The sequence below is a fragment of the Amyelois transitella genome, chromosome 22, assembly GCF_032362555.1.
Source record: "Amyelois transitella isolate CPQ chromosome 22, ilAmyTran1.1, whole genome shotgun sequence".
In the NCBI taxonomy this organism is placed as follows: Eukaryota; Metazoa; Arthropoda; class Insecta; order Lepidoptera; family Pyralidae; genus Amyelois; species Amyelois transitella.
Genome location: NC_083525.1, coordinates 7,074,221 through 7,175,831, shown reverse-complemented (window position 1 = coordinate 7,175,831; position 101,611 = coordinate 7,074,221). Strand labels below are relative to the sequence as shown.

At 36.7% G+C, this 101,611-nt stretch overlaps 2 protein-coding genes across 2 annotated transcripts; one reads left to right on the top strand and one right to left on the bottom strand.

Moving 5' to 3' along the window:
* Positions 1–6,021: 6,021 nt before the first annotated feature.
* LOC106129873 (fatty acid synthase) lies at positions 6,022–65,957 on the bottom strand. Its single transcript, XM_060950713.1, has 41 exons — positions 65,906–65,957; positions 60,850–61,002; positions 59,930–60,122; positions 54,777–54,897; positions 51,221–51,424; positions 50,157–50,273; positions 44,956–45,119; positions 39,871–40,013; positions 39,241–39,444; positions 38,649–38,838; positions 38,101–38,260; positions 37,370–37,539; positions 36,938–37,089; positions 36,425–36,608; positions 35,833–35,981; positions 35,207–35,391; positions 34,479–34,598; positions 30,237–30,346; positions 28,124–28,314; positions 27,413–27,582; positions 26,584–26,847; positions 24,590–24,710; positions 23,654–23,944; positions 21,684–22,127; positions 21,152–21,322; positions 20,780–20,910; positions 20,280–20,430; positions 19,736–19,907; positions 19,158–19,270; positions 18,755–18,916; positions 17,587–17,715; positions 14,368–14,447; positions 13,690–13,845; positions 13,033–13,284; positions 12,313–12,466; positions 11,791–11,995; positions 10,163–10,313; positions 9,100–9,271; positions 7,870–8,046; positions 7,309–7,411; positions 6,022–6,943 (listed from the first exon to the last, which is right to left on the bottom strand). Exons 2-41 carry the CDS (start codon positions 61,000–61,002, stop codon positions 6,354–6,356), a joined length of 7,269 nt encoding a protein of 2,422 aa, XP_060806696.1. The 5' UTR covers positions 65,906–65,957; the 3' UTR covers positions 6,022–6,353.
* Positions 65,958–69,404: 3,447 nt separating this feature from the next.
* Positions 69,405–71,643, top strand: LOC106129851 (piggyBac transposable element-derived protein 4-like). The gene is made up of 2 exons (XM_013328541.2): positions 69,405–69,619; positions 69,714–71,643. Exon 2 carries the CDS (start codon positions 70,331–70,333, stop codon positions 71,462–71,464), a length of 1,134 nt encoding a protein of 377 aa, XP_013183995.2. The 5' UTR covers positions 69,405–69,619; positions 69,714–70,330; the 3' UTR covers positions 71,465–71,643.
* The last annotated feature ends 29,968 nt before the right edge of the window (positions 71,644–101,611 follow it).

Genomic DNA, 101,611 nt, shown 5'->3' with positions numbered 1-101,611 from the left:
TTAGGCGATGGGCTAGCAACCTGTCACTATTTGAATCTCAATTCTATCATTAAGCCAAATAGCTGAACGTGGCCTGATAGTCTTTTAAAGACTGTTGGCTCTGTCTACCCCGCAAGGGATATAGACGTGATTATATGTATGTATTTTAAAAATATATAATTATGAAATAGTTACTTCTTTCGTACATTTGCGAGTTGGTGGTATTCCATTCCATTCCAAAGGACACGAGTGAATACAAAACGCCTACAGTGAATGACTGCCTTGTTATACTTTATCATAGCTCGGTAAACAGGTACATTATTATCTCATTATAGTAAACAAACATATTATTACAACACAAATCATCGATAAACATGTTTAGCTTAGAAAATATATTTTTAACGAGCGCCAACAACCATAAATTGTTGGACCTCAATACGAATAAAAGTGAGAACTGATTACGAGTACAAATGAGTACAAATTTTGTTATATTTATTTTGACGTTATGTTTTGTTGCATCTTATATTCATGCTACCAAAGCGAAGGAAAAATTAAAGGTAGGAATGAAATACATACATATGCTCACGTCTATATCCCTTGCGGGGTAGACAGAGCCAACAGGCTTGAAAAGACTGAATGGCCACGTTCAGTTATTTGGCTTAATGATGGAATTGAAATTCAAATAGTGACAGGTTGCTAGCCCATCGCCTAACTAAGAATCCCAAGTTTGTAAGCCTATCCCTTAGTCGTCTTTTACGACATCCATGAGCAAGAGACTGAGTGGCCTATTCTTTTTGTATTGGTGCCGGGAACCACACAGCATAGGAATGAAATGAAGTGGGAATATGTTAATCATAAAAACAAACCCGATAACCCTCCGCAGATAAAATTAAAAGAATTTAACAGTCATCGTATTATAAAGGTATCGCTGTAGCAACCTTCATTCATACATATAATCACGTCTATATCCCTTGCGGGGTAGACAGAGCCAGCAGTCTTGAAATATTGAAAGGCCACGTTCAGCTGTTAGGCTTAATGATAGAATTGAGATTCAAGTAGTGACAGGTTGCTACCCCATCGCCTAAATGAAGAATCCCAAGTTTGTACCCTTATCCCTTAGTCGCCTTTCATGACATCCAAGGGAGAGAGATGGAGTGGTCCTATTCTTTTTAATATTAGATTGGGAATCACATGGCACTGCTGCACGGCTGAAGCAACAAGTTTTAGAATTCTTCCATATAAGTATACACGTTGTTATAAGTTTTTTATCCCTAATGAGGTTGACAAAGCCAATAGTCTTAAAAGTACTCAAGCCCACGTTCCACTGAAAGGCCACAAGATGGAATTTAATTTCCGATATAGTGACAAGTTACTATCCCACGCCTGAATTAATAATTCCAAGTTTAAAAACCCTTCCATTGACTGACTTTTACATTGCTTACAATAATCCTGAGCGACTATTGCCTATCTCTCGTCTTTGGTGTTCACATTTTCACCCTTAACCCCTATGCTTTAGGGCCCAAAGTGTGGACTATCCCACCACCACCCATCGCTCTGCCAACCATAAGAGGAGTGCGCTTCTTCTACATACTGTTTCAACAATCCCTCCACGATAACTCTGCCAACAGCTTCAACTGTAATTGTCTTTCTTGACTCCCTACAAAATCTCTTTAATATCCCTTTAGTTCTGGATAACTCACCCCCTATTCTAGGGGAGACGCTGACGATACACGTTACCCTTCGCGTACCTATATCATCGTCGAATGGTTGCCTTAACCTGTTACTCCGGATTTTTCTTGTTAGCTAATTAGAGTTTAGTCCGAGGTCTGCTAATTAGACACCGAAGGTCCCGGGTTCGAATCCCGCCAGGGCATGATGAGAAAATAACTTTTTCTGATTGGCCCGGGTCTTGGATGTTTATCTAATATAAGTATTTATTATAAAATATGGTATCGTTGAGTTAGTATCTCGTAACACAAGTCTCGAACTTACTTCGAGGCTCACTCAATATGTGTAATTTGTCCCGTATATATTTATTTATTATTTATTTATTCCAGGGTCCGTTTAATACACAGTTGTTGTCCGCACGCAGATGTTCGAAACCTAAGCCACCATACGTGACAGAGTACCTGCCTATCATCAACATTGAGCTGTATAACACCAGTACTAAGATAAATCTGGTCCGGGCTAATATGACTATTGAGAAGACCTACAGAAATTTGATGGTAAACTACCTTATAGTTTCTGCTCCCTTATTCTCGGCCGTTGAAAGGCAATGTATTATTTTCGCTCTCTTTCTACCATTACAATCAACCTCAAAGCTAGAGAGAGAGAAGAGATAAGACACATTGCCTTTAAAAGTTTTGAATGAGTCCTCTGGTATCTTTGGTGGACTCTTTTCCAGGGAGCAGGTAATAGGAAAAGATACCAGAAGAATTATGATTACTTGACAAAATTAGTCTTGTCTCCAATCCAAGTTAGCGACTTCGCCACTGTTTCTGCTGCAACAGCCGAACTAACTCATGTTGGCAAAAAAATTAAATAGATGATTTAAAAAAATAAAAAGCTTGCACGGTTGTGTCGAAGTAGAAGACCATCTTTGTCTTGGTTTCAATAACTGTTTCTCAAGGGTTCGTCAACTTATATTTGAAAATGAAATCGGTTCGCTGTGAAAGATGATAGATAAAGAAGGCTTTCGCATTTATACGAATGGATATATGACTGTCAACTAAGTAAAGTCATACAAATTATCCTTACAGATCAAAATCAAGCTTTACAAGTGGGAGAATGGCAAATGGAAGTATAACTTTATGGTTCAAAGCACTGACTGCCGAGGGCCACTAGGAGTCTTCCTGAAGATTTTGGCTGTCAAATACGATTTGAATGAATGTTCAGTACCGATTGTAAGTGTTCATACTATAATATGTCTTGTGGTTTCCGGAGGAGAAAGGAGACTAATGAATTAGGCAACTCGGGAAATAGGTAAATCTATTGCAGGCCTTACATTGATTCAATATGGATTAGGTTCCCCTGCGAAGGTGGTTCGACTACCAGATAGGACTCGCTTCGTGTAAACCTGACTTACCCATAGATTATGCAAAGGTTCATGGTCAAAAACGAACCCGGAGTTCCTCTCCAGAGAGGTCAGGAGGAAAAAGTTCATTTTTGTAACAAATAAACTAAAATTAGTGCCGTGTGGTTCCCGGCACCAATAAAAAAAAGAATAGGACCACTCCATATCGTTCCCATAGATGTCGTAAAAGGCGACTAAGGGATAGGCTTATAAACTTGGGATTTTTCTTTTGGGTGATCCCAACCAGTAATTTTTTGAATCTCAATTCTATCATTAAGCCAAACAGCTGAACGTGGCCTGATAAGTCTTTTCAAGACTGTTGGTTCTGTCTACCCCGTAAGGGATAAAGACGTGATCATATGTATGTATGTGTGTAAACTAAAATTACTGAACCCAACCAATGGGTCTACCACTCTTTCGATTATACAAGCCTTATCTCGGGAGAAGTGCGCTGCTCTCTCTTTTGCTTTCTCTAAATGCTCACCCTTACTTGACTTCCTAGAAGTTGCCTTTAGTGTCCCTTTACTTCTCTAAAACTCACCAACACAAACCCCATTTGGTCAAGTTATTGAAATAAAGAGCTATCACATTGAAGACATTTTTGTCAGGTATCTCATCGCTACAAGATTGATAGCTTTCCAAGGATCCTGGATTGGCTCAGTTTAAATACATACATACCTACATATAGTGACGTCTATATCCCTTGCGGGGTAGACAAAGCCAACAGTCTTGAGAAGACTGATAGGCCACGTTCAGCTTTTTGGCTTTAAGATAGAATTGAGATTCAAATAGTGACAGGTTGCTAGCCCATCGCCTAAAAGAAGAATCAAGTTAATATTATCTCTTAGTCACCTTTTACGACATCCATGGGAAAGAGATGGAGTAGTCCTATTCTTTTTGTGGTACCCGGCACCAATAGAAAAATAATTTTCAATCAGTTTAAATCATTGCTACAAAAGTTGTTTATATGTGCAGTGCAGGTCCTCATAATACTCGTATATTACCTTCCCATAAAACCAATGGTTAGTAATGAAGTTAGTAATGTACACGGTGATATTAATGGAGATCTTTTCTTCCAGGGCGAGTATTTCGTAAAGAACATAGATGCAAACGTTTTGGATCATGCTCTGAGCGCTAAAAAGACTTACGGGAAGAGCTTGAACAGGATTGAGGTGTTTATCAAAACTGGAACGTTGTATTGTTATGAGTATGAAACTTTAGTAGTACCTGCATAATTTACTGACTTTTATTTGTGTCCATCCTCAAAATCATCATCGCGTTAGTTCGGTAGTTGAGTCCTAACCTCTCTGAAGAGATGTCTGAGTGTGTGAACTCGTTCCTAGAGTGGGTCATTCGATTTTTATACCAAGAAACTTTTATCTATCCTTTGCAATCTTGTAGGGGAACATAATCCATCTTTTTTTTATTGTGTTTGGACAGATTCTTAGGTGGACGGATTAGTTGCCGGATTCACCGTCAGAGCATTGGTTAGTAATAACACTAGTGTAACTATATAACTCAGAACTGAGTCGTTGATAAATTGACAATGGTGTTTTTGAACTTGTACCTCCATGCGCATCACTCATTTCAATCGGGCACCTAAACTACTCAACCACCGGCCCTTTTACAATTTTTACAGTACCATATTAAAATTTCTAATCTAAGTTTGGTTAGTTGTAGAGTTGATGTTGTTGAAGAAAATGCTGCAGTGCAGTTTGTTACCGCTTCTTCTTTGGAAGCGGCAGTAAACATAGTTTTAAGTAATTTATTTGACGTCAACCAATGTTGTTTAACCAAAAGATATGACAATTATTAAGTGATATGAAGTATCCCATAGCAATGTATAAAATTTATGAATTATGAATTTAGAAGTACCTATGTTTATGATTCAGCAATAGTTAGGAATGATTTTTCTCTTGAGGATATTAATCATAACGTCGAGAACAGCGACACCTGTGCGGCTCCGATTGATTAAAATGATAAATGGATGCGCCAACTGAGTGATGAATTCAGAATTCAGATGAAACAGATTCCTATCCTATGGGTATTGACTGAATTTGTACATAGATGAGCTTGGATCAAAGGGCATAGTTTTATTTTTACATCATGGTAAAATGTTTTTGCTGATGTACCTAAGTATGATGGTATTTCTACTTTTACGTTTTTACTGTACGTCATTTTTTCTTTTAAAATCAATGAGTTTGTATGAAGACAGTTATGAATGTGAATGAAGCGAGGGAAGTATGTAGGAATCGTGGTAAGAAGTAGTAGTCTCTGCATACTCTCTGGGAAAGAAGTACGATTTTGTGTATGTATTTATTTATTTTTTAACTATTTTACGCATGTGTTTTAGGAAAAAAAGGTTATTTAGATACTTACCATAGAAATCAGAACAAGAGAGAATAATATGAACAAAAGAGAACAATATGATCCTGATATTCATGTCAGAAATCTACCTATTAAAATATTCCTATTCCTTACTGAGAAAGTTCATTTATTTCTAAGACTTTCTGTATTCGCCTTATATACAAAACATAAGAATTTTTTTACCTAACCTGGACTAAATCCACGATTTGTTTGAGTAAAAAAATTGCCACATAGCTTGAAAGGATTAATGTTTTTTTTTGTGCCGTGTGGTTACGGGAACCAATAAAAAAAGTTTAGGACCAGTCCATTTCCATCCCATCCCATGGACGTCGTAACAGGCGACTAAGGGATAGCCTATAATCTTGGAATTCTTCTTTTTGGAGATAGGCTACCAACCTGTCACTATTTGAAACTCAATTCTATTATTAAGCCAAACAGCTAAACGTGGCCTATCAGTCTTTTCAACATAGTGGGCTCTGTCTAACACGCAAGGAATGAAGACGTGATAAAATGTATGTATGTATGCAGAAATTAAAAAAATTAAACAGATTATCTGTAAACGCAAACAAATAAATATATTTATCATTTCCATCACTGTTAACACCCTGTAATTCATTGTAAAACTACAAGTAAACTCTTACAACCTTTGGCAAACCGACACAACAATAAATTAACTTAAATCTATGTAACCCTAATATAACCACTACAAAAACTAACCCTAACAATTTAAATTACCTTAATGAATATTTATTTGGTACTGGTGTCTTTAAGACCAACTTAAATTACAATTCAACTGTTAAAAGTCACTAAGTTATAAATACGGCCACTTAAGAACTATCAGTTAATGCGTTATATAAAAAAAATCACAACCTAAACCAATGAAATCTATATCGGAATCCGTTATCGTAGCAAAATTCGTTATTTCATTAACCGTTTACGCTGTAACTTCTCTTTGGTTTTCAACCATACTGGTAACTACATTCCCTGTTTCTTTGCCCTTTTGCCCTTCTTCATTAGCCAAAATCCTGTTAATAATATTAGCACAATCCTTATTTTCAATGATACTGACATGGTTACCTTCCAAGTAATGCACTGTGACAGGACTGTCACTAAATTTGTCAAGACCATAATTTTCTTCGCACACTACGAAAGCTGGATTATCTTTGGGACGCAAAAGAACGATAGGTGACTTTAACTTCTTGATGTTCTTGACATTATAGTTCAAAATGACTTTGATACGGTCATAGCAGATGTGGGCCATGGCCCCGATGAAGTTGTTGGTGTATTTGCTCTGAACGGGGGACATCTTGATCGCGTGTTGGATCCTTTCGTCGTAGGACTCGATCTCGTTGAGTTTCTCCATCATGTCCTTGGTGATGTCGTTGTTGGGGGAGACGATGTCGATGACGTGACAGATCATGCTGTTCTGGAGTTGGAAGTCGTTCTTGAAGGCAACAGTCATGGTGGTGATCGCGTATAGGAATTCAGGGGCGCCGTCCAAGCAGAACACGGTTCCTTTGAGACCTGTATCAAAATCAAAAATTGTTTATTGTCTAACACTTTGTACACGTCTAATAGAAAGAGGTAAGTAAAATTAATGGAGTAAGTTAAAGTCTAAGGAGTAACACAGTGAAAAATAAAATGAGAAATAATTTATAATGTGACCAACAGATTACAAACATACGTCTATATCCCTTGCGGAGTAGACAGACCCCACAGTCTTGTTAAGACTAATAGGCCACATTCAGCTGTATGGTTTAATGATAGAATTGAGATTACTTTACCTTTTATACTTGTCGTATTAGAAATTTAAGTAATAAAAGAGTACCAGAAAGATAAAACAGAAGCCTGTTTAGATAAGGTTCGCTTGACTATGGAATAAAAATTACCTTGTGCTTCTAGTCTCGCTGCTAATTCCAAAGTAAGTACTGATCCAAAACTGTACCCGAGCAACCAGAATGGCGATCCAGGAGCCAGACGAGATATTACGGACTGAAACAAAAAGCAAGTTGTTGAGTTACTATAAAAAAAAATTCATAAGTAATAAACAGAAGCACAGATAATGCTAAGTCAGAAGTTCAGAAAATTATGGACTGGATTAATAGCTCGGTAGTGTACCCAACTAAATTTGTTTGTTTGTTTGTTTGTAATGTCTTTATTGCATAGAAATGTACACAGTAACAAGAAAATAGTAAGTACATAGTTATAAAAGAAACAAATCACTTGCAATGGCGGACTTATCCTTATTTTTTATTTATTTCTTTTGATACATCTTGAAAATTTTTGGACAAAATATCATTATTTCAAGCTATACATACCTAAATACTACAGTTATTAAACGCGCACGTAACGTACCTTCATTTTATAAAAAGCGCGTTTAATACCTCTAGTATTTGTAAATAGTAAAAATGGCATGCAACTTCAAAATGAATAAAAATTTTGATCCTTACCTGATAAAGTCTCTCCACCATCATATCGCAGGTTTCACCCTTATGTTCGTATCCTAATTGTAGCGCGCACACCTTTATCTTCAGTCTGCGGCAGAGAGGTTCCAAAGCCGCTGCAGAACCTTCTAGACCTGGCATCACGAACATCACGTTCTCCATCACGTGGATAGCTTCTTCACCCTGAATCGAAAATATAGAGGATCCTTACCCGTTAAAGAAAAGTTGAACCACTTAATAAGATTAAGAGAAAGAAAGTTACACCCCAAGGAAGGTCTTAGGAGTTATAACAAAGACCGAAGACTTTTTGATGGCCTCTGTGGCGCAGCGGTAGTACGCTTGTCTGTGACACCGGAGGTCCCGGGTTCGAATCCCGGTCAGGGCATGATGAGAAAAGAACTTTTTCTGATTGGCCTGGGTCTTGGATGTTTATCTATATAAGTAGATATTTATTATAAAGTATAGTATCGTTGAGTTAGTATCTCGTAACACAAGTCTCGAACTTACTTCGAGGCTAACTCAATCTGTGTTATTTGTCCCGTATGTATGTATGTATGTAAGTACTTCACATATAAATCTACCTGGATTAAAGAAACCTCTTTGGTCTGAATAAATCATCGATTCGATACTAGCTACTATTAGATTGGAGAACTATTAGACACTGGCTTACCACAGTGAGAAGCTAGAAGAAGTTCCATGTTTGGTACGTATCAAACACTTACTGCTTTATCAATTATGATTATAACCTGCCATTTTGTAATAATTAAGTAGGTACTTGCGTTATTTTGATCTCAGACCTTAGCGCTTTCACTTATATTAATTGTCTAACCGTAACTTCATTGCTGATGTAGATTCGTGTTTCCGACACCAGCTATTCGTCTCCAAATTTCCTTATGATCGAAGTACTTGTGTTATTAAAATTCACTAAATAATAAATAATAATAAATTCAATAAATATTATTGGCTCTGTCTACCCCGCAGGGGATATTGACGTGACCATATGTATGTATGTATAGTAATAGTTCTAAAGAGTCAAAATAATTATGTCTCTCATAAAAGTTTTGCTATTCAAAAATTGTCTGAAACTTTTGCTTTTGTTAAATTAAGATTATTGTGATGATGATTGGATTAAAAAAAGGTCCATCAGAGGATACCTACCCCGCAGAGGATATGGACAAGACCATATGTATGTATTTGATTCGAGTCCCTTAGTCTTTTATCAATTAAAATTCTCACCTCAACCCCATCGCTGACCATGGTCGGCATGTAGATCAGCGGTTCTGAGACCAGCTTCTCGTCTCCGAAGTTCCTCATGAGCACCCTGAGGCCGGCGGCCGCTTCCGTCACATTGGGCCGCGCGGCGGAAGTAGACGCTGCCGCTTCACGTTGCGCTGTCAGTTCTACTAGTCTGCGGACAAAATACTTTTTAATTTCAAGTGCAAGTTTTGAATGAAACGTTGGAATATCAGAAACTATAATATGGAAGCCTGTTATTTAGCGCTCTAATGGAACAAGAATGATGTTATCAGTTCACTAAGAATGATGAGCTTTAGGTAAGCTTTACTGTAGAAATCCGGTCTCAAAAGAGATAAGTCCTTGATTTGTTCAACTTATCCCATAAGGTCATATAAAAAAAGTTTAAAGACACAAAATTATTGAGATTAATCAATGGCTTTTTGGTTAATTTTTCACGTAATTAATAATAATTATGTCTATATGTATTATCACTTACATTTATATATTAATTTTCTTGTCTTTTCGATAAGTACTATGTATTAGTAAACAGAGGAAACAAGGTTATATTAATAGACAACATGAAACTGTTTGTTTTCCTAATAAAGATAAATAAAACAATAAAGTCTTATAAATTGAGAAAGACCTAAAGCCACTCCAGGCATTAATAAAATGGAACAAAATATCAATACAAACGATGAATGAAATAAAAAGGAAAACGACTTAACCACAGCTTGAAGGGATAAAAAAAAATTTAGTTCCAAAGTCATATTTTTAATGTCATGAATTTAAGCCGCGCCGTGTGGTTCCCGGCACTTATAAAAAAAAGGACGGGACCACTCCGTCTCTTTGCCATGGATGTCGTAAAAGGCAACTAAGGGCTTATAAACTTCGGATTCTTTTAGCCGATGAGCTAGCAACCTGTCACTATTTGAATCTCAATTCTATCATCAAACCAAAAAGTTGAACGTGGCCTATCAGTCTTTTTAAGACGGCTCTATCTACCCCGCAAGGGATATAGACGTCACTATATGTGTGTACGTATGAATCTAATCATGTAAATTACCTGGCAAATGTGAGGGTCCTGATGTCCTGAGCCGTGAGGAAGATCTCGAACTCCCTCTCCAGGGTCTGCTTGATTTCCACAGCCATCATACTGTCCATGCCGAGCTCGGCCAGAGACACTTGCTGCGACACAGTCTTCAAGTCCTTGATACCTGAAATTGTGGTTGTATATAGTAATAGTGCCGTGTGGTTCCCGGCACCAATACAAAAAAGAACAGGGCCACTCCATCTCTTTCCCATGGATGTCGTAAAAGGCGACTAAGGGATAGGCTTACAAACTTGGGATTCTTTTTTAAGCGAAGAGCTAGCAACCTGTCACTATTTGAATCTCAATTCTATCATTAAGCCAAATAGCTGAACGTGGCCGTACAGTTTTGGCTTAATTTGGCTCTGTCCACCCCGCAAGGGATAAAGACGTGACCATATGTATGTATGTATAGTAATAGTTCTAAAGAGTCAAAATAACATGTCTCTCATAAAACTTTTGCTATTCAAGAATTGTTAGAAACTTTTGCTTTTGTTAAATTAAGATTATTGTGATGCAAAAATGATGATTGGATTAAAAAAAGCTCCATCCATTCCAGCATAAATGTCAGCCATTTCAAATTCAAATTCAAAAAGTTTATTCATTATTATAGGATACTATCACATCGCTTGATAATTATCAAATCTTTTGGTTTCACAACATTGGTTGACGTCAAATAAATTAGATACTTAAAACTAAGTTTACTGCCGCTTCCAAGGCGTCAGTGCAGAAGAAGTTTCGAGCAAGTAAAATCCTCGACAAATATTTTAGGCCGTCGGTACCACCTCGTCTGCCATCAGCAATAGATTCAATTCCGACGCAGGTGGAATGCGGTGTGGTGGCTGGAGGAAACGAGCGGCTGCCACTCATCTACAATGGGCAAAGCTACTCGCGCGGCGATTGGCCGTGGTTAGTCGCGTTGTACAAGAGGAAGGACGGGAGCCTGACTTTTATCTGCTCGGGGACTTTGATTTCTGATAGACATGTTGTTTCAGGTAATGAGATCAGGAGCATTCAACATTGTGATAAGATTTACTTACCCGCGGTATATACTGAACTTACTAGTCTATACGACGAACCAGTAGAGTAACCCCTTAATACGAGTAGGTATCTTCTTCTTCTTGGCTTATGTCCCAGTAACATCCTCACTTCTATCGACAGGACCCTGCCATGGTGCGAACTTTTGACAATGATCCTGGTTGGGAACTGTTCTTACCCATAATTTCAGTGCAGAAGTGCAGAAGAAGTTTCGAGCAAGTAAATCCTCGACAAATATTTAAGGCCTAATGGCTTTCAGTTTTAACTGTACTTACCCATAATTTCAGTGCAGAAGTGCAGAAGAAGTTTCGAGCAAGTAAATCCTCGACAAATATTTAAGGCCTAATGGCTTTCATTTTAAACTCTTCTTACCCATAATTTCAGTGCAGAAGTGCAGAAGAAGTTTCGAGCAAGTAAATCCTCGACAAATATTTAAGGCCTAATGGCTTTCATTTTAAACTCTTCTTACCCATAATTTCAGTGCAGAAGTGCAGAAGAAGTTTCGAGCAAGTAAATCCTCGATAAATATTTAAGGCCTAATGGCTTTCATTTTAAACTCTTCTTACCCATAATTTGGGCAACAGCATCCACTATATTCCCGCAGCCGGAGCCACCTGCTTTCTTCTCAGCGACCACAATGGAAGACACAATAGGAGAGTCCTGCTTCAAGAACTTGTCTAACGCCAGGAGACATGATGATATCCTCTGCTGTAGGGTACCACCGATTTCAAGTTGGACGTCTTCGTCTTGCATATCAGCGACAAGACCGACCTGTGTATTGAATTGATATATGTATATAATTATATGTTTATAAAAGCTCCATCTCTTTCCCGTAGATGACGCAAAAGGCGACTAAGATATAGGCTTATAAACTTGGGATTATTCATTTTATATTAGTTATTCTCTATGAATTACCCACAAAATCTGATAAAGTCAAGATTGTATGAAAGTTAGTACTTCTTAAAAACGATAAAATAGCTGAACATCCTGTTCTTTCAGATGAATTAATTAATTAAGATAAAGTCACAGATGAGAAAAATTTATATGTAAAACTTTAACCAATCAAAGTTAAATCAAATCAAACTCACGTCACCAACAGCTCCCCACTGCACGGCCAGGGCCGGGAGACCCAACTTCTTCCTCCACTCGCAGATCCTCTCCATCACAGAGTTGGACAGGCCGTAGTTGGTCTGACCGGCGTTACCGCGACCGCAAGATACGGACGAGAACACCACGAAGTTCCTAAATTAATTTGAGTTTAATGTTGATTGAGATTTGACTGTGAGAACACACCCAGGTTGACTGGATTGCTTTAGCGATAAGTCCGACTTTGTACCTCATCACCTGGTATTTTTTTTGTGTTTTGCTTTTTCTTATGGTGCAATAAAGAGTCTATTTATCTGTCATTAGAAACTTGAAATTGAAAAAAATTGAAGATTGTTTGTCAGAGAAAATAAAAAAAACAAAGGTTCAACATAAAAACCTGACAGGAATATTTGTGAAATGATTGAAGATAGAAGCAATATAGACCATAATTATAGTACTAGTAAGGTGAAATCTGTAAAAACAACAAAACAAAATTATATATAAGGCACGAAAAGAATAGTTGGCTGCAGTGTAGTTTGTTCTGCCGCGTATTCTACACATGCGCTTTGGAAGCGGTAGCAGTTATAATTAGATTTAAGTGATGTGACGTCAATAAGTGGTACCTTGTATCCAATTTTGAAAATAAATCTATTCTATTGTAATAAAAAATAATTAATCCGTGAGGATAAAAAATAAAAGAAAATGCAAAATTAAAAACTTACTTCAACCCAGGGCAGTGTTTCTTGGACAGTTTATCCAAATGCATGGTGGCCAAGGCTTTAGGAGCAAATGATGTTTGGAACGTTTCTGGTGTTTGGTTTTGGAAAATGGAATCTTTGAGCACCACAGCAAGGTTGAAAATGGCGTCCACATGGCCCATTTCATTGGCCATTAGTAACATTTGTTCACATCCTTCTTCTGTGGTGATGTCGTGGGTGGAAATCTGGACATCGGCGCCGTAGCCTGCCCAAGCCCTGTTTTAATAATGAGAAATGAATGATCATCATCAAAGTCTGCAAAGTTCTTGATTTCGACTGAAATAACATCATTGGATTAAAGAATAGAAACCTTGGGAATGTCGCGAAAAATTGGAGGGTCTATTTCCAAAGCTATGGTACCATAACAGGCTAAATATTAATTATACCACATTAATATTAATTATCAAGGAAAACATAATCAGTTGGGACAGAGTCTGAAATGTACAATGTATCATCAGTATGTGTATGACTTTTTTTATTTAAAAGAAATGTGTACAGGCATTTTGAAAATCACTCAAGGTTTGATTTTAGTCAACAGTCTGATAGAAAGAAAAATAATTAAAAAAAAACAAATATCTTCAAAAGTGATTTCTGAATAGGCTCAAATTTTTCGAATCACACCTGAGTCTCGACGACTGGTATCCATTGGTGACTCCTCGTCTGGAAGTGAGGAGGATCTTCCTGGCGCCTCTCAAGATGAGCCAGTCAGCCAGTTCTAGGCCGAATCCTCCCAGGCCACCCACTACTATGTACACGTTGTCTTCATTGCACATGTATCTGAGAATGGGAATTGGTGATGAAAATTGTGAAGTGATGAATGGGGACAGTTTTAAAGTCGATGATGAATGCAAATTGATTGATTACTCAGCGCAATTAAGGCAACACTGGCATTAGAACCTATGGTAACAATAACGCCTTTGCATTCTGTGGCTACATGATTTACACGATTCAGGATCGTAAAATTGACTTATGAATCAGATGTTTGAATGATGGTTGCGGTTATTTTCTTATTTACCTCACAATTTTTTTTTTGTATTTGTATTAATATAGTAAAATTATTACCGTCTAAGGCTACTAAGGGATAGGCTAATAAACTTGCGATTCTTGTAGGCGATGGGCAAGCAATCTATCACTATTAAAATATCAATTCCATTATAAAGCCATACAGCACGCGGCCTTTATGTATGTACATTATCACATGTTCAGTCAGTGAAATGAATTATACTTTATGTAATTAATTTCACTCGGAACATGAAGTGACTAGAGAGAGAGAGAGAGTTAATAAAATAGAGTTCGTACCTTGGAACCGCATCAACAGGCATCGGTGAGGGCTTCACAGGGCGATAGGTGCGCTCATCTTCACGGATTTTGATGATAACCTTAAAATGATACACATGAGTATCACGTCTTTTTTTAAACAAGTTGGGTGTCGTAAAAGAAATACAATCTATACATATAATAAATCTGTAGAAAGGTCAATTCTGTACATTGAAAATATTGAAAAAATAAATAGCAGGGGGTGTTACTGGATCGATACCAAACACAAAAATGTGATTAAAAAATTTTTTGTCTGTCTGTCTGTATGTTCAGGCATCACGTGAAAACTAACGGTTCGATTTTGATGAAACTTGGTATAATTATACCTTATTATCCTGGGCGTAAAATAGGATACTTTTTATCCCGAAAAAATACGAAAAAAAAAAATCTTAATTTTTCAGTTTATACATAGACGTTGTTCTGTAGAACCGCGAACACACGTTGCGTTACCCGCAGTGGATTTAGCGCCGTAACCTGTAGCGCCTAAAGTCGGCTTTGGCTTGAACCGTATGCTGCACAAGCGGGCCGCTACTAATTACTATGAAAAAAATACTACATAGCTACATTAATTCCCATCAAGCTGAAAATGAGTAATCAAAAGCATTATTTCAAAATTCCCCATGATTCCGGTTTAAGGAAAAAAATTTACTCACGGTCAAAGGTAAAAAATGGGTGTATCGCAATTTTCTTTAAAACGGTAAGTTTTTCAAATCGGAATATTACCTCAGACATAAATTGTAGATCATAAAGTTATCTATAAAAAAGGTATCAATAATTTTTTTCAACAAAGCTACCGTTTCTGTGATATAACGATGCAAAAAGTTGCAAGCGTCATAATATGCATCCGTTTCCTTGCCACCTCTGAGGTAGTGTACTATAAGCGCGTTTTTTTTTTACATTTTTATTATTAAACTTGAAGAAGTCTGAAATAGGTTAGAATAAACACGTGTTTTCACTACGCAGTGGCACTCAAGACTAACTTTCGTATTTATTATTTAAAAAAAATAGAATAACCCTAAAAGAAGAAAATCATCTTAGGACAATAATAGAGGTTACAATTATCAAATTCAATGCAATAATCAAATTAAAACTAAAGCTACTTATAAAAAGAAAGAAAAAAGATGACTACAAACTAAAATTTAATTTATAAATTGTACAGTCCTTGCATAGCATCAACATGCGGGAATGTGCCCAGAAGGCTGGCAGCATTCGACAATTGTCGGAAAAGCTGATGGGCAGATAGGCCCCCCGGTCCCAGAGTTTCTACCCCAAAAGGTTCAAAAGTATAGATATTACCGATAACTACATACATACATACATACATAAAATCACGCCTCTTTCCCGGAGGGGTAGGCAGAGACTACCTCTTTCCACTTGCCACGATCCCTGCATACTTCCTTTGCTTCATCTACATTCATAACTCTCTTCATGCAAGCTCGGCGGTTTCGGGTACTTTTGACCTGACCCTTTACCAGGACGTCCTTAATTTGATCAAGATATGTTCGTCTAGGTCTTCCCACCCCGACCTTTCCCTCCACACTCTCCATGTATATCTGCTTAGTCAACCTGTTTTCATTCATCCTCTCCACATGACCGAACCATCTCAACATACCCTTTTCTATTCCTGTAACTACATCTTCTTTCACATCACAACATTCCCTTATCACACTGTTCCTTATCCGGTCACTCAATTTCACACCCAACATACTCCTTAACGCTCTCATTTCCACTGCATTTATTCTGCTTTCGTGCTTCTTTTGCCATACCCAACTTTCACTCCCATACATTAATGTCGGGACCAACACGCCCCTGTGCACAGCCAGTCGAGCCTTTTTGGATAGTTTCTGACTGCTCATAAAGCCATGCAAAGCTCCATTCACCATGTTCCCCGCGTTCACTCTCCTTTCAATATCACTATCACACTTGCCATCTGATGTAAACTTTGATCCCGATAACTACATATTTGCGCCTTTTGAGGTTTTTTGCCTCATTTGAAGCAAAACGGCCTTAGATTTAGTAACCTGAAGATGAGACGGCGCAAGTGTGTCGACACAAGTAGCATCCCACACCAAAGGCCGCCCCAATCTCCAGGGTACCAAAGTCATACCATCCGGTCTCTTGGCATCATCCCGAGCCAGACCGTTTGGTTCTAGGAGGATTATATCATTTAGGGCGGCATGGCGTCCTAAACGGCCGGCACTCCTAGGGCATGAGAGGCCGTGGTGTCCATAGCCGACAACGGTATCCCCGCAAGGACAACTATTATTAAAGACTAACGGTATTTCATGGGTTGAGCATTCTGAGATAAAGCAGCTATACGACCCTAGCCACGTACACAATTAAACAGAGAGACAGATGTTGTCTCAAGGTTTCACTACAGTATAAATGAAGGGACTGGGTTTCATTATACTTATGTATATTTTATATTTTGAATTCAAGTTAAAATTACCGACAGAACAATATTTTTACTTATATTACTGCTACATAGAGTATATACGAGACGTGCTTATGCATATTATGACGCTTGCAACTTTTTGCATCGTAATATCTCAGAAACGGTAGCTTTATTGAAAAAAAATATTGATTCCTTTTTATAGATATCTTTATGATCTACAATCTATGTCTGAGGTAATTTTCCTATAAAACTTACCGTTTTGAAGAAAATCGTGAAAATCCCATTTTCTTACCTTTGACCTTGGGTAATTTTTTTCCTTAAACCGGAATCATGGGGAATTTTGAAATTATGCTTTTGATTGTGTTTTAAACAATTATACTCATTTTCAGCTTGCTGGGAATTAATGTAGCTTCATTCCTATTTTTTGGTCTAAATTGACCGGACTGAAAATAAAATGGAGAAATAAAACAATCTATGCGAAGACCGACATCCGCGCGGACGGAGTCGCGGGGGAAAGCTAGTGTAACATAAATTTAACTACTAGGTGGTATCGGTGAACTCCTTAATTCCATAAACTTTTTCTATGAGATAATGTATGTGTATGTGGGCTCCTGGCATTTCAATAGAATAGGACCACTCCATCTTTTTCCCATGGATGTCGTAAAAAGCGACTTAGCGATTTGCTAAAATGTGATAAATTTCTTGAGATTTCTTTGGTATTCTCCTTGTAGACCATGGGCTAGCAACCTATTTGAGTCTCAATTCCATCACTGGTTCAACATCATATCACCTAAAAGGAAACTTACCTTTCCAATGTGTTTCCCAGCGGCCATATAGCGGAAGGCTGTCTCCACTTCATGTTTCTCAAACGTGGTGTACGTGAGGGGACGGACTGCGCCGCTCTCGATGCCGGTCAGTAGGAGATCTTGCAGTCTCTGTTATGGAAAATATAGATAAATGTGTTAAACATTATGATTTGAGATATTTTTACACGAAGATGAGCTTGCGTAAAAAAAAAGAAAGTGGGTGAAATAAAAGAAGCGAGCTTGGATCAGGGCAAGTAAAAGATTACAATATGGTTTTTCTACCTTTGCGTGATGTATTCATGATATTTTATATACCTTCTAAAATTTTATATAATGCATTAAGTTAGTTTTTCTTAACACCAATAACCGGTAACTACCTAAATTTTCTAGAGAAATTAAAATTTCTACTACTAGTAAAAAAAAATTAAAGTGATGAGAAGAACTATTAAAACTAAAAAGCAACTTGCCTTAGAAACTTTTAAATTGACGAATTACGATATCATCTATATAGGTACTTAAAATGTGGTAGGTAAAAAAATATATTCATTAATTTATCTGATAGGCTGAATGAATGAATGAATTTTTATCTAAAGTTTAATTACAATTTTAAATATCTACAGCAATATTTTATGTTATAAGGATGAAACCAAGATTTACTCAAGGTAAAATTACGGAATTAGGAGACCGGAACACGATGGTAACCGGGGCGGGAGACAATTGTGGTGAAAATAATTTCAGCGTGAAATTTGTCTCTTCAAGGTATATTGTTGTGTGCATTAACGATGAATCCGCTTGGTTTGATAAATTAGCAGTCTATCTTAAAGATTCGAGGTTTAATTTAGGTTATAATTAATACTTACTCTAAATAATTTATGGACTTTGTCAAAGAGAAATGGGGTTTTTACCCGAAGAGACGTAGGACATGTAAGAATATTATAAACTTTACAAATCAGGCCGATAAAAGTCTAATAGAAATAATAAAAAATCTACGAACTTGTGGTCTCTTTTTAAAAAGTCATTTTATTCAGATACCTAAAATATCAAAGCCTACCAACAAATTTAGTGCTGATTGTTTTCTACAATAAAACTTTCCAAATTTTAAATGTTACATTATAGAATAAATGAATAAGATTCTAATGAATTAGTTGCCGAATCTCGAAATACTGACCTTTCTGAACTCCCAGCTCTGGTCAAAGATAAAGTCCAACATGATGCCGTGGAAGGAGGTCTCCTTCAGCAAGAAATACATGCCGATGGGCGTGTTATTGCTGATATCAAACTTGCCGATCTCAAGGAAGCGGCCTCGATAGCAGAGGCATCTTACTGAGGCCTGGTGGGAATGAAAATAAGTTGAGTTTCAAAACTAGTATATATAATAATTTAAACTTCGAAGGCAAAAATAATATTATATTCTTACTTTTTTATTAGAAATATGTTTTTTTTTAAGTAACAGAATAGAAACCTAAATTTATGTGTATCTTTTCTTTCATTCAAGTTTTCTCATTGGACGTCTCTCTTGGTTCATGCTCATGTTCATCATAAAAAAATTCAAAATAAAACGATAGATTTACCTGTAGTTTGTCATCAGAGAGTGAATTCAGGACCATATCCACACCCTTGCCTTTGGTCTCTCGTCGAATCATGTCTTCAAATGAAGTGTCACGAGAGTTCCCAATGTGGCTATCTGTTGGGCATAAGATCGTGTTATACATTTTTAGTCCCGGTTGCATCCTCACCGCCCTGGAAAGGAGCCCGGGGTATGACTTTAACCATGGACTCTGGATTGGGTGAGTAAGGTTTTTACACGAAGCGACTCCCATCTGACCTCCACAACCTTTGCAGGTAAACCGAACCCGGATTGGATCGATCATGGTTACGCACCAGTTTCCTGAATGTGCGGGTGGGATTCAAAACTGTGCTTTTCTGCGCATCACGCATTTTAACTGGGCATCTTACAAATTCGACCACCCATGCTTTTTTAATGAACAACTTATGTTTCTGCATAATTTAAATGTAATCATATATATATTAGTCGACAGTATTGTAGTCTTGCAAAAACTAATTAAATTGAAATTGATAAACTTGGTAATGACGTTAAAAAACTAGTAAGTGCTCATAAAAGACATGCAATCCATATAATAAAACCAACCTTTAAGCTGAGGGAACAATTTCTTGATGAAAGCTCTCTTCTCAGCAGTGCCCACTGTGGTGAACACTTCGCAGCCGAAGTGAAGGGCGACGTTGATGGCGGCCTGGCCGACACCGCCGGAGCCGGCGTGGATGAGGACTGATTCGCCGCGGTGGATTTGACCGACCATCACCTGATAATAGATAATTATTACTAGCACCGAGTTAATAGTCAGTCATCTGAATCATCCGCGGTATTTGGTTAAAATATTAAGCTCTCAAATTAAATGCTTTTCAACTAGGGAGTTAAAATTAAATTGAATTGATTTTCATTGAACTACTTTTCTTTTATGAGAATAAATTTCTTTAACCGTAACCGTGAACTAGCAACATTTGAAGATGAATTATTTGGCCAAAGCAAGGTACATACCAGTCTCTTTTTTTTTAGTCATATTCAACATGTTGGACATAAAATATCTCTTATATTAAAAGTAAGAATGAAACAACGGTGCTATAGAAAATGAGGGTTTTTATTTTTTTTCTGATTAATTTATAGACACACTTACCATAGCGTAATAAACAGTTCCATAAGCCACTGGCACGGTAGCAGCTTCTTCGAAGGTCCATTCATCAGGGATGCACCAGGTCAGGGCCTTGTCTACTTCAGCCAAGTTAGACATGCCGCGGTTCCTCAACATGCACATGACGCGGGAGCCACTGTTGGGGGGAATTTTTTTTTGATAATAAGATAAAAAGAACGATTTTCTGTGAAAATTAAACCATTTATTTTAATTCCAAAAATTAAGAATCTTTGAATCGGTATCGCCCGTGGTATCAATGTATATAAGCACTAATTCCGGTATCACAACTGTCCGAACTACAAGTGGCATAAACTTGATTAGATGATTTTCTATAAAACTGATTAAAAATAAGTGAATTTTCACTGAAGCAACATAACGTGAACCACATTTACCTTACTACGACTGAACTAAACTAAAATAAAACAAAAATTAGTTAACTCAGCCAGCGTCCTTAGTACGCTTAACTTATTTAAGTAGTGACTTACTTGGCAGTACGCCCCACAATTTCGAACCCTTGCACGCACTCTTGGGCGAGTCGACCTCGAGCTACCGCGTCCACAGTGACGCGACCCGTTGCCGTCATCACGTCACGGAAGTTCAGGGCTGAGCAGTATACCTGGAGCAAGGTAGTGATGTGATTTCAAGTTCAAGATTGAACTCGTCAATTCTTACTTTCACAACGAGGAGCATAAACGTCTTGAAGGAAGAAAAGATGAGAAACTTAAACAAGAGTAAGAAAAGAGTTTAGTTTGCAAAGGGGCAAAGTAAATGTCTCTATAGGAAGGAAAGATGCTTTAACGGAAGTGTAAAAACACAAACACTACATGGGAAACAATATGACAATAAAAACAACTTACATGTACAAGCAAACTGGTGGACACCTTGAAGGTCTGGTCTAGCCTGATTGGTCCTTCGATCCACTTCAGCGAGGATAAGTCTCCAATGGTAAGAGTATTAACGTATGCGTGATCTGCACGGACGGTATCCAAGTCTCCAAGGAGCAGATGACGATAGGTGCCCCATTGACCCTGAGTATGAGAATATAGATGTGTGTTTAATTCTTATTGCAGAAACCACAACTGTGCAAAGAGAAAGATATTTACATCATGCTAAAATTTGATGTTCAAAAGTTTAAATTTTTAATGATTACAATTAAGAAGTCCTTTATTACATAGTAGTTGTGCATAACAGTTTTATTTTCCATGTAGAAAACTGGATAGACAGGCAGTAAGTTTTTGGTAAACTGATTGAAAATTTTCGTTTCTCAATAATTTTAAGACAAAGGTGAAATATTTCTGCTTTGACTTAAACGAGTTCACTCGCATATATCTAGTTGAAATAAAATATGTGAAGAAAATAAAAATAAGAGTCAGTTATTTTAATACTTACATCCTGATAAATATTGATAGCCAGATCCTTATCCAACTGGTCTTCATAAAACTCCAAATCGGGATTGAACGCTGGAGCAGATGGATCAGAAATGAGTATACCATACACCACTTCACCTCCTGGTTCCCTTCTTAAACAATTAACCAAACCTAGCAGACCATTAATATGTTCATCTTGGGTGTACAGAACGACTTTTTGTCCTTCTTTCAATTCTTCTTTCACTCGATCAATCCAAGAGAAGGTTTGATCTGCTGCGACGATTTTGACGAATTTCGCTGGCCTAGCACCAATGCGTTTTCTTAACATCACTAGGTATTCAACTCCGGTATCTTGGATGGTGACTATGTCATATTTGTCGGCATGGTCTTTGGGATCAGGACGTTCCTTTTCTCGGCTTATGATGAAGCATTTGTCACGGAGGGTGGCTGCAGCTTGTTCTAGTATCTGTGAAGTATTATTTTAATTTGTAGATACTGTTACTGTTTAAGAAATGTTTTCTTTAAAAACTTAATTGTGCGTGTCTGTCTGGCATGAACACAATTACAACTATATCAACATTAGGTACATTTTGTGAATGATTTTTTTTAAATGTAAATGTGCGAATATTAGATTTTACACACGATTTGAATCCTTTTTTCGCCCTTATTTAAAAAAATATCTTGTGTTGTTCTGATGTTATCTAGAATTTGGCTTTACCACTATTACCTACTATTTTAATTAGTAGAAATAATTGTAAAACACTAACTATTATATATATTTCATTCACAAGTTTCAGACTGAAATTCGTTATGTCAAGGAGTGAGTTCAAATTAACCATGGATCTGACAGTGGGTCGATCCACCGGAACGAAATTAAATTGTTTGCATTTTACTAAAGAAATTATTAACATAAAACTGCTAAAAACAAGTATCGAAGACTTGCTTTAAAATTTAAAAACCATTAAATTAATACAAAACAAGGTGGAACATTTCTCCAAGTGTTGCTAAATTGAAATGCGTTTTCTCAGAATCTGAAATACATTTCGCTTGCTTTGTGCGATTCACAAAGTATTGTGGAAGAAGAATCATTATTTCGTAATAGTGTTGTTTTTGTTCGAATTCTTTAATATTCTTCAGATTTTGTTATTGTGTTTGAACAATTACTGCACATATTGAACAACTTCGTTTTTTAAACGTGAACGGGAATCGAACCCAGCGTCTAAATACGTAATTCATGCACATTAACACTGCGTCACATAATACTGACAATTATTTTAAAATTTATTCATTCATTCATATAATAACGTCTATATCCTTTGCGGGGTAGACAGAGCCAACAATCTTGAAAGCCGTTCTTTTGCTTTTTTCTTCAATTATTTTACTAGGAAAAATAAAAATATTTCCTAATAATTCATTAAAGATCCCCAAAGCTTTATTCGTCGGGGTAACACGAAAAAAGGCTAATTAATCAAATTAAGATCTGCTTAGATGTTATTATGGCGACGGATTTTCGTTAAACGCATTTATGAAATTGGATTCCTTTGGAGTGGTTTTATGACAGTAGATTTTTGGAGAACAAGTTTTATTTAACGACTTCAGAAAATGAGATGATCTATTTTCAACAGTGCTTTTTTAATATATACTTATATTATTTTATATTATTACACTTGGGGTTTAATATTTTTTTCGAATTTAGATTTACAGTTACTTACTGCCGTGTGCGCCGTGTCGTTCTCGGCACCAATACAAAAAAAATAGGACCACTCCATCTCTTTCCCATGGATGTAGTAAAAGGCGACTAAGGGACTGGCATACAAACTTGGGATTCTTTTTTTTTAGGCGATGGACTAACAACCTGTCACTATTTGAATCTCAATTCTATCATTAAGCCAAATAGCTGAACGTGGCCATTTAGTCTTTTCAAGACTGTTGGTTCTATCTACCTCGCAAGAGATGTAAACGTGATGATATGTATGTATGTATGGTACTTACTTCAGGCCTCTTCAGCAGATTAGCTCCAATGAAAACGACAGTATTACTCTCGCCGCTCAATTTCTTATTCTCAACCGTTATATTCTGGGGCATTTCAAGAGTTTCTTCAGTAATCACCAGCAGTTCAGCCTGAACCAGTGGCATGTCTCCAAGTATGTCTCCGATCTGTTCAATGAGCGGCTCTATGGAATTCTCCTTGTATTCTTCGTCCACGTACTCTATGGCTTTAACTTTGTATGTTTGTACGTTCTCGTGCATCAGTTGGAGGTTCGCGCGGAGGATGTCTTCGATCTGTTGGCAATATAATATAATAAGATACCTAATATAATATAAGTTTCGTTATATGTAAGTTTTTGAATAAAATAATAATTAGTAAGTTACATACATACATACATAAAATCACGCCTCTTTCCCGGAGGGGTAGGCAGAGACTACCTCTTTCCACTTGCCACGATCTCTGCATATTTCCTTCGCTTCATCCACATTCATAACTCTCTTCATGCAAGCTCGGCGGTTTCGGCTACTTTCGACCTGACCCTTTTTATGTATGTATGTAAGTTGATTTAATTTCGATGGAATTTTTTTTTATTGGAAATTTTAATGCGTTTTTTTACAATCTACCTGACGGCAAACACGATGTGGTGAAGAACGCAAGCACAAAATAATGTCTCTACACTCTTTCTTACATTTTTTTCTCGGTCTTTCAGGGAATAAATAAACCATTACCATTTTATTTATTTAAACTTTATTGTACAAAATACAAAAGTATAGCACAATTGGCGGACTTAATGATAATAACATGTTGTTTAATTACCATAAGCGCATCTAACATACTTTACATGTAAACCATTGGCAAAGTTATATATAGGTCGTATATCTTGCAAAATTGAGTAATGACACTAAATTTGTTCTGTAAATGTTCATAATATAACCCACCTTCATCTTATTCTTTCCATAGTTAGGCACGAATTCGCTCTTCTCAAGCACGGGTACTCCAAGTGGCACCCTCCTTGAAATGGGAGTGGCATGCAGACCACGCACTTCAACACCACCAGCCCTGAGAAGGTATTTTAATATCGCCTTAGAATAGAATATATTTATTTTCAAAATTGGATAGGTACAAGGTATCACTTATTGACGTCACATCACTTAAATCTAATTATAACTACTACCGCTTCCAAAGCGCATGTGTAGAAGAAGCGGCGGAACAAACTACACTGCAGCATTTTTATCGGACGTCAATGTACAAATATAGATCTCTTAAATCTAAATCATGGACGAATACACATTGTCTTCATTAAAAACATGAATGAATGTAGAATTAGTTATTTCAATACGAATATTTCATCAAATAAATAAAGATAAAATAAAATAAAAATAAAATATGTACACACTGTACAAATTATGTCAACACAATGTCAAAAATGCACAAGCATTTATGAGGCCATTATGTCAAGCTCGGGCCACACATAAGAAGTGTTGTTCAGTATCTATATAAATAAAAGAGTTGATCGAGTGACATTATTACAGCACAAAACCCAGATCGCCGAGTCGGGCGATTTGAAATTTTACATGTAAGTTTTTTAAAGTGGGGTGGATTATGAGATGATTCTCCCAAATTTGGAGTTAACGGGATTTTTCGTTTTATGGAGACGTTACTCAGGTAAATAGTCAATTTTAAAAGTATTTTAAAAGTTGTCAGTAGATTGAGTATTTAGTGGGCTTGTTTAGGTAAACCCTCTAAGATTTGATCACATCTTAGTTAAAGAAAGACCATAATTATCTCAGCCGAAGAGAGTCAATCCTATTTCAAAGTCATTTATAATAATCGGCCAGAAGCATCTTACATTTATCACCTATTTGCGGAATACAAAGATCATTCGTAGTATACTTTTAGTAAGACTGGCGTGAGTTTCGGATCTACATGTGCATTTATGGGTTGCTTTATAGTATTATTGGTACATATCCCAAATTCAAATGTATTTGATATGATGGCAAGGAATTAGAGCGGCTCTCTCTAACTTTGGGGCTAACTCAATCTGAGTAATGGTCCTGTATCTATATATTTATTTATTTACTAGCTGTCCCGGCAATCGTTGTTTTGCCATATAAATCACTTTTAAGTAATTTCTAGTTAAAAAAAAATGTTAATTGTGGACAACCCTTAACACTAAGGGGTATGAAAAATAGATGTTAGCCGATTCTCAGACCTACTGAATATGCATGCAAAATTTGGTTAAAATCGGTAAAGCCGTTTAGGAGGATTACGGAGACAAACATTGTGACACGAGAATTTTATATATAAGATTCGAACCTGCTTTGTTTTTCCTGGTTTTACAAAAGTGAAATTTACGATAAAAAGTTAATAAAGCCTCAATGAAATGACCTACAAACTGTTTCACTACTCCACTAAACGATCCCCTCGCAATGAGCAGGAAGTTTTCCGGGAATGTCGATTTAATTAATTTGTGTTTGTAGGGCTTAGAAGCCCACTAACTGGTTGGGTTGATTGTAGTAATGTTATAATTCATTGCTCCGATAAATTAGAATCGTCTAGGGATTTTATTGATTCAAGCACGAAGGGTAGAAAAAGCAGTTTGTTTGCAGAAAGATTTTTCTTAAATTTACAAGAATACGAATTTTCAGAAAATTTCAATAGCAAAATGAGTATTATAAAAAAAATCATTTGACTTTAAAAAACCATATTCTTCACAATTCTAAAACACGTTAATCATCTGAAGTGTTATTGATTTTGCGTGAGCCCATTAAAATGAAGAACATGTCTTTGTTAATTAACAATCTTCAATAATAATTACAGTATAGAAGCGCAAGATCATAAAAACATCCTTGGCGATATAAAAGCTAATACCTACTCCATCACATGATTCGCATTTTAGCCGAACAAAACATAAAAAAAACCCATAACATACCTAATAACATCTACATCTGGAAACACTCTAATCTCGAACGAATGCTTCGTAGAATCAGGGTTCATTTTGGACAAAGCGTTGTAATGAATGTTGGCGTCGATGCAGAGCTTCTCAATTCTGGTCGGCACGAAGAGACCCCTGGTGTCTTGGCCGATGATTTTCATTTGGAGCATGCAGTCCATGAAGGTGACCCAGTTGTTCACCCAGGCTAGGCGACCGCGGGTACCTTCGACGTTGCATCCGATGACGCCACGGAATAGGCCACTGTTAAGGAAGATACATATGTACATACATAAATGCGGCTGAAAATGAAAAATTCGTAAGTATAACTACTTTACATACATAAAATCACGCCTCTTTCCCGGAGGGGTAGGCGGAGACTACCTCTTTCCATTTGCCACGATCTCTGCATACTACCGTCGCTTCATCCACATTCATAACTCTCTTCATGCAAGCTCGGCGGTTTCGGGTACTCTTGACCTGACCCCTTACCAGGACGTCCTTAATTTGATCAATATACGTCCGTCTAGGTCTTTCCACTCCGACCTTTGCCTCCACACTCTCCTTGTATATCTGCTTAGTCAAGGGAGATGAATGTGAAATTCTAGGAAAAAGTAGATCTTTCGTCTTTGAATCTTGATTTAAGTTAGTATTATGAGAGAAAGGCTTGTTTTTATGGGTTTACCAACTTTTAACTCCGAGATCTTTTGATGCAAACACGCGACCACTGCGCCACAGATGATGACATAAAAATGGCGTGAATAAACAAAAATGGCGCAGTCGTTAGGAAAACAGACCCTTGACCAATTAAAATAGATTTCGCACTAACCTGTATTGATAACCTCTCAAACGCAACTCCTTGTAGAAGTCCTTGGTCAGCATGTGCCTGATGTTAGGTCCCGACACCTCGGGTAGAGCCGGGAGAACGCGGTAGTCTTGTCCCACATTCTTCTTGGCGTAAATTCGACCTGTCACTATGGACGCTCCGCTTTCAACGATCTGCGAAATTAAAGTTAACTAAGTTACATACATACATACGGTCACGTCTATATCCCTTGCGGGGTAGACAGCCAACAGACCTGAAAAGACCGAATGGCCACGTTCAGCTATTTGGCTTAATGATAGAATTGAGATTCAAATAGGTTGCTAGCCCATCGCCTAAAGTAGAATCCCAAGTTTGTAAGCCAATCCCTTAGTCGCCGTTTACGACATCCATGGGAAAGAGATGGAGTGGTCCTATTCGTTTTTTCATTAGTGCCGGGAACTACACGGCACAATTAACGGTTAACTAAGTTCTCTACAATTTTTGGTTAATTTATGTTAATCATAGATTTAAACTCTACTAGGTGTGTGTATCAGATGATCCAAGAGAATAACTGTATAAAAATCCACAAAGAACAGTATATAACTTTAAAACAATAGAAGTATAAAATTTACTATTGTACAGTGCCACTGATTCAAAATTATACAATCATCAAAGTTTCGAGTTCAGAGTTTGTACCTTAGACCCAGACATTACAAAGACGTGACCAAATCTCACCTCAAAGTTACCACTGCCCTTCTGGATCATGATAATGAACTCCAAGTACCCGTCCTTGGGTATGTTAGTGGCTCTCTGGAACCGAACATTCTCGAAGACAACGGAAACTTCAGTGTACAGCTCTCCCATCATCATGCCGAGGGTCTCCCAAACCAGGACAAGGTAACCAGTGGCTGGGTAGAGGTTACGGCCTGAAAAAAAAGGTTGTTTTAGGTGACAGGTTGCTAGCCCATGACCTTAAAGAAGAATCCCAAGTTTATAAGAATTTCCCTTAGTCGCCTTTTACAATATCCATGGGAAATAGATGGAGTGCTCTTTTTTATTGGTACTATTTGAATTTCAATTCTATCATGATATAAAAATTTGAACGTGGCCTATCAAGTTTCAAGACTGTTGGCTGTTTCTATCCCGCAAGGGATATAGACGTCATTATATGTATGTATGTATAAAATTATCTATTTTCGTCCCAATATTGTGGGCAAATCACCATTTATTTATCTGGGAAATTCCTGTTGCAGCCGCAAATTTTGCTATCAATAATAACTCGAATCCACTCGTTTGAATATATTTCAATATCAATACACAGCGGCTGGTAGCTTAAAATAGCTTAATTGTATGAATAGGAGCCATTGATGCACTATTATCTGATAATATTGCTTATTCTGGTTCACAATGACGCTGAAAATAGTCCAATTATGCAGCATCGATATTAATATTGGTGGTGAAATGCATTATAGATTTAATAGTAGGTAAGTCTTTTGGAGTGTGAATTAAGTAGATACATACATATATTAAATCCATGTACAATTTGGAGCATTCAATCTTCTTAACTAATTTATGCTCGCAGTTCTGCTTACGTTAAAAAAAATCAGTTTCATGTCTACAACCTAAGCTTTCGATGCTTAGAATATGATTCTTTCATTTTAATATTAACATGTCATCTCCCAACTAAACAGCGTATAGTTAACAAATCAATTTCGGCTCATAACTAGGAGAGATCCTTTAATGTATGCACGAGTAATGGGAGTTAACGTGAGTAAGTTCATTTATTCATATAATCACGTCTATATCCTTTGCGGGGTAGACAGAGTCAGCAGTCTTGAAATGGCCACGTTCAGCCGCTTGGCCTAACGATAGAACTGAGATTCAAATAGTGACAATTTGCTAGCCCATCGTCTACAAGAATAATCCCAAGTTTACAAGGCTATACCTTAGTCGCCTTGTACGATATCTATGGAAAAAAGATTGGTGCCGGGAACCACACGGAGTATGTCATTCGATGTAACCCGTTCAAAACGTCAGAAATAAACGGTATGTTCGCGTTAATTCCCATTTGCATACATTAATAATAACGCAACGCGAAAGTTTGAAAGTATTGTATTGAAAGGAGATCCTTATTTCACACCGCACATAATTCCTTTTCATTTTCATTCTAAATTCCAACTTCCTATGTAATAAGTACCAAATTACATCATCTAATGCCCAGTAAGTTCAGGCTGTGTACATACATACGTACGGTCACGTCTATATCCCTTGTGGGGAAGACAGAGCCAACAGTCTTGAAAAGACTGAATGGCCACGTTCATCTTTTTGGCTTAATGATAGAATTGAGATTCAAATAGTGACAGGTTGCTAACCCATCGCCTAAAAAAGAATCCGAAGTTTGTAAGTCTATCCCTTAGTCGCCTTTTACGACATCCATGGGAAAGAGTTGGAGTGGTCCTATTCTTTTTTCTATTGGTGCCGGAGACCACACGGCACAATATGGCTGGTATAAATGAAAGTTTGATTGACATAAGCACCATAAGTAGTGGTGGAATAGTCAATGTTTAATTCTATTGTCTGTGACACCGGAGGTCCCGGGTTCGAATCCCGGCCAGGGCATGATGAGAAAATAACTTTTTCTGATTGGCCTGGGTCTTGGATGTTTATCTATATAAGTATTTATTATGAAATATAGTATCGTTGAGTTAGTATTTCGTAACACAAGTCTCGATCTTACTTCGAGGCTAACTCAATCCGTGTAATTTGTCCCGTATATATTTATATTTATTTATTTATTAATGGTTCAGTCGGTCACTCATTTGGCATACCATTAATTAAGGGTTCTTACCATCCACCACGTGACCAGCCATATATTCGCTGTCCTCATCAATGATGGACATTCTGACGGTTCTTTCGCCTGACTTCATCTTCTCCTGGGCTCTGTATGATGTTACGTACCTGGGGATTAATTGATATATATAATTTATTAGCAGGAGCAAAGAAAATCTCAGTATTCCGGTCAATGTTAAATTTCAAATAGAATGGTCCCATAAAATTAAATTATTACATACGATTAAGTTACATACGTACATATGGTCACGTCTATATCCCTTGCGGGGTAGACAGAGCCAACAGTCTTGAAAAGTCTGAATGGCCACATTCAGCTATTTAGCTTAATGATATAATTGAGATTCAAATAGTGACAGGTTGCTAACCCATCGCCTAAAAAAACAATCTCAAGTTTGTAAGCCTTAGTCGCCTTTTACGACATCCATGGGAAAGAGATGGGGTGGTCCTATTACTTTTTTGTATTGGTGCCGGGACTACGATATTTTACGATACGATAAAATTGACAGATATAATATTTATAATCTGTGTATTACACCGACAGATGTATGAATAAATTATATGTTGTTAAGTTAACAGCTTATGCCAGTTTATGTACCATGCTTTGTTGTGGATTTAGCAGGGCTGTTACATTGTTAAATCTGCACCCACGAAGTGGTACTATAGATCAGAGTGGAGGCTATTTATTTGCGGCCAGGTGACGTATGGCGCACAATTAATTTCGCTGCGTAGGCTTAATTAGAAAAGGTGTTGCTTCAATTTAATTATTTTATTCTTTCCAGCGTTAGTTCTGGTGGTGACCCATTGTGACCACGGTCCTGGTCCAAAATAAAGTAACCCATACATACATATATCTATATCTCTTGCGGGTAGACAGAGCCAACAGTCTTGAAAAGACTGAACGGCCACGTTCAGCTATTTGGCTTAACGATAGAATTGAGATTCAATTCTCGGGTGAGTCAGGTTTTTACGAAGCGACTCCCGTCTGACCTCCGCAACCTTTGCCTAAGCCGTATTGGGTTATATGGTTACTCATGAGTTGCCTGAATTTGCAGGTTTCCTCACGATGTTTTCCCTCACCGGAAGAGCATAAGAGGTTAGTTATCAAACTAATGTACCTATAAGTATATCTTCGAAAACAGTCTTTGCTTCATGGCCACTTGACCACTTATCAATATATCTATATATATATACTTGAACACTTGGCCACATTCGAACCGGTGTCTTTATGCGCACCCGCATTTTATCCAAGCTTAACTTTAATTTAACACACAAAGATCAATCCTACAGAGTACTGAACGACAGGCTGTCTTCTGAGCTCTGTGTTCAGTCCCAAAATGATTGGGCGCGATCCGTCAACTCGCCACAAACAAATAACCGCTGATCTATTGAGCCTGTTTTGTATATCGGCGTCTACGCCCATTGCCATAGCAATTATTCAAATAGAAAGTAATTTAAATAATAATTTAACTGATGATCAGAAATTATCCGAAACCGCCGAGCTTGCATGAAGGGAGTTATGAATGTGGATGAAGCGAAGGAAGTATGCAGAGATCGTGGCAAGTGGAAAGAGGTAGTCTCTGCCTACCCCTCCGGGAATGAGGCGTGATTTTATGTATGTATGTATTATCCGGTTTTCACACTGATGTCGAATAGGGAATAATTCGTTTTCAAAGATTATTTTTATTTTATATTTTTTTATATTAAGACACCAAACTCTTTTTATTTAAAATCAAGACACTTTTGTTAGTGCTTTGCAATTTTTTTTAACAAAAATATCCTAAAATTAAAAGTAGGAAGCAGTACCAATTAATTTCTATTAAATTCGTTTTTAACTGCCTTCAAAAAAAGGTGATTATTAGTTTGATCTGTATGTATGTTAGTCAGTTTGTCCGCGATTATCTTGCGTTTCGCCGAGCCGATTTTGATGGGGTTTGTAGGAAAGTTTTTGTTAAACTTAGGAGAAGGTTTTAAAAATTTAACTGACTGCAAAAAAGGGAGTAATCGATTGGAGGCCGTTCTCTTTTATTAATAAAGTTATTAGATTATTATTAGATCATCTCTTTTTTCCATAACCTGACAACCAGACATTACCTACTGTTTTTAACACGAACTGGAATTTTTCCTACATTTTTCAACTGCACAGAGCAAGGTTCCTTTATTGCGTTGGCTTTGTTCGATGATGTATGGCGTTGAAACGACCGTGCGGTGTAGTTTATTTTTCAGGAATATTTTTACTCTTAGCAGAGTTTGTTTTAGCCGAGCTAATGACTCTAAATAGTAGTTTCCATTGCAACTTGTCATGGAATAATAGGACCACTCCATCTCTTCCCCATGGATGTCGTAAAAGGTGACTAAGGGATAGGCTTACAAACTTGGGATTCTTTTTAGGCGATGGGCTTGCAACCTTTCACTATTTGAATCTCAATGCTATCATTAATCGAAATAATCTATGTACAAGGCCACGTTCAGCTGTTCGACTTTATGATAGAATTGAGATTCAAATAGTGACAGGTTGCTAGCCCATCGCCTAATATAAGAATCCCAAGTTCAAACGCCTATCCTTTAGTCGCCTCTTACCACATCCACGGGAAATGAGATGGAGTGTTCCTATTCTTTTTTTATATTCCTGCCGGGAACCACACGGCACTTATTACTTCAGTCTTGAAAAATGCAGACAGTTGGGGGGGTGTATTGACAGGGTGATATGTCTGCGGCCTAGAATTTACTAGATAGTCGTGTAATTGATGTAGTATCACCCCCTTACCAAATTTTACTAAATCGTTTTAACAGGTACCATTTTCAAATAACATAACAAATTTCCAATCACCTCATTAAATAATTAATCAACCGAAATAGTATCAAAATAAAAAAATCACAAACATAAAAAATAAAACAAAGCGACTCCACAACTTTATGTTCCTAGGCGAGCATCATGAAGCGCGGCGACAAAACTATATTTGTTTCGTTTACTCTTTAATATTCGTTGACCGCAAGAAAGAGATATGCGCGGATAGTGCTTAATGCCGAGTAACGTTAAGTTTTAAATATTTAATAAAATGATTTGATAGAAAACCAACAGCTAACTTATACTATTAAGTGCGAACCACACGGCACTTATAACTTCAGTCTTGAAAAATGCAGACAGTTGGGGGGGTGTATTGACGGGGCGATTTGTCTGCGGCCAGCTGACTGATCGTCCACAATTAATAACGCCTTTATTGCTTCCCCCTTGGTGCGTGCCCCAAATGGGAATTACGTAGCGTAGGTGTAGATTTGGTGTGAACAAGAAAGTAATTATGTTTAAGACGTTTGTCGAGTCATACTTCGCCTAAGTATGACTCGACTCGACGACGATTAGAGGAAACTAGAGTATTGTATAAAAACGCTGACCTGATATTTAGTGAAAAAATTAAGTCAACGTTTTTTCGAGTGTTGGCCCTGTAAAGGATAATTACTTGATGTATATATGAATTTACATACATACATATATATGGTCACGTATATATCCCTTGTGGGGTAGACAGAGCCAACAGTCTTGAAAAGACCGATCGGCCACGTTCGGCTATTTGGCTCAATGATAGAATTGAGATTCAAATAATGACAGGTTGCTAGACTATCGCCTAAAAAAACCCCCATGTTTAAGCCTATCCCTGAGTCGCATTTTACGACATCCATGGGAAAGATATGGAGTGGTCCTTTTCTTTTTTGTACTGGTGCCGGGAACCATACGGCACTAAATGAGTTTAATTTGATTGATTTACTATTGTTTGGATTGCATTTACCATATGCGACACAAAAAATATTTTGCAAATCATATATACACTGCAAATCCTAGAGAAAAAGAAATTCGATGAAATACAGAATTTGAACCTTGAAAGCGGTAATCCGATAAAATCATATGCCGTTAAAATGCCTTACAGTATCGTTAAAAAAATGCATATACTCATATACCTAATTACTTATGTATAACTAGAGGCCGCCCGCGACTTCGTGGGCGTGGAATCAATCTCGCGGGAACTCCGGGACAAAAAGTAACCTTTATGTTATTCTGGGTCTTCAGCTACATACATACCAAATTTCATCGTAATCGGTTCATTAGTTTTTGCGTGAAAGAGTAACAAACATCCATACTGACATCCTGACATACTCACAAACTTTCGCATTTATAATATTAAGAGATAGGATTTTTGGAAAATATATATAAATTTCAAAAATTATAACTCCACAAAATATAACTCACCAATCTTCACTGTGCTCCCATTCTACGAGATGGGACAGCATCGGAGTCCCCGTTGACACAGGGTAGGACACGTGCGGATAGATGTTGGCCAGTTGCGGGTTCAAACCCGCTTCGTACAATCTGAAAAATGATGAAATTGAGATTCAAATAGTAACAGGTTGCTATCCCACCTAGCCTACACGAGGAATTCCAAGTTTGTAAGCCTATAGCCTTAGTCGCTATGGGAAAGATATGGAGTAGTTCTATTCCGAATTGCTATTCTAAGTTTAAGAATGTTTAATATTTATAACATTCACGAGAAGAGAGAACTTTCTAGACAATAAAGATTTTGTGCAAGCTACAAAGTTTAATGTAATTACTCTCAACATTTTAGTACAGTTAATTTAGCAGATAAAAGTTTCGAATAAAAATCTGTTTCCCGGAAAAACTAAAATTTTTGAGATAAATTAAGTATGGTCTTATTCTTATTCAGACCGTGTTAAGCCACTTCTAAAGTAATAGCAAGACAGAGAGAGAGAGAATGCTGGTGTAAAAGAGACACACTCACTTCCCGAGAGCAGTGAACAGGACTTGCACATTATCAGCGTTGTTCCTCTGAGTGAGTGATACATTGACGACGTCCTTCTTGAGGGAGCGTCTTAGGATCGCTTGCAGCAGATGGTGTGGAGTCACTTCTATGGTAATAGCAAGAGAGAGAGAGAATAGTAGTGTGAAAGAGAGGCACTCACTTCCCGAGAGCAGTGAACAGAACTTGCACATTGTCGGCGTTGTTCCTCTGAGTGAGTGATACATTGACGACGTCTTTCTTGAGGGAGCGTCTTAGAATAGCTTGCAGTAGACCATGTGGAGCCACTTCTATGGTGATGGCGTTGTGGTGGATCAGACGGGACGTCTCTTCGAAAAGGACTGGGCTCTGGAATAGAAATATGTATTATGTATTCACGTCCTTATACCTTACGGGGTAGGCAGAGCAGTAGCGGAAAGGCCACGTTCAGCTTTAACGATTGGATTGAGATTCAAATAGTGACAGGTTGCTAGCCCATTGCCTTAAAGTAGACTCCTAAGTTTATAAGCCAATCCCTATATTAAATTTTTTAGTCGCCTCCTTCGACTTCCATTGTAAAACGATGAAGTTGTTCTATTCTAAATTGCTGGCAACTACCACAGCATATAGAAAGAAGAGAAAGAAATGAAGTTTTATAATCCACGTTTTTTAACAGACTGATAATACTTGGGATTTTTATTTAAGGCGATATTAAAGTTGTTTTCTGAATCCAATTCCATCATTGTTCAGCTCAGACAAAGGCGTGCTATGTGTTAGTTTGTAAATTTGATTGTTCTTCTATAAACTTACCAGCAGATTGTTGGTATGGTACTCTGCTGACGATAACTCCGCTTTGGAACTCTTCCACATTGCTTGAGGGAAAGAAGTTGACATCCATTTCTCGGAGCGGGCCTTTGGTGAAGGGATGACTTCTTTCAAGTACTTGAGTAGTTTGGGACCTGTTAAGATACCAAGGAAAATAGTCACGTCAAGAAATTAAAATTCACATGAATTAAAGAAATGGACCCAAACTGATGATAAGTCGCTCAAAGGATGACTGCTCTGCAAATTTAGTGGTCGTAATTAAGTTTGATGACAAGAAAACTATCTCATAATTGATCAATCTAGAACATTCAAAATTACTGGTCGTCATTGCAGAAACAGGACACGAGTCTTAAAACAAAAAAAACTCATAGTCTGGTATATCCCATCTCATGTTAATACAAGTGTATCACATTTATACTGGTAATTAACAAATAAAGAAATAAAAGCAGAATCAGTTACTTCCATAAACTTATTGTTCTGGTCAACGTAGTTACAAAACCACCCAGTAGAATGAGAGAAGAGATTTTGAAAAATTATTAAAATTTCTAAATGGCCAAAATTTAAATTATCAACTCACCAGCTTCAGCAATGTAACGCGAATGGTAAGCAATATTGGAACAGGGGACTTCTTTCGCGAATATTCCTTGCGAAGTCAACTTGTCCACGAAAGTCTTCATCAGATCAGATGGACCAGAAATAGTGCAGGAGTCTGGGCCGTTACGACATGCCACTTCGATTTCAGGAGGGCACATGGTCTTCATCTATATAATGAAAAATTCAATAAGTTTTACGTTTATCAATTCTATATGCTCTATATATCAATCACATTTATTTACAGAACGCAGCTTTCTTGCATGCAATAAGAAGAAATGAAGGTACACATTCAGGCAGCTGAAAGCGTATCTCTGTGATTAAATCTAGGTTAAATTCTAAACTTTCCAAAGTGCAAGTTCATGTTTATAGCTTTTTTGAGTTCAGTAATCGACCTGATGTACTTACTAACTCCAGGATCGTGGGGTATCCTCCAGGAGGAAGTTACCACAACGATTGCCAGTGAGACGATGAAGAGTAGGAAACTAGTTCAACAAACCTGCGCATAGCCAATGCCAACAGCAGCCATTGATCCTTTAATGAATTTAGTTTCGACTGAAGCTAATCCTCGGTAATAAGCAGCTAGGACCATCTGTTCCGCTGTGAAGCAACCGTCTGCGTATGCGCAGCCAAGCTCTCCTACACTGTGACCTGAATAGAAAATAAAATTAAGGTAACCAAAAGCTCTTACGTTTGCTAATAACTTCGGTCAAGTCTGGTCGAGAAAAAAATATTTTCATTTGACATACAATTAAGATTACGTATATTCCAGAAGGATAGGCAGTGACTACATCTGTTTACTTGCTATGATTCTTGAATACTCCTTTTGCTTCATCCACATTCTTCATTCTCTTCATGCAATCTGGTCAGTTTAAAGTACTCTTGACCTGACCTTCCGGCAAGACGTATAAAATATTTTCCATGTTCTTACCAATTATGTAGTCCGGTTCAATTCCAACTGCCTTCAGAACATCAGTAAGACCAATTTGGACAGCAGCGATGCCTATGAACGAGTTGAGGATGTTGTCGTAGATCTTTGGATTTGGTTCAGTGATGATTTTGGTCAAGTTCACACCTTTGGGCTCAAGGGCTTTGTGGCATCTGTGATGAGTGAGAGATAGAATGTGAATAAGTAATAATGTTCAAATCTCTAGAGTGAATTTAAAAAAATTAACGAGATTTTGGAAGTAAAGATTAAATCATTGGCAAGAATGAAAATTATGATGATTTTTTAAAAACTTCTTTTTTAATTAGGGACATGTCAGTCCCATTGTAACAGATCTTAAATTTATAATAAGGTACTAATAAGATCGTTAATTATGTACAGGTTTGGTATTTGTGTGGAGTATTGTCAAAGGTCGTCCAATAAGTCGTCGGTCGCTTTAAAAAAAAGTATGATGATGATGTGATAATAATAACATCATACTTTTTTTTAAAGCGACCGAAATAAGTATTTTACAAATAAGTATTTTAGGTACTTCTAAGTCGTTTTCACATTCATACGTAAATAGTGGAAGAGTGGCATAATTTTATGAAAAGTACATTGCTAAAACCCTTCAAAACTTTTGTCATTGAACAAAATATCTTTAACGTTTGCTTCCTTACTTTGTGTGTTTCTTAGATAACAACTAAAGTTATAGAGTCAACATGGCAAGAACTCACTTTTGGATAGCAGCAGCAAAGATCGGGATTCTCATCAGTTGAGTGGCCATGCCGGCCCATTGTGAACCCATGCCGGAGTACACGAACCAGACTGGACGCTTCACGCCGGAGAAGTACTGGATGTCGCGAGCGAGAGACACGCTCTTTGTTGGAGTGGATCCTGGATGTAAAATTTCTTTTTATTTCTCATATTTCTTTCTAACCTTATATTTTCTGCATTATTCTTGATAACATTCTCGGATGAGTATTGCTAGGGGCTTATATGCTTAATGACATGCTAATAATACCTGCCGTAAAATATTTTGTAAATGTTGGACGCTTTCAGTCCGAATTCTTGAGAAATAATCTCAAGAATTCGGACAGAAAGCGTCCAATTTCATGGTTCACTACCAATTTCGAAAAGACGACATTTGAGACTCAGTCTATGAAGACGCAGTAACCTTCAATTAGTTATCGAAGTTGCTTGACAAAAGTTTATGTTGCGTCAAACTATATGTTTTAAACTTTTTGATGTTCACAGTTTAGAAGAAGTAGAAATTTGAACTTGCCTAATAAGGTGTATCCTCTGACAACATGTAATCCAATATCGCCACTATGTATATCGTGCCACAGCTTCACTTCCTCAACGTCCACAGTCCTAGTCTCCAGGTCGTCTAGGATCTTGGCTACGGCTGATTCCGTACGACCAGACACACAGACAAGGCGTGGAAGGTCGTCTGCTGGTAGACCATTGTTGACCTAGAACAAAAATTATGAGGATATTGATTTGAGTATGACCCAAAGTATGTTTCTACTTTGTATTGTTAGATACTGGTTCAATTATATATGTTAAAATAAAAAATAATAATATAAATAACCTACACAAAAGTCCGCCAAATGAGCCATAAATTCATTTAAATATTAACAAAGAATGTAGTCTGTAACTATGTGACTTAAGGATTTTGTTATTGATTAAGATCCTGCATGCAGATGATTCTGTTAGATCTTTTGCGTTTTTTTAAATCATGGTACAAACTCATACTGTTTACATAAAAATGCAAGATGATGTTGCTGTTTAAAAAACACTAGTAAAATTTTGTGCAACGCTGTTTTCCTTTTTTCACATACATTACTAAAAAACCAATAAGAGTTTGAACAAACCTTTTGCCTGCCAACGTTCTTCAGCAACACGTGGGCATTAGCGCCTCCGAAGCCGAAACTGTTGATGCCACACATCCCCTTGTTCCACGGCGTCTTCTCCGTGACTACCTGAAGGCGGTTCTCAGCGAATGCTGCAACTCCCTCTCTTGGTTTGTTGAAGTTGAGATTAGGTGGTATTAGACCAGTGCCATAGGCTATGCACATCTGGGGAATAGGAAATGAATTTATTGCTTTGTTGACTGCTGAATTTATTGATATTAACATAGCCTGATTTTCAGTTGGATTTCTTTGAAACTTGGGATCGGATAATGATATGTAAGTAGCAAGTGGAAATCCATAGTCTCTGCCTACCCCAATGGGAACCAGGCGTGATGGTATGTATGTATGTAACATGCCCAATATTATTATCACCGATTTAAGGATTTGCCTTTCCTTTTTCAGAAAAAAATGCAGAGTAGCGTAAATTAAAATAATTAACCAAGACCAATACAAATCAGAATACTTTGCCTTTTATTTGGTTTTCTGCGAAAGACCCACAACAATTGCAATAAAGAGTTTACAAACAAACAAACAAACAGTTAGAAAGATCGATCAGTGGGAGGTACGATTGATGTCGGTTAAAAGGCTAACCTTGGCAATGGAACAAAGACCAGACGCAGGTTCAGTGTGACCCAAATTGGACTTAATGGATCCTATGAGAAGAGGATCTGACCGCCCCGTGCAGAAGATCTCGTCGATGGCCAACAGCTCTTCAGGGTCGCCCACTTTGGTACCTGTTGAACGAAAGATAAAGTTAAATACCAGGTTTTCACTGTCATTCTCTCATTCCATTATATTGCAAGTGTATTATCTTCCTTCATGTGTAAGAATATAATAAATATTTAAGTTGTAATCATACATTATGAATACAAAATAAAATAAAATGTACATATTGTGCAGTCCCATAGAAATAAATTGCGGGAGTAAGCCCAGAAGGCTGGTAGCATTTTGAATGGCAATGATTCTGTGAGTAATAATTAACTGAACGAATTGTAATGATTGATGAATTATTAATAAAAAAACCAGAAGAACTAAGCATACACAAGGCGAGTGTTTATGGTAACGACGGAAGAATGAAGCCAAGATGAACGAATTCATATCCAATCGCGAAACGATAGTTCAAAATTACCCCAAATCGATGAATTATTGATGAATGTAGAGTAGGTATGCAGGGATGGTGACAAAGTCTACCGCTCTGGGATAGTAAGAGTCGTGAAGTGTGTATGTTAACATTTTTTTTTTAATACGGAACAGTTACACAGATTGACTACCCTCGAAGTAAGTTCGAAACTTGTGTTACGAGATAATAATCTAACGATACAATAAATACTTATATAGAAAAACATCCAAGACCCAGAACAATCAGAGAAAGTTCGTTTCTCATTATTCCCTTGCCGGGATTCGAACCCGGGAACTCCGGGCCAGACGAGCGCACTACCGCTGCGCCACAGAGCCATCTATCATTTAAATACATAAATTGAAAGTAATTTTTATATAAGCAGTTAAAGGTGGTGAGAGGCTGTGACTGCTATACTGCGTTGCGTGTCCATTGTGTACAAATACCTTATAAGACATAAGGTACAACGAGCAATAGTGTACAGAGAGAGCAGCCATGTTATAAATTAATTTATTTTTTATTTTATTATTTTATTTTCCACGTTGGTGCCCACGGAAGACCAGCGTTGCGGTATATACCACGAAAAATGCTGAGGGGAGGCCATTTTGGTACAAATGTTGTTATAGATTAAGGTTTTTGTTCTCGATATATTATTATGTACCAAATAAATATTTTTTCTTTCTTTCTTTCTTCTTACTTTACAATGTTGTCGTGTTCCTGCATTTTAACTTAATTTCACAGCTAGCGCATTCAGCTTAAAAGCGGTCGCGGAAACACTAGAGCTAAACAAAAGTGCCCCATTGTCTTTACGTACTTCCATTCATTTAATTCTGTGCGAATTTTGAATGGAAACGGGTTAATGGGGGGGTAAAGAAACAAAACTAATTGTTAGTGCCGGTAAATGGTCGGGCTTAACACGGGTAAAGTAGTGGCGAATGGTTTGCACGGCTGTTTTCATACATACATACATAAAATCACGCCTCTTTCCCGGAGAGGTAGAAAAACGGCTGTTTTCACTAAGTTTTTAACCATTGACTGAAAATGCGGGAGGGATTATGTCACTATTTGAATCTCAATTCTATCATTAAGCCGAATAGCTGAACGTGGCCATTTAGTCTTTTCAAAACTGTTGGCTCTGTCTACCCCGCAAGGGATATAGACATAACCATGTCTGTATGTATGACGACCCAACGTGACATGTTTCTAAAAAATTTTTTACTAAATTCATTATTCATTCATATAATCACGTGTATATTCCCTTGCGGGTTAGACAGAGCCAGCAGTTTTGAAAGACTGATAGGCCAAACTTAGCTTTTGAGAATCAAATAGTGACAGGTTGCTAGCTCATCTCTAATAGAAGAATCCCAATTTTATTAGCCTATCCCTTAGTCTCCTTTTACGACATCCACGGGAAAGAGAGTAGTCTTTTTCTTTTTTATATTGGTGCCGGGAACCACACTCAATACGTATTTATTTGTTTTTTAAAGAGAATTTATATTTGGTAAGGGTTTTCTTTTAATTTTTATATTTTTTTAAGTAGAAGGATATTTCTGTTTGACATTTTGTAGCAATTCTCAAGAATATTTGAAGCGTTTGCAAAAAAAAAATCATATCGTTTTTTTTACGTTCCAATGCGAATATTCTTTTCTTAATGCTCGCTTACGGCCCTCGGGGAAACCATTTGGCGAATTTCAGATTTTTACGACTTGCAGGTAGAAGAGTTTCAGTGAGTTAAGTCCACCTATTTTAATTTAAGAGTGCAATAAAGTGCAGAGTAGGTATAACTGTTGCCAGTCTGCACCAAGGGAATCCAGAGAATATTTTTGGCAGCATGCCATACACTAACCGAGTTATACATATATATATATACATACATACATATAATCACGTCTATATCCCTTGCGGGGTAGACAGAGCCAACAGTCTTGTAAAGACTAATAGGCCACGTTCAGCTCTTTGGCTTTAAGATAGAATTGAGATTCAACTAGTGACATAACTAACATCCATCATCGCCTAAAAAAGAATCCCAAGTATGTAAGCCTATCCCTTAGTCGCCTTTTACGACATCCATGGGAAAGAGATGGAGTTGTCCCATTCTTTTTTGAATTGGTGAACCACACGGCTGTTTGGCTTAATGATAAAATTGATATTTTCAGTGAAAGGTTGCTAGCCTATTATCAGAGTTAAATTTTATTGTTATTATAGAATATGCCACTTTCCGAAGTTTTGTTGTAGAGGGTGCAATTGGGAACAAACCAGTCCCTGTAACATGGAACGCGCGACGCCGTTTTTATCGCGCGATAAATTATCTTTTTTTCGTTTCACGTCATAATAAAAAGCGAAACAGCGATAGTATAGTAATTGTTTGAATAAAATTTGTGATAACGAACGACATTGAAAAGGGACATCGTCTACCTATCGAGAGAGAAATATCTTGTCTCGAGAATAATATAATAGAAAATAAATATTATCAAAATATCTAATTATCACTTATTTCACTCTGACGAATGCGGAATCAATGAGAGACATTTAAAAAAAACTTAATAAAAATACGTTCTAAAACAGTATTAAAGAGATCTTTTTGATAATTTACATTCATTTGCCGGCAATATGAATTTGCAGACAACATCAAAGCTATTAAAATTTGCCTTCCGCTAGTGGGACTCGATGTCGCTTTGTTTCCAATCTCTTTTTATTTTACAGAGACGTTCAGTCGCGGATAGATTTATTGTTGCTAGAGACGACATGACTGCAGTGTTGATGAATTTATTTAAAAAAATCTGGATGATATTTATTTTTTTAATTTGGGGTATTTTTATTTGTCAGCAATCTTTGGAACATCCTTCTCTCTATCTTTTAAATATCTACTCGTTATTTTTAATTCTAGAAAAGGTACTGTTATCCATATAAATTGCGCTTAATGACATCGTAAGCTTAGTAATTGTATAGATATTCGTTATTTATTGTAGTTTTATTTGTTTTTACATACTTGTTTTACAGTACATTAGCTTACCTATACATTTTGTTTAAGCGCTACCTATTGTAAAGAATTCTCTATCACGTGATGGAAAATAAAAACAAATGAATGACGGTTAACGAAACACAAATATATATGTAAATAGCTGTCTAAATTTGAATTTGGAATTTCCAACCAAAGGGGAGAAATTTATGATTAAAGTGGCCAGTACAAGAATACGCCATTTTCACATAATATAACTTATACACATAATACATACATACATATGGTCCCGTCTATATCCCTTGCGGGGTAGACAGAGCCAACAGTCTTGAAAAGACTGAATGGCCACATTCAGTCATTTAGCTTAATAATAGAATTGAGATTCAAATAGTGACAGGTTGCTAGCCCATCGCCTAAAAAAGAATCCCAAGTTTGTTAGCCTATCCCTTAGTCGCCTTTTACGACATCCATGGGAAAGAGATGGAGTGGTCCTATTCTTTTTTGTATTGGTGCCGGGTACCACACGGCAATACACATAATATATTTAAAATATACTGCTTTCACCTAAATTCAATGTCGGTTCTATGCAATATCACCTCAATACTTTATCATGGCTCTTTGTATCGTGAACAAAGGCTATGAAGAAAGCTGCACATTTTTAATTTTTCGTGTCGTCCACGTTGCGTGTTGTTCATATTTAATGGGAGCACAATTTTACTCCAGGATTCACCTGTTCTTTGAGTAAGGATCTACTTGTCATTTGACAATGGACCATGTTTTGCTTTTATTGTAATGTTTGTCTCGGCGCATTCTGGGAAAATGGAAAAATATGGTGGGTTGAATAAGGCTTTAATTTTTAAACGCGTGTAGTTGTGTATCTTTAGGTTTATGTGTAGCAGTATAGCGAGATTCAGAGATAGCGACTTTATATCCTCATTGAGGCCGTTGTATGTATATTTTGACAGCCATTTGATAGCTATTTATTCTTTTTACTTTTGTGGTTGAGATGAGTAGATTTAGTCTATTAGGATGTCTACAGCTATATTTGCTAGTGTCATTTCGTTTTATAAATAAGTTAGGGTTATTTTTGACAAACACACATAATTCGAATATATATAGGCATGCAACAGTCAATATTTTTAATACTTTAAATAGAGGTTTGCATGATGTCAGAGTGTCTACGTTGCATATTTCTCTGATACACGCTTATAAGGGATATTATGCTCAATTTATATATACAATTTATGTTTAGGCACCAGTGCCGTGTGGTTCCCGACCTCATTTAAAAGAACAGGATCACCCCATCTCTTTCCCATGGGTGTCGTTAAAGGCGACTAAGGGATAGGCTTATAAACTTGGGATTCTTATTTTGGGCAACAGGCTAGCAACCTGTCACTATTTGAATCTTAATTCTATCATTAAGCTAAATAGCTGACCATTCAGTCTTTTCAAGATTGTTGGCTCTGTCTACCCCGCAAGGGATATAGACGTGACCATATGTACTTATATAACTTCTGATAAAAATTAATTAATTTTTGCAAGTTGCAGATTTATTTGCACCTTTTGTACCTAAAGCTTCCTAATCTTGACATGTTTATACCTGTTCCATGGGCTTCGACGAACTCCAGCTCCGATGGGGGTATGGAGCACTCCTCGTAGAATTCCTGGAGGAGCAGCTTCTGTATGTGGCCAGCTGGGTACGTGATGCCCTGTTCCTTGTAACCATCACAGTTCGTCTTGGCGTGCAGGAGTTGTGCATATACCCTGACGAACGAATTATTAATTTAATATAAATAAAAGAATAGGACCACTCCATCTCTTTCCCATGGATGTCGTAAAAGGCGACTAAGGGATAGGCTTACAAAATTGGGATTCTTTTTTAGGCGATTGGGTTAGCAACCTGTCACTATTTGAATCTCAATTCCATCATTAAGCTTAATAGCTGAACGTGGCTATTCAGTCTTTTCAAGACTGCTGGCTCTGTCTACCCCGCAAGGGATAAAGACGTGATCATATGTATATATATAAATAAAAGTTACGACATCCATGGGAGAGAGATGGATTTTTCTATTCTAAAGTGCCGAAAACCACACGGTTTACTTTATAAAACACAGCACTGAATTCGCGACTAAGTAACCAGCCCAATTAGTAATGAGCAAGCATTGAGTTCAGCATCAATAGATTTCGAGTTCAAAAATTGGTAAATATCATAGATGTAGGAAACAAAGGAGATAAATATATTAGTATCTTCATTATGAAAGCTAATCTAAAGAAAAATGCATTTTTATAACGCTTTTATAAAACATACTAGCTTCTACCCGCATCCGCGCCCGCTATCTACAAAAAGCGACGAAATTACCTAATTAAAATGTTCTCTGTTTAACCTAATAGTAGACTGTTAGATAATGAATTGTACTTCACGAATTGTAATCTATACTTATACGAGTATTACAAAGCTGAAGAGTTTGTTTATTTGTTTGAAAGCGCTAATCTCAGGAACTACTGGTTCGAATTGAAAAATTTTTTTTGCGTTGAATAGACCATTTATCGAGGAAAGCTTAAGGCTAATATAACATCACGCTACAACTATAAGGAGCAAAGAAATAATGAATATGTGAAAAAAGACGGGGAAAATTATTCATCCTTCGTCCGCGTGGAATAATTATTATGGGCATCATCCATAATAACTATTCCACGCGGACGAAGTCATAAATATAAAGAATAAATAAGTTAAAACCACCAACAAAAAGCAACGAATTAAGTAAACCCATCTATAAAGCGATGCATTAACGCCACCTATAAAAATACAGGTTTTCCGCTCGAGATCGTGATCGCATCCCATAAGAACTACAGGTTAGGAACAACTACGTAAGATTAATTCAGCAGAAGTGGCAAGAAACAAATAAACTTTCTTTCGCAATTATAAAATTAGATTAAACTATAAAAAGCACACGAATACAAATCAGAAGCAGCCTTGAAGAGGTGGTAATTAGATTAGTGTAGTTCAATTGTAATTAAATGGTTTCACCTCGACACATCTAATCTTTAAGTATACATTAATTGTTAAGAATACAATACAAATACAATACAGATCAGAACATCTTGAGATAAATAATAATCTTACGGCATTTGCTATTTCTTTTTATAATAGATCGCGTTTGACCTAAATCTAAAATGATACATGCAAGCTCAAATAGTGCTACTCTTGCCTTGAAATTGATGGTAAATTATTTTTTATTTGATTTAGTTTAACACGTATCTCCTCATATCCTTGGTCATTGTTAAATATTACCAAAGATCAGACCGTGTTAGCGAATCAATTAAAATTCTATTCTCAGCATTTCCGCTTTGTATTGTCTATAGTGGTTTGGAGGAATTCCCGCTTAACCGACTGCTAAAAAGGACGATTTTAATTGGAGTTCATTCATCTATTGAGGAGGTCTTCGTTTCTGTGATTCTCAAATATCACATTTCTGTTTTCTGTTGTTTCTAGACTTGCTATTTGGTTTCCACGCATAGTATTTTTTTAAAACAAGAATATACTATAGTACATATATACATATGGTCACGTCTATATCCCTTGCGGGGTAGACAGAGCCAACAGTCTTGAAAAGACTGAATGGCCACGTTCAGCTATTTGGCTTAACGATAGAAATGAGATTCAACTAGTGACAGGTTGCTAGCCCATCGCCTAAAAAAGAATCCCAAGTTTGTAAGCCTATCCCTTAGTCGCCTTTTACGACATCCATGGGAAAGAGATGGAGTGGTCTTTGATGGATTCTTTTTTGTATTGGTGCCGGGAGCCACACGGCACGAATATACTATAATTATTTAATAATTGACTATAGAATAGAATCACTTCATATATTTTCGATGGATATCGTAAATCTAACTCACAGTGCATTCCAAGACCACATAAGACTCACTCTTAACTTAATTTAGTACCTATCTATAGGTAGTACATATAATAAAACAATAAATATTTTGTCTGTACATTTAGTATTTTTGATGGATAGAGGGACACTCAGAATAAATAATAGAAAGCAAAAATATTTTTTTTTTAATTTCTTGTCTGTCTGTCTATCTGTCTGTATGTTTGATCCCGATTATCTCCGAAAGTACTGAACCGATTTACTTAAAACTTTCACCAGTTGATTTGTTTTAACTCAGAAAAACATTTAAAGTTTGTTTCATCAAAATCGGTTTTGATGTGAATGAACTCAAGGCATGAGTTTGCCTGGAAATAAGTTACGAAATTAAATTCAAAGTCATTTATCATTAGGAGTTTATACGACAGCATTATATCTATAACATATAAATATAAGTGAAAGGAGACTAAGGGATAGGCTTACAAACTTGGGATTGTTTTTTAGGCGATGGGCGAGCAACCTATCACTATTTGAATCTCAATTCTATCATTAAGCCAAATAGCTGAACGTGGCCATTCAGTGTTTTCAAGACTGTTGGCTCTGTCTACCCCGCAAGGGACATAAAACGTGACCATATGTATGTATGTATTCATTCATACAATTCACCGGATTACCAGCAATCCGAATAGTTTAGCACCACTGAATCAATTTAAATGCGCCTCTGCTCATTCTGTGGTTTGGCCCAATTCGCTAGCCGCGGCAAATACTAATATCGGAGCCGAGTTTGTTTGTTTACGTTCCTGTTGCCAGTTCTGTGTGATTGCTTTGATATGCCTTGCATGCATATGCAAGCTTGAAGTGTATGCCATGCACAGAAAACTAACAAGGTATAGTCTAACAAAAACAAAACAAAAGTGCTTAAAACAAAAACATACGGTACCTATTTATTTCATCTTACATTTCTCTACAATTAGTTTTATTTCGCATATATCTTGTACCTACGTAGTAATAAAAAAGAACACGTGGTCATACATACATACATATAATCACGTCTATATCCCTTGCGGGATACTTTACTTTTTTACAAAAAAATACTGTTTTGAAATTTTCTAAATAGTGTCTTCTTCCTAGCTGTAGTCCCGGTTGCATCCTCACCACTCTGGAGAGGGGCCCGGGGTAAGGGCCATGGCGTCACAGAGGCCATTGACAGCCTCTGTGGCGCAGCGGTAGTGCGCTTGTCTGTGTCACCGGAGGTCCCGGGTTCGAATCCCGGCCAGGGCATGATGAGAAACGAACTTTCTCTGATTGGCCTGGGACTTGGATGATTATCTATATACGTAGGTATTTATTATAAAATATAGTATCGTTGAGTTAGTATCTCTTAACACAAGTTTCGAACTTACTTCGAGGCTAACTCAATCTGTGTAATTTGTCCCGTATTTATTTATTTATGGATCTTTGGATTGGGTAAGTTAGGTTTTGACACGAAGCGACTCCCGTCATCTGACCTCTGCGACCTTTGCAGGGGAACCTAACCCGTATTGGATCAAGGTCACACATCCAGTTGCCTGAATGTGCGGGTTTCCTCACGATGTTTTCCCTCACCGTAAGACCATCGGTTAGTGTTCAAACTAATGTACATTACATCGAAAATAGTCATTGGTACATGGCCGAGACGGGGTTCAAACCTGTGCCTTTTACACAACACGCGTTTTAAACCGGCACCTTACCGATTCGACCAAAGACACTCTAAAGAAAAAAATAAAATACTCACAAAAATGCTATCAGTAAGTTTTTCCTTGCGAAATAGTTACATAAGTTCCAATCGAGAAATTAACTATAAAATTTCCGAATTAAACAGATTTTCATATCAAAAATGGAAGCTTAATTTTTTAAACGGTATCGATATACGTTATTAACAGCTATATTAAATACCGGTAATGAGTAGGTACTGATAGTAATTGAGTCCGCGCCTGAAAATTAGGTTAAACCACTGAAAATTGGAGCAAACGCTAAATGAACATAATGTACTTTAATTTCGTTACTCAACTACGAAAAAGAATGTTTCGCATAAATTTAAATTTTTTATATGTTTTTAGTAAAATTATAAGGTTTTCTTCCAGTCAGAAATAGAGGCGCGATCGCTTTTTTGCGTCTAGAAACTTCTAATTTATGTACATCAAGGAAAAAAAAAAGAGTTAAACTTAAAATAAAGAGAAATTCAGTACAATGACACTACTTATTTCTAGAGAAATAACTTCCAGCAGGCCCACGACATATGTTATATGTTATGTCTCTTATCAATGACTAGTTGCGTCCCAAGGCTTAGCTCCCGTGGGAATTTTGGGAAAAAAGTACTTACTATTTTTTACAGGTATTATTCTACCAGTGTACAAAATTTCATTAATATCCGTGTAGTAGATTTGAGCGTAAAGTTAAAAAATATACATGCACATTTCCTTACAAACTTTCGCATCTATAATATGAATATGTTAGTGGGATAAGATTACATATTATATACTATTAAAATATCTTTTATTTCTTACAGAGTAGACAGAGCGAACAGTCTCAAAATAAAGACCACATTCACCTGGATAATAGATTAACTTTTGATAAAGAAAAAATGCCGTGCTGTGTGGTTCCCGGTACCAATACAAGTGCCGTGTGGTTCCCGACACCAATACAAAAAAGAATAGGACCACTCCATCTCTTTCCCATAGATGTCGTAAAAGGTGACTAAGGGATAGGCTTACGAACTTGGGATTCTTTTCTAGGCGATGGGCTTGCAACCTGTCACTATTTGAATCTCAATTCTATCCTTAAGCCAAATAGCTGAACGTGGCCATTCAGTCTTTTCAAGACTGTTGGCTCTGTCTACCCGGCAAGGGATATAGACGTGACCATATGTATGAATGTATGTAAAGAAATGTACCTTTTAGAATCTTTGGCCTTCTGCAGGAAACAGACCACGATGGCTTCAGATCTGGCGTACCCATTGGCGGAGTTGTCGAAACTCTTGCAACGACCGTCGGGGGAAAGCACACCCAATCTGGAAATAATATAAAGTTTTTTAATTATGCGCCGTGTGGTTCCCGGCACCAATACAAAAAAGAATAGGACCACTCCATCTCTTTCCCATGGATGTCGTAAAAGACGACTAAGGGGTAGGCTTATAAAATTGGGATTCTTCTTTTAGCCGATGGGCTAGCAACCTGTCACTATTTGAATCTCAATCTCAAATCTTAAAGCCAAATAGCTGAACGTGGCCTATCAGTCTTTACAAGACTGTAGGCTCTGTCTACCCCGCAAGGGATATAGACGTGATTATATATATGTATGTATGTTTTTTAATATATACGCTACATAAAAACCTACTCGTACATTATGATACTGTTTAGTTTCTTTCAAACCCAAAGGTTGACTGGAGGAGATTGCATTAGGGATAAGTCCGCCTTTGTACCATCTCTGTTTTTTTTATAGATGTTTTACTCTTATGGTGCAATAAAAAGTTTTATCTTGTTGTACTCATATTATGCAAATAAAAGTTTGAATTTGAATTTGAATCTATCTATGTATGGATTCATAACTTCTATAAATTACAAGGAATACAATTGGTCAAATAAGATGACATCAAAAATTAAACTAAATATTTTCCCAAATTCTCTTCAGGGTTGCAAACTTTAAACTTACCTTCCTATTACTTTTTTCGGCATTGTCACAAACGTATAATGGTTTAAATTTAAGTCATAATTGTGGATCCTTATGAAAACATAAGCAAATGAAAATGTATCCAAAAATGTCGCCCGAAAAAGTTGACTAAACTAGTTTTGCGATTTTTGGTTCTGGAATGCACTCCCATCCCTATTTAGGTACATAGAGTTTGAAATATGTCTAAGGTATCTATTTACAGATTTTTTTTAATCTGTAAAGTATAAAAAATATTTCTACGTATATAATTTACAAGGAATTGCATTTATCAAATGATTAAATTCTTACCTAGAGAACTGCAATGACACATAAGGATGTAGACATAAGTTTGAGCCTCCGACAATGGCGGCGTCACAGTGGCCGTCTCTTATAGCCCTAAACGCATGTTCCAGGGCATAAAGAGAGCTGGAGCATGCTGAATCCACGGTGTAAGATGGCCCCGTGATGCCCAGCCAATAGGAGATGCGATTGGCCAACATAGCGCGGGAACATCTGTCAAAGAGATTTTTCAATTAGAAATAGATTGTTTTTTTTTTTAGAGAAAGAAAGTATGATAAGTGTTTATGCATTTTTTTTTATTTCCACGTATTATTTAATTTATATTACTGGCCAGTTTGTTAGCTTTTTTTTTAAAGTTACCACAGATTTAGATCCTGCTAAGTTGAAAGTAATAAAAAGTTCTTTAAGAAATAAAATTATCTTTCCTATCTATACGATTCGGAATAATATGACAATATAAGTGGATTACAGGTGAATATGACGTCGCAACTGATGGTTATGACAAAGCGTATCGAATTTCAATACTGAGATTGAGACGACACATCATTTCTATTGTTTGAAGTGAAATCCGTACTAATATTATGAACGCTAAAGTTATTTTGTATTTCTTAATTACATTTAAATCATTGAACTGCTTCATTGCATTGGTGTACATATAGATCTGAAAAAGACGGTATTTTTAGCGGACCGAGTCGTGTGCAACATTAAGTATAGTAAGTATATTAATTGCCTTTAAATATTCAGTTTTCTATCATCCTAATTTAACAAAAAGCAGATTATCTGTACAAAATTTAGTCAGTAATTACTAGTAGACATGCCAAAATCGAAATATTCGTAGTATGTATTTAGCATAATTAACGCGGAATCGAATACCCATCGCGGCTCATCAATCACCTGGCATAATGGCTTTATTCCGAACTTCATAACTGGATGCAAAACGATTCTGATCAATTCGCATACAATTTCAGTAAACTACTTCACTAGACTAGTTATAGTGTGGTTATCGGTTTGGAATAGGATAGTTTCATCTCTTCTATATATATATATATATATATATATATATATATATATATATGGATAAGAGTCGACTAAGGGATTAGTTACAATATTAGTACTAGCTTTTGTTCGTTACCCCGCCCGCGTTCATCTAAACGTAGTTCTCGTAAGATTATTCAACATAAATAAATCTTTATAAAATGAAATTCAAATTGTGACAGGATGCTAGCCCATCGCCTAAAATAAGATTTAGAATATTATTTTGAATCTATTTGAATCGCCTAAGTATTTGAATCTAAATTCTATCATTAAGCCAAATAATTGAACGTGGCCTATCAGCCTTTTCTAGACTGTTAGCTCTGTCTACCTCACAAGGGATATAGACTTGACCATATGTATGTATGTTTATAAAATGTAATGTGTCTTTAAAAAATAAATAAAATGTTTGTTTTCGACATCAAAATTTCATTAAAACTGGTCCAGTAGTTTTGAAGATTTAACCGGTATAGTAAGGATTGCTAACTCGCCTATCCCTTGACTGACTTTTACGATTGGCTATCAGACCGAAATGGAAATGCTAGCAACAACTAATAAATAAACTTCACAGACATGGCAATGTCAAAAGTCCATTAAAACTGTTAAGAAATTCCCGTTAAGTAGCATAATAAAGATTAAAGTTTTCGAATAACACTGAACCGTAATAAATGTACAAGCGAATGAATAGCGACTAAGGGAGCTAAGTGTATTTTTTGTTACTAAATACATATAATCACGTCTATATCCCTTGCGAGGTAGACAGAGAAAACAGTCTTCATGAGACCTAAAAGCCAGCTTTACCGCTTAATGATGGAACTGACATTTTAACAGTGACAGGTTGCTAGCCCATGGCCTTTATCGGCTTTTACGTCATCCATGGAGTGGTTCTATTGTTAAAGTGCCAGAAACCACACGGTTAACTTTGTTAAATACTGAACAGAACTCGCGACATGGTAACCAGTCCGATTGGTAAGGAGCAAGCACTGAGTTTAGCACTGATAATTCATTCATTCATTCATACATATGAATAAATGAATACCCCCTGCGGGGTAGACAGAGCCAGCAGTCTTGAAACGACTGAAAGGCTACGTTCAGCTGTTTGGCTTAATGATAGAATTGAGATTCAAATAAAAATAATAGGTTGCTAGCCCATCGACTAAAAGAGGAATCAAAAGTTTGCCTTTTCCTTTATTGACTTTTACAATCTGCACTGTTGGCTCTGTCTACCCCGCAAGGGATAAAGACGAGATTATATGTATGCATGTATTAACTATTATATAAAATCATAAACCAGTTTCTTTGAGAAAATTATTAAAAGTTATTCAATCCTTTACACTATGTCTACGAGTATTTCAATAACAATAGTTTGAAACTTTCATTCGGTTTCATTAAAACTTAACAACTCTGCAATTGTTACGGAACGCTGAAGTGAAGCCATAAAATTTAATAAATGTGACTTCTCCGACGATTGTCGAAAAAGATGATTGAGGTATCTCGTGACCGGAGGGCTGGAAATTATCTGGCTCAGATCAGAATCAGCATTGCCATTCAAATTGGCAATGCTGCCAGCCTTCTGGGCACACTCCCGCAAGTTGATGCTATGCAGGGACTGTACGATTTTTAAATTAAATTTAAGTTTGTAATCTAGTATTTTTTTCTTTATTTTTTTACAAGTAGTTTTAGTTTTACAGTAGTTTTAGTTGTGTACATATATTATTTTATCTTTAGGATATTTGATTTATTTATTATTTGACGAAATATTCGTATTGAAATACTTAGTTTTACATTCATTCATGTTTTTTAATGTAGACAATGTGCATTTGTCCACGATTTAGATTTAAGAGATCTATATGTATTTGTAAATTGACTTCCGGTGAAAATGCTGCAGTGTAGTTTGTTCCGCCGCTTCTTCCACACATGCGTTTTGGAAGCGGTGGTAGTTATAATTAGAAATAAGTGATTTGACGTCAATAAGTGATACCTTGTTGATAATTTTGAAAATAAATCTATTCTATTCTTTTAATTTGAGTTCATTTTAATTTAGTTTTCTATTTCATTATTTCCATTTATGTTAAATATTAAAATGTATGGCTTCCGTGGCTTTGTAGTTCTCATCATTGGAGGTCAGGGGTTCAATTCCTGATATGGTCAATAAGGGTTTAGATTGACCACGATCGTATATTTCGCTATCTAAATTTGGTAGTTATTTGTTTAAAAAATATGTACAATACAATTCTTGAACTCGATTTTGGGGCTAGCACAATATGTGTCTAATTGATTAGGAATTTCAAGAAAATACACGATTTATAAGAAATAATTGGAACTTATTCAATAATTCCAATGAATTAAGGACGTCAGGAACAAAGGGTCAGGTCAAACGTACCCGAAACTGGCGAGCTTGCATGAAGAGAGTTATGAATGTGGATGAAGCGAAGGAAGTATGCAGAGATCGTGGCAAGTGGAAAGAGGTAGTCTCTGCCTACCCCTCCGGGAAATAGGCGTGATTTTATGTATGTATGTAATTGGAACTAACCCAGTTATTCCGAACCCGTTGACCTGCATCTTCTCGTAGAACCAGGTCTTCTCGGATTCAGAGAAGCAGGCTCCGATGAACACGCCAGTCTTCGTGTTGCGCAGCTCCTTGGGGTTCAGGCCTGGAAAACATTTTATATATTACTAGCTGTCCCGGCAAACTTTTTTTTTTAATATATATATAATTTTTATAATAAGTAATTCCGAGAATTGTTACTCCGGGGAAAAGTGAATACTTTTCCCAGCCTTATTTCAAAATGTATTCATCCTCGAGGAGAAAGTCGCGGGCACAGCTAGTATATAATAATTCGGTTACTTTATTCAGGAACTGAATAGTAGACACTCTATTTTTCCTCCGACCAAACATAAGAATTTAAGGCTTAGTGCACACATCGATTGAAAAAATATTGTGAAGTTATTTCTCATGTGCCGTGTGGTCCCCGGGCTTTTTATAATAGACACACAAACACACAACAAAAATATTTATATATATTTATTTAAGCCACGTTTTCATTGTATAACAGACACTTAAAGCATGATTAAATCCAAATACCCATGAGCGCGAACAATACGGAATTATGAAATTAGTGCGCCGAGTGCGAGTGCAATTCCGAACTACGGTTAGACGCTTTTACGCGAATTGTGGCGGTAAAATGTATTTAACGCGGCGACAACTTTTAGGGGTTCCACTAGCTTTTGCCAATGACTGGGCCCTGTTATTTATTAAAATTTTATTGGAATTAAACAATTTACAATAATTGGACTTAATGCGGATTTTCTCTGATGTATGGCTCAAAATAGCTTCAATCATGCCTGTAAGAATGATTATAATAGTTTTGAGGCGATACTTTCTTAGATTCTGGATCTGGATCCAGGATTCTGGATTCGAAACACGTTCAGGGCGCGTCCCTGTGCGAGAATGTTCTTTGGAATTGACATACATACGTAACGTAAACGTAATCACGTCTATATCCCTTGCGGTGTAGACGGAGCCAATAGTCTTGAAAGGACTGATAGGCTACGTTGAGCTTATTGGCTTTAAAATAGAATTGAGATTAAATTTATCGATAAAATTTAAATTTAAAAATAGAATACTATAATTTAAATTACGGGCAATTTTTTTTTTCGTCAAATCGGGAAAATTAGTAATTTGAAAATTGAATACAACGATGTAAATCTCTGCCTCAGATTGGTCGCCAGTGTCGGTAATATTGAGTTATGATTACTCTTCTAGAAAACTTTTAATGGATCCGGAGATTTGAACTCCGGCATACTAATTTTGAATTTAAGGCTTGTCACACATGTGCAGTATTTAAATTCCAATTTTAAAATCATTTAACACAAAAAGTGTTCATTTATAATAATAAATAATAATAAATATATGTACCTTTATAGTAATTGTAAAATATTAAAAGAGTAAAGTATTAAGGCAAGCTTTCTTATTGTCATTAGTCACCATTGATTTCATTCTGTTTGACTTTTTAAACCTGTTTAGCCAAAATCAAGGTTATCCTATCCTACTAATATTATAAATGCGAAAGTTTGTGAGTATGTCAGGATGTCAGAATGGATGTCTGTTACTCTTTCACGCAAAAACTAGTAAACCGATTACGATAAAATTTGGTATTAGCTACCTAGCTGAAGACCCAGAATAACACATAGGCTACTTTTTATCCCGGAGTTCCCGCGGGATGATAGGATTTCCATGCGGACGAAGTCGCGGGCGGCCTCTAGTTATTATACATATATTACAGTTATCTTCGGTTAGTCTTCTTTCCTCTGACTTTAATCCCGGTTACTTCGTGACCTCCTTGAGGAGCTCGTGGTGTGACTTTTGACCATGTGTCAGGATTGGGTAAGTTAGGTTTTTTTTCACGAAACGAATCTGTCTGCAACATTTGCAGTGAAACACATATTGGATCATGATATAATCCACAAAAAATAAATATGCCTCCCTTAGTTCTTTTATAAAAAGCCCGGGAACCACACGGCACATAAGAAATAACTTCACAATATTTTCACTCGATGTGTGCACTAAGCCTTAAATTCTTATGTTTGGTCGGAGGAAAAATTGAGTGTCTAGTCCATTAAAAAATTGTGAGTCCTTGTTAATTCTTGTCACGTACACATACATTGAATTCCTGAAAAAAAGTAACCGAATTATAATATACTAGCTGTGCCCGCGACTTCGTCCGCGTGGTATGAATGGTTCTCCCCGTTTTCTTCACATTTACCATTATTACTTCGCTCCTAAAATTTGCAGCGTGATGTTTTATAGCCTAAAGCCTTCCTCGATAAATGGTCTATTCAACGCAAAAAGAATTTTTCAATTCGAACCAGTAGTTCCTGAGATAAGCGCGTTCAAACAAACAAACAAACTCTTCAGCTTTAGTATATTAGTATAAATATACCGAAAGTATTATTTAGGTTATTTGGGTGCCGTGTGGTTCCCGGCACCAATAGAAAAAAGAATAGCACCACTCCATTTCTTTCCCATGGATGTGGTAAAACGCGAAGGGATAGGCATGTAAACTTGAGATTCTTCTTTTGGGCGATGGGGTAGAAAAGCAACCTGTCACTATTTAAATCTCAATTCTATCATTAAGCTTAACAGCTCAACGTGGCCTATCAGACTTTTCAAAACTGTTGGATCTGTCTACCCCGGAAGTATGTATGCATGTATGCACAAATGTTTTATTGTACATACCTAAAGGTTACAAAAACATCTTTTGCATTAGCCTTTTTCCATCAACTTGGTGTAGGCCTTCTTGAAGTTTTTATGATATAACTAGCTTATAATATAATTAGACTTGAACCTTAAAAAACAAATTCGCTAAATTTAGCTTGATCAAATAATAAGAAATGACATGAGAGAAATAACAGTTTATAACTTAGGATGAGAGAAAAATACTGCTATACTTAATTAGATTCTCCTTTTAAACCTTTAGAATAAGGTCAATTATTCTCCGGCGACTCATCCAATAGACACTGGAGTCATCAGACTGAGCGAAATATAAATTCTAATCTAACGCTAACGTCTTGGAAGGCACTGGTAGTCTGGGATCGCAATACTTTTTTATTCATGTTAACAGTAATGTGATAAAACGGATATTTTCTTCAGGAACAAGTTACAGGCAAAACTTAAATAATACTTACTATTTTTGTAATACTAAAGTTTTAAACTACATACGAGTATGTTATTGAAATGGATTCTATTATACACATACATATATATAATCACGTCTACATCCCTTGTGGGGTAGACAGAACCAACAGTTTTGAAAAGACCAAACTAACGTGGCATTACTAACGTTTTAACTACGTTCAGTTGTTTAGTTTGATGATAGAATTGCGATTCAAATAGTGACAGACAATTAGATATTATTCTAAAAAAATATATAAGAGACGAAATTTTAAAAGTAAAATAATTATGGTTAAAACCCTAATATGATTAAATAAATGAACGCATAATTGAACTACAGGATCTTCGGCTACAGATAATACCAATAGAAATTGTGGTGGGGAATGACCGCAGGTTTAATTCGGGAGAGAGCTTCGGAGCCCACGGATCGGGGTCGTTACGGGAAAGAAAGACGGTATCGGTGAAAATGCCGTAATAACGCGGCTGCAGTCACACCGTCATTTTGTTTAGTACATTTTTGTTTGTTTGTTTGTTTGTTAACTCTTTATTGCACATAAAAAGAATTGTTACAAAAAATGGAAAACAATCATTGGATTAAGAAGAATATGAGTACATGGGATTTTTATTTTTAAATATCAATCAATACATATATATAATGAAACAGTAAAAATACTCAAATGTAATATTAAATATTTTCTGTCAATTGTGCCCTGGGGCTCTGCTGTGAGAATGTCAGGATAAAAATTACAAACATAACATGAACATATGGTCAAGTCTATATCCCTTGCGGAGTAGACAGAGCCAACAGTCTTGAAAAGACTGAATGGCCACGTTCAGCGATTTAGCTTAATGATAGAATTAAGATTTAAATAGTGACAGGTTGCTTACCCAAAAAATAAGTATTTTTTGTTTATTCAAATTATATCCTATGCCAAAATTAGTTAAAATTTCTTTTGGTGAATTTGAGTAATAACACGCAAACGGAATTGCGGGCAACAGCTCGTATACATCTAGGCATACACTTTGCTGGTTAGACAGAGCCCACAGTCTTGAAAAGGCTGAAAGGCCACGTTCAGCTGTATGATAGATAGCTAGACTCTTTATATCCATAAGAAAAAAAAAACAGAAAAAAAATGTAATTGATATTCAAATTCACCAATAGGTTGCCAGCCCATCGCATACAAGAGTAATCTCAAGTTTATGAGCCTATCCCTTAGTCGACTTTGACGACATCCTGGGAAAAAAATGAAGTGGTTCAATTATAAAGTCCTGGGAACCACATTATCGGCTGTATCATATGAATTAATGAAAAAATATAAATAATTATCGTTACTTTATAACGTTTAACGTTTTTTACGTTGCATTCGGTGTAATAGCAGGACGTTCGAGTGACGCAGTAAGTATCGATGGCACTTATTAGATAGGGGGTAGAAAAATCAAAATGATACCGTTTTATCTCCAAATCCTTTTGGATTCCATCGAATTTATGTAATTCCATCAGCTCGGTAGTCATTGATTGATTGATGCTTATCAAAGAATTTGTTATGAGCTAATTTGTTTGGTTATGGAGTTAATATTGTGCCGCGTGGTTCCCGGCACCAATACTAAAAAAGGATGGGACCACTCCATCTCTTTCCCGTGGATGTCGTAAAAGGTGACTAAGAGATATGCTTATAACATACATACATACATACATATCATCACGTCTATATCCCTTGCGGGGTAGACAGAGCCAACAGTCTTGAAAAGACTGAATGGCCACGTTCAGCTATTTGGCTTAATGATAGAATTGAGATTCAAATAGTGACAGGTTGCTAGCCCATCGCCTAAAAAAGAATCCCAAGTTTGTAAGCCTATCCCTTAGTCGCCTTTTACGACATCCATGGGAAAGAGATGGGGTGGTCCTATTCTTTTTTGTATTGGTGCCGGGAACCACACGGCACATATGCTTATAAACTTCTTCTATTTTGAGTTCACTTGTCTGGAAATACACACGCAGGCAGTTCACTTACCAGCGTCAATGACAGCTTCATACGCCTTCTCCAGTAGGATCCTGCACATTGGGTCCATGGTGTGGGCCTGCTTATAGTGGACGCCGAAGAAGGAAGCGTCGAACTTGTTGACATAGTTGATCTTCCCGGTACGCTGAGGGATTTCAGGGTGGGCCAGTTTCCAACGACGGGCATCCCCGGATATCAGATCGACCTGGAAGAAGAGATATCGATGAAACATAGAAAACATAGATTGTAAAGTCTTTAGTTGCAGTGGATAAAAGATTTTAATAAAACAAGTCATAACACTGGCGTGTGGTTCCCGGCACCATTAGGAAAAAGGATAGGACCACTCCGTCTCTTTTCCATGGATGTCGTAAAAGGCCACTAAGGGACAGGCTTATAAACTTGGGACTCTTCTCTAGGCGACAGACTAGAAACCTGTCACTATTTGAATCTCAATTCTATCATTAAGCCAAACTGCTGAACGTGGGTTATTAGTCTTTTTAAGACTGTTGGCTCTGTTCACCCCGCAAGGGATATAAACGTGATGATTTATGTAGGTTATAAACATAGATTTGTACCATCGTTCAGCGATGAAATGGCTACACGTGGGGGTCTCATATGCTCATCTCCTTTGAGAAAGAAGGTGAGTAGTAGAGAATTAAGACACTAAATTAGAACTTGTAGGGAATCAGGAAAGGGTGCGGTTTTAAGAAAGCTATTATTAGCTTATCTATTTAAAGGTGGAGTGGAAAAGGAACCGAAGTTTTACAATTATAATGTAAACATAGTCCAAAACGGGTTAGTTTGAGAATTGGCGAATTGTGAATCAAAATCGTTTAAGCAGTTTTTGAGATGTAGACAATTTCGTTAAAATTATCGGAGCGTTCGGAAGGTTCTCAGGAGCGTTCTCAGCGAACCATTACTCTTCAATGTACCTTATTAAACAAGTTCTCCTGGAGGTGCATGACAGAATCCGAGTCCGGGAAGTACCCTGACATGCCCGTGATGTAGATCTCGTCCCCGGGGGGCGGGTGCGACAGCCGGTGTCCTGAGGTCAGGCGGTCTTCGGCCACTTGAGTCGGCGCCATCTTGGAAATGAAAAATAAACGTGATTAGCAACCAATAAATTTTGATGGAAAAGAAATGGAACTGATATCTAAATCTAAAAGAAAACATGCTGAGTGGCTTCCCACAACTTTAGATAAGACCAGTCTTTATCTTTTCTATGGATATCGTAAACGGTGACTAAGGAAAAGGTTTATAAACCTGGCGTTCATTTATCACTATTTGAATCGCAATCCCATTATTAAGCCATGCACATCTGAACATGACTTACAGTATTTTCAAGACAGTCAGCTCTGTCTACCCTACAAGGGATATAGAAGTGACTATGTATTAGGTATTAGGGATACCATCTGCATGTCAAATTTTAGCCTGATCGGTCCAGCGGTTTGAGATCCGCGTTGGCAGATCAATCAGGCATTTGCATTTCACATAGACTATTACATATATCTATATCTATACTAATATTATAAAGCTGAAGAGTTTGTTTGTTTGAACGCGCTAATCTCAGGAACTACTGGTTCGAATTGAAAAATGCTTTTTGTGTTGAATAGACCATTTATCAAAGAAGGCTTTATGCTATATAACATTACGCTGCAATTATTAGGAGCGAAGAAATAATGGAAAATGTGAAAAGAACGAGGAAAATTATTCATATTTTAGGGCTTCAATGAAGCCCAAAATAACTATTCCACGCGGACGAAGTCGCGCGGACAACTAGTTAAAAATAAAGCAACTTGAATTAATTGATGTCGTAAAAGGCGACTAAGGGATAGGCTAACAAACTTGGGATTCTTTTTTAGGCGATGGGCTAGCAACCTGTCACTAGTTGAATCTCAATTCTATCGTTAAGCCAAATAGCTGTACGTGGCCATTCAGTCTTTTCAAGACTGTTGGCTCTTTCCACCCCGCACGGGATATAGACGTGACCACATGTATGTATGTGTATGAATTCATTGAATTACGTTGTGATCCTCAGCTAATGAACTCTGCCCATCAAACTTAGTAATTAACCACTCTCACATGATATGTGGCCGTCTGATGCAGTCGCGTCATATGGCATACTGGATGAACTATCTAGCCTCATAATTTAACGGTTATATCTATGTTATATCCAGGTAGGTTTATAAAGGGATTCTTCTTTCAGGCGATGGGCTAGCAACCTGTCACTATTTGAATCTCAATTCTACCGTTAAACCAAACAGCTGAACGCGGCCTTTCACACATATAATCACGTCTATATCCCTTGCGGTGCAGACAGAGCCAACACTCTTGAAAAGACTGATAGGCCACGTACAGCTGTTTGGCTTAAATATATAATTAAGATTTAAATAGTGAATTTTAACTGCCAATGTTCTAAACTGTGTCTTTAAAATCTTTGACACCTTCAATAGAACAAACATACATACACATAATCACGTCTACATCCCTTCCGGGGCAGACAGAGCCAACAGTCTCTAAAATACCAATTGGCCATGTTCAGCTGTTTGGCTTAATGATAGAATTGAGATTTAAATAGTGAATAGGTTGCTAGCCCATCGCCTAAAATAAAGTATCCCAAATCGCAAATAAGCTGATCCCTTAGTCGTCTTTTACGACATCCATGGGAAAGAGTTATGAGAATCCTATTCTTTTTTTTACTAGTGCGGGGAACCACATGTTCAATAGAACAGGGCCTTTTAATTTATACCCGAGGATACCCTCACGACGCGACGGATAAAACTTTGTGGATACCAATCTATAGGTACTAATATTATAAAGCTGAAGATTTTGTTTGTTTGTTTGAACGCGCTAATCTCAAGAACTCCTGGTTCGAATTGGAATTGTTTTTTATGTTGAATTTATCGAGGAAGGCTTAAGGCTATATAACATCACGCTGCAACTATTAGGAGCGAAGAAATAATGGAAAATTTGAAAATTATTCATCCTTGAGGGCTTCAATGATGCCCGAAATAACTATTCCACGCGGACGAAGTCGCGGGCTCAGCTAGTGAATACATAAAGCCAAAAGCCATTAAAGTTTAACGTTTATACTGGAGTGGCGACCAAAGTTATAGTACTTAAACCCGACATTTAAATATTGAAATTGCAGAATTATTTATAATGGAAAGGATATTTGCCGTGTGGTTCCCGGCAGTCCAGTGTGATTCCCGGCACCAATAGAAAAAAGAATAGGACCACTCCATCTCTCTCCCATGGATGACGTAAAAGGCGACTAAGGGGTAGGTTTATAAACTTGGGATTCTTCTCTTAGGCGATGGGCTAGCAACCTGTCACTTGTTGAATCTCAATTCTATCGCTAAGCCAAATAGCTGAACGTGGCCATTAAGTCTTTTCAAGACTGTTGGCTCTGTCTACCCCGCAAGGAGTAAAGACGTGATTAAATAAATGAATGAATGAACAAGGATGACCGACTCATCAACAGCTAAGTTTATATTAGTAAGGGATAAAGTCGTGATAACATGTCTTATAAAATTTTGTTTTTCAATCTACCTACCACAGAAATCGGATATAATACCCCTTTGTCTACCCCGCAACATGTATGTATGTATGTTATGTTCACTTTGATCTATCTTGATAAGTTGCAAATTTAACCATAAATATCCTAAAATCTTCAGTTGAGAATTTAGTTATTGCCATTTCAAGTCAGTTAAATCGAAAGTAATTTAATCGACCGATACGTTTGCATAAATTAATTTAAAATACAAATGAATACGTTTTGTGACGGCCAAAATGACCTTTTAACGGTGGTAAACAAATAATTAATTCACGGGAATTTTTAATCAGCAGTGTTTTTATTTTATTACGTTTATACCGACCCCGAGGTCGCGGGTAAAGAGTAGTGCTAGTTTTTTTTTTTATATTATGGAACTTAATAATATGATAGAGTCCACAATCCTTTAAAGTGTATATCTATATTTTTTTTTCATCATACGAGTAAGAGAAACATTTGCATAAATCTTTTAAGATTATAAGATACGAGAATTTTATATATAGTTTGTTTCCGTACTCCTCCGAAACGGCTTGGCCGATTCTCATGAAATTTTGTGAGCATCATCTATTTTTCATACCCGTTAGTTATAAGGGTTGACGACCCTTAACATTTTTTTTTAACTAGAAATTACTTGAAAATTATTTATATGGCAAAACAACGTTTGCCAGGAGAGCTAGTAATATTATGATTTGAAAGATTTGTGATGATCTCTGTTTAAGCGTTATTTATAGGTGATAGCTGTCATCCGCAGCTACGTCCGCGCTTAACCTAAATTGCTGTATTTTCCGTTCCCGTGGGAATTTTCTTAAAAAAGCCGTTGTTATTTTTGAATGTCTATTTTAGTTCTGTGTCAAGTGTTGTCAAAATATATACCGCAAATTTAGAGTATATTTGATTAAAAATGCATTCTGTTCAAATGTCTTTTTGTAAGTTTTCATGAAGCTCATTAATACGTTAATGACGTTTATATTGCTTGCTAGGTAAACGTAGCCAACAGTCTTGAAAAGATTGAAAGGCCACGCATTTATTTATTTTTTTAGTTTTATATGTTTCATCTTCTGATAACATATCTATTTATGTATATGTTTTTATCTCCTTAAAATTGGTATTCTTTCATTGATTACAAAAAGAAGAAGAAGGCATGACATTATGGCGATTCCCTCAAGGAGAAACTACGAAAAGTCTTAGACGAGAAAGAAAGTCTAAGGACACCGAATGAGCTGGAAAAGTTGATCGGTTGTGGAAATTTTTGGCAAATTACTATTAGTACCTGGGTGACCGAGTTGAGCCTGAGCTCAATACGGTCACTCTGCTGAACACTGATGTTTTGTTACTATTTCAAATGGAAATAAGAATAATCACAATAAAAATATAAAAAATCCAAAAAAATAACTATACGTAGTTGGGAATCGAATCTGGAACCCCAACGCGATAGGCCAGAACCGCTGAGCATTAAAAAATTGTGAGATAGCGCAGCGCGCAATTTAAAGTAGGTAGGTATATTATATTTTGCGTGAAAATATTGAAAAAAACTATAGAATTGGGTGGTACTTCTGCCATATTCAAGTTACTCTCCTCTTAATTATTCAATGGTTGCCTGGAATAAATTCGATAAGTCTGCCTTTGTATATTTCGTCTTACTAATAATTTAGTATTTAATTAAGTATTTTTGTGTTTTTTCGTATGTTATAAAGATACTACTAACAAGCAAATATAAAAATATTTACGAGTCTCACGTAAATATTTTTTCAATTCGACATTTTTTTCTATTTTATCTAGATCATCTCGTATATACTCGGCGAAAAACTAATGAATTACTTTGAATAAGTATGTATATTTAAATCTTTCTCAATCTATTTCGTTAATTTACTTTTCTAAAGTTTATTTTCAACCCTATACCTATTAGCTGTTGTTTATTCAGTTAAGGGCCACCATTAATTCTAACAATTCCCCTTGTTGTCGGAACGAGTAATCAGCAATAAATATTTTGAATATCTGGATGATATCTGAACAAAGGACGCGAATTATTTGTTAATTACTGAAAATTTATGGGGTGTTGAGTTTGACTGGTTATTATTGAGAAAAAAAACACATTTATTTGGATCATCCCCGATAAGCTGTGTTGACATAATTTCGTTTATTTATCGTGTGGGTCTGTGAAATTTATTTTTGAATTTTGTGGTAATAGGTATTTTACTCTTTTGCCACCAGATAAACGGTAAATCGGTGGATAACTATGGGTAACTTTAATTGAAACTGGCTAATTTGAGCAATAATTTCGTCATTCTTTTTTCAAAAAGTTTAGCAAAACTTAAATCTCAAAAATAGCTTACATAATGGCAGGTTTAATAATTTTTTTTTTCCAAATATAAAATGTTATAACTCTCATAATTTAAAAATCCCAAGGTCCCTTTACGAACTCCCAGCACACTTACCTTTATAAAATACTTCCTTAACAGCCGGACTGGGAACTATGGACACCGGCTCACCGCCTTCTGAGCCGCGTCGCCACGAACCGTGGTTATAAAACGGATAATTAAAAAATTTATATGCACAGGGTGATCCAAAGTTGCGATTTTTTATGGACGAACTTAACAGCGCTCTTCGGTGTTTCGTTCGGTTATATTGGTTTAATTTGATGGTCTTTAATGGTCGATAAAATGGCGTGTTTTTATGCGAAAATGGGAGATTGTTTGGAAGTTTAAAAATCGATGCAAATCTCCTTGCACTTAGGAAATAAAGAGCGCTTGAAATTATAAAAAAATACAAGCTTTTAACCGCAACTTTAGCTTCTAGAAAGTAATACAGATTTTTCGCTTACTATAGTTTTAACCGGAATGAAATTACCCTATTTCTTTCCTTTCAAGGCTCTTTCTACATATATATGTACTTAGGTACGTAAATTTCCAAGAAGTTTAGTTAGATAACCCGTGCAGAGGCAACAAACAAACAAACATTGCATTCGCATTTATGATATTAGTTGGGAGGGAGATTGAATAAAGTTTTTGCCCGCGCCTTGCGTATACCCACCCTATGGCTAATTTTTTCCGTTCTCATGGAAATTTCTACATAACCTCTTAGTGCTCTTCAATCCAGTCAGAATATTCCAAATTCCAGTTTATTCAGACGTTGACTGTCGGTCACTACTCATCACAAAGTAACTAATAGAAGTATTTACATTTAAAAATGCAGCTAATTACTATTATTATTTTTGAATCAATCTCGTAATGGATGGTATGTTTCAAAATATTTTAATTAAAATAAAGCTGTTTAAAATATAAATAGTCATATTTCATTGCCGAATTGAAATAAAGCTCGAACTTGTTCCAAGTAAAATAGCTGCCATCTTTGATTCAAACTTCATAATCCAACAACTTTTCTCATAATTGCGTTGTAAAGACTTGTAGGTAGGGGATATGAACGCGGGATTCCGGCTCTTTTACAGTCCAGAAATTTTTGGGATTCAATTCTATAAGAATTAAAATTTTCAAGATAAATATTTTTTTTCCAAAAGAATATACCTACATGTTCCTACGCGTTTACGCGTTGAAAAGTCAATGCCAATAACAAAGTATGATTTCTCAGCTGAATTTAATCGTTTACACTTGAAAAAGTAAAAAAAAGCATAACGGTAGTATTACGTTAGTTATTAGTATTTTACATTGAAATAATATTTTTCTTTTTATTTTAATTTTTTAGAAAAAGTTGATTTTTGAATATTTTCGAATATCTCCTTAAATTTTGGGAAAAATTCGTGAACCCGAATCAGGTAACCGGAAACCCGGGATTATCCCGTAGATGTACGGTACCTAACTCAGACATCACCTTTTCAGAACATAACTCAGTTAAGAAATAAGTAATTAATATTGGAAAGTTGGAGATTACAGCTTAATCCGCTTGGCTTCGAAATTGTCACGTGTTGATAAGATAGATTAATATAGTTTATTGTTTAGAAGTTTCTAGAAAGCCTACATCGGCAAGACTTCACGGAGCTTATTATTTCTTGTCTTATATAAGATATTAATCTAAGTTTGTTTACTTGTTAAAATTTTAATTACACTAAAACTAAATAACGATATAAAGCGATGGTCGGATCAGATCTCTGAGAGGTTGGAAACACTGATAAGCGCCGCGCTATACCAAGCGACGGATCGCAGCCATTGGAAACTATTGGTTGACAGAGTCAGGAGTCACGATACTCAGTAATGAGTAACCGATTAAGAAGAAGAGAAAACTAAATAACAACATTAAAATTCTAATACGTTGGCAGACAACGTATAGCCGAAATTTATAGACATAGGAATCTGCAATTCTTACACCCAGGGTGTGCGGGACTGGTTGCCCTAATGGATAAGTTGGATAGTCTACATAAATTCTATAACATACTTCTTTTTCTATTAATACACTATGGGCTAGCAACCTGTCACTATTTGGGTCTCAATTCTATCATCAAACTAAAAAGCTGAACGTGGCCTATCAGTCTTTTCGGGACTGTTGGCTCTGTCTACCCCGCAAGCGATTTAGACGTGACTATATGTATGTATGTATATACTTAGATAATAAATGTAACAGCCTGTGTATAGGCTACGTCACCATTTCTATGGAGTATGTTGCAGCAATATAAAATAACAGGTTAATAAAGAATTGTCTGCCGTTGTCGAAAAAAACAATTAAAAAATATATATATAATTAAAGAGAAAATCAGTTGCATTAACAAGCTGTCCGTCTATGGAATGCTCTCCCTGTCGATATCAGGAAAGCCCAGACTATCAATAGTTTCAAAAATCTCGTTAGGTCTCATTATCTTTCTACTCTATCCTAAGTATATGTTATTATTATGTATTTATCTGTATTTATGCGTATTTGTATGTATTTATATGTATTATATATAGATATATATTCTGTATGTATTTTATTATATTCAAACATTTATTTATTTTGCTCTGCGCCAACGCCGATCTCCTGTTTGGTTTCCTTCCACCCAAAGGTTGACTGGAAGAGATTGCATTAGCGATAAGTCCGCCTTTGTACCATCTATATCTGCTTTGTGTTGTTTTGTATGTTTTACTCTTATGGTGCAATAAAGAGTTTTATCTATTTATCTATCTATCTATCATTAATGTTCATCTTGAGAGATCGTTTACGGGATTGGATACCTAAGTCAGGTTTTTACAAGAAGCCACCTACCATGTAATAATTACGTTTAATTCGAATTATTCGAATATTAAAAATTTGTTTTAATTTCAGCCAGTGAAATTCGTGTCTAATCACCGATTCGCTTTGATACCTGTCAAAACTCTCGTTCCAATAAATAAAACATTTTGAAATAGGAACTGTAGCAGATATTTAAAAAAAATCCCGTTTCGACACATTGCGGCCAGTATTTTGATAAACCGTCGTTACTTCTTTGTTTGTAAATGAGGTGAACAGTGAACATAGTCACGTGACCCCATGACTGTTGACTATATTAAATTCCAAATTTAAAAATACCATATGTTAAAGTCGATGGCCCTATTATCAAACATATGGACCAGCTGATGATTCTCTACCACACAAGCATACTTCCAAGATGGTCTGGTGGAGAAGAAAGATATATAATATTATGTGTCAAGTGATTCTCTTCTAAATACAATCACAGAAAAAGGCGAATAGGATTCTTCTTGCATGAATAGAGTTAAGAATTTACATGAATTAAAAGAAGTGTTGAAAGCCAAGGGTATGCTATTCTATATGTATCTACTTATCCATTTTGACTTTGACTTTGTGAGGTAATTCCCAGGAAGAAAGTAGTGTTATGTTACTTATGAAAGTTAAAAGTACAGAAGTCCATCACTGTCTTATTTTCATCAAAATTGGTCCAATACTTTTCGAATTTATCCGCTAAACAAAATACTTATTGCATTCTCTAGTTCATTCTCATTCTATTAACCTTCCTATACTCGCGCATTGGTCTGTGAGACCGACGAAACATTTTTTCAATATTTTTTTTGTTTTTGGCAACCCCAGCGACTCCATTTTTTTAGTAGCTGCCGGATTCGTTGCCAACTTCATTTTAGTGCACGCAGTGCGTTTGTGCGAAACGCACGTGTTGGTGTGTTTGGCGCCAATCGGTCCGTCAGACCGACGCGAGTATAGGCGTAACTTTTATCGTAAGTATAAAATTATTTTGTTTTTACTTTTATACTGTGTTTGTGTTATTTATTATGTATTTGTGTACATTTTGATCATTTTTATTACTTTCAGATATATATTATTATTATTACAAGATGGATGAGCGGGCAATTAGATTGCTTTTGGAGGAAGAAAGTTCCGAATCCGATTATGGGGATGAAAATGACAGTGAGGTGGAAGATTTTGTTGAGGTAAATGACGAAACTTATGACACCGAGCAGGATGGTGATGAAGAAGATGGCGAAGAGTTGGGCGAAGTGGAAAATGTTCAAAGTTGGCGAGAATTTTATCTTGGGAAGGATGGTCGGACACGTTGGAATAAAGCTCCTGCAACAACCCATGTGAGACGACGCGCTCGAAATATTGTCACCCAGCTTCCAGGACCAAAAGGAGAAGCCAAGAATTTGAAGGAGCCAGGTGAAATTTGGAGGTTGTTTTTTCCGGAAAGCGTCATAAATCGAATTGTGAAGTGCACCAATGAGCATATAAATATAATAAAGTCTAATTTCGCAAGGGAAAGAGACTGTTCTGAGACTGACAATATAGAAATTGAAGCATTTCTCGGCCTTTTACTCTTTGCCGGAGTCAGAAGAAACAGTCGCTTGAATTCCAAAGATTTATTCAAAACTGATGGCTCGTCACCGGAAATATTTCGTTTGACTATGAACTGAACTAGATTCTGTTTATTGATGCGTTGTCTACGGTTTGACGAAAAAGATACGCGAGCTGAGAGAGCTGCTGTAGATAAACTGGCTCCTATCAGAGATTTGTTTGAAGAAGTCGTAGCAGCCTATAAGAAATATTTCAGCTTATCTCATTATGTTACGATTGACGAAAAATTGGAGGCTTTTAGAGGTCGCTGTGGCTTTAGACAGTACATCCCATCAAAGCCCAATAAATATGGCATCAAAATTTACGCCTTGACAGACGCTAAAATGTTTTACACCACCAAAATGGAAGTCTACGTAGGAAAACAACCGGATGGCGCCTACAAAGTGGATAACTCGGCTATGGCATTGGTTTCGCGGCTAAGCGAAGGTATTTATGGAACTGGACGTAATATTACGTGTGATAATTTCTTCACGAGCATTCCTTTGCTGGATAAATTTGAAGCAGAGCACAGGCTATCCGTGCTTGGGACAATTCGCAAAAATAAGAAGGAGCTGCCTAAGACTTTTACGGAGATACGCGGCCGGGCAGAAAAGTCTTCTTTGTTCGGGTACCGAGGCAACTGCAGTCTTGTTTCTTATGTCCCTAAGAAAGGAAAAAATGTACTTCTTGTATCAAGCATGCATGATGATGACAAAATTGACGGGGTGACCGGCAAGCCCGAAATGATAATAGACTACAATATGACCAAAGGAGGGGTCGACACTGTTGACAAAATGTGCGCGACATATAACGTTGCTCGAGGCACAAATAGGTGGCCCATGGTGGTGTTTTATAGCCTAATGAACGTCGCAGGTATAAACTCATTCGTGATATATATGTTGAACAATCCCGACAAGAAAATCAGTCGCAGGGTCTTCATTGAAGCTTTGTCATACGACCTCATCAACGCGCAACTCCGACGTCGAGCTCTGATTACATCCTTGCCCAGAACCCTGAAGCTTAGGCTCGTCGAAATATGTCAGTTGGATGGTCCAGAATCTTCAGCAACCACCAATAACAACAAAATTGGACGCTGTGGATATTGTTCATCCAAAAAAAACCGCAAGACTCGTTACAACTGTGCCAAGTGCAAAAAATACTTTTGTTTGGAACATGCTACAATGGTATGTGCTGATTGTTACTGTGAAGCTGATAACCAAGTGAATCTGTGATTTACATATCTTATAGCTATTGTTTTTCAAAATAAGAAAGTTTATTTGAGTTTTTTTCTTGAAGAAATATGTTTTAGTTCTGTTTTTTTAGTACATAAGAAAAATATGTCAATTTTGAAGGCTGTTTTGTATGAGACTGATAGTCAAGTTAAATATATAATTAACAAGTTATAACATGATATGATTGTTTCATTATATCCTCTATTCTGAAAACAAAATATAATCTTTATAGATTTTCATAGAAAAAAAATAAATGACAGCAGTTCAAACTATCAGTCTGTGAGACCGCGCGCGAGTGTAGGTGTAACAAAAAATCACGCGAGTATAGGAAGGTTAAGTAGAATACATAACTTTTTACCAACTCGTACAAATGAAACTTCATTGAGCCACACAAGTGGAAACGGGAGAATTATTCGTAGTTTTAAAGTTAGCTCCACGTATTTCAATGCTCCTTTCAATTAATTAAAAGTTCATTTTAACTAGATATAATCTCTAGATCTAAATCTATTTAGATAGATTATATTTACCCTAGATTTACGACGTACTCCTCCGAAACGGCTTGACCGATTCTCATAAAATTTTGTGAGCATATTGAGTAGGTTTGAGAACCGGCCAACATGTATTTTTCATACACCTTAGTGATAATATGTAATATAATAGAAAATATGAAAAAAAAACGGGGAAAATTATTCATCCTTGAGGGCTTCAATGATAATGATGGGTATGAATAATTTTCCCGGTATTTTTCACATATTCCATTATTTCTTTGCTCCTAATAGTTCCTATAGTTGCAGCAGTTGATGTTATATAGCCTAAAGTCTTCCTCGATAAATGGTGTATTCAACGCAAAAAGAATTTTTCAATTCAAACCAGTAGTTATTGAAATTAGCGCGTTCAAACAAACTCACTCTTCAGCTTTATAATATTAGTATAGATTTAGGAAATAAAAATGTCGCTATAGCAAACGTATTGTTTATTTGATATTGAACTGTTATTTAGTTTCGACGTTTTCGTATAAATTTCCAACGCATGTTTTGTCATAGTAAGAATGTAGATTTATTCAGGTGTCTTTATTTGGTAGTATAATATTGTGCAATGTCTCCGGTCGGGTAATGTCTCTGTATTATGTATGAAACTATAACGGTGATAGTAAAAACGAAACTGCCATTGATTTATTTGTACGTAGTTTGTGAATTTGTGTTTGTTCGGTACCCTGATTTAGGGAACATTTTTTATGTTCCAGGATGTACATAATTAGCTCGGGAATCTCGTTGTTGAGACGTTTTACTAAAGAAAAAAAATGAAAATGTTAAAAATTGTTGGCTCTGTCTACCCCGCAAGTGGTATAGACTTGATTATATCACATACATACAAACATATATACATATAGTCACGTCTATATCCCTTGCGGGGTAGACAGAGCCAACAGTCTTGAAAAGACTAAAACCTCGTTCAGCTTTTTGGCTTAATGATAGAATTGAAATTCAAATAGTGATAGGTTGCTAGCCCATCGCCTATAAGAAGAATTCCAAGTTTATAAGCCTATCCCTTAGTCAACTTCTACGATATACATGAGCAAGAGAAGGAGTGGTCTCATCCTTTTTTTATCAGTGCCGGGAACCACACGGCACTTGTTATGGAATCCAACCAATAAAGTCCAAAATGTAAGGAATCCGCATAAAATTAATACATAAAGTTTAAAGTATTTGTTGAAGGGCCCCGTTAACCGTTCTCAGAGTTTGACAATATTCGCCGTTGGCCCTAAACCTTTTAATTAAATGCGTTAATGAAAGAAACTGCGTCGACAGTTTAAGTTTTACGCACTGTATAAGAAAAACGTCGCGGTTTTTTGCAAAACCGCGCGTAGGTCGCAAGACTTAGTGAGGTATTTTTAGCTTCATGTAATCACGTATGACGTACGAGTATGACCTAATTTATTTAATTTAATTCGAAAAAGATGTTTTAAGTAAAAACCAGAATGAAATTCAGAATAGTTTCTTACTCATTTACAATTCGTTTATTTATGTCATTGCATATATTTGTAAATTACGAAATATAATAAAAAATATATAGGTACTTAGTATATGTATATGTAGTCTCTGCCTACCCCTCCGGGAAGAAGGAGTGATTTTTTGTATGTATGTCATTGCGTACCAATAATGTCACTTATTATGAATCTCTTAGTAATTTTTAGGTAGGCATATTTATTCATTCATATAATCGCGTCTATATCTTCGTATCGTGTAAATTGAGCGCCATCTACAAAAAGTGACAAAATTAGCACCCCCTTCAAAAGCAACGAATTAACGCCGCCTACAAAAAGCAACGAATTTCGCGCTACTTACAAAAGAATAGGAAGGTACAGGATTTTCGCAAATCTCACGAGAACTACAGTTATAGCCGGGATGAAATCCTATATCCTTCTCTTTCTTTTAATTATTCTTAATTATGTATACGTGATATTTCAAGCAGATTAGTCCAGATTAAGTATTATTATTTTTTATTATCTGTTCACAGTTGTTACAAGAAAAACCGCCATGTTCTCCGATACGTTAACTTTGTACAGTGCGTGTACGCAACCGTTTATTAGAAAAGGCTATATTTTCCGCGGACGTCGTCGCGCCAACCCGAATTTATGAAGCTTCATAAACACCATGGAATTATTTTGTGATTTCATGTTAACCATATCGTTTCTGAGTTATCAGCGGTTTCAGTTTTCTCTTAGAATATTAGTAAAACTGAAGTTAATTCCCAGATATCTGTGCCGTGCGGTTCCCGGCACCAATACAAAAACCAATAGGACCACTCCATCTCTTTCCCATGGATGTTGTAAAAGGTGACTAAGGTATAGCGGTTATAAACTTGGGATTATTTTTTTAGGCGATGGGCTAGCAACCTGTCACTATTTGAATCTCAATTCTACCATTTAGCCTAACAGCTGAACGTGGCCTTTTAGTCTTATCAAGACTGTTGGCTCTGTCTACCCCTCAAGTATAAAAGTTAGAGATTCCCGTGACTATTTGGTCCAATTCACCTCATGATATAGACATAATATGTAAATAATAAATAAAAATATAGATACGAAAAAAAAATACACAGATAATTAAATTAATGGAAACATTTTAGTATGAAGAAAAATGGCAACAGAATTAAAAAAAAACTCTTCAAAATCTAAACCAGAAACATCCTGTTTCTCGCGATCCATGTTTTTCTTATATACATTTTCCCCTCCTGGCTAACGGCCAATAATTCAATTGCATTATTGACAGGAAGCGGCAAGCTAATTAATTCTTTGCACAAGAAATCAGTCGACTCTATGCTTTTTATAGTTCATTGACTCTAGCCATTTTGTGTTCAGAACTAAATAATAAATATATACGGGACAAATCACACAGATTGAGTTAGCCTCGAAGTAAGTTCGAGACTTGTGTAACGAGATACTAACTCAACGATACTATAGGTATTTTATGTACTCGTATATTAAATACTTACATACATACATACATACATATTGTCACGTCTATATCCCTTGCGGGGTAGACAGAGCCAACAGTCTTGAAAAGACTGAATGGCCACGTTCAGCTATTTGGCTTTATGATAGAATTGAGATTCAAATAGTGACAGGTTGCTAGCCCATCGCCTAAATAAAAAGAATCCCAATTGTGTAAGCCTATCCCTTAGTCGCCTTTTACGACATCCATGGGAAAGAGATGGAGTGGTCCTATTCTTTTTTCATTGGTGCCGGGAACTACACGGCACATAAATACTTATATAGATAAACATCCGAGACCCATCCAAAGCAAATAAATATTTTATTCTATTCTGGAACAAGGAGAGCTGCGGGTCTACCGGGCAAACGAATCCATAACACCCAGGCCAATCAGAAAAAGTTATTTTCTCATCATGCCGTGGCCGGGATTCGAACCCGGGACCTCCGGTGTCACAGACAAGCGTACTACCGCTGCGCCACAGAGGCTATTTTGTCTGTGGTATTAGTGCTCACTATTTATTAAGGCAAATTCGATTTTGCTGACGTGTGCCTGCTGATTCCCTTTGCGTGCAGACTGTAAAAGTCTATCAAGGAAAAGGTTTTCAAATTTGCCGTGTGGTTCCCGGCACCAATAGAAAAAAAAATAGGAACACTCCATCTCTGTGTCGGATGTCGAAAAAGGCGGCTAAGGGATAGGCGTATAAACATGAGATTCTACCATAAGGCGATGGGCTAGCAACCTGTCACTATTTGAATCTCAATTCTATCATTAAGCCAAACAGCAGAATGTGGCCTTTCAGTCTTTTGATGAATGTTGGCTCTGTCTAGCAAGGGATATAGACGTGATTATAAGATATGTTAATAGACAGAAAATGATAAGTTTGTTCGTAAAAGACACTATGAACGCTACTTTTGTTTTGGCACTAAGTATTGCAATTTAGGTAAAGCTCTTATAAATTTTATCTACCTATAGAAAAAGTAACTCTAAGCCATCCTGCTAAATGTGGCTTTCGACTCTGTCCAACCCGCAAGAAACAAACGTGACATAAGATTGCGTGAATTCTCTCCCATTGTACCGTAATTTTGACAACATAACTGCGAAACGGGAACCCTTCTCTCCCGGTTTGAATTTCAGGAATGACTCCCGTCTCCCGTCAGGGTCCCGAAACTGAAATTGTCGGCATTGTAACTTTGGTATGCTGTCCGTTTTAGATATTAAACTTGGTGTTCACTTCATGCCTTGTGGTTCACGGCACAAATAGAAAAAGAATAGGACCGCTGCATCTCCTTCCCAATGTACGTCTTAAAAGATGACTAAAGGATAGGCTTATAAACTTGGGATTTTTCTTTAAGGCGATAGGCTAGCAAACTGTCACTATATACATATAAACAATGAAACGAGATGGAGTCTTATTCTTTTTTTTTATTTGTACCTTAACACGCAAATGATTTTTACACGGAGCCTGTTTGTACATACATACATACATATGGTCACGTCTATATCCCTTGCGGGGTAGACAGAGCCAACAGTCTTGCAAAAGACCAAATGTCCACATTCAGCTAATTGACATATATATACTTATATATTTGTATTTGGTGCTATACACACACATACACACACACAATAATCTAATACGTCATCAAAACAAGACACGTCAAAACGGCGTGCTTAGTACAATTTGATGCGAGTATTATAAAGACGACTTAGTTAATAGACCACACATCCTTACTAGATTGATTTAAAAAATTCAAAATTCGAAATTCAAAATTTTTATTCATTATTATTGGATACTTCATATCGCTTAATAATTGTCAAAACGTATGGTTTAACAACATTGGTTGACGTCAAATAAATTACTTGATTAAGTTGGCCGTGAAGACATGGGTTACTTTTTTTAAAGAATCCATACGGACGTAGTCACAGGCAAATCTAGTAATAATTAAAAGAGTCGAGGAAATTCTGTTGAAAATTCCGGTTAGAGTTTAAGGCCGATTCGCACATAAAAGTGCCGGACGTACTGAAGCTGTGCGTACTGAACACGGATAGGGACGTACAAAATGTATAATAAATAAATAAATAAGTATATACGGGACAAATTACACAGATTGAGTAAGCCTTGAAGTAAGTTCGAGACTTGTGTTACGAGATACTAACTCAACGATACTATATTTTATAGTAAATTCTTATATAGATAAACATCCAAGACCAAGGCCAATCAGAAAAAGTTCTTTTCTCATCATGCCCTGGCCGGGATTCGAACCCGGGACCTCCGGTGTCACAGACAAACGTACATACTACCGCTGCGCCACAGAGGCCGTCAAATATGTATGCTAAAATAACATATTTAACTGACAATGACGGACACGTTACTGGTCAGAACGTGTCGACGCTGATAAGTGCGAACCGGCCTTATACCGGCGAGTATGCATGAATAGAGTTATGAAGCGAAATAAGTATGTAATTAGACATGGTTGCAAGTAGAAGTAGTCTCAATATAAATAATTTTAAGTTTGTATGTTTTATCTATGTATATAGCTCGATAAGGCTTTGAAAAAAGAAACACGTCTATGGAATAAAACCTTATATACATACAAACATTATAGTCACGTCTATATACTTTGCGGGGTAGGCAGAGCCTACCCGTGACATGTTTCTTAAAATTTTTTTTTCTTAATTCATCATTTATTCAAATAATCACGTGTATATTCCCTTGCGGGTTAGACAGAGCCAGCAGTCTTGAAAGACTGATAGGCCAAATTTAGCTGTTGAAATTTAAATAGTGACAGGTTGCTAGCCCACCGCCTAAAATAAGAATACCAAGTTTATAAGCATATCCCTTAGTCGCTTTTTACGACATCCATGGGGATGAGATGGAGTGGTCCTACTCATTTTTTTGATTGGTGCCGGGAACCACACGGCAAAAACAATTTGCAATAAACGACAACGTTCCCAAGCGGTACCTCTGGAAAATCGAATTTCAACATAAAATTTATAAGTAGTCTATATGATAAACAGTCATTGTATTTAGTATTATTGTAATTTTGATACGTCGACGAGTATATGCACGAATGATTTATATACCGATGTTACATTGTCTTACTATACAAATTATGGACAGTACAGAGAAGACTATTTTTCTTTTTCCTCCTGGATTTAATATCGATTACATCCTCATCTCTCTGGAGAAGTGCCAAAGGAATAAAATAAAAAAATGATTTGAATTTGGTCAAATTACGCATTTGACCAAATTCAAATCAATTTTTTTTTTATTACTAGCTGTGCCCGAGATTTCGTCTGCGTGGAATTTTGGGCATCATTGAAGCTCTCAAGGATGAATAAATTTCCCCGTTTTTTTTCCTCATTTTCCATTATTTCTTCACTCCTAAAAGTTTCAGTGTTATGTTATATAGCCCAAAGCCTTCCTCGATAAATGGTCTATTCGACGCAAAAAGAATTTTTCAATTTGAACCAGTAGTTCCTGAGATTAGCGCGTTCAAACAAACAAACAAACTCTTCAGCTTTATAACATTACTATAGATTATAATTATAATATTAGTATAGATTATATTTATAACATTAGTATAGATTATATGGGACAGTTCAAACATCACTTAATAATTGTCTTATCTTTTCGTTTCACGACATTGGTTGGCGTCAAATAAATTACTTAAAACTAAGTTTGCTACGGTTTCATTAACGTTGACTTCACAATTATCCAGAATAAGACAACAACTTAAACAACTAAGTTGCTCGTAAAAGTTACAGCGTTATGTTATATAGCCTAAAGCTAAAGATAAATGTTCTATTCAACGCAAAAATAATTTTTCAATTCGAACCAGTAGTTCCGGAGATTAGCGCGTTCAAACAAACAAACTTCAGTTTTATAATATTAGTATAGTATAGATTAAGCTAGGCCGCCTTAGTCGCCTTTTACGACAACCATAGGAACGAGATGGAGACGTCCTACTTATTTTTTTTTTAAATTGCCGCCGGGAACCCACAAGGCGCACGTTTCCACTTCGTTTTTATTTTATTTCAACATGTGACAGTGGAACGCTTCATACTCTGATAAATTGCTCTCAAAGCTCCATTTAATAACAAAAAATGACAATGATGAGGTTGCCTTTGGATTCGGGGAGCTTTTGTTATTACGTCTACATATAAAGTAACATTTAGGGCTTTGTTATGTCGAATGTTTTGTTACACGAGAGAATAAAAAACTACATACATACATACATATAGTCACGTCTATGTCTCTTACGGGGTAGACAAAGTCAACAGTTTTGAAAAGACTGATAGGCCACGTTCAGCTGTTTGGCTTAATGATGATGAATTGAGATTTAAATAATGACATGTTGCTAGCCCATCGCATAAAAGGAGAATCCCAAGCTTATACGCCTTGGTCGCCTTTTACGACATTCATGGGAAAGAGGGGGAAAGGTTTTGTTATTAAAAGAAATACAAAAATTTTTAAGTCTTTGATTTTACGCTGTTACTTAAAATCGCTCTATTTTAGTAAATGTCTGTGTCAATCATTCTATTTGGAATTCACAATACATTTTTTTTTTAATTTTGACAATGAAAAAAAAATTAATATTTTCTTTAATTTTTTATTTAATTCATAAATTCAAGATTTTGTTTATTTTTTAAATTTCAGTCATAACTTCGAGAGTGTTTAACTGAGAAGAAGCCGTCTTTTGTGCATTATAAAAAATTTCTTATCTCTTTCTTAGATGTAAATAATTAAATCTTATAGACTGACTGACTGACTGTAACATTAAGCACAGCCCAGAGAGACTTCTCCAAACTTGCCTAGACACATCAAACTTCGTTAACACCCTTTCTTTCAGAGCTAGAGTTAAAAAAAAAACCTGATAATTAAACCTCCTAAAGAATTTTCAAAGCAAAAAGGCTGTGTTCTTGAAATTCACGCGAGTCAAAGGCCTTCCACTCACGACATCGTGATGATTAGTCGTATACCGCGTCCTGCCTGCTTGCCGGCTGCGTAAGTAGATTGGAGTAATTTACCTGCCTACTACTTTTGCCCCTACCGTTGGACATACAAACATACATTAAAGTTACATACATACATACATATGGTCACGTCTATATCCCTTGCGGGGTAGACAGAGCCAACAGTCTTGAAAAGTCTGAATGGCCACGTTCAGCTATTTGGCTTGATGATAGAATTGAGATAAAATAGTGACAGGTTGCTAGCCCATCGCCTTTAAAAGAATCCCAAGTTTGTAAGCCTATCCCTTAGTCGCCTTTTACGACATACACGGGAAAGAGATGGAGTGGTCCTATTCCTTTTTATATTGGTGCCGGGAACCACACGGCACTTTAAAGTTACGAGTATATATTTCATTTTTGAAACTATATTTTTCTGAAACTTGTTTATTGTATAGGATATATGTGTGTATATGTAAAAAAGAACCACTCCATCTCTTTCCTAAAGATGATGTAAAAGGCGATTAATGGATAGGCTTATAAACTTGGGATTCTTCTTTTAGGCGATGGGCTAACAATCTGACGCTATCTTAATCTCAATTCCCACATTAAGCTTACGTGGCCTTCCTATCTTTCCGAGATTGTAAGCTCTGCCCACTCCGTAACGAATAAAGACGTGACTATATGTATGTATGTACATACATACATACATATGGTCACGTCTATATCCCTTGCGGGGTAGACAGAGCCAATAGTCTTGAAAAGACTGAATGACCACGTTCAGCTATTTCGCTTAATGATAGAATTGAGACAAATAGTGACAGGTTGCTAGCCCATCGTCTAAAAGAAGTTTGTAAGCCAATTCCTTAGTCGCCTTTTACGACATCCATGGGAAAGACATGGAGCGGTCCTATTCTTTTTTGTATTGGTGCCGGGAACCACACGGCACTGCCTGGAACCACACGGCACGTATGTATGTACAGATATAGTAAAATAACGAGTCTACTTACATCGCTTGTCAGACCACGACCTTTTGAAACTTGTTTAATTCAAAATTTTCGGAATTCGTCAATAAAATATATGAATACGTACTTACGTAATGTTTACGTCTCCTTTTCAAAAATATCAAAGAGACTTAAATTGTAATTTAAAGATACAATCGCTCGGAACGAAATTGAATCGGTAAGGTAACGTTTTCACGCCTAAACCATTACACCGATTTTGATGAAATTTGGTAGAGAGATGACAGAGTTGAACCTGAGGAAGAACATATATTGCAAATAAAGAATCGTTGTGGGCAAAAGTTAGTAATAATAAATTAAAAATTACCGTCGTAGATAATTCTCACTCATTGAACCGATTTTGATGTAAATTGGTAGAGAGATGACAGAGTTAAACCTGAGGAAGAAAATATGCTATTTTTATATTTTTATTGCAAATAAAGAATTAATTAATTAGTAATAATAAATTAAAAATTACCGTCGTAGATAATTCTCACTGATTTCGAGTTGTAATCTAGAACTTATCGTAGGAACCCTATTCATGAGCGTAAGCAGTATGAACGGTGAGGCTGAAAGCCAGACCATCATTAACACTGACATGACAAACTATACTTAACATGACATAATTTACTACACACAAGGAAAGATCTCTTTAATGGCCTCTGTGGCGCAGCGGTAGTACGCTTGTCTGTGACACCGGAGGTCCCGGGTTCGAATCATGATGGGGAAAAGAACTTTTCTGATTGGCCTGGGTCTTGGTTGTTTATCTTTATAAGTATTTATTATAAAATATAGTATCGTTGAGTTAGTATCTCGTAACACAAGTCTCGAACTTACATCGAGGCTGACTCAATCTGTGTAATTTGTCCCGTATATATTTATTATTTAAAGACTGCGTGGAGAACTCCCGTATCTGCGGCTACGTTCCAGATCATTGGCTGGCACTCAAACTAATGTACACAACCCAGAAAAAAGACAAGACAACACACGCGTACACATATCACGTCTTTTTCTTTACGGTGCAGACAGAGCCAATAGTCACAAAACTCAAAGGCATTTAAATGATGGATGTGAAATACTAAGATTGTTTGCTGGCATTTCTAATTAATGTAAAGTTTCTATACCCTTTTATTAATACGCGAAAAAAGAACTTTTTACATACATTCTAAAAATTCATTTGACTCTTTTTTATTTGTACATATACGTAGTTTGAATTAAGCTACAGATTGATATCAGAAATATGTTAAAAAAGCACCAAGTAAACTACTCGTACTAAGTTAGGAACCCTTCTCACACCCATTACTTACAACCCTATTTAGTGGCGTAGCTATAGCAGAACAAGGAAAGGAGGAGCGGGGGGTCAAAGTTATCAAAATGTAATAAATCTTTAATTTAATAAATTTAAAGAAAAAATTATTTCTTTAAAGAAAGATTTATTTGACATCGAACGCACTTATAAAAATCTTGTTTTAGTTTTATGTCGTGTCCGTACTCCACAACATATTTTATAAAATTTAATGAAGATCAGTGCAGTTGGTTAACTGTGATGAGGTTACAAACAAACTTACCGGCTTCTTGTAGACCTTGGGTTCCCTAGGAACTTTCTTCTTGGATGAAACGCCTTATCTGATACTCAAATCTTATATTTCTTCATTTATTTTATATTTGATTGCTTTGTCATATCTACAAGACAAATTTGGAGTGAGACAGTTTAAGTAGCATGGACAAGATACGGTGAAAACAACTTGGTATAGTGAACCTTGAAAAATTTGAACCAAAAAAATTTTACAAAATCCTTTGTGTACTTCAAAAGATCTAAGCTATACATACATATAGACATAAGGACAGACGCAAGAAACGACTTTACTTTATACCTACTATGTAGTGATGATGTTTGATAACAACGTTATATTATAAATTTTTTTTTTAAATTATAACTGAATATATTCATGTGCCGTGTGATTCCCAGCACCAATACAAAAAAGAATAGGACCACTCCATCTCTTTCCCATGGATGTCGTAAAAGGCAACTAAGGGATAGGCTTACAAACTTGGGATTCTTTTTTAGGCTATGGGCAATTATTTCTAATAATTATATTATCCTTCGATTCCAAATGTTTATATTTGGGAAATTTATATATATTCACGAACGTATCATCTCACCCTCCCCCCCTTACATACGCCTAACAAAACAAAGGTATTTCTCAACCATCCCGGAATTCCAGAAACAATAAATAAGCCCACGTCCCTCCAAGGTTCGCCATAAATTGGCCTATTGGTCCTGTCTCTAATAAATCAAACAAAACAGTCAAGTGAAATGTGGGACAAATGTTTGCAATATGGACGCAATACTCGTATGTAGTGTACGTAATTCTATCCTACTAATATTATAAATGCGAAAGTTTTTGAATATGTCAGTATGGATGTTTGTCACTCTTTCACGAAAAAACTACTGAACCGATTACAATGAAATTTGGTATGTAGGTAGCTGAAGATCCAGAATAACATGTAGGCTACTTTTTATCCCGGAGTTCCCGCGGGATTGGTAGGGTTTCCATGCGGATAGCAAAGAAAAAACTCGGTGTGAACCAGCTGTTCCTCTTTCTGTGCAGATTGTAAAAGCCAATGAAAGGAAAGGCTAATAAAGTTCCGATTCTTCTTTTATGTGATCGTCTAGGTTTGCACTGCACTGCAGTGTAGTTTGTTCCACCGCTTCTTCTACACATGCGCTTTGAAAGCGGTTCCGCTTGAGGAACTCCCATCATCATCATCATCATCATCGGCTAGCACTCAAACTAATGTACGCAACCCAGAAAATTCAAGTCAACACACGCATACACATATCACGACTTTTTTCATTACGGTGTAGATAAAGCCAATTGTCACAAAACTCAAAGGCATTTAAAGGATGTATGTGAAATACAAAGATAGTTTACTTTCTTCCTTTTGGGGAGCGATTCGTTCTGTTCTTTAAAAGGAACATTAGCTTCAAGAGGGTTAGGTGATTAGGTAGTTTGTAGCTTTTTGTCAAATACTAATATATGTTTATATACAGATGTAACTTGAATTAAATTAATTCAAATGTAAAATGACGTGAAAAAGTCCCTGTGAAAGCTTATTTTTTAAATAAAATATTAGTTTTTGATTTTTTACCAATCCCATGTTGGAACATTTTCCTAAGCTAATCTCGTTGTTACCACAAAACTCCAAACCGATCAAATATCGAATTAATCTCTTACATAACTCATACATTTTCAGGAATTTTTATGGCCTACAAATTCCCGCGTCTACCTGTATGATCAAAGAACTTTTTTTATTGCCCTCTGACACGCGTAGACAAGGCCCAATTATTAAAGTATCATAAAAACAAATGAACATCAGACAATCATCAATTTAGAATGGTATGAATAATGGAATGAAAAATGACTAAGGGATAGGCTTATAAAGTTGGGATTCTTCTTTTAGGCGATGGGCTAGCGACTTGTCACTATTTGAATCTCAATTCTATCTTAAAACCAAATAGCTGACGTGGCCTATCAGTCTATTCAAGACTGTTTGCTCTGTCTACCCCGCAGGGGGTATAGACGTGACCATATGTATGTATGAATGTATGTTATGATTTTTAACATCGTAACTATATTTTTATACTAAAGGTAAGTTACCTATTTATACTCGAAACAAATTTTATGACTTATAATATTATTATACCTACCCATAAATTATACAGTTGGCTACTTAGTAGGTATCCTGAGACATATCGTAGAAGTGAATAGCTAGCTTTATAAATATCTACATCATAATCACGGAAAAGGTTTAATCGAGCTTTCATATAGTTTGTTCTGCCGGTTCTTCTACACACGCATTGTTATAAGTTGTGATACCTTGATGTGATGACTCCATTAAGAGATTGATACCTTTGTATCATATTTTAAAGAGAGTCTGTGGTAGAATCGATAAGGTGACCGGTTAAAATGAGTGATGCGCAGAAAGGCACAGGTTCGAATCCCTCCTCGGCCATGTGCCAATGCCTATATTCGAAAGCTATGTACCGACATTAGTTTAAATACTAATCACTGCTCTTACGGTGAGGGAAAACATCGTGAGGAAACCTGAACATTCAGGCAACTGGATGTGTAACTATGATCGATCGAATACGGGTTTACCTGCAAAGATTTAGGTCAGATGGGAGTCGCTTCGTGTGAAATACTGACTCACCCAATCCAGGATCCATAATTCAAAAGCCGTAGTCAGCTAGGTCACCTTATTTGGCGATAACAGTTCTTATCGTGGTCCAGTCCAACATTTCGACGAGTAAGTATGAAGTTTGTTGGTTGTATTATCTTCTTCTCTATTATTTAATATTATAAACATGCAGTGCAGTGTACATCTTTTTATTCAAGGATTGATTATGACAAAACATTCAGTGACATTATGTAGATAGATTAATAAACTCCTTTTTAGTATCAGCACACAATAAAGTATAATACAAGGGTTTTAAATAACTTAAATCATTCGTTTCCACACCCCCATCAATCAATCACACTGAGGCAAGTTTAAATCTCCCTTAAAGTTTTCACACATCCGAGATTTGGCTATATCCTCCGGTAATAATTTATGTTTTACTCAATCTACAGTTTCTAAAAACATAAATTTTATACGATATGTTGGTAATTTTTCAGACGATTGGCTAGAAATCTACTTTTTTTTAATTACCACGGTATCATATAGCGCCGAAAGTCGGATTTAGCTAGAACCGTTTGCGGCACACGCGGGCCGCTACTAATTACTATGAAAAAAATACTTTAGTCCAGTCAATCTAGACATTCGAAGCTACATTTATTCCCATCAAGCTGAAAATGAGTATAATTGTTTAAAACACAATCAAAAGCATTATTACCCAAGGTCAAAGGTAAAAAATGGGTGTTCGCTATTTTCTTCAAAACGGTAAGTTTTTCAAATCGGAAAATTACCTCAGACATAAATTGTAGATCATAAAGTTATCTTTAAAAAATGTATCAATAATTTTTTTCAATAAAGCTACCGTTTCTGAGATATAACGATGCAAAAAGTTGCAAGCGTCATAATATGCACACGTTTCCACGCCACCTATGAGGTAGTGTACAATTAGCGCGTTTTTTTTTTTAACATTTTTATCATTAAACTTGAAAAAGTCTGAAATAGGTTAGAATTAACACGTGTTTTCACTACGCAGTGGCACTCAAGACTAACTTTCGCATTTATTATTTAAAAAAATTAGAATAACCCTAAGTGAAGAAAATCATCTTAGGACAATAATAGAGATTACAATTAAATCAAATTTAAACTAAAAATACTTATAAAAAGAAAGAAAAAAGATGACTACAAACTAAATTTTAATTAATAAATTGTACAGTTCCTGCATAGTATCAACATGCGGGAGTGTGCCCAGAAGGCAGGCAGCATTGCCAATTTGAATGGCAATGCTGATTCTCTGAGCCAGATAATTTCCAGCCCTCCGGTCAAGAGATACCTCAATCAGCTTTTTCGACAATTGTCGGAAAAGCTGATGGGCAGACAGGCCCCCCGGTCTCAGAGTTTCTACTTGCGCCTTTTGAGGTTTTTTGCCTCATTTGAAGCAGAACCGGCCTTAGATTTAGTAACCTGAAGATGAGACGGTGCAAGTATGTCGACATAAGTAGCATCCCACACCAAAGGCCGCCCCAATCTCCAGGGTACCAAAGTCATACCATCCGGTCTCTTGGCATTATCCCGAGCCAGACCGTTTGGTTCTAGAACGGCTGGAACATGGATGGTGGCAAGAGCACGGAGGATTATATTATTTAGGGCGGCATGGCGCCCTAAACGGCCGGCACTCCTAGGGCAATAGAGCCCATGGTGTCCATAGCCGTCAACGGTATCCCCGCACGGACTACTATTATTAAAGACTAACGGTATTTCATGTGTTGAGCATTCTGAGATAAAGCAGGTATACGACCCTAGCCACGTACACAATTAAACAGAGAGACAGATGTTGTCTCGAGGTTTCACTACAGTATAAATGAAGGGACGGGTTTCATTATACTTATGTATATTTTATATTTTGAATTCAAGTACGAGACGTGCTTATCCATATTATGACGCTTGCAATTTTTTGCATCGTTATATCTCAGAAACGGTAGCTTTATTGAAAAAAAATATTGATTCCGTTTTATAGATAACTTTATGATCTACAATAATAATAATAATAATCTAAGGTAATTTTCCGATAAAACTTACCGTTTTGAAGAAAATCGTGAAGAACCCATTTTTTTACCTTTGACCTTGGGTAATTTTTTTTCCTTAAACCGGAATCATGGGGAATTTTGAAATAATGCTTTTGATTGTGTTTTAAACAATTATACTCATTTTCAGTTTGATGGGAATTAATGTAGCTTCATTCTTATTTTTTGGTCTAAATTGACCGGACTACTTAGGTACTACAACGCGAACTCAACAGCAGTAGCTTAAAAGAGGGATCTCCTTAATTATTATAGGCCTAGCTGTAATTGGGTCCAATAGATATTTATAAGATGTCATTGTCAGAGTTACTCAAAATGGAGAAATAAACATCCACGCGAAGACCGACATCCACGCGGACGGAGTCGCGGGGGGAAGCTAGTAATATCATAAAAACAGCAGTATGTAAGTACTACTTACAATTCGGCAGGTTTACTAAGAAAATGTTGTAATAATTTCCATTCAAATTCACAGACAGGATAAAAGGCGAAATAAAGATCCTCTCATTTCATTATAAAGACGTAAGTAACGAAACAAAACAAGGCTTCTTTGATCGCATTTACGAGCTCCTAATTGGCCTATATCCAGCCGCAAGATTGGCCTACAAAAGAGCGGGATTCCTTTTCGGGATTCCCAGTAAGGATAAATGATTTGATGCTTAGTGAGTTTGCCGTGTGGTTTCTGGCACCAATACAAACAAGAATAGGGCCACTTCATCTATTTCCCATGGATGTCGTAAAAGGCGACTAAGGGATAGGCTTACAAACTTGGGATTCTTTTTAGGCGATGGGCTAGCAACCTGTCACTATTTGAATCTCAATTCTATCATTAAGCCAAATAGCTGAACGTGGCCATTCAGTCTTTTCAAGACTGTTGGCTCTGTCTACCCCGCAAGGGATATAGACGTGACCATAGGTATGTATGTATGTATGTGAGTTTGGAATAACTATAAGAATTTCAGTTTAATCATTAAGCCATGCACCTTATAGTGGTCTTTCGGTCTTTTTAAGACTGTTGGCTCTGTCTATTCCAACAAGTAAGTAATTTTCGAATCAAACACTACCCAGCAACTAGGCCTGCCTTTGACACCGTACTAATAGTGAAGTTTTAACTGTCGGCCCGCCATTCCGACCCTCGGACACAAAACAGTGAGAGCAAGGAAGTAAATCGTCATAAAATTTGCATGCAGCTATTGTGTCATTATCTGCTAAAAAAATTCTTGAAGTAGTAACGTTATTGTACTGAAAGAATAAATAAATAAATATAAATATATACGGGACAAATTACACAGATTGAGTTAGCCTCGAAGTAAGTACGAGACTTGTGTTACGAGATACTAACTCAACGATACTATATTTTATAATAAATACTTATATAGATAAACATCCAAGACCCAGGCCAATCAGAAAAGTTCTTTTCTCATCATGCCCTGGCCGGAATTCGAACCCGGGACCTCCGGTGTCACAGACAAGCGTACTACCGCTGCGCCACAGAGGCCGTCAAGAAGAATGAATACTGTAAAATAAATATGTTGTAAAGTAGGCTTATAAACTTGAGATTTGTTTTAGGCAATAGCGACTAGCAACCTGTCACTATTAGAATCTTAATTCCATTACTAAGCCATACAGCTGAAAGTGGCCTCCAGTCTTTGCAAAACTAATGGCTCTGTCTACCCTGTAAGGGATAAAGACGTGATTACACAACAACAAAGTGAACTCTTTAAATGGTATGTGGTCAAACCAATAGAAAAAAGAATAGGACCACTTCATCGATTTTCCATGGATATCGTAAAAGGAGACTAAAGGATAGGCTTATAAACTTGGGATATAGACGTGATTATATGTGGGGTCATACCTTTCAAGTGCCCGATCAAAATTACATTTAGGCCCATCCTACTTCGACCACGTACCAATGAATCTTTTTCAACTTACGTACATTAGTTTGAGTGCTAACCAATGCTTCTAGGTTAACGGAAGACAAAGTGAGAACACCTACACATTCAGAAAACTGTAGCCAATATAGGTTTAGGTTCCAATGGAAATATTGTAGAGGTCAGACCGGAGACAGTTTGTATGAATTACCTGATTCAGGTCATAAGCCTATTCGGATCTCCTATTCAGAGAGGTGAAGACACAAATGACTTAACCTTTATGCTTAAATGTTTTATGCCTCGATTCGCTCGCATAGTCACATACTCGCATACCGCACCCCGAATTTATGTCCGAAATAACTGTATATTCCGAATTACAACATATTTAGAGTTCTCCTTGTTATTACATTTTGACATTTTGAATGTGCCAGGAATATTTCTGCCGTTATTTTAGTAAAATAATATCACGGCACTATATGCCGTGTGGTTCCCGGCACCAATACAAAAAAGAATAGGAACACTCCATTTCTTTCCCATGGATGTCGTAAAAGGCGACTAAGGGATAGGCTTATAAACTTGGGATTCTTCTTTTAGGCGATGGGCTAGCAACCTGTCACTATTTGAATCTCAATTCTATCATTAAGCCAAATAGCTGAACGTGGCCATTTAGTCTTTAAGACTGATGGCTCTGTCTACCCCGCAAGGCATATAGACGTGACCATATGTATGTATGTATGTAATATCATATAGTTAGTTAAAGTGGGACAGGGCCGGCTTCGTCGAACTTTTAAGGATCAAATTTCGAAAGTCTCAAAAAGGGAGATGTTAGAAGTATCCGTAGTTGTCGAATATATGTTTATGAAAAGATTAAGTAAGCCGTGTGGTTCCCGGCACCAATACAAAAAAGAATAGGACCACTCCATTTCTTTCCCATGGATGTCGTAAAAGGCGACTAAGGGATAGGCTTATAAACTTGGGATTCTTCTTTTAGGCGATGGGCTAGCAACCTGTCACTATTTGAATCTCAATTCTATCATTAAGCCAAATAGCTGAACGTGGCCATTTAGTCTTCAAGACTGGTGGCTCTGTCTACCCCGCATGGGATATGGACGTGACCATATGTATGTATGTATGTATGAATTAATGAGTGGTGTGATTGGAGCATAAATACAAGCTCCGATACAACATCGTCTGAGCCGCGGTTCCCCAGGCATAACAACTAGCGGAAGATCTTCCCTTTGGTGGCGCTCGAGCGGAATCATCGCTCCCGCTACAAGTGTGGAGGAAGTGTGAGATGTCGGTAAGGATCGTAACAAGTGGATCTCCATAGTGTTTCTCTCTACATACCATCTCGTCTGTCTCCCATTATGGAATGTATGTATGTATGTATATTAGTAACTTCCAACAGTGAGTTTTATTTACATTAAGACTAGCTGTCTCGGCAAACAAAAAAAAATCATGGGAATCGGTCAAGCCGTTTTGCAGGAGTACGGGAACGAACATTGTGACACGAGAATTTTATATATAAGTAAGACATATTTTTTTTTTATAACAGATTTATTCTATTTCCTCCAATCTCTTCGTTTCTATATTTTTCCAGCTAAATCTTACAAATTATGTCAAACGTGCCTTCCCGAACATTAATTGGGGCTCATTTGGGGTCTATTCTCGTTTCAATTTGCAAGTTTTGTGGGAACAACTCGCCTAACAAAGATTTACTAACATTACCCTCGTTATTTGTATTTGTAGGTTAAACTTTCTTTGAGAAAAGAGCGGCCACAAACCTTTACCAGCAGCTACGCGCGCGCGAATTTAGCGTATATTCATTCATATAGTCACGTCTATATCCCTTGCGGGGCAGACAGAGCCAACAGTCTTAAAGAGACTGAGAGAGGCGTTCAGCTGTTTGGCTTGATAGAACTGGAATTTAAATAGTGACAGGTTGTTAGCTCATCGCCTAAAAAAGAATCCCAAGTTTGTAAGCCTATACCTTAGTCGCCTTTTTAGACATCCATGGGAAAGAGATGGAGTGGTCCTATACTTTTTTGTATGGGTGCCGGGAACCACACGGCACTAAAATGTTATATCATTCTAAATTCTATAGCCAGTGATACTTTTAAAGCGAGTGCGTAAAAAAATAAAGTTTCGGGGAGAAGGCTACTCCAAACTTCAGAATTTTACCAGCATAAGTAAAATCTATCCCTTACACTGTCTTACAACCGTACGAATAAATCCTACTAATATTATAAATGCGAAAGTTCGTGAGTATGTCAGGATGTCAGTATGGATGTTTGTTACTCATTCACGCAAAAAACTACTGAACCGATTACGATGAAACTTGGTTTTTAGGTAGCTGAAGACCCAGAATACAGGCTACTTTTTATCGCAGAGTTCCCGCGGGATTGATTGGTACGTTATGATCGGGTTTCCACGCGGACGAAGTCGCGGGCGGCATCTAGTATACTACTCTGTCAAGAAAGTAGCAGGAAAAGATCAATAATACACAAACTGTTTGTTATTCATCCAAATTTATTTTATCAACTTCAAAATATGCTCCTTTAGAAACGATACACTTACGCCAACGAATAATCCAATCATCAAAACATTTTTTAAACGCTGTTTCCGGAATTGAGGTCAGTTCTCGCCGCGAATTCTCTTTTATGTCTTCTACCGATTGAAAACGGGTGCCACGAAGTGGTAATTTGAGTTTAGGAAAAAGAAAAAAGTCGGCTGGAGCCATATCTGGTGAATATGGTGGTTGCTCGATGGTATTTGTTGAGTGTTTGGTTAAAAATTCGTTCACAATGATGGCCTTGTGCGAAGGTGCATTATCATGGTGCAAAATCCAAGAATTTTCTTTCCACAAATCTGGCCTTTTTCGTCGGATTTGCTCTCTTAAACGCCGCATAACACTCAAATAATATTCCTTATTTACCGTTTGACCTTCCGGCAAGAATTCCGAGTGCACAACACCGCGATAGTCAAAGAAAACAGTCAACATGACTTTGACTTTTGAACGACTTTGGCGTGGTTTTTTCGGTTTCGGTTCAGTTGGAAGGCGCCACTCCGAAGCTTGTTGACTAGTTTGCATGTCAAACTCGTAAACCCACGTCTCGTCACCAGTAACAATGCGTTTCATGAATGTTGGATCGGAATTGACTCGTTCTAGCATGTCCTCAGCGACTCTCATGCGATTGAGTTTTTGAAAAAAATTCAGGTCTTTTGGGACTAGCCGAGCGGCAACATGTTTCATACCCAAATTATTAGTTAAAATGGTACGGATCGACTCGTGAGATACAGAAAGTTCGGTGGCTATCTCTCTCAAAGTTGAATGAGGATTTTCAGTCACTATTTCCTTCACTTTTGCGATGTTAACTTCAGTTGCAGACGTTGATGGCCTACCAGAGCGAGGCAAATCTTCCATCACATCTCGACCGCTTTTGAACGCTTTGTACCACTCATAAGCACGAGTTTTTGATAAAGTCGATTCACCGTAAGCCTTCTGTAACATTTTCAGTGACTCCGAACACGATATTCCATTGGCAATGCAAAATTTAAGACAAACTCTTTGTTCGATGTTTTTATGCATTAGGAAATTAGCAATACACACTAGATATGATATAACTAAAAATAGCACTGTATTTAATGTAAACAACAGATGCAACTCAAACTCCGCGCCAAAATGGAAAACAGTTGTGCCAATCTAACAACAACAAAAAAAACAAAAATTTGAATTTGGAACCATAAATAAATAATCCATTCCCGATACTTTTCTGACTGAATGTATATGTATGTATATAATACCTACAGCGCAACAGTGATTAGTTGGGAACTTGTAAATGCCGGCCGATATCAGAACAAACTGTAGAAATAACAGATAGGTACTTTCTGTTACTTGGTGTGACACATACATACATATGGTCACGTCTATATCCCTTTCGGGGCAGACAGAGCCAACAGACTTGAAAAGACTGAATGGCCACGTTCAGTGACGCATTTGATAAAAAGGAACAGGTAAAGTGTACTACACATACATATACCTAGTCACGTCTATATCACTTGCGGGGTAGACCTGTTGTTCTTATTTGGTGTGACGCTGTTGATAAAAAGGAACTGGTAAAGTGTTCACATACATATAGTCACGTCTATATCACTTGCGGGGTAGACAGAGACAATAATCTAAAAGACTGAAAGGTCACGTTCGGCTGTATGGCTTCATGATGTAATTGAGATTCAACTAGTGACAGGTTGATAGGCCATCGCCTACAGGAATTCCAAGTTATACAGTATCCCTCAGTCGCCTTTTGCGACATCCATAAGAAAGATATTGAGTGTTTCTATTCTATAGTGCCGGAGACCACACGGCAGGTGGTTTAATTTTTGAAAATTAATAAAGTGTACCGTGTGGTTCCCGGCACCAATAAAAAAGAATAGGACCACTCCATCTCTTTCCCATGGATGTCGTTAAAGGCGACTAAATGATAGCCTTACAAACTTGGAATTCTTTTTTAGGCGATGCGCTAGCAATCTGTCACTATTTGAATCTCAATTCTATCACTGAGCCAAATAGCTGAACGTAGCCATTCAGTCTTTTCAAGACTGTTGGCTCTGTCTACCCCGCAAGGGATATAGACGTGACCATATGTATGTATGTTATAAATTTGTTGGGATTGCGATACCTACTAAACACTCCCATTTCTGTGCCCTCTATATGTGAGGGAAGGGTTGGCAAAAATTCCGAGTCTGCCTAATTGAGTGTATAATTGAATTGTCTGAAAAAGGGTCCCGAGTTAGCAGGATATAAATAGTTGAGTCACTTAATACCAAACCTACATTTTTCTAAAATATAGTTTTATAAACTTCGGATTCTTTTAGGCGATGGGCTACCAACCTGTCATTGTTTGAATCTCTGAAGCCTAATAGCTGAACATGGCCTATCAGTCTTTTTTTTACACACCAAATTTTTAACACATCATTTTACTAAAGCACTCTAATACAATTTCAGTATAGTGACGTTGCTATAAAAACAAAAATCTACAAGTGTCGGAGAGAACGATGTTCCTTTTTTTCTATTTCCTGACCCCGTACCCGGGGCGGGAGTTTTACTTAATTTTAAAAATGCTGGTAACGTTGCTATCAAAACTGGCTCGAAGTATTTTCACTTGAAATTAATGGTATTTTTTTTATATTTTATCAATTCATACAAACACTAATTGACTCTTTGCTGAGTTACGTAAATGCAGGGTCAAAATTGCAACCTTAAAGTATGGACATTAGAAATCATTTTCAAAGCTTCTTGTGAAGCTTGTAAGTTTTTTTTCATAATATAATTAAAGACAATTCATAAGTATACAGTTCATAAAAATGTATCAATGCATTTTTGACGACGACTGTACAATAGTTTTATTGCTATGCTATGCAATACTTAGTACCGGGCACGTGAGTTGAACAAAATTATACTTTATAGACGCTAGGCTAAGATATTATTTTACATGAAAAATTGCCAACGGCAGTGCCGTGTGGTTCCCGGCACCAATAGTGAAAAGAATAGGACCACTCCATCTCTTTCCCACGGATATCGTATAAGGCGACTAAGAGATAGGCTTATAAACTTGAGATTCTTCTTTGAGGCGATGGATTTGCAACCTGTCACTATTTGAATCTTAATTACATTATTTAGCCATACAGCTGAACGTGACTTTTCGTCTTTTCACGACTGTTTTCTTTGTCTATCCCGCAAGGCATATATACGTGGCTATATGTTTGTATGTAAAATATTACTCTGCAATCAGGAAGTGTCAAATTCTAGGATCAACTTACAAGCCGGATGTGACACTCTTACAGAAATGGGTACATCGTGAGATAACCTGCACAATTTTACAGGTTTTATTAAATTAAGGATAATTCTCATCGTCAAATAATGTAAAGTAATTAAAATAGTGATTATATTTACTTTAAGCACAGCACTCGTGCCTAGGGCATTAAAATTCAGAACAATATTAGCGCACCTGCAATCTCGACGGTAGACAATGGCGAGTTGGTGAGAGTTGGCGAATCAAAGCTAAACTTTGCATTCGAACGAATTTCAGCGGATTCGACCGGAGTTTCAGTTACGCGCAGACAGTAGGTAACAATTTTATTCATTTACTAGCTATTGCCAAAGGCTTCGCTTGCGTTTAAATTTGAAAAGTGGGTGTCAATTTCAATTTATATAATCACGTCTTTATCCTTTACGAGGCAGACAGAGCCAATAGGCTCGAATAGACTGAAAGGTCATATTCATTGTACTTTCGGAATTAATAACACATTATTTTAACCTAGAAAGTGAGACTTGTAAGTTTACATACATACATAAAATCACGCCTCTTTCCCGGAGGGGTAGGCAGAGACTACCTCTTTCCACTTGCCACGATCTCTGCATACTTCCTTCACTTTATCCACATTCATAACTCTCTTCATGCAAGCTCGGCGGTTTCGGGTACTTTTGACCTTGTAAGTTGTAAGTTTTTTGGGTTTCAAGACGATTTTTACTTTACTATTTAAAAACTTTAGTTTTGTAGCGGGAGCGCTGATTCGGCTCGACCACCACCAAAGGGATGATCTTCCGCCAGGCTAGGTTTTATACCTGGGGAACCGCGGCTCCGACGATGTTGAGTCGGAGCGGAGAAAGAAAGAAAGAAAGAAAGAAAAAATTTGGTACATAATAATATATCAAGAACAGGGGGGGCCATTTTGGTATAAATGTTGTTATAGATTAAGGTTTTATAATCTATAACAACATTTGTACCAAAATGGCCCCCCCCCTCAGCATTTGTCGTGGTATATACCGCAACGCTGGTCTTCCGTGAGCACCAACGTGGAAAATAAAATAAAATAATAAAATAAAATTGGAGGTTGCTCCAATCAGTGAAATATTTGCTTGCGCGATTTAGACATTTCGCTGTTTTTGACTGATAGCGTCACATGGGTTTGTTTTTGTGTCTTGTGGCGTAGAGAGTCGCCACAGTTTACGTAGCGTCACGTAATAGTTGGTTTAATTGTTTTCCAATCATTTTACGGTGAGAAAAACCATCGTAAGGGAACTGCTTTTACAAAAATATTTATCCAATATGGCTAATTATGATTCCAATGCAAATGTGATGGGAGTCGCTTCCCTTACGGGGTAGACAGGGCAATAGTCTTTTGAAAATGATAGGTATGACCACCTTCAACTGTATGTCTTTATGATAGAATTGAGATTCAGACGTGACAGGTTGCTAGCCTATAGCTTAAAGGAGAATCTCAAGTGTAGGTATTTGAAAATTATATACGGGACAAATTACACAGATTGAGTTAGCCTCGATCTAAGTTTGAGATTTGTGTTACGAGATACTAACTCAACGGTACTATATTTTATAATAAATACTTATATAGATAAACATCCAAGACCCAGGCCAATCAGAAAAAGTTATTTTCTCATCATGATTCGAACCCGAGACCTCCAGTGTCACAGACAAGCGTACTACCGCTGCGCCACAGAGGCCGTCAAATTTAACTTTCCCACTATTATTGTTCTCATAATTTGTAAAACAATTTAGTAATTATGAAGGTGTAGGTACCTACTTAATTATTTTTTTGTAATTCATTCGCGTCTGTTGCTCTGTTTTATTGTTATGTTAAAATTATACTGCGGGTGGTTTAATTTAAAATAAACAGTTACATAACGCCTAAACGAAAGCGGAATATTGTGTAAACCTGTCAGTATTTACACAGATTGAGTTTGAATTTATTAGCATAGAATTAGAAATCAAAGAAAGGAGAAGAAGAAAAACATTTCTTTAAATATTTATGAGAGAGCTCGTGACATACATACATACACACATACATATGGCCACGTCTATATCCCTTGCGGGGTAGACAGAGCCAACAGTCTTGCAAAGACTGAATGACCACGTTTAGCTATTTGGCTTAATGATAGAATTGAGATTCAAATAGTGAGAGGTTGCTTACCCATCGTCCAAAAAAGAATCCCAAGTTTTTAAGCCTATCCCTTAATCGCCTTTTACGACATCCATGGGAAAGAGATGGAGTGGTCTTACCTATTCTTTTTTGAGCTCGTGACTCCGAGTATTTTATTTTATTTATTTCCATTTTTATAAAATGTCCCCGAAATATTTATAAGACTCTGAAAAATATTGAAACATGAAATTAATATTATTATACATACGTACGTATCAACAAATAAATAATACCGTTTAGGAATTACAAGAACATTCTTTGATGCCAAGCATTGATATTATCAAAGAAATATATTTGGGTAAATTATTTATTCGGCGAAACATTACCTAATATTTTCTAAGAATATTGGAAAGATACATGCATTAAGCACCCCTCGTTCCCGGAGGGGTAGGCAGACATAACATCTTTCTTCTTGCCACGATCACTGCATACTTCTCAACATCTACGAACAAGACTAATAAGTCTGCATCTCAGAGACCCACCACTTGTAAGCTGATGGAATGTATTTAGACAAACAGAGTATAAAATTAATGGCTACTTAAGTAAATGAAATTACACAACTTCAACCTGATTAGGTAATACAGTATTACATATCTGAACATACATACAAACATATGGTCACGTCTATATACCTTGTAGGGTAGACACAGCCAATAGTCTTGAAAAGACTGATCGGCTATTTCGACTTTCAGCTATTTGCCTTAATGATAGAATCGAGATTCAAATAGTGACAGGTTGCTAGCCCATCGCCTAAAAAAAGAATCCCAAGTTTGCAAGCCTATCCCTTAGTCGCCTTTTACGACATCCATGGGAAAGAGATGGAGTGACTCTATTCTTTTTTGTATAGGTGCCGGGAACCACACGGCATACTGTTACATGCAGAAGTGAGATACGGCACAGAGGAGTGAACGCGCAACATTTAATTAGTAACCGTCGTTTACGAGTACCTTGTATCCGTTCCTAGTTATTTACAGACGACACATCCAATCTTGAGTCATATATATAGATATACGTACTAGTAACGGCGGTGTAGTAGGCCAATTAGCGGAAGGGTTTTGTGTGTAAGAAACTATTTATAGTTATTTATGTGTGGTTCACTCTCAGCATTTGAAAATTTTAATAGAATAGAATAGATTTATTTGCGAAATTGGATACAAGGTATCGCTTATTGACGTCACATCACTTAAATCTAATTATAACTGCTACCGCATCCAAAGCGCATGTGTAGAAGAAGCGGCGGAATAAACTACACTGCAGTAATGTTGTATATAGCAATGTCTTTATTCCCTTACGGTGTAGACAGAACCTACAGTCTAGAAAATACTGAAGGAGCATTAGGACTTCATCTATTTCCCACAGAAGTCGTAGAAGGCGAGTAAGGGATTATGCTTGTAGACTTGTAGTATTCTACTTTTAGGCGATGGGCCGGCAACCTGTCACTATTTGAATCTCAATTCTATCATTAAGCTAAACAGCTGAACGTGGACTATAAGTATTTCGAGACTGATGGCTCTGTCTACCCCGCAATATGAATTTGAATGAATTTTTATTTTAGGCGATGACCTAGCTGTAACTATTTGAAACACTATACAGCTGTAGTGGCGGTTTCTACTCTTTTCAAGAAAAGCTGTGGCTCTCTCTATCCCGTAACGGGTAACACAATTATATTTGCAGGTAAAAAAAAATCTTATATTCTACCACATAATAAGGATCATTCCACACCGTCATTACCTGTTTTGTTTTCCGCGAACGCGTCCTAATGTCGTCATTACCTCAAAAACGTTACAAAGAAAGTACCTAATGAAGTCTCGCGTATTATTTCAGTTATTGCATAAAAAATACTTCGTGTAAAAGTGTTAAGGGTTTTCCTAAAATTGCCGTGAGGTTTTCTGCACTTGGGAAAAGGACCACTCCATTTCTTTCCCATGGATGTCGTAAAAGGCGACTAAGGGATATGTATTCAAACTTGGGATACTTTTTTTTTGGCGATGGGCTAGCAACCTGTCACTAAAAATATCAATTCTATCATTAAGGCAAATAGCTGAACGTGGCCGATCAGTCTTTTCAAGACTGTTGGCTCTGTGTTCCCTACAAGGTATATAGACGTGACCATATGTATGTATGTATTTATATATGTATATATAAATTATAGTATCGTTGCGTTAATAAATATCTCATAACAAAAGTCTAAAACTTGCTTCGAGGCTAACATAATCAGTGTGATTTGTCCCGTAGTATATAAATATTTATTACCAAAAACCACACGGTCAAAACTTGCCTAGTAGGTTAAATTTAAGCGTCATAAATCTACGGTCTTAAGCTTAAATTATTCCTTCAGAACTACATAACATTAAGGTTGATATGTATGTGTGGGTTGGTAGTGTATCCCAAGATATTAATCCGAACATCTGCCGCATAACAAATGATTTTGTTAACGAGATACAAGTCTTCCCGTGTGGTTACCGGCACTAATTTATAAATGAATAGGACCACTCCATCTCTCTCCCATGGATGTCGTAAAAGGCGGCTAAGGGATTGGCTTTTAAACTTGCGATTCTTCTTTTCGGCGATGGGCCAGCAATCTCTCACTATTTAAATCTCAATTCTGTCTTGAAGCCAAATAGCTGAACGTAGCCTGTCAGTCTTTTCAAGAACGTTTGCTCTGTCTACCCCGTAGGGGATGTAGACGTGACCGTAAGTATGTATGTTTAAACTACAGCAAATTCACAATCATGTATCCAATTCAAAACATGCAGCAAAAGGCGACCTTATCACTAAAAGCGATCTCTTCACGTAACTTGTACATTATGTATGTATAAAACTTCACCCAGAGAAAAGATTAGCAGTATAATCATAATTATTTATTCCTTAAATATGGTTACAATATTTGTCTTCAATAGAGATAGAGATATGTAAATATTAAAGAAGGGAAAAGAAATGACTGAGATAGCTATAAATTTATAAATAATGCAGATATTTAAATGACAATTTATTTGAATCCGAATTCCATTATTAAGCCGAACGTAGGCCACGTTAGTCATACAGGGACTGTTTGGCTCTGTCTACCGCCGTTAGGAATGAAGACATGATATTTCAGATATGTCATTATATAACAGTACCAAAAACATGGCGTTAACTTTCCCGCCAAAAAGTTAACAAAGGGTTTTCAGACATTCATTCATAACTTGACGAATCAGAATTCTAATTTTGATTTATTCCCATGAAAAGTTTCCAACTTCGTTCCCACCTGTAACCAGATAGCACTCGTGGAGAACACCCGACAAATTTCGTTCTGCGTAAGAGCAGGATTTTGCATAAATTTCAAATTTTACTCCGGACGATTTCAAATATACTCTCTTTGTGACACTTGGTTCAGCCCCAAAAGATATGTAGCGTGATAAAAAAAATCAGGTTTCAATATACAAATTTTAAGGCGTCACAATTAGTTTGTAGGTTTTCAGGTGTTTTATTAATTTTTGTTCTCATTTTTCTTGTTTTATTTGTTAAGTTAGGGTTGCCAATCCTGTAGATCAGAAATTTTGGGGGGAATTCCAACCCCATATTTTTTCCTAAGTTCCTGACCATCTCAATCCATTTCTATCGAACACTTACCCAAAATATGCCGTGTGGTTCCCGGCGCCATTACAAAAAAGAATAGGAACACTCCATCTCTTTCCCACGGATGTCGTAAAAGGCGACTAAGGGATAGGCTTACAAACTTGGGATTCCTCTTTTAGGCGATGGGCTAGCAACCTGTCACTATTTGAATCTCAATTCTATCACTAAGCCAAACAGCTGAGCGTGGCCTATCAGTCTTTTCAAGACTGGTGGCTCTGTCTACCCCGCTAGGGATATAGACGTGATCATAGGTATGTATGTATGTACTTACCCAAAACTCATGTTTGTTTGTTGTATCTTTATTGCAAAGGAAACACGGTTACAGGAATAGTAATTAATTAATCATCGCATCAAAAATGTTGAAATCCCGAACCCAGGTCGCAAAGCACACAGTTAATAAAGAAATATGAGAAAGATTCTTCAGAATTTACGAATGTGAAGTCGAATGCGGCAGTACCAGGAAGTTAACACCTACGCCCGGGTCGCATCTATACGAGATTTTCCCCGAAAACTGTGGGATGGAAATTATTACTTACGGGAAATTTTGTGTGTGTGTGTGTGTGTGTGATATTTTATATGTGCAAAATTCTAGTTATGTTGTCAGCGGGGCGCTTGTGGAAATTGCCTTAATCTCATGAGAAGAGTGATGTTATGAATCTTACTCATATGTCTATTAAGCTAAAGTACTGAAATAAATCTTTTAAAGATTTACTCGTGTATGAACTTAGGATCTCCACTTGTAGGCGTAATATTATTGTAATTCCATCATAAAGCCTTACAGTCTTTTCAAGACTGTTGACTCTGTCCACCCCGCAAGGGATATAAACGTGAAAAAAACTATATGCAAGTATGTATGCATAGTTATGTATAATGTTTGAAGAGCTATCCGGCAGTGGTGGAATTGTTTATAGAACTGGGACCTGTTTAGAACTCGGTCCCAGGTTGGAAAACGGTCTTGGATGTA

Bases quoted from the DNA above. Each gene is read 5' to 3' on its own strand.
- LOC106129851 (XM_013328541.2), top strand. From the start codon at position 70,331: ATGCGTTGTCTACGGTTTGACGAAAAAGATACGCGAGCTGAGAGAGCT.
- LOC106129873 (XM_060950713.1), bottom strand. From the start codon at position 61,002: ATGGCGCCGACTCAAGTGGCCGAAGACCGCCTGACCTCAGGACACCGG. The intron at 13,285-13,689 runs GTGTGATTCGAA...TTATTAAAACAG, and splicing joins TACCAGTCGTCGAGACTCAG to GGCTTGGGCAGGCTACGGCG. The intron at 6,944-7,308 runs GTAATTTTTATT...ATTTTGATACAG, and splicing joins AGCGAGACTAGAAGCACAAG to GTCTCAAAGGAACCGTGTTC.